The following is a 144,179-nucleotide window of genomic DNA, read 5'->3' on the forward strand; positions in this document are numbered from 1 at the left end:
TAAAACTAGAGTTTTGGGTTTTCCCGGTTTTTATCATTCCCGGGAAACGGGAATCAAGAAATCGCCATTCCCGGGAATCCGGGATTTCCCGGGAAATTTTAAAATACGAGAGTGTATCAATATTTCCGTGTTTTTATACCCTCCACCATAGGATGGGGGTATATTAAGTTTGTCACTACGTTTGTAACTACTCGAAATAATAATTGTAGACCCCACAAACTTTTCTTGATCAGCGTGCAATTCTATATCGATATAGCCATGTCCGTCCGTCTGTCTGTCTGTCCGTCTGTGAAAATCACTCTAGCGTCCGAACGGATTGACGTAGGTGGATGAAATTTTGGGAAAATCTATTATTTGTACGTAGGACTTTTGGTATTGAAAGCGTGGTATAGGTCCACGCTTTCGTATAGCCCCCATACAAAATGACGCGTGACGCGTCGTCGTTTTAAGGAATTTTTAAGATACACTTCCGCTCACTTGAATAGAACCCCCCTGCAAAATTTTATTCAACCTCCATTTTTTCCGAATTATACAAGATATGAAGTTTTTAACTTTTAGTATATTTTGCGTCATGTGTTTGAAGTAAACTTAGTCATTCATTTGCATTAAAATCCAATTTATATAAGAATTATACAAGAAATAGTAAATTAAGTCAAAAATTGGAGTAGAAAATTTGGCTCATTTGAATAGAACCCCCCTTTAAAACTTGGGAATGCAGAAAGATTGTGTTAGAATAGCGATGCATATTCACTCTATATTGAAAACGAAGTACTTTCAGTACTTTTCAGTAAAAGGATATCCATCCTGATTAAGGATACATCCGTATATCCTACTTTTGCAAGGATTCTTTAAATAATCAGGTTTAGTGCCTAACAAACCTTGCATATTTCTGTCAACAAGTTTATTTTTGGAAGCGTACTGTCTCCTAGAGTCGTATGTTTTACGCATAAGTCATTCCCATACAGTATAGAGATTATTTACCACTGTTGGAAATTGTGGCCCCTCCAGGATATCCGCATTTCTATTCAAGTCTTTAAGTTTTGATGACTCGATGTGTACAAAAGTTTATAAAATCGTAATGAAATTGCCTCGGGATATCCGAAAATGTTTCTCAATACTGTTCTGTCTGTTTTAGAACTCCTTTATAAGTTGTCGTGCGCATTTAGGGTGAACTAAATTGACGCCCAAGTCCTTGATAATTAGTAATGCGTTCCAGCACAATAAAAACTCATTCATCGCTACAGAAACAATTTAGAAGATGGTCTTCCATTCAGTAGACGCGAAAATAATAGTTATATTGTTATACAATTGTTTACTTAATGAGGAGAATCCTTAATAATTTTGAAGGACTTGGGCGTTAATTTATTTTACCCTAAATGCGCACGACAATTTACAAAGGACTTCTAAAACAGGCATTTTAAGTATTGAGAAACATTTTCAGATATCCAGAGTGGCAATTTCATTACGATTTTATAAACTTTTGTACACTTCGAGTCATCGAAACTTAAAGATTTGAATAGAAATGCGGATATTCTGGAGGGGCCACCATATTCTACAGTGGTAAATATTCTCTAAACTGTATGGGAATGACTTATGCGTAAAATATACAACTCTAGGAGACAGTACGCTTCCAAAAATAAACTTGTTGACAGAAATAAGCAAGGTTTGTTAGGCATTACACCTGATTATTTAAAGTATCCTTGCCAAAGCAGGATATACGGATGTATCCTTAATCAGGATGGATATCCTTTTACTGAATAGTACTGAAAGTACTTCGTTTACAATATAGGGTGAATATGCATCGCTATTCTAACACAATCTTTCTGTATTCCCTAGTTTTAAAGGGGGGTTCTATTCAAATGAGCCAAATTTTTTACTCCAATTTTTGACTTAATTTAGTATTTCTTGTATAATTCTTATATAAATTGGATTTCAATGCAAATGAATGACTAAGTTTACTCCAAACACATGACGCAAAATATAATAAAAGTTAAAAACTTCATATCTTGTATAGTTCGGAAAAAATGGAGGTTGAATAAAATTTTGCAGGGGGGTTCTATTCAAGTGAGCGGCAGTGTATTTGTCCCATTTTACCACCGAATTGGTTGTAATTTGGTATTTTGAGTCTCCAGAGGCCAAAAAACATTCCTACCAAAGTTCGTTTATATAGGTCCACGTTTTGGTATAGCCCCCATATAACGCCCCATATAAATACCACAATGTGGAAAAGGGTATTATAAGTTTGTTTTGGTAAAAATTCATGTAACACCGCGAAATATTCGTCGGAGACCCCCAATGTGGTACACCAATCTTCATATCTCGACGAGATAAAGCGATTTTGAGATGTGTGTCCGTCCGTCCGTCAGTCCGTCCGTCCGTCCGTCCGTCTGTCCATTATAAATTGTAAACACGCTCCAGGCCGCAATTGTGGACCGATCGTCACGAAATTTTGTATGGACGTCGGGTTCAGATCAGAATAGATCCCTATTCTTATTGGTGATGATCGTGAAATATTTAGCGGGTAAAATGGACCAAAAACATAATATTTATCCAATTTTCTAGCGGCTCTGTAGGTCTCAATAATAGTCCGATCAACGCGTAATTTTAAATAAGGTAAGAGTATATCACAAAGTAGAAGCTTGCAATTTGAGATGGCGATCGGATAATATTTAGAGGGTTAAATGGACCAAAACTTTTGTGTGAAAATTGTGAAAATTTTTAATATACAGCTTATATCTTAATGCCTGGAAGTGACATTCCGGACAAGTGAGATATACTTGAAAGTGGAACGCTTGACCTTTCAATTGATGCCAATTATGTTGGTGTGCATGATCAGATAACTGAGTTACAGCCTAATATATTCCGTTATTTGTTTGTAGTGCAATAACAAACTCGCTAGAAGTCGCAATTATACATCAATGGTCACGAAATTTTGCACCGGTTAAGAGTATAGGTCGAAAAAGATACCTACAATTTTGAATGATGATCTGATATACTTTAGCGGGTGAAATGGACAATTACTTTTGTATGAAAAATATAAAAATTTTATTTTGGTCGATATTTTAATTTCCTTGCGGACATATATATTTCGCAAAGTAGCCTACATATGGGAAAAACTACTGACCTTTCCTCTGATGTAAATTGCAATAAAGTGTTTGCTAGATAACGGCCTACTGCCTAATATATAATGGGTTCTGTGTAGAGAACCACATTTTATCCCATGCTACATATTGTCTCTCCAAAAGTTTATGTAACACCACCAAATATGCGCCCTAGACCCCTTATTTGGCATGCCAAAATTCATATCTCGACGAGATAAAGCGATTTAGCGTCCATTAATAATTGCAAACAGGCTAAGGCCGCAATTATGGACCGATTGTAACGAATTTTTTAAGGAGGTTGGGTTCGGGCCAGAATAGAAATGATTAGTTTTTGCTGATAATCGTGAAATGTTAAGGGAATGAAATGGACCAAAAACAAAGTTTTAACCAATTTTGTAGCGGCTCTGTAGGTCAAAATAATAACCCGCAAAATTTTAAACAAAGTTTGAGTTTATGATGAAGAAGAAGCGTACAAACCATCGTGAAGATCAGATAATACTTATCGGGTTAAATGGACTGAAACTTTTGTGTGAAATTGGTAAAAATTTCAATAACGTAGCGGTTAAACAACGAAAGTAGTAGTACTACATAAGTGGGTTTCATTACATTTTAGTTTGTGTGAACTAAATTTTCCTTTCCTGCTACAAAAATGTCTTTGTCATGCTAGATAACTTTTTGGTTTTGGTCATAAGTATTATACATTACATCTCTGATATTTGATAATTAAATGTTCACAATCATTGAAAATAAGTTCCGTGGAGAGCGATTGTCCAGGGATAGTGGTATAGGGTATCCCATGGTCGGCTCCGTCCGACTATGACTTTTCTTACTTGTTTTAATATATTTTGAATATATTAGTCCAATTTGGACAACAGAATCGGTTGCAACTTTGTATTTTGTATTTCCAGTGGTTAAGAAACATTTCTACCATAAAATGTTTATATAAGTCCACGTTTTGATATAGCCCCCATAGGACGATATCTCCCGATTTTCGGTATTTTGAAGGTTTTGGCCTCATTATCACACCGATATGGCTGAAATTTGGTATTTAGTCTTCGTTGGGGATATAAAACTGCCCCCCCCCCCCCCCCCCCCAGAAATTTGTAGGTATAGGTCCGCGCCATCATATAGCCCCCATAGAACGGTAACTTCCGATTTTCGGTATTTTGAAGGTTGTGGGCACATTAATCAACCGAAATGGCTGAAATTTGTGGTGGAGGGTATAAAAAGTTCGTCCCGACCGAACTTAACGCTTTTTCCACTTGTTTATCTTCTCATAGTAACTTTTATGAAATATAATATTCTCAAAGGGTTGCGGGCTCAAAAATGGATGACACGGTTTAGCTCTATCGATTAAAAATGAAAAAATATGGAAAAATGCACCATGTTGCCCGGATTTTGCCCACTCTGGTCATTTCCATTACTCAGGTTTTTTTGAGATTTTGTGCCTTTACCTTAGGAGCGCGGACATGCCCTCCCAACAAAAGTTGCGCCGTCGTAACAGTAGATCTTTTTGGAAATAATTCAAAACGATTGGTTTTTATTATTTCAAAAGAATTTTTAATAATGGTGCTACTATTTATACCCTACACCACTATGTGGAAATGGATTATAAGTTTGTTTTTGCTACAAATTCATGTAACACCGCGAAATATTCGTCGGAGACCCCTAAAGTGGTATACCAATCTTCATACCTCGACGAGATAAAGCGATTTTGAGATGTAGTTTTTGTGAAAGTTGGTTCATATTTTAAAAAAAGTTTCCTATATAATTATGATTTTTGTTATTTTTATATTCTTTAGAGTCGTTTAGTTTTGAATAAGCATGAAACGATCAGCATAATTTGCACATGTAAATAAGAATGCCTGCAAAACATGTTTGTGGGAGGTGGTACTATTAATTTTTTTCGCATCTGTACATAAGTACATTTCCAACAAACTTCTAACCACGGCCTACGCGGTCTGCTTCAAATATTCATCGAAATAAAATGGAAAATATAACATTTATACTTTGTATTTATGGCATACCGGCACGTACTTAAGCAATATTGGTATTTTCAAAATAAAAATGTAAATAAATAAAATAACAAAAACATACATAAATTGGGCACCAAGAGTGCTTGCCACTGGTAGTAAGGGTAGAGGCAATGACGAAGGCAATGTACGAGCGAAGAAGGATATCAGCAACGATGGATATCAGCAGCAACGGTGGGTGCTTAGCAAAAGAAAAACGGTCTGTATTTATTTATTTATTTTTCTTTCATTGCCATCTGGTTTGGGCGAAAAGCAATTTCGTTGAGGCAAGAAACTTTTCGGTTTTCTTTTTTTTTTGCATTTTTATGAATGTGGAAAAAATGAATATTCTTTTCATAGCTTGTCTCATTTCGACCCCCACGCCCTCAGAAATCTTAACACATTTAAGCGCCATATTTGTACGAATTCTGTCTATGTGTGTGAAAAAGGATCCAAATTTCTAAACAAACCAAAGTGAGCCAGACTAAAACACGAACTCTTAGAATGGTTTGAGGTTGAATTTGAGAGGTGAGAGTTAAGAATTTTGCTGGTGTTTGTTGTTGCTTGCTTTTTACAGAATATTGTTAATAAAGTGTTATATTTCTGGTTATTTTTTCGTACATAAATTTGAAATTTTTTTCCTTTGGTAGTCGTTTATTGGAGTCTAAGGGGGTGGTACTTCTGTGTAGATATTTCCATTTTTATATTTTTATGCTTGTCAAGCATTTTTTATCTAGGGTTGAACTTATATAAATGCCTCAGAATCGTTTATGTTTTCTGTTGTCCTCTCTGGCCTGCTGTTGCTTTTCTCATTTAATTTTTGCCTTGTCATTTTATTTGTTATCTTAGCCAGTTATCATTTAATATATTTTGATGACTTTGAAGAGAAGAGGTGGGTGGGTTGGGTCACTATTGCCTGAAATATGAAATTTTCTAAGTTCTATAACCAATCACATCTTTTTAGAAAGTGTCGTGGAATGGAAAAAAGCAATAAAGTTCCAATGGCTACCCGGAGACTGTAGAGATTTGAATTAGAAAAACTTGTTGAACTTTTTCCAGTTTGTTCTTTTATGGTTGCGAAAATATTTGATGGGTGTTGTTTTTACAGATATGTTCAGTAGTATCCAATTATGATGCTAAAATTTGGGAAATATGTGTCTTTTGTTTGGGCTATATCGGTCCACCTTTTTGGTATAGCCTACATACATATAACGTTACCGCCCGATTTTCAGTATTTTAAGAATTTTAGTTACAATATTTAGCCGATCTACTGTAATTTAATCAGTGACCACGAAACGTATTTACCAAAAACCGTCGACATAGGTCCATGTTTTGGCATAGCCCCCATATAACGGTACCTACCAATTTTCGGTATTTTGAGGATTTTAGCTAAATTTTTAACCGAACTAGTTGTAATTTGACATTTGACAATAAATGGTCAACATATATAGTTATATTATAGTTCCACAAACATCCCATACGGGACAAGGGAGACTTTTCAACATAGCTCAATGTTTTTATATAGCCTCCAAATAACGGTACTTCCCTATTTACGGTATTTTGTGGATTTTAGCTAAAATTTTTAACCGAACTAGCTGTAATCATATTATATATTATTATATATTCTTCTTTGGGGCCCTGTTACGACGGCATTTTTTTGCGGGGACAAGTCCATACTTCCTGAAATAATGACCCAAAATCTCCAAAAAAAAACCTGTCTGCGAACCACTGATCTAGCGGCGCGAAGTTAATAATTTGCAAACGAATAGAGATATGTTTCTGAAATTTTGCATAAACTCAGTATGTGTCCGTGGGTAATAATAGGATTTCTAGTGGTCACTAAACTTTTCTACCAAAAATTGTGGTCATAGGTCCACGTTTGGGTATAGGCCCCTTTTAGACACCTCCCGATTTTCAGAAATTTGGAGGATTTCATAACATGGACACAAACATTCTCCAGAAAAACTTGTTTATATAGGTCAACGCTTTGATATAGCCCCCATATAACTGTACTACTCGATTTTTGGTATTTTGAAGCTTTAATCTACATTTTACATGCATTTATCAGCGAGATTTGCGGCTAGTTGCAGCCAAAAAGTTGATTATTCGTAATCTAGGAAGACCAATTTAATTTGTCGAAAACGAATTGGACTGGACTTTAGAGAACATACTATTTAACAAAAGTAAATTATATATGTATTTTTTGAAAATGTATTGCTAAATAACCATGTACCTCCACACGCAGAGAAAAAAATATGATTGATCCAACAATATTCAAAGAGCAAAATATGTATTGTAAAGATATTGTTAAATTCCAAATGTTGTATTGTGATTCCAACAATTGGGTTTTGTTAAATCCGAAAATAGTTTTTGTCAACTGGACAGTAGTTCTCTCTTTTCTTCGAAAATTTTTTCTCTTCTCTCGCTATTCGATGCCGTGTTGAAAAAAACAATTATGGTGAGTTTTGTTTGTATAACATGATGCCTTTATCTTTGTTTTTGTGTGTATATATACCAACAATGAGACTTTTGTTTTTATTTGTTTCTGTTTTGTTTCATTCTTCTATCTTCATTGTGCTTTGAGGTTTGGTGTTATAGCGGAGTTTGTTATGGTGTTTAATTATTCCTTATGTTGTGGTGGGTGCTTGTGGCTTTTTGTTTGTCTTTGTTGTCAGCCAATGCAGCAAACCATGTATTGTGTTCATCAATGATTGCAATATTATACGCGACATTTATGTCCAAGTTATGTGAAAAGTGTATATGAGAAGTATATGCACTCAAATCAAAAATTTCTGGGCTCGTTTTCTGGGTTGACAATACTTTTTGTAAACAAAATTAGATTATGATAGTTCCTACAATCGGTATTGTTAACGATTTGTACAATATTGCGGAAATTCGAAAGTTGTTTTTCTTTTCTATGTTTGGAACAAAAGATGGTATTTTTGGATTTGGATTACAATGTTTGAACAAAACAAATACATTTTTGGAACCAAAACAGATATTTTTGTTCCAACAAAAGCGAAAAATATTTTTTCTCTGCGTGCAGGCTCCAAACATTTTTTTTTCATTTAATTTACACCCTTCCCTATTAATTAAAAACTAGCAAATGCCCGATACTTCTTATGCGGATGCCGAAAGGGAACAACATATATATAAACAATATTTAAGATGGTGAACACTGGAAATTCTGTTGTACTAAGACCTATTTTTATTACCAATATTTTTCCGATTTAATTCCTTTTAGTACTGTACACTGTAGTCAGAATTTTAAAAAAAAAAAAAAAAAAAATCTGCCGTATCGCATCCCTACACAGCTACCATATTTTTTATTTCGAATTTCCAAAACTACGACCTCATATCACAGACATAGACCAACAGCGAATCATATTGCAAATTTTAGACTTGACTCCTGGTTTTACCCCTTCACTAACACAGCAATCCCTTCCAGTACGAATTTCTAAACACTAAACTTTATCTCACTCCTTCACAACACAATAACGCACATTCACGATTCAAGGTTCTTTAGCGGTTTTTCGCCCAGAACCCAAATATGTCCGTAAAATTTTCGGCATTCAAAATGACCATAAAAATCCACGTTTTTTATATCCCCATATAACGGTAACTCTCGAACAAATCTATATTGTCCAATTTTCTTTAAATTTGGACCTTGAAGGATATAAAAGTTTAATTTAAAAATGTCCACTTGTCACATTTATTAGAAGAGAAGATTTAGAGTATCTTAAAGATCTTCTGCACATTTTCCAACCGAAATTAGGAATTTGTGGCATGAAAGGTTAGAAAAACTTTTTTAGAAAAAATTTTACTTAATGTGCACGGGTATGTCAACCGTATATAACGGCAAATTTTTTTGAGGCATTTCAATCTAGGCTTTTTTATTTATCAGGGGGTAAATACCTTCTAGTTAACAAAATTGTCGCATTGGACCACGTTTTCAAATTAACATACCAAAGCGGTCAGAACAAAACACATTTTTTGAAAAGATACTTCACGTTTGACTACTTAATTTCAGAACATTATTTAGAAACATAAAATCAATGGAACAATATTCAGTACAAGTTTTGAAACTCAGAACTTTATATCAAATTTTAGAGTGATATTTATAACAAATACTTTTCCATTTCGTATTTTTGTACAAATAGCGTATTTCCAAATTATATAATCCCAGCTTTGTTCCTACACCCAACACCAAATTTAGTACCTTAACTGTTTACACAATTCCACAATGGTTTTGTTACCAACATGTTACCCAACTTTTCTTACACATAGGTAAACGTTTCAAAAATTGCTCGCTTATATTCAACATATATCCTAACCCCAATTCACTTTTCCAGCTTTGTCTGTTCCCCTGAAACCAATTATAGTACTATTTAGTACTTTTTGTATAAATAAGAACGAATTTTCAAAACCGCCTCCCTACCTCCACTCTAAACACCAATTGCTAATCTAATACCGAATTTCAAAATTCCAGTTCTACCATATAGCAAATACCAAAAGGTGCAAAATTTTGTACCATTTAGCACTTTTCGTACACGATTTTCCAAAAACTACTTTCATATCTCAGCTCTATCCGTTCACCTAAATCCAAATTTTAGCCAATGTAGTTCCATTTAGCACTTTTCCATAAGTACGAATTTCCAAAATTACCTCAATCCTACACTCCAACAGTAAGTAATCTGTTTACGCAAATACAAATTGTAGCGAATTTCGTACCATTTAGTACTGCTTCGTGCACAATAGTACGATATTCCAAAGCTACCTCCTTATCTCAATTCTGTATTCCAACAGTAATCTTAATTCCAAATTTCAGGATTCCAGCTCTTCAAATCCAAATCTTACTAAACTCACTACCATTTAGGACTTTTCGACCTTTGGTACATCTGTCGTACTCTTCATCAGTGACCCCCATTCCAAATTTCAGGATTCCGGCCCTATTCGTTATCCCATATCCAAATTGTACTATAGTTAGTACCATTTAGTACTTTTCGTACACTTTTAATTAGAATTTCCAAAAAACTTTCTTTGTTACTCACCATCAGTGACCTTCATTCCAAATTTCAGGATTCCAACTCTATTCGTTTACCCAAACCCAAATTGTACTAAATTTAGTACCATTTATTACTTTTCGTACACTTATAGTTCGAATTCCAAAAACCTTTCATTTTTACTCTTCATAAGTGACCCTCATTCCAAATTTCAGGATTCCAGCTAAATCCGTTCACCCAAATCCAAATTGTTCTAAATTTAGTACCATTTAGTACTTTTCGTAGTATAGTTCGAATTTCCAAAAACCTTTCATTGTTACTCTTCATCAGTGACCCTCATTCCAAATGTCTGTATTCCAGCTCTATCAGGTCACCCAAATCAAAATTGTACTAAATTTAGTATCATTTAGTACTTTTCGTGCACTTATAGTTCGAACTTCCAAAAACCTTTCATTGTTACTCTTCATCAATGACCCTCATTCTAAATTTCCAAAAACCTTTCATTGTTACTCTTCATCAATGACCCTCATTCTAAATTTCTGGATTATAGGTCTCTCCGTACACTTATAGTTCGCAAATTGTACACTTATAGTTCGAATTTCCAAAAACCCTTTGGTACATCTTTATAGCTCTCCATCAGTTACCCTCATTCCAAATTTCACTTCTAGGTCGAATTTCCAAAAACCCAGCCTTATCTCACCCCTACACACCAACAGCAACCTACACCCAACATTTCAAGCCTCAGCGGTTTCGTCTGGGCGCTGATGAATCAATCAGTCAGTCAGTGAATACCTCACCTCACTGCTCTTTTATATACGAGGGCGGTTCGGAAACTTCTTAGCCTATTAATGAAAGAGAATAGTTAGTTTTTCAAAAATATTTTTATTTTTCAATATAATCTCCTGAAACTTCAATACACTTAGTCCAACGCTTTTCTAGCAAGTCTATCCCTTGATTAAAATAGTTTTCCTCAAGGTCTTCAAAAAAATGGTTTACAACTGTAATTGCATCTTCATTTGAGGTAAAACGCTTGCCAGCAAGGAATTTTTTTATACCCTACACCACATTGTGGTAAGGGGTATTATGTGTTTGTGCATTTGTATGTAACATACAAAAGGAAACGAAATAGACCCATAGTTCCTTTTGAGGATATACATATAGTCACTTTCTGAGTCGATTTATGCATGTCCGTCCGTCTGTCCATGTATTTTTGTTCGCAACGTACAGGTCGCATTGTTTGTCCGATTCAGCTGAAAATTGGGGACTACAGTGTTTTTAGCCATAGGAAGAACGCTATTGCTTTTGGTGAAAATCGGTTCAGATTTGGATATAGCTCCCATATATATTTTCGACCGATTTCACGTATTTGCTGCACCAAACACGCCATATACGTCAAATTTTGATGAAATTTTGAATGTGAAACTGAATTCGGTCTAGAAATAAATGTGCCAAATTATATCGAAATCTGTTCAGATTTGGATATAGCTCCCATATATATTTTCGGCCGATTTCACGTATTTTCTGTACCAAACACGCTATTTATTTCCGATTTCGATGAAATTTGGAATGTGTGACTGAATTCGGTCTAGAATTCACGTATTTGCCGATTTTACGTATTTTCTGTACCACACACGCTATATATGTCCGATTTCGATGAAATTTGGAATCTGTGACTGAATTCGGTCTAGAAATAAATGTGCCAAATTATATCGAAATCTGTTCAGATTTGGATATAGCTCCCATATATATTTTCGGCCGATTTCACGTATTTTCTGTACCAAACACGCTATTTATTTCCGATTTCGATGAAATTTGGAATGTGTGACTGAATTCGGTCTAGAAATAAATGTGCCAAATTATATCGAAATCGGTTCAGATTTGGATATAGCTCCCATATATATTTTCGCCCGAATTCACGTATTTGCCGATTTTACGTATTTTCTGTACCACACACGCTATATACGTCCGATTTTGATGAAATTTGGAATGTTTGACTGAATTCGGTCTAGAAAGAAGTATGTCAAATTATATCGAAATCGGTTCAGATTTGGAAATAGCTCTCATATATATTTTCGGCCGACTTCGTGTATTTGCTGCACCAAACACGCTATATAAGTCCGATTTCAATGTTATTTAGAATGTGTGATTGAATTCGGTCTGAAAATAAATGTGCCAAATTATATCGAAATCGGTTAAGATCTGGATATAGCTCCGATTTATATTTTACAAATTCACCGTGGTGTAGGGTATCATATAGTCGGCCCGCCCGACTTTGATCCTTTCCTTACTGGTTAGTTTTGGGAACAAGTAAAAGTCACTGGGAGCCAAATCAGGAGAATAAGGTGGGTGGTCAAGCAACTCGTACCTTAATTCGTTGATTTTAGCCATTGTTAAAACACTCTTGTGCGCTGGTGCGTTGTCTTGATGAAAAATTATTGTTTTGTGTTGTAAGCCAGGACGTTTTTCTCGAATTTGTACATTTAATTGATCCAAAAGGTTGCAATAGTACTCTGAATTTATTGTTTTACCCTTTTGCAGATAGTCAATCAATAAAATACCTTTGAAGTCCCAAAAAACCGTTGCCATAACCTTACCAGCCGATTGAATTGTTTTTGCCTTCTTTGGGGCACTTCCTCCAGCTTCAGTCCATTGGTTGGATTGTTCTTTTGTCTATGGAGTATAGTGGTGGATCTATGTCTCATCAACAGTTATGAAACGACGCTTAAAATCCATTTTATTTCGCTTAAAACGATCCAAACAAGCTTGAGAAATGTTCATTCTTATGCGTATTTGATCGACTGTTAACAAATGCGGCACACATCTTGCAGAAAGCTTTTTCATCTGTAGTTCTTCATGCAAAATTAAATGGACTCGATCATTTGAGATGCCCATGATATTAGCAATTTCACGCACTTTTATTTTTGGACGTCCACTACGTGGTTCATCTTCAATGCTTGTACGACCACGTTTAAATTCAGCAACCCAATTTTTTTACTGTTGCATATGAAGGAGCACTTTCACCTAACACATTCACCATATCATTATGAATTTCTTGTCCCGATAAACCTTTTTTTATGTAAATAATGACAGCACGCATTTCTAATTTTTCCATTGTAAAAAAATTGCAGATGCGTCTTTTTGAACACCTGTTTCTATATGAAGGAGTTGCCAGATCGAAACAAAATTTAACATGTGCTCATAACAGGGATGGAAGTTTCCAAAACACTTAACTTTTTTCTGTTTATACCACGCTTTTTGTGCTAGGCTAAGAAGTTTCCGAACTGCCCTCGTATAGATAAACTTTGTTTAGTTTTATAAGGAATTTGTTTAACAACTAAACAAATATGAAGTTAGATATTTGCAACAATTTTCTTAAAGTCTGATGCAGCAAAGGTTCTAGCATTGGATAGTGAATAGTTGAGAGAATATTTACAAGAACAACAAAGTGAAAACAAAATTTTAGTCAGCAGAGTGTCTGTAATCGATACAATGGAAAACATTTCGCAATTTTATAGTTTTATTTTTTTACTTTCGCGACGCTAGATAAATGATTTCGACCAGTGTGTGGCGCCAACTAAACATAGTAGTACGTAAAATAACGCTCGAAGAGAGAAACCGATTTGGTCCAAACGTTGTACAACGTTTTATTCCTTACAGACTCGAATTATGTCCGAATATCGACACATCGGACCACTTTTTCGGGTACTTCCCACACAAAGTTTAGAAAGAGTGCAGAACTCGTCTGGATTGTTAGGATTGAATCCATACTTCCTTAGAAATTGACCCAAAAACTCAAAAAACCCCTATAGACATCAGAAATATTGTGTTTGCTTCATTTCTTTACGTTCGATGCTGAGGGTATATCTCTGTCGGCACAGCTGACTGATACTTTCGTACTTGTTGACTTCAAACAAAACCTTTGGTTCATTTCACCAGCTAAATATTATCTGATCATCATAAGAACTTGTAGGCTTCCTTTACGTTGTAAGCCCTAAGGTTTTTGCAGCCGATCGGAGTATTATTGCTAACTGCAAAATCGGATAATAATTTCGTTTTCGATCCATTTCACCGGCTACAAATTTTAAAATCATCATCAAAAATGTAATTTTTAATGAACGGATGGACATATAACAAGCTACATCGTTTTATCTCATCGAGATATGAAAAATGGCATAGCACTAGGGGCTTTACGATGAATATTTTGCGGTTTTATACGAAACAAACTTATAATGTCTTTCAACATTGTAGGGTGTAGAACACCGGCTACACAACCGAAATCCTTTGCCCCAAAAATTATGTTTTCAGAATTTTGTGACCATTTTCGACGAATGAACTTGCAGATAAAAATATATAAACTATTGAGGTGTTTATTTTAACGATTGAGGACATTGCGAATCAATGAGGAAATGTTTACGAGTACAAATTATGATGAGTACAAAGGTTGGTTGGAATGTCGGTCACTCCTTATCGCACCCACAACTCATTTTTGTAGGTCATCGTAGGATTTTTTAAGGCTTTTGGATCATTATACGAGGAAACATGGACGTACCCACAAAAAACATTATATCGTTATAAACAGGGACACTAGAAGAGTGGCAACAAGGGGGAGTGTCTGAAAGATTTATCCGAACTTCTCGGAACTTGACTGGACTGATATAATCGAACCTAATCGAGTCCTGAAAGAAAAGTTACCGAGAAACGTTGATCTTATCGTGCCAGTTAGGAAAGAGGCAGAGGAACGGAAAGGGCTAAATTGACTTCAAACCTGAGATACAGTTTTGATCTATCAAAGTGTAAATGTACTCATTAGCCTGACGGTAGAAACAGTTACACACTATTACAAACTAAAGACATTATTCATTCATTTTGACATTAAAATCTGATTACTGAATACCACAACCCTGTAATTTCCAATTCCTTGATGAATATAATTTACTGGTCTATTTATTTTCGATTTGATCATGGGCGCAAATTAGACTGATGTAAAGAAAATTTGCTTTAACACAGTCTTATAACAACTTTGCGAATATTTGTAAAAATGATTCGTTTTTAGCATAAGCTTTCTGTATCGATGTATTCTACAAACATTGGCTTTCGTAATGGTTAACCAATAAACATTTCACTATAACTAAAGCCTAGAGATTATTCATTTCGATATGGAAATGATTACTTGTATAGCCAATGATTGCCAATTCCAACATACTGAAAATTATATTAAACATCCGAACACACAACCTCCCACACATATGAACGAATGTAATAAATAAGTATGCACATGCCAGGCTAAAACTTATGTTTTTTCTAACATAAGTTTCTATTTTATTATTATTTTTCGTTTTTGGTTTATACAAGAATGTATAAAATAACCATAAAAAGATCCTTTAATATTGTTAAGAATAAACTTGATTCCACCATTTTGTTTATTTGTTGCTGTTGTCGGATATTTAGTTGGTTGGTTATTTGGTTGGTTGGTGGTATAATCATATGAATGTTTATTTTTGTATATGTTCACGCTCGTAACTTGGTATCTTCTTGGTGTCTTTGGTCGTTGTTGTTGATGATGACTATGGTATCCTATTGTAGCCCATTTCCAGTTATATGATGGCATTTATAAAATGGTATTCATGTTTTCGAATTTTCTTCTTATTTTTTTTGTTTCAATGATTTCGATTATTTCGTGTTTATAACTGAAAAGATATAAATATACAGTTGTGGTTAGAAAAAGAGCAGAGATTTGGTGGCGATTTTTTTATGGGTTTTTATGTAAACTTATTATAGAAGCACCCTATTTATTATAGAAGTAGCATTTCATTCAGAAAGGGTCTATTGAAGCAACCTTTCCTTCAAAAATGGTTTATAGAGGCACCCTTTCGTTCAGAAAGGGTCTATAGAAGCAACCTTTCCTTCAAAAAAGGTTTATAGAGGCACCCTTTCGTACAGAAAGGGTCAATAGAAGCAACCTTTCGTTCAGAAAGGGTCTATAGAAGCACCCTTTCGTTCAAAAAGCATCCATAGGAGCAACCTTTCGCTCAGAAAGGGCCTATAGAAGCAACCTTTTCTTTCAAAATGTGTCTATAGAAGCAACCTTTCCTTCAGAAACGGTCTATAGAAGCAACCTTTCCTTCAGAAAAGGCCTATAGAAGCACCCTCTCTATCAGAAGCTGTCTATAGAAGCATCTTTTTTCAAAAGGGCCTATAGAAGCACCCTTTCTTTAGAAAGGGCCTACAGAAGCACCATTTCTTTCAGAAAGGGTCTATAGAAGCACCCTGTCTTTCAAAAAAGGGTCTATAAATGCACCCTTTTTTCAGAAAGGGTCTAAAGAAGCACTCTGTCTTTCAGAAAAAAGTCTATAAATGCACCCTTTTCTTCATAAAGGTTCTATAGAAGCAACCTTTCCTTCAGAAAGGGCCTACAGAAGCACCCTTTCATTTAGAAAGGGTCTATAGAAGCACCCTTTCATTTAGAAAGGGCCTATATAAGCACCCTTTCTTTTAGAAAGGGTCTATATAAGCACCCTTTCTTTTAGAAAGGGTCTATAGAAGCACCATTTCTTTTAGAAAGGGTCTATAGAAGCACCCTTTCTTTTAGAAAGGGTCTATAGAAGCACCCTTTCTTTTAGAAAGGGTCTATAGAAGCACCCTTTCTTTTAGAAGGGGTCTATAGAAGCACCCTTTCTTTTAGAAGGGGTCTATAGAAGCACCTTTTCTATCAGAAAGGGTCTATAGAAGCACTCTTTCGTTCAGAAAGGTTCTATAGAAGCATCCTTTCGTTCAGAAATGCTGTATAGAAGCACCCTTTTGTTCAAAAAGGCTCTCTAGAATCACCCTTTTGTTCAAAAAAAGTCTATAGAAGCTCCCTTTCGTCCAGAAAGGGTCTATATAAGCACCCTTTCATTCAAAAAGGTTTTGTAGAAGCACCCTTTCGTTCAGAAAGGGTTTTAAGTAGCATCGCTTCGTTCAGGAAGGGTCTATAGAAGCATCGTTTCGTTCAGAAAGGGTCTATAGAAGCACCCTTTCGTTCAGAAATTGTCTATAGAAGCACCCTTTCGTTCAGAAGGGGTCTATAGAAGTACCCTTTCGTTCAGAAAGGGTCTATGAAGCAGCCTTTCGTTCAGAAAGGGTCTATAGAAGTGCCCTTTCGTTCAGAAAGGGTCTATGAAGCACCCTTTCGTTCAGAAAGGGTCTATAGAAGCAACCTTTCGTTTAGAAAGGGTCTATAGAAACACCCTTTCGTTCAGAAAGGGTCTATGGAAGCACCTTTCATTCAGAAAGGGTCTATAGAAGCACCTTTTCGTTCAGAAAGGGTCTATAGAAGAACCCTTTCATTCAAAAAGGTTTTGTAGAAGCACCCTTTCGTTCAGAAAGGGTCTATAGAAGCATAGTTTCTATAGAAGCACCCTTTCGTTCAGAAGGGGTCTATAGAAGTACCCTTTCGTTCAGAAAGGGTCTATAGAAGCAACCTTTCGTTCAGAAATTGTCTATAGAAGCAACCTTTCGTTCAGAAGGGGTCTATAGAAGTACCCTTTCGTTCAGAAAGGGTCTATAGAAGTGCCCTTTCGTTCAGAAGGGGTCTACAGAAGTACCCTTTCGTTCAGAAAGGGTCTATAGAAGCAACCTTTCGTTTAGAAAGGGTCTATAGAAACACCCTTTCGTTCAGAAAGGGTCTATGGAAGCACCTTTCATTCAGAAAGGGTCTATAGAAGCACCTTTTCGTTCAGAAAGGTCTATAGAAGCACCCTTTCGTTCAGGAAGGGTCTATAGAAGCATCGTTTTCGTTCAGAAAGGGTCTATAGAAGCATCGGTTCGTTCAGAAAGGGTCTATAGAAGCACCGTTTCGTTCAGAAAGGGTCTATAGAAGCACCGTTTCGTTCAGAAAGGGTCTATAGAAGCACCGTTTCGTTCAGAAAGGGTCTATAGAAGCACCCTTTCGTTCAGAAAGGATCTATAGAAGCACCCTTTCGTTCGGAAAGGGTCTATAGAAGCACCCTTTCGTTCAGAAAGGGTCTATAGAATCACCCTTTCGTTCAGAAATGGTCTATAGAAGCGCCCTTTCGTTCAGAAAGGGTCTATAGATGCACCATTTCGTTCAGAAAGGGTCTATAGAAGCACCATTTCGTTCAGAAAGGGTCTATAGAAGCACCCTTTCGTTCAGAAAGGGTCTATAGAAGCACCGTTTAGTTCAGAAAGGGTCTATAGAAGCACCTTTCGTTCAGAAAGGGTCTATAGAAGCACCCTTTCTTTCAGAAAGGGTCTATAGAAGCACCCTTTCGTTCAGAAAGGGTCTATAGAAGCACCGTTTCGTTCAGAAAGGGTCTATAGAATCACCCTTTCGTTCAGAAAGGGTCTATAGAAGCACCCTTTCGTTCAGAAATGGTCTATATAAGCACCCTTTCGTTCAGAAAGGGTCTATAGAAGCATCCTTTCGTTCAGAAAGGGTCTATAGAAGCACCCTTTCGTTCAGAAATGGTCTATATAAGCACCCTTTCGTTCAGAGAGGGTCTATAGAAGCACCCTTTTGTTCAGAAAGGGTCTATAGAAGTACCCTTTTGTTCAGAAAGGGTCTATAGAAGCACCCTTTCGTTCAGAAAGGGTCTATAGAAGCACCCTTTCGTTCAGAAAGGGTCTATAGAAGCACCCTTTCGTTCGGAAAGGGTCTATAGAAGCACCCTTTCGTTCAGAAAGGGTCTATAGAATCACCCTTTCGTTCAGAAAGGGTCTATAGAAGCACCCTTTCGTTCAGAAATGGTCTATATAAGCACCCTTTCGTTCAGAAAGGGTCTATAGAAGCATCCTTTCGTTCAAAAAGGGTCTATAGAAGCACCCTTTCGTTCAGAAAGGGTCTATAGAATCACCCTTTCGTTCAGAAAGGGTCTATACGAGGGCAGTTCGGTAACTTCTTAGCACAAAAAGCGCGGTATAAACAGAAAAAGTTAAGTGTTTTGAAAACTTCCATCTCTGTTATGAACACATGTTAAATTTTGTTTCGATCTGGCAACTTCTTCATATAGAAACAGGTGTTCAAAAAAGACGCATCCGCAATTTTTTTACAATGGAAAAACGAATAGGCAAATAAAGAAGAAGAAGGTTATGGCAACGGTTTTTTGGGACTTCAAAGGTATTTTATTGATTGACTATCTGCAAAAGGGTAAAACAATAAATTCAGAGTACTATTGCAACCTTTTGGATCAATTAAATGTACAAATTCGAGAAAAACGTCCTGGCTTACATCACAAAAAAATAATTTTTCATCAAGACAACGCACCAGCGCACAAGAGTGTTTTAACAATGGCTAAACTCAACGAATTAAAGTACGAGTTCAGAAAGGGTCTATAGAAGCATCCTTTCGTTCAGAAAGTGTCTTTAGAAGCACCCTTTCGTTCAGAAAGGGTCTATAGAAGCACCCTTTCGTTCAGAAAGTGTCGATAGGAGCACCCCTTCTTTTAAAAGGGGTTTGTAGAAGTATTCTTTTCTTAGAAGGGTTTATAGAAGCATTCTATCATTCAGAAGGGGTCTATAGAAACATTCTTTCATTCAGAAGGTGTCTATAGAAGCACGCTTTCTTTCACAAAGGGTCTATAGAAGCAACTTTTTTTAAAAAGGCTTTATAGAAGCACTGTTTCTTTTAGAAGCACCCTTCTCTCAGTGGTCTATAGAAGCTCCTTTTCTTTCAGAAAAGGTCTATAGAAACATCCTTTCTTTCAGAAAGGATCTATAGAAGTACCCTACTAAACGACTTGTATACGATGATGCTTGCAATGTTGACTTGGTCCGAAATAGTTGTTTTCTTCTCAAGTATTAAAATCCCCTTTGCTTCTAATTTTAACAGTGCTGTTGCGATGGGATATGTTTGCCTTTTTGCATTTTTATATCTTTCAGATATGACTTGCCATAAACATTTATGTTCACTTATATTCGCATGCACACATCCATACATATGCAAACAAATACACAACTAAGCTCTAAGACAAGCTAGAACGGAACACATATTTCTCATACAAAAACGAAATCCAATTTTCCATTTCTGCATGATATTTTTCTTGGCACCAACCTCCCTCCTCTTTACCTACACGTACATATTGTGATTTTCATTTTCGTTTATAACCAACATAAGCAAATCTTATGGAAATAATTTTTTTTCTGTCTGTTTTCATTTATATCTGATGAAACAAAAAATCATCGTCAAGTATTAAACCTAAACACCATGAACCAACCAATAACATGGCAAAAAGGAGATGTTGGTGCTTGCTGCTAAAGAGGCCCATCAGTGCCAGAAAAAATGGGAACCATATTTAACAGATAAAAACAGTCCCCTGCTCATCGCAATACATAAAACCAAAGGAAATGCAATTTTATTCTTTTGTCAGCTATTTGGTGATTGGTGGAGGAAAGAGCACGAAGAAATAACTGGAATATACATAGCCGAAATGACAACGACACATTATTGCTTATGACGCGGCTTAAATAGGATTTCACATTTATATCGCAGAATGACGACTTTTTTTCTGTAAGATTACTAAGCCTATCTGAAGATATGTGTCGTCTATGTGTGGTTCTTATTTTTATGAATAAAATTTAAATAAATAAGGATAACCATATATTGTGTGTGTTCGTGTGCAAAGGATATGTGAGGGTTTATCGCACAGCTTTTTTGCTTTGTATGAATGTTGAAATAATAAAATTTGAAGATAGTAATTTGCTTTGAAATTGAATTGCGTTGACGGGGTAATTGGTTTTGAAATTTTGTAGCCTATCTTAAGGCGTAAAAAATTTACAAGAATGCAATAAATTGTTGGAAATGTCGTTCTTTCCACTATGTTTTCTTTAATTTAAATATTGGAGGTTAATTCCTCCACCATAATAAGATCGAGAGTATATTAAGTATATTTTCTGACCTGTAACTGATCGAACAAATCAAGACAGAAACCATGAAGTAAAAATATTCTTAATGAGGAATACAATTCTATACACCCATGTACGTTGTAACGACTCTGCGATTTGAGATGACATATTACCGATTGTACAATCGATTCTGTATTCATCAAATAGATCCACGTTTTAGTATAGCACCCATATAAAGCACAGAGTTAGCTATAATTTGGCCTTTAAGGTTTTTAGAAGCCACTGGCATTTCTGCACAAAAAAATTTACCATTTAGTTAAATTTTCTTAACGTGCCATTGAACCACGATTTATTGTGCTTGTTCATGGCGGTTCTTCTAATTTCGATATTGTGGTGTGTGGTCATAGTATCGAAGATTTCGGGTTTCGACAATTCTCTGTTTTATACCCCCAACGAAGACGTATGGTCTTAACCAAATTATGTCGATAGGATAATGCCGCTATACCCTTGAAAATACCTTTATATCGACTTACAGCCTGTTCATGTATGTCGACCGAAAGGTCTTTTGCGCTTCGGAAGTGGAAAAAAAATCATTTTCTGTTCATGTAAGCGCCTTCGAATCGACCGATAAGCCATACGAAAAAACACGTAAACGTACACTTTCCATTAAATTTGGGTTTATGTATTTCGAAAGGACTGTCTCTTATAGAAAGAAAATGTCAAAATCACTCACTTGCTTTGTAGCTGCCGAGTAGAACGTAAACTCGCGAATAACACCGAAAATCTTAAAACAAATTTATGCAACACAATCTTGAAACAAAATAAAAATTTTACCCCCAGTTTTTGTAAAAATTTGTATTCTTCTCACACGAATTGTCAAATTTTGTAGATCGATTTACTCGCTTTAGCGCAAATGTAGATCGCTGATTTTTAAATGAGGAATCCTTAACGATATATGGAACGGGTATACGAAAAATTGGATGTGTATGTCATCTGGGGTCTGAGCTATGAATGCCTAAATTATTACGAATATAGACGAACGAACAAAAATAAGTTACAAAAACAGGGGGTTATAGACACGTTTTAATGTCGGTTTCATTCAATATTTTGAAGAAATCAATAAAATAAAATAATTCAAAATACCGACACATTTTATTTTTCAAACAAAACAAATCACACATATTCCAATGTTTGTATGTATATGTGGATTTTGTTTTCAATTCTCATTTGGCTCTCATTTATGGAACATAGTTGTACAAATGTACTTTGAAATTAGTAGTATTTCGCATAGTATACGAAACGGCAGTCGCACGATAGTTTGCGAAATACATGAACGCATTTTTAGACGGAAGTGAGTGACTGCTTTCCTTTCGTACAGGTTTCCGTGCGACGTACATGAACAGGCGGTTAGACTTTCCGCTGTTTTGGTTTCATTTTTTTTACTCCCATTCGTATAGGATTGATAATATTTCGAATACTCGCCCTCATAAGAATTATGTTCCATAAAACAGTTTTTCATTTTATAACGTTTTTTGCTTCCCCTGTAAAGTTTTGATTTTGTGGGTTACGTCATCGGTCATTTATGGTGACGATATACATCGCGATGCGCCTTAACTTTAAATGAAAGGTGTTTACACCAGGGAAGTTTTTGCGGATTCTGAAACTACAATGTTCATAGATGAAAAAATAAAAAAAAAAAAAACAAAAAAGAATCGCAGGAGGGATTATCAAATAAATCGCGGTCAAAGTTCACATTTTAGGGATTTTTTTTGGGTTTTCGCTATTTAGCTGGAAACCGCAAGTCCTATTGAAATGGTATTAGAGAAAATGTTGAAGCTTGGAAAATTCTCTACATGATCTTTATGATTTTTTCCTAGGTTTTACCATTTTTGAGAAATAAAAGTTCGAATTGGGACAATGCACTGACTGTATCAACTCTTTAACATTGATTTATACTGTCATGCACGGTGCCGTTAACTAACTTTAAGTGAAAACCGCTTACACCTGGGAAGTTTTATGCGGATTCTGAAACAGCAATGTTGATAGATAAGAAAACTCCAAAAAACAAGCAAGAATCGCTGGAAGGATTTTTAAATAAATCTTGGAAAGTTAGTTACTTTAAAGTTGGTTCAGATGCACCGTGTCAGCCTTCCACAGACCTATTTGCTGCTACAATGTTTTCTTTAGTCCCATTTCGGTGGGTTTGCGATTTCCAAGCAAAATCGTGAAAACCTAAACAATCCTACAAACGTAAACTTTGACTGCGATTTATTAAAAAATCCTGCTGGCGATTTTTTTTTGTGTTAAGGTTTTTCTCATATATGAGAAACTGACATACATGTGTATCATGAATGATCATAGCAAATTTAGTTAGGATATGGCTAGTAATTCGATTTCAAGGTTTAATTCAGTCAATTTTATCAGAGCAGGAGTAGCTGTCATCATTATAGTATTTAGGACCATGCCAAAATCATGGATGTTACACTCGTATGTCAGATATATTCACTGGACAATAGCCGTAGACTATCCCCGCATTTTCACATACAATATCAGGAACCTATGACTTATCCTGATGACGTTATTTTAGTTTATAGTACAAAAATACGTAATTTTACAAAGTCCGATCTTGCTTATCAATTTTTTCCCTATATATATATATATATATATATATATATATATATATATATATATATATATATATATATATATTTACCATATATATTCCAAAAACAGTTTGGATCGAGCACATATAATCAACTGTAAGAATTTATTATGAAAAATATCAATAAAATATATTTTGTGACCGCAGATAACGAAAATGTGAATAAGAACGGTAGAATATGGTCCTAAATCATATATAAAAAGCGAAAGCTTCTGGAGATGTTAAATATTATACCTACAAATTTCGTTTATTCAGAGACTCAAAATGAAATTTGATTTGGAACATTTCTTCGTTTGACACAATCCCCAAAAAGTGAAGTCTTTTAACAAATAATTTCTACCTATAATATCTTATTTTGTAACGTCATTTTCTTAACAAAGTATTTTACTTAGAAACTACTGAACCTATTTTTACAAAATGGGTATCGTTGGAAAGCTTATGAAAATATCCAACAATACACATGACTGGGTTATTTTTATTGGTTCAGAAGTTATAGCAAAAATATCGATTTTTGGACCAGGGTTTTTCCATAAAACCCTCAACAAGTCAAAAAGGGGACCATTATGGGTGCTAAATTAAATTATGTCATATTATAGCTAATACTTTAACCTTTCCAAAATGGTGCTATATATTGTAATATCTTCTCTGGCTCCAGTGATATTGACCTTAGAACCATTGCATCCAGTGATAAAATTCTTCTGCCTTAATATGTTGTACAACAATCATTAACATGTTAGTTTATTTACATCGCTTAAACTTACATATAAATATGGCAACATATGTAAAAATATAAATATGGCAACATATGTAAAAATACCGTTATAAGAAAGGCGATGTAAACAAAAATAATAAAAATGAAAGTGGAAAGAGTTACTCAACTCTACGATTTATTCAATTGTGAAATTTGGGACAAAATACCCGACAATGCCTTTAAAGCATTAATTGGTTGGGGTATTATTCCCCCTGAGGGCAGGTTGAAATGTGAGAATGGACATTCGTTGCGACTTACAAAAAGTGCAACAACAGTGGATGGATGGGTTTGGCGGTAAATATATACATATGTATATTTGTTTTAAATTTAAAATTAATTTTGGTTTTCTATTGGTTGTACCGAGCGTTATTTAAAGGGCCATAAAAGTGCTGGAAGTTGCCGATATAGCCAATCAATACGGAAGGGCACCTTCTTAGAACACTCCCACGTTTCAGCATACCAAATATTGGTTTTTGCATATATGTGGTGCTAGAATACACTCTTATCTTTTATTATGCGGGAGGCAAATATAAGTGGCCTGCAGTCTGGAACGGAGAGGTCAATTACAGTTCATTCCAGGACATTGTTCGTCTTCAAGGGCCTGGAAAAATCGTCGAAATCGACGAATCAAAAATATGCAAGAGGAAATATAATAGAGGGCACTGGGTGGAGGGGCAATGGGCGTTTGGAGGAGTAGAAAGGGCATTCAACAAATGTTTTATTGTCCCGGTTGAGGAGAGATCGAGGGAAACCCTTTTTCCTATCATCCAAAAATATATCCATCCGGGGACTACCGTAATTTCGGATTGCTGGAAGGTATGTTTTTTGTGATATATTTCCCTATTTTTGCAATTTTATTAAATATTATGCATTTTTAGTCTTATAGAACCTTGTCGGAGATTGGTCACATTCACCACGCGGTCAACCACAAGGTCAATTTTGTGGATCCCGAAACGGGATACCACACTAACACCATTGTGGGACTGTGGCGCCATTTGAAGGCTTCATTGCCTGAGTATAGCAGAAGAAAGCTATTTTTCAACGGCTATATTCAAAATTTTATTTTTTCAAGGTGGTGCGGAATGAATGGATATTTTTCGACAATTTCTAAAATATGCCGAAATGCTCTATAATTTTGCAAATCCCAAGGCAGAGGATGAGCGAAAAACAATTCCGGCAAGAAACCAATGAAGAAGAAATTGAATTAGAAATTTTAATGGTTACAAATAAGTTGTTTTTATAAATAAACTAGCCGACCCGGTCCGCGTTGCTGGCCCTTGAAACAGTTTTATGTTACCATTTCCGAAGTCAATTATATTTTTCTTGCATCGCTAATTAATCGAGATCTGCAAGTGATTATAAATAAAAAAATCTTCAGAAATGTTGGTGTTTATATGAAATTTTAACATACCGTCAAAAACTGGTGACTTGAGGCATATATTTATTTCATCTGCTGCAAGTGTTTGTCTGAAATCTAAACGTGATTTGCTTCCTAAATCCTTCAAGAATCGATATAAAGCTTCTAGGGAATTTTTTGGGCCATCGTACATTCGTGTCAGTTGATAACTTCCATTTAGTATTGCATGTGTGCCCTTCATTAAATGAATGTCCAGTGATGAAGCTATATCTATCGATATGTTGCCTTCTAATTTAAACATTTGCTTTCCAAAAAGACCAAAGCCTCGTTATAAATAACATATGGTATTTCCAATGATTTGTAACATATTTAAGAAAGTGGGAGTGGTTGTATCTTATGGTTCGTAAGTTTTACATATACATATATCGAATTTTACAAAATAGGGCGCAGGGCATAACACGCACCTCCGAAATTTAACAAAATATATTGCCTTTTTCCACCAAGGGCCATCCCAGTGCATCATCTGAAAATTACATGGAAATCGGTTTAGTAGCTATGGAGATATAACATATATAAAAAAGTGGGAATGTTCGGGTCATAAGGCCATAAATAAATGCCTCGGGTCGGAGACACAATCACCATCTATCGAAGTAATTTTCAAACCCCGCTCTTCGAAATTCCACAAAATATATAGCTTATTTTAATCAGGGGATATATATGTAGCCTATTTTCACCAGGATTATCGCGGTACATTGTCTGAAATTTTTATGAAAATATTAAAAAAGTGGTCGTGGCATAGTCACTATTGCCTCGCAAAATAACTTTCCCACCGATACGTTCGACAGTTTTGCTGAAGTTCGGAGCTGGCTGGTGATAGTTTTGGATATATAACATATTTAAAACGTGGGCGTGCTAGAATAGTTTTTTAAAAAAGTATAATACCCTCCCCACACAGGGTGGTGATGGTTTGGAATAAATTCAATCTTTCGGTACAGCTTTGCTGAAATGCGTTTCTTAAAAATAGGGCATATGGGAGGTACCCCGCCCCACCGAAATTCAACAAAATATATAGCCAAGGGCCCTCCCAGTACATTCTCTGAAATTTTCAGGAAAATAGGTTCAGTAGTTTTGGATATATAACATATTTAAAAATTGTGCGTGCTAAAATAGGGTTTTTAAAAAAGTAGGGCATGAGGGAGATACCCCGCTCCTTCCGAAATTAAAAAAAAGCATATAGCCAATTTTCACCACGGGTGCTCCCTGTGCATTCCCTGAAATTTTCAAGAAAATAGGTTCAGCCGTTTTTGAGTCTATGCGGAACATACAAACATACTATAACTAACTTTTATATATAAGATGTAAATTTATTAAACTCTCAAATAGAGTATAGCCTAAGAGTGAAATCGAGTAACATCGATTTGTAGGGTGGCAGTTCGGAGGGGGAGGTTCGGAGAGTGGATGTTCGGAATGGGATAGTTCGGACTAGAATGGTTTGGATGATGGAAATTGGAAGTCGGGTGAATCGGAGGGTTCGGAGCAGAGTGGATCGGAGGGTGGAAGTTCGGAAGAATTAATTCAATCTTTCGTTTCAGTTTTACTAAAATAGGGTTTTTAGAAATTCCGGCATAGAGGAGGTACCCTGCCCCTTCGAAAACAACAAAATTTATAGCCTATTTTCACCACGGGTCCTACCTGTACATTCTCTGAAATTTTCAGGAAAATCGGTTCAGTAGTTTTTGATATATAACATATTTAAAAAGAGGGCGTGTTTAAAAAAAGAGGGCATGGGGGAGGTAACTCGCCCCTTCCGAAATAAAAAAAAAAACAAAACATATAGCCTATTTTCACCACCGGTGTTCCCTGTACATTCCCTGACATTTTCAAGGAAATCGGTTTGTTGGCAAATTTGATGTACATATATATTTACTTGATTATATTGTAAATACATATTTCATTTATTCTGCGACTTATTTTGAAATTTGATGGAGAATATTTTTCTCTTTGACGTCTTCTATCTAGAATGAAGTTTTGTGTAGAGTTGTATAGTTCATGAACGAACTAGTTCAATTGAACGATTCATTGAAAAGAGCGTATGAACTAGATCAGTCGATATAGTTCATTATAGTTCAATAGTTCACTGAACTATAATCAGTCGGTGACCGTACGATCAACGAACGATTCACAATCTAGTTCAACATGTCGTTCACAAATACATAAAGTGACGGCGTCGTCTATGTTAAGGGATGCCTTCGTAATGTGATCAGTTTGTTTATGTTTTGGATCAAGGTACATGGAATGGCTTTCCCGAAAATAAAGATTTCTACAAAAACATACGAGACATAACATATTACAATATGTCGAATCCATTACCTATTGAATCTTCCTTTTTGGATAGAAAAAAGGGGAAAAAAGAAACACACAATTTCTACACACACACACACACAACACACGATTTTTTGCCAGCCACCTAAATGAATGATGTTTTTCTAAAATTAATTAATCTTTCTTTAAGAATGCAATAAAACTATGCAAATGTAATATTTTTGTTATGGAGTAGTTAAATTATATTAGTCTTTTGTTTGTTTGTATTTGGTGTATGTATGCGTTTTCATCAAACGACGATTAAGAGCCGGTGAACGATTTTGATCCGAATGATTGAACTGGACAGTGAACTATGAACTAGATTACTGACCTAGTTCAGTTTAAAGAGCTGAGCTATTGAACTAGATCTTTAAAATGAACTAGATTGCACAACTCTAGTTTTGTGGGACAAAACTTAATAAACTCAGATACAACATTAACCCTAAAACGGATTTTACTTTTGGCAGATTCGTGGTGTATTCGGGGACCTATAGTAAAATTTTATCACAAATAATTTTGCAGAATATTTTGATCGGATACGATCACATTTTAAATGAGTTTTTAAACGTTTTAGATAAAAGGACCAAAAAGACACGTTTATTAACTCGCATGAGAGTTACTTTTTTCACAAAAAGATACCCCACATTATTGTCAGTCATATTGCCAAAGACACTTTCTACCTAAAATGCAAGGATTCCAAAGAATCTGCTGTCGAATATTTCAAAACCTGTAGAAATGGGCGGAACTTGCCACGCCTATTTAGGTTACTTCCCGACGTAAACTTTCAAAACGATGATACACGTGTATTCTTTTTTCGGTTCTCTTTCATATTCTGGCCGAATTATCGTGTAATTAGTAGCACAGTGTAAGTGGTGTGTTGCTTTACTTTTGAAAATGGTAAAACCGGCAAAAGTAGTAAAATTTTTATGAATTGTATGTTGTCTGAAGTAATGGAACGCTTTTCGAGTAAAAAGTGGTAAAACTTGAAGATTCTTGCACGTAAAGGAACATAGCTAACAATATCATATGTATACATAGCACTTCTATCAATGAATATTTAAAACCACATTCGATTTAATTTTTACTAACAAATTTGGAAAAAATCCCAAATACAATTTTTGGAACCAATTAAAAATTTCTTCACACAAACATGTGTTTCGAGTTGCGTTAAAGTTCGCCGGAACCATCCATTAACGCAAATCGAGGTATTAGTGTATGTCAAAGTTCGCACAACATGCTGTCAGGATTTTTTCACATGGTTCGTATTTTGTATCGGAAGAGTCTAAATCCGCTCGTTCTTCAAAATTTTCAGTAGCGTGTAAAATGTAATTTCGTTTATTCGTCATGTTTTGAAAAAATGATTTTAATGTTATTTCTCTAAAGTCATACTTGTTAATAAGTTCATTGATTACACTGCTCCTGTCCTTATAGCGCTTCCTCGGTATTTCAAAAACTCCATATACGCCATCAAGGTTTCAGAAAATTCAGTGAACTGTCAATATTTGTCTTGTTTAGTGTTAAAAAAAAAAATCCAAAAGTTCCCATGATTTGGTATAACGTTAGACAAATTACCAGCCAGTACAATGGTAATTATAATACATTCTTTGTGTAGCCATAACGATTTTCGGATTTCCTATTGAAATAAATTTTATTAAAACAAATTATATAAATTTTAAATCATTTTTATACCTTTTTAGTCCACTGATATTCGTAATAGGTGAATAATGAATCAAATAAGTTATCCACTTCTTTATTAAAAATAGGATGTGTGATATGTTTGCATATGCTGAAGCTTTCTACGACGACTTTTGGTCCACAGAGTGGTTATATCAGAAGTTTCGGTTTGGCATCAATACATTTTTTTTTAAATTGAAGCTACTTTTTATTTAAGAAGTCTTTTCACACAGCCTCACAAAATGAAACCAAAAATTCTTTAAGTTTAATATTGTCGAAAATATGCAATGATAATTTAAAAAAGAAAAGATCCAAAGTTAAAATTTATTTTAAAATAGATTTTTTACTTGCTGCACCAAATTAAAGGCAACGGTCTTGACCGGCTTTAACATGGCAAAGCCCAGGATTTATCTTGGTCCCTCTTTCATCTCAAGTGGACACTGACCTCCCCGTGGTGTCACCTGGGGAACTGCCTTTAACACCCGTTAAAGGTAGTGAGCTAACATGCTAACATGTGCCACGCGTTCACCCATAAGAACGTTAAAAACTTGGGTTTGGGCGTCGGGTTAGTAACCCTCCCGTAGAAAAAACATCCTACTATGAAAAAACGAAAGAAAAGAAAAACAAACGAACCCCCGCAAACGTTTTAAGGAATGTTCGCACTCTTTATAGAGAAGGTGCAGTCTTCGCATTGGCAGACGTACTTGAAAAGTACAAGGCCGATATTACTGCCCATACAGGAAATACGATGGATTGGGAAAGGCGTCACAACAACACCTAAAGGTGACAGTGCGCCATAACGTAAAGCATGCGTTTGGTTGCGGATTCGTAGTTAGTCGGAGACTAAAACATCTTGTATCCAGCTTCACCCCAGTGAATGAAAGACTTGCTGCAATTCGAATAAAAGCAAAATTCTTCAACATTAGCTTTATTTGCGCTCATGCTCCAACTGAAGAAAAGGACGAACAGACCAAAGATATATTTTACGAGCGCTTAGAAGAAACATATGACCGTTGCCCTGCCCATGACATTAAATCATTCTAGGCGATTTTAATGCCAAAATTGGAAAGGAGAATATTTTTGGCCCAACAGTCGGGAAATTCAGTCTCCACAGTGAAACATCTGACAATGGTATGAGGCTGATAGACTTTGCAGCTGCAAAAAACATGGTAGTTAGCAGTACCAGATTTAATCATCTCGATATTCATAAGGGCACCTGGCTGTCTCCAGATCAAAGAACAAATAATCAAATTGATCATGTTTTAATAGATGGAAGACATTCATCCAGCGTGTTGGATGAACGATCGTTCCGAGGCGCAAACATTGATTCGGACCACTACCTTGTTGCAGCAAAGGTACGTACCCGTCTAAACGTTGCAAATTAAGCACGAACAGACACAACGCGGAAGTTGGACATCGATAGGCTGCAAACACAACAGATAGCCACAGCATATTCCACTCAACTAGCCCAATTGCTTAACGCGAGCACTCCTTGTCCCGATAACATAACAACACAATGGCAATATATTGCCCACTCCATGCAAACAGCCGCAAAATCCATACTTGGATTCCAGAGACCTTCACAAAGGAATTCATGGTATGACCAGGAGTGTCGTGCTGCTACCGAAGAGAAAAATGCGGCATATAGAGCTACTTTACAATCAGTAGCAACGCGTAGCGCGCGAGAGAGATATCAAGAGAAAAGGAGAGAAGAGAAACGTCTTTTCCGCAAGAAAAAGAGAGAAATGGAAAAGCGGGAGTGTGAAAAAATCGAGATGTACAGGAGCCAGAATGAAGTCCGAAAATTCTACCAAAGAGTGAAACATCAAACAGATGGCTTTGGTACAGGCATATCCTCCTGTAGAGACCAGCAAGGTAATCTGGTAACAGATACAGATAGCGTGCTCAGGATATGGAAGGAACATTTCTCCAATCTCCAACCAATAAAGCAGCAGGAGCCGATGCTGTTTAAAACCGGAGGCGACGCGTTGATAAGGTGTATTCATCAGCTAGTTAGCACCATCTGGCAGGAAGAACGCGTACCCGACGATTGGAACCTGAGCATCCTATGTCCCGTCCACAAGAAAGGAGATAAGACAGTATGCTCAAACTATAGGGGCATAAGTCTATTGCCTATAAGATAGTGTCAGGATATTGTGCGAACGACTAAAGCCAATGGTGAACGAAATAATTGGACCATACCAATGTGGCTTTAGACCTGACAAGTCCACCATTGACCAGATATTTACCCTGCGGCAAATCCTGGAGAAGACCCAAGAGATGCAGATCGACACATTTCACCTTTTTGTCGACTATAAAGCAGCATTCGACAGTCCCCTCCGATCAATGGTATTCCACGCAATGTCTGAATTTGGTATCCCCGCAAAGCTCATCCGGCTTTGTGAGATGACTTTAACTGATACTAGGTCCTCAGTTAAAATTGGAAAGAACCTCTCCGAAGAATTTTGTACCAAAAGAGGTTTCAGAAAAGGAGACAGCCTTTCGTGTGATCTTTTCAACATTTTGCTGGAAAAGGTAATACGAGATGCAAATGTCAAAAGAAATGGCACAATTTACACCAATAGCCACATGTTACTTGCCTATGCTGATGACATAGACATCATGGGACGACCAGTAAAGGAAAGTAACCGATACCTTTAGGAAGGTCGAAGCAGAATCTGCGAAAGTGGGTCTGGCGGTAAACGGCGAAAAGACCAAATTGATGGTGTCGGACCCACAAAGCGTCCATAGAGCTCGGACCAACTGTGGAAGTTGGTACCTACAATTTTGAGGTAGTTAAAGACTTCGTCTACCTCGGCACTGCCATAAACACAACAAACAACATCAGTTGTGAAATAAGAAGAAGAATTGTATTGGCCAACAGATGCTACTATGGTCTAAGTAAGCAATTTTAAAACAAAGCCACATCTCGTCAAACAAAAATAACACTATACAAAACGCTGATACTATCCGTGCGCAAGCAGATAAGGCAGTGCTTGGTGTGTTTGAGAGGGAAATTTTTCGAAAGATCTACGGGCCGATTTGCGTTGACGGTGAATATCGACGTCGTATGAACCACGAGCTATATAAGCTATACAAAGACATGAATATAGTTAAACGTATCGAGATGCAACGATTGCGTTGGCTAGGCCATATCATGAGAATGAGCGATGATGAACCCGCTAAAAAGGCGTATGAATACATGCCACATGGCGGTGCACGCAGAATCGGCAGGCCTAAGCTTCGATGGAGCATACAAGTGGATGAAGAAATGAAAAGGCGCGGTATTCCAAAAAGTCAAGCGAAAAACAGAGAGGAATGGAGAACTTTTCTTAGTTCGATCTATGGAACAAATGTTCTGTAATGGGCCAACTAAGTAAGTAAGTAATAATTATATGAAATCTTGAGGATTTTGTGGGGACTTCGGCATTGTTTCGCACTTAAGCCAATTCTGCTGAATTTCAATTGCTTGGCACTTTGAATTTAATATTGATCGTACCCGGTTTGCTTGAAGAGTGAGCCTAGCAACTTCATTTCTAGTTTTTCTTTTTATATGCAACTCCCCCTTCACTTGCTTATGGGTTCTATGATTAATATGGTCATTATTTTTATTGCGCCGTATACAAATATCCAAAATCACTTGCACTGATTCCTTAGAATTATTCTGGTAGCAAACGTACCTTTTAATGTGTTTTTTGCGGTTTTGTTGAAGTATTGGCCTCTTCTAACAAAAGTTTACTTTCTTTAGTTGAATATGCTCGTAACAAAAAACATTTCTTTCTGGCACCTTCAAAATACTCAAATATATTTAATTAAAACAAATTATATTAATTTTAAAGCATTCGTATACCGTGATCTTTTAAAGTCTGGTAAACTTCTCCGTTTCTGCTTTCACACATTCCAAATTCTGACATACATTTTCGGCATTGCTTCGTACTTAAGCCTTGGCAAATGAGGTTGCATTTTGTTAAAACAATCATTCAGCTGAATTTGCTAGCTTTGGCTGGTATTTTGAATTAAATACTGATCGTAGCGTGGGTCTAGCTACTTCAATTCTATTTTTTGTTGTTCATATCCAACTCCTCCATCACCAGTTTCTGGGTTCCATGGATTAATATGACCATTATTTTCGTTACCCGTAAACAAATATCTACAATCACTTCCATTGATGCCTTACACTTATTCTGGTAAGAAACGTATCTTTAATATATTCTTTTGTGGTTTTGTTCATGTATTGGCTTTTTCTAATAAAAACTTGCTTTCCTTCAGTTAAATATATAATAACTTTGAGGCACCTTCAATATACTCAAAGTCTAATGTATTTGACAAGTTTTACACTTTAAGCACTTAATCACTAATGACAAATTTGTACCATAAAGCTTCAATTCGGCGTACAGAAATAAGGCCCCAGGAAATAACACCCCAAATTGAAAATGAAAATAGGCCCCAAACAGGTATATGAAAAACAACAACAAAACTTTTGGGGTCTAATTTCGTCTTTTTTGGGACCTTTTTTTCATTAACTGTTGGGGCCAAATTGTCTTCACAACAAGTAAATCGAAAATTTGAAAATCTAAATAATATTGGGGCCTAATTGAATTTTTCATTAGGGCCTTTTTGCACATGTTTGGGGCCTAAATATATTTTAGTGTTTAACAAAAACAAGAAATTGGGGTGCATTTTCTAAAGTTTTTTATAAAGATATGATCAAAAAATGGGGTGCAATTTCGAAACTTTATTAAGAAAAAAGCGAAAAAAATTAAAGAACTCAAAATAACAATAATTTTTAGTAATAATAAGCAAAAGTAAACACTTATTTCATAGAATTCAAAAAATGATTTGATAAGTAATAATAATTGGTAATAATTATTACTAATGTTGCAGATTTTGACAGTTGTGTAAAGGAAAAGCTGCTGAAAAAATGTTTCAGCAACATTAAGAAAGTAAAAAAGACACACCTATTAACAATGTTTAATTTATATACCTCATCTTCCATTGGGAGCATATTTGTGCATATAGCGTTTTCTTTAAACACCATCCTATTTAAAAATGCTAAAGCATTTATTTTTCCTTTTTTACAGAGGAAGGAAGGAAAATATATTTAAAAAAATCGCGCGATTTGTTAAATATATTTTTCTTCAGCTACTCTCCTAATTATGTTTGACTTGACTTGAAGAGAAAAAATATACTAAAAAAATCGCGCTATTTTTTTTAATATATTTTTTCTCTCCATTTCTTTCTAATTCTGTTTGACTTGATTTAGAGATTTGGAGAGAAAAAATATATTTAAAAAATCGCGCGATTTTTTAGATATATTTTTTCTCTCCAAATCAAGTCAAAAAGAATTAGAAAGAAATGGAGAGTAGCTGAAAGAAACATATATTTAAAAAATCAAACAGATTTAGAAAAAAAGGGAGAGTAGCTGAAGAAAAATATATTTGAAAAATCGCGCGATTTTTTTTAAATATATTTTTCTTCAGTTACTCTCCCTTTTTTCTAAATCTGTTTGAATGGATTTGGAATGAAAAAATATATTAAAAAATCGCGCGACTTTTTTTTTTGTATATTTTTTCTCTCCAAATCAAGTCAAACAGAATTAGGAGAGTAGCTGAAGAAAAATATATTTAAAAAATCGGGCGATTTTTTAAATATATTTTTCTTTCCAAATCAATTCAAACAGAATTAAAAAAAAAAATGGAGAGTAGCTGAAAAAAAATTATTTAAATAATCGCGCGATTTTTTTAAATATATTTAAATTTTTTAAATTATTTTTTTAAAATATTTTTCTTCAGCTACTTTCCATTTCTTTCTAATTCTGTTTGACTTGATTTGGAGATATGGAGTAGTTAAAGTCTGTCTCGGGTTTGTTTGGTTTTTGGTCAGACCGAAATTTGTCCACACCTTTTCGAGCATGAATGCTTCAACTATTTGATGGGGAGTTTTTGGAGCCGGCACAAATTTTTGCTAACGATGTGATGCAAACTTCTTTGTATTTTGTTAAAATATATACTTTGTGATTCTTGCTGAAACTATAAAAATATATACATACATATATGTATATAGAAATTGGTACAGAAATACTCACTTATCACAATGTTTCTGAAAAACATTACGAACGGTACTTGATACCGACGATCCACTTCCCAAAGATTTTGCGATTCCTACGCAATCGCAATATTTAAAATTTTGATTTTTATCACATTCATAGACGCCTGCTAGTGCACTTGAAAATAAGAGCTTGTTTCTAGGTTGCTTTAACATGTTACAATCATAAAAAGTACAGTCATAAATAGTTAAATATTACAAACTATTGAATAAATATCTTTAAAAATCTTTTTTGAAATTACACCCCAAATTTAGGGCTTCATTTACACCCCAAATTTAAGTGAATAAATAGTTTGGGGCCTAATTGCATTTTCGTTGTTTGGGGTGATAATGCATGTTGCAAATGCACCCCAATTCCAAAAATGCATTTGGCCCCAATGAAATTTTGGAGCATAATTGCAATATTTTTTTGGGGCCAAATTTCCTAGTTTTGGGGCCTTTTGTATTGGGGCAATTTTTCAAATTGTAAAAACCCCTCAAAAATTGGGGTCCATTTTCATTCCCGTTTGGGGCGTTATTTCTTGGGGCTTTATTTCTGTACGCCCAATTCGGCGTACAGAAATAAGGCCCCAGGAAATAACACCCCAAATTGAAAATGAAAATAGGCCCCAAACAGGTATATGAAAAACAACAACAAAACTTTTGGGGTCTAATTTCGTCTTTTTGGGACCTTTTTTTCATTTAACTGTTGGGGCCAAATTGTCTTCACAACAAGTAAATCGAAAATTTGAAAATCTAAATAATATTGGGGCCTAATTGAATTTTTCATTAGGGCCTTTTTGCACATGTTTGGGGCCTAAATATATTTTAGTGTTTAACAAAAACAAGAAATTGGGGTGCATTTTCTAAAGTTTTTTATAAAGATATGATCAAAAAATGGGGTGCAATTCGAAAACTTTATTAAGAAAAAAGCGAAAAAAATTAAAGAACTCAAAATAACAATAATTTTTAGTAATAATAAGCAAAAGTAAACACTTATTTCATAGAATTCAAAAAATGATTTGATAAGTAATAATAATTGGTAATAATTATTACTAATGTTGCAGATTTTGACAGTTGTGTAAAGGAAAAGCTGCTGAAAAAATGTTTCAGCAACATTAAGAAAGTAAAAAAGACACACCTATTAACAATGTTTAATTTATATACCTCATCTTCCATTGGGAGCATATTTGTGCATATAGCGTTTTCTTTAAACACCATCCTATTTAAAAATGCTAAAGCATTTATTTTTCTTTTTTACAGAGGAAGGAAGGAAAATATATTTAAAAAAATCGCGCGATTTGTTAAATATATTTTTCTTCAGCTACTCTCCTAATTATGTTGACTTGACTTGAAGAGAAAAAATATACTAAAAAATCGCGCTATTTTTTTTAATATATTTTTTCTCTCCATTTCTTTCTAATTCTGTTTGACTTGATTTAGAGATTTGGAGAGAAAAAATATATTTAAAAAATCGCGCGATTTTTTAGATATATTTTTTCTCTCCAAATCAAGTCAAAAAGAATTAGAAAGAAATGGAGAGTAGCTGAAGAAACATATATTTAAAAAATCAAACAGATTTAGAAAAAAAGGGAGAGTAGCTGAAGAAAAATATATTTGAAAAATCGCGCGATTTTTTAAATATATTTTTCTTCAGTTACTCTCCCTTTTTTCTAAATCTGTTTGAATGGATTTGGAATGAAAAATATATTAAAAAATCGCGCGACTTTTTTTTTTGTATATTTTTTCTCTCCAAATCAAGTCAAACAGAATTAGGAGAGTAGCTGAAGAAAAATATATTTAAAAAATCGGGGCGATTTTTTAAATATATTTTTCTTTCCAAATCAATTCAAACAGAATTAAAAAAAAAAATGGAGAGTAGCTGAAAAAAATTATTTAAATAATCGCGCGATTTTTTTAAATATATTTAAATTTTTTTTAAATTATTTTTTTAAAATATTTTTCTTCAGCTACTTTCCATTTCTTTCTAATTCTGTTTGACTTGATTTGGAGATATGGAGTAGTTAAAGTCTGTCTCGGGTTTGTTTGGTTTTTGGTCAGACCGAAATTTGTCCACACCTTTTCGAGCATGAATGCTTCAACTATTTGATGGGGAGTTTTTGGAGCCGGCACAAATTTTTTGCTAACGATGTGATGCAAACTTCTTTGTATTTTGTTAAAATATATACTTTGTGATTCTTGCTGAAAACTATAAAAATATATACATACATATATGTATATAGAAATTGGTACAGAAATACTCACTTATCACAATGTTTCTGAAAAACATTACGAACGGTACTTGATACCGACGATCCACTTCCCAAAGATTTTGCGATTCCTACGCAATCGCAATATTTAAAATTTTGATTTTTATTCACATTCATAGACGCCTGCTAGTGCACTTGAAAATAAGAGCTTGTTTCTAGGTTGCTTTAACATGTTACAATCATAAAAAGTACAGTCATCAAATAGTTAAATATTACAAACTATTGAATAAATATCTTTAAAAATCTTTTTTGAAATTACACCCCAAATTTAGGGCTTCATTTACACCCCAAATTTTAAGTGAATAAATAGTTTGGGGCCTAATTGCATTTTCGTTGTTTGGGGTGATAATGCATGTTGCAAATGCACCCCAATTCCAAAAATGCATTTGGCCCCAATGAAATTTGGAGCATAATTGCAATATTTTTTTGGGGCCAAATTTCCTAGTTTGGGGCCTTTTTGTATTGGGGCAATTTTTCAAATTGTAAAAACCCCTCAAAAATTGGGGTCCATTTTCATTCCCGTTTGGGGCGTTATTTCTTGGGGGCTTTATTTCTGTACGCCTTCAAGGCGTACAGAAATAAGGCCCCAGGAAATAACACCCCAAATTGAAAATGAAAATAGGCCCCAAACAGGTATATGAAAAACAACAACAAAACTTTTGGGGTCTAATTTCGTCTTTTTGGGACCTTTTTTTCATTTAACTGTTGGGGCCAAATTGTCTTCACAACAAGTAAATCGAAAATTTGAAAATCTAAATAATATTGGGGCCTAATTGAATTTTTCATTAGGGCCTTTTTGCACATGTTTGGGGCCTAAATATATTTTAGTGTTTAACAAAAACAAGAAATTGGGGTGCATTTTCTAAAGTTTTTTATAAAGGATATGATCAAAAAATGGGGTGCAATTTCGAAAACTTTATTAAGAAAAAAGCGAAAAAAATTAAAGAACTCAAAATAACAATAATTTTTAGTAATAATAAGCAAAAGTAAAACACTTATTTCATAGAATTCAAAAAATGATTTGATAAGTAATAATAATTGGTAATAATTATTACTAATGTTGCAGATTTTGACAGTTGTGTAAAGGAAAAGCTGCTGAAAAAATGTTTCAGCAACATTAAGAAAGTAAAAAAGACACACCTATTAACAATGTTTAATTATATACCTCATCTTCCATTGGAGCATATTTGTGCATATAGCGTTTTCTTTAAACACCATCCTAATTTAAAATGCTAAAGCATTTATTTTTCCTTTTTTACAGAGGAAGGAAGGAAAATATATTTAAAAAAATCGCGCGATTTGTTAAATATATTTTTCTTCAGCTACTCTCCTAATTATGTTTGACTTGACTTGAAGAGAAAAAATATACTAAAAAAATCGCGCTATTTTTTTTAATATATTTTTTCTCTCCATTTCTTTCTAATTCTGTTTGACTTGATTTAGAGATTTGGAGAGAAAAAATATATTTAAAAAATCGCGCGATTTTTTAGATATATTTTTTCTCTCCAAATCAAGTCAAAAAGAATTAGAAAGAAATGGAGAGTAGCTGAAGAAACATATATTTAAAAAATCAAACAGATTTAGAAAAAAAGGGAGAGTAGCTGAAGAAAAATATATTTGAAAAATCGCGCGATTTTTTTAAATATATTTTTCTTCAGTTACTCTCCCTTTTTTCTAAATCTGTTTGAATGGATTTGGAATGAAAAAATATATTAAAAAATCGCGCGACTTTTTTTTTTGTATATTTTTTCTCTCCAAATCAAGTCAAACAGAATTAGGAGAGTAGCTGAAGAAAAATATATTTAAAAAATCGGGCGATTTTTTAAATATATTTTTCTTTCCAAATCAATTCAAACAGAATTAAAAAAAAAAATGGAGAGTAGCTGAAAAAAAATTATTTAAATAATCGCGCGATTTTTTTAAATATATTTAAATTTTTTTTAAATTATTTTTTTAAAATATTTTTCTTCAGCTACTTTCCATTTCTTTCTAATTCTGTTTGACTTGATTTGGAGATATGGAGTAGTTAAAGTCTGTCTCGGGTTTGTTTGGTTTTTGGTCAGACCGAAATTTGTCCACACCTTTTCGAGCATGAATGCTTCAACTATTTGATGGGGAGTTTTTGGAGCCGGCACAAATTTTTTGCTAACGATGTGATGCAAACTTCTTTGTATTTTGTTAAAATATATACTTTGTGATTCTTGCTGAAAACTATAAAAATATATACATACATATATGTATATAGAAATTGGTACAGAAATACTCACTTATCACAATGTTTCTGAAAAACATTACGAACGGTACTTGATACCGACGATCCACTTCCCAAAGATTTTGCGATTCCTACGCAATCGCAATATTTAAAATTTTGATTTTTATCACATTCATAGACGCCTGCTAGTGCACTTGAAAATAAGAGCTTGTTTCTAGGTTGCTTTAACATGTTACAATCATAAAAAGTACAGTCATCAAATAGTTAAATATTACAAACTATTGAATAAATATCTTTAAAAATCTTTTTGAAATTACACCCCAAATTTAGGGCTTCATTTACACCCCAAATTTAAGTGAATAAATAGTTTGGGGCCTAATTGCATTTTCGTTGTTTGGGGTGATAATGCATGTTGCAAATGCACCCCAATTCCAAAAATGCATTTGGCCCCAATGAAATTTTGGAGCATAATTGCAATATTTTTTTGGGGCCAAATTTCCTAGTTTGGGGCCTTTTGTATTGGGGCAATTTTTCAAATTGTAAAAACCCCTCAAAAATTGGGGTCCATTTTCATTCCCGTTTGGGCGTTATTTCTTGGGGCTTTATTTCTGTACGCCTTCAAGGCGTACAGAAATAAGGCCCCAGGAAATAACACCCCAAATTGAAAATGAAAATAGGCCCCAAACAGGTATATGAAAAACAACAACAAAACTTTTGGGGTCTAATTTCGTCTTTTTGGGACCTTTTTTTCATTTAACTGTTGGGGCCAAATTGTCTTCACAACAAGTAAATCGAAAATTTGAAAATCTAAATAATATTGGGGCCTAATTGAATTTTTCATTAGGGCCTTTTTGCACATGTTTGGGGCCTAAATATATTTTAGTGTTTAACAAAAACAAGAAATTGGGGTGCATTTTCTAAGTTTTTTATAAAGATATGATCAAAAAATGGGGTGCAATTTCGAAAACTTTATTAAGAAAAAAGCGAAAAAAATTAAAGAACTCAAAATAACAATAATTTTTAGTAATAATAAGCAAAAGTAAACACTTATTTCATAGAATTCAAAAAATGATTTGATAAGTAATAATAATTGGTAATAATTATTACTAATGTTGCAGATTTTGACAGTTGTGTAAAGGAAAAGCTGCTGAAAAAATGTTTCAGCAACATTAAGAAAGTAAAAAAGACACACCTATTAACAATGTTTAATTATATACCTCATCTTCCATTGGAGCATATTTGTGCATATAGCGTTTTCTTTTAACACCATCCTATTTAAAAATGCTAAAGCATTTATTTTTCCTTTTTTACAGAGGAAGGAAGGAAAATATATTTAAAAAAATCGCGCGATTTGTTAAATATATTTTTCTTCAGCTACTCTCCTAATTATGTTTGACTTGACTTGAAGAGAAAAAATATACTAAAAAAATCGCGCTATTTTTTTTAATATATTTTTTCTCTCCATTTCTTTCTAATTCTGTTTGACTTGATTTAGAGATTTGGAGAGAAAAAATATATTTAAAAATCGCGCGATTTTTTAGATATATTTTTTCTCTCCAAATCAAGTCAAAAAGAATTAGAAAGAAATGGAGAGTAGCTGAAGAAACATATATTTAAAAAATCAAACAGATTTAGAAAAAAAGGGAGAGTAGCTGAAGAAAAATATATTTGAAAAATCGCGCGATTTTTTAAATATATTTTTCTTCAGTTACTCTCCCTTTTTTCTAAATCTGTTTGAATGGATTTGGAATGAAAAAATATATTAAAAAATCGCGCGACTTTTTTTTTTGTATATTTTTTCTCTCCAAATCAAGTCAAACAGAATTAGGAGAGTAGCTGAAGAAAATATATTTAAAAAATCGGGCGATTTTTTAAATATATTTTTCTTTCCAAATCAATTCAAACAGAATTAAAAAAAAAAATGGAGAGTAGCTGAAAAAAAATTATTTAAATAATCGCGCGATTTTTTTTAAATATATTTAAATTTTTTTTAAATTATTTTTTTAAAATATTTTCTTCAGCTACTTTCCATTTCTTTCTAATTCTGTTTGACTTGATTTGGAGATATGGAGTAGTTAAAGTCTGTCTCGGGTTGTTTGGTTTTTGGTCAGACCGAAATTTGTCCACACCTTTTCGAGCATGAATGCTTCAACTATTTGATGGGGAGTTTTTGGAGCCGGCACAAATTTTTTGCTAACGATGTGATGCAAACTTCTTTGTATTTTGTTAAAATATATACTTTGTGATTCTTGCTGAAAACTATAAAAATATATACATACATATATGTATATAGAAATTGGTACAGAAATACTCACTTATCACAATGTTTCTGAAAAACATTACGAACGGTACTTGATACCGACGATCCACTTCCCAAAGATTTTGCGATTCCTACGCAATCGCAATATTTAAAATTTTGATTTTTATCACATTCATAGACGCCTGCTAGTGCACTTGAAAATAAGAGCTTGTTTCTAGGTTGCTTTAACATGTTACAATCATAAAAAGTACAGTCATCAAATAGTTAAATATTACAAACTATTGAATAAATATCTTTAAAAATCTTTTTTGAAATTACACCCCAAATTTAGGGCTTCATTTACACCCCAAATTTAAGTGAATAAATAGTTTGGGGCCTAATTGCATTTTCGTTGTTTGGGGTGATAATGCATGTTGCAAATGCACCCCAATTCCAAAAATGCATTTGGCCCCAATGAAATTTTGGAGCATAATTGCAATATTTTTTTGGGGCCAAATTTCCTAGTTTGGGGCCTTTTTGTATTGGGGCAATTTTTCAAATTGTAAAAACCCCTCAAAAATTGGGGTCCATTTTCATTCCCGTTTGGGGCGTTATTTCTTGGGGCTTTATTTCTGTACGCCTTCAATTCTAATTTCTTCTCCAAAATCTATAACGGTTCTTTGTCAGAACAAGAAGAAGTAGGCATTACGAAATAAGTCCACAAACTAAAAATGAAATAAGTCCCCAAAATTTCATAAACAAAACAACAACAACTAAAATTCCAGTTTTTGGGGATTTAATTTTTTCGTGATTTATCTATATATAAAATAGAAAAATGTTTGTATGTTTGTTTGTTTGAAATTTATAGACTCAAAAACCGCTGAACCGATCTTGCTGAAATTTTCAGGGTATATTACTACATCGCCTGAAAGTAACATAGGCTATAAAAAGTTTCGGAATTCCGCTCTGATCCGGAGATATAGCATCAGAATCGGAGGTACCTCCAAAAAAATTAAACTTTGTATGCAAATATCTATAGAACGGTTACAGATACAGACTCCAAATTTGAAATGTGTGATGGATTTTAGCCTAAAAATAAATGTGCCAAAATATATCGAAATCGGTCCAGATTTGGATATAGCTCCCATATATATTTTCGTCCGATTTCAAGTATTTGATGTACCAAACACGCTATATATGTCCGATTTCCATGAAATTTGGAATGCGTAACGGAACGTGGCTTATAACAAAATGTACCAAACTATATCGAAATCGATTCAGAATTAAATATAGATCCCATATATATTTTCGTCCGATTTCAAGTATTTGGTGTACCAAACACGCTATATACATACACTCCACGTCAGTAGAATAGAACACCTACATTTTTGTTAATATTAGCTTATTTATCCCAAAATGAATGAATCTGCGTTTTCAATCTTGTGGGGATGTAAAGTCGATAGTGTTCCATATCAAACACAGAAAAAATTATGTTTCTAGTTCTTCGCGAAATGATTTTCTGATCATTTTTCCGATAGTACTATGAAAAATAGGCATTTATTTTTGGTCATCAGGATAGAACAGTCACTTTATTTTCGCGAATTTTTGAGATATTAAAGCCGAATTTTCTTTCAGTCGATAAAGCAAGGCTTTCTAATCATTTTTCACCAAAGAAAACCTATAAATTATTCCGCGGACACCAAAATAACAGCGTTAAAGGGTTTAAATTGACAGATATTGGAAACATCTCGGAATATCAATAGGAGTCGCGCAATTATGTCATATTTCTTCACAATAAGATAGAATATGACACAGACAACCTCGACGGATACAATCGAGTGCTTTGGATGCTGATAACATGGAATATTTTCAAAATATTTATGAAAAAGGTCAAAATTTCTTAAAAACCCATGATGATTTGTTCAATAAAATGGATTTTCCGCGAACAAGTCTGCCGTTCAAAGGTTTGGAAATATGCTCCAGATTTGAAGGAATATAATCTGATACGAAAACAACCGTTATTTTAATACACTGAGCGAAATTTTAGCACCTTATAAAACAACATACGAAACCTAAAATCTCAATTTCCATGACTGTGCTTTCCCGCGAAAACGGGGCTTTTACATTTGCGATTTCAGTTAAAAAAACTACTAATTCGTAAAATGCGGTATGGAGAGCATAAACTGGTCCATTTATATTGGAGCATAACACTGTTAAGAACAGTCGCGGACACCGAAATAAGAACACATATAAAATTCAAAATCCAAAGGGTGTGTTCAATTTGAAAAATGTGCTAAAATTTCCCTCAGTGTATTAAATAGCGGTTATGTTCATATCAGATTATTTTCCTCTAAATCTGGGGCATATTTCCAAACCATTAAATGGCAGACTTGTTCGCGGAAAATCCATTTTATTGAACAAATCATCATGGTTTTTTAAGAAATGTTGACCTTTTTCATAAATATTTTGAAAATATTCCATCTTATCAGCATCCGATGCACTCGATTGTATCCGTCGAGGTTGTCTGTGTCATATTCTATCTTATTGTGAAGAAATATGACATAATTGCGCGACTCCTATTGATATTCCGAGATGTTTCCAATATCTGTCAATTTAAACCCTTTAACGCTGTTATTTTGGTGTCCGCGGAATAATTTATAGGTTTTCTTTGGTGAAAAATGATTAGAAAGCCTTGCTTTATCGACTGAAAGAAAATTCGGCTTTAATATCTCAAAAATTCGCGAAAATAAAGTGACTGTTCTATCCTGATGACCAAAAATAAATGCCTATTTTTCATAGTACTATCGGAAAAATGATCAGAAAATCATTTCGCGAAGAACTAGAAACATAATTTTTTCTGTGTTTGATATGGAACACTATCGACTTTACATCCCCACAAGATTGAAAACGCAGATTCATTCGTTTTGGGATAAATAAGCTAATATTAACAAAAATGTAGGTGTTCTATTCTACTGACGTGGAGTGTATGTCCGATTCTAATGAAATTTGGAATGTGTGACGGAATTTGGCCTATAAGTAAATGTACCAAACTATATCGAAATCGGTTCAGATTTGAATATAGCTCCCATATATATTTTCGTCCGATTTCAAGTATTTGGTGTACCAAACACGCTATACATACATGTCCGATTTCAATGAAATTTGGAATGTGTGACGGAATTTGGTCTATAACTATATGTTCCATTATACATCGAAATCGGTTCAGATTTGGATATAGCTCCCACATATATTTTCGTCTGATTTCAAGTATTTGATGTACCAAACACGCTATATATGTCCGATTTCAATGACATTTGGAAAGTGTGATAGAATTGGCCTATCTATATAAATAAAATTGAAATTTGTTTGTACGTTTGTTTGTTTGTGCCTTATAGACTCGAAAACCGCTGAACAGATCTTACTGAAATTTTTAGGGTACATTGCTACATGGCCTGGAATGAAAATAGGCTATATAATTTTTTGAAATTTCGCGTTGATCTGGAGATATAGCATCAAAACCGGAGGTACCTCCAGAAAATGTAGAATTTGTATGCAAATATCTTACAGATACAATCTCCAAATTTTGTATGTGTGACAGAATTTGATGTAGTAATAAATTTACCAAATTATATCAAAATCGGTTCATATTTGGATATAGCTCCCATACACATATATTTTCGGCCGACTTCCTTATTTTATGTACCAAACACGCTATATATGTCCAATTTCGCTGAAATTTTGAATGTCTGACGCAATTTGTTCTAGAAATAAATATGCCAAATTACATGGAGATTGGTTCAGATTTGGATATAGCTCCCATATACATATATTTTCGGCCGATTTCCTTATTTTATGCACCAAACACGCTATATATGTCCAATTTCGCTGAAATATAAAATATGTGATGGATATTGGCCTAGAAATATATGTGCCAATTTATATCGAAATCGGTTCAGATTTGGATATAGCTCCTACGTATATTTTCTGCCGATTTCATGTATTTGAGGCACCAAACACGCTATTGATATCCAATTTCAATAAAATTTGGAAAGTGTGACTGAATTTGGTCTAGAAATACATGTGCCAAATTATATCGAAATCGGTTCAGATTTGGATATAGCTCCCATATATATTTTCGGTCGATTTTCTGCATTGGATGGACCAAACACGCTGTATATGTCCAATTTCGCTGAAATTTGGAATGTGTAACGGAATTTGGTCTAGAAACAAATGTGCCAATTATATCGAAATAGGTTCATATTTGGATATTGCCCCTATATATATTTTCGGCCGATATCCTGTAATTTATGCACCAAACACTGTATGTATGTCCAATTTCGCTGAAATTTGGAATGTCTGACGGAATTTGGTCTAGAAACAAATGTTCGGCCGATTTCTTGCATTTTGTGCACCAAACACGTTATGTATGTTCAATTTCATTGCAATTTGGGATGCGAGACTGGATTTGGTGTAAAAATAAATGTGCAAAATGATATCGAGATCTGTTCAGATCGGATATAGCTCCCATATATATTTTCATGGTTTTGTTACATATGTCTAATTTGAATGAAATTTTGAAGATACTTAGAAGTCATCATTATATACACAAGTACGAGTACTTATAGTTGAGAAGGAATTGACCAAGGCTACAGCATTAAATATTATATCTTTTAGAGACTTCTTAAGAATAATGTTTTAATATGATATAACTAAATCATTATTTGAGTAAAAATTTTGAATACGAGTGGGAGTTATCCTAAGAGTAATTTCAGATATCACAATATGTTAATATGTATATGACCTAGAAATAATAAGTCCCATTTATAAAATAAATTACAACTATCTATAAACCTAAGGTTCTCAAACCTGGTTCTATTCTTAATTTTATTCACTCCAAATCCAATCTGTACAAATAAAGAGAAATTAATATTGTAAGAGTATATAACTACCGTAGGAATACTTATAGTCGAAAAGGCTTTAGGAGGAGTGTTACCTCCTGAAATGTACAAAAATACCATAGTAGCTTCAAAACAGCCCTGAATGGGTAGAGAACGCCTTCATATCTCCTATATTTATACGTTAAAATATTAAAAAAGCATTGCATTATATTTTATCTAAGTCGGGGTAGCAAAGCGCACCGGGTTCAGCTAGTTTCATATAAAAATCAAAATGAAAAAACTCTCCAAAAATAAATTTGGGAACTTATTCCATTTTTCTAAAATTGCAAATTATTCAGAATCTAGTAAATATATCCCGTTACACTTACTGGGTAGTCGTTGTGGTATTTCATGTAGTGATTGATCATCAGTCAGTTTGTTGAAGAACGCGTAGTGATTACAATGGAATTCGAAACTATTTCTGGTTAAAGAAAATCTTCAGAGTATGTTCCGGAACAAAAAATGATTTATGTGAACAAATCTTCATATAAAGGTGTGCTTAAATATGTATGCAGAATAAAAAGTTGTAAATCAAGAGTGAATGTGGAAAATGAAAGCTTTTATTTGGCAAAAAAGTACATCGAACATAATCGTGATAATGAAGAAAAATACTACAAAGAACCAAAAGCGTTAAAACAAATTAAGACGGATTGTGAGGAAAGTGGGAGTGTCTTGGGAGGAAATCGAACTGTTATTAGCACTATACGGTCATCTTTCCGCAATGCATGCGAAAAGTAAGTAAACATTTAAAACTTAAATACATATACATTAGGGTGGTTTTAAAAAATCGGTGTCGTATTTTTTACACCACCCTAAAGAGTTTAGTTTTGTTAGATTTTAAGATTGCCGAAGTTTGAACGAAATGCCGCATAAAAAATTCGATATCGTTTTTTCCCTTTAAATTAAAACCAGTCTAATATACATGTATCAATTTGATTTAATATTCAGCAACCAAAACGATTCGAAAAACATTTCGTTTCGAAAGATGCAGAGAGGACTACAATATATTGTCAGCAAAAGTACGGTAATTTCCCCGAAAAACGAAGTTCAAGTCGCGCTAATTTTTTAATTCAAAAATATCAACATATTTTTACTAAAAACTACTTTCAACTGTACTTAATACCTCAATACACAAGATATCGTTACTTGAAATGCCCAAAGACGTAACCCTTAACGTAACTCTTTTTCTTCTATTTGTTTGGCTTGAGGTCATAAATAAAAAACAGATAAATTTTTGTTTTTTATTGTTTGTTTATTTTTCCAATATTTCGACTATCTTCGATAGTCATCATCAGGGAAATATCTTTAAAAACACATAATTATTTTTATAAAAATATAAAACAATTGTTAGAATTAATATTTACATTGTTGTTTCTTATTTTATGATTCTAACACCTTCTTCCATCCTCTTCTGTTGACAAGAATTTTCCAACTAACTTTTCTTGTACTTTTCAATGACGTTTCTGTATATTTGAGCACAGTGCTCGGTGTCTGTCTTATAATTCATTCGATGGCTGGTTGGGACATTTACAATATGTAGCATTTCTAGCATGTATCTACGTCTGTAATTATTTTCTTGTGCTAGAATGTCTACATCGTCAAAATTGGGTGTGTGTCCTTCTTGTATGCAGTGAGCAGCAATGGCTGTCTTTTGCTCTAAGGACTTGTTTCTAGCTTTTTGGTCGGACTTATGAGCGCTAAGTCTTGTTTTTAGTTTTGATTTTGTTGTTGCAACGTATGTCTTTTGACAAGCATCCACGTAGAATTAAAATTAACACAGCTACAAATTTTATACAAAGAGTATTGAAAATCAGCGATGATACATTCCACTCAAAAAACAAAATCAAAATAAGATCTATTCTAAAAATGAACGATTTCCCAAACCACACGATCAACGAATTGTTTAAACACACAGAACTAAATAAACCATCTCAAGTTGCACAAAACACTGAAAAGATTTACAAGAGAGCAACTTACATACCTGGGTTTTCAGAGAGATTTTCTTCCTCCAATCTGTACAACAGGGAAAAATACCAACTAGCATTTAAGAGCAGCAATACTAACAACAATTTTTTCAGCCGAACAAAATCTAAAATACCTCATGAGGATAAATCAAACCTCGTATATAAGATTAAATGCAATGGTGACGGGTCCAACGGATGTCAAAAGACATACGTTGGAACAACAAAATCGAAACTAAAAACAAGACTTAGCGCTCATAAGTCCGACCAAAAAGCTAGAAACAAGTCCTTAGAGCAAAAGACAGCCCTTGCTGCTCACTGCATACAAGAAGGACACACACCCAATTTTGACGATGTAGACATTCTAGCACAAGAAAATAATTACAGACGTAGATACATGCTAGAAATGCTACATATTGTAAATGTCCCAACCAGCCATCGAATGAATTATAAGACAGACACCGAGCACTGTGCTCAAATATACAGAAACGTCATTGAAAAGCACAAGAAAAGTTAGTTGGAAAATTCTTGTCAACAGAATCATAAAATAAGAAACAACAATGTAAATATTAATTCTAACAATTGTTTTATATTTTTATAAAAATAATTATGTGTTTTTAAAGATATTTCCCTGATGATGACTATCGAAGATAGTCGAAATATTGGAAAAATAAACAAACAATAAAAAACAAAAATTTATCTGTTTTTTATTTATGACCTCAAGCCAAACAAATAGAAGAAGAAGATACTGATCAAAGGTCAACAATATTATATGAAAAGTAACTCTTTTTAGTGTTACGTCTTTCGTCATTTCAGGTGACGATATATAACAATAATGTATAAATGTGTATATGTATGTACATATCTATTTATTTTAAGGTTCCACTTCTGTCAGGCCGTCCGGAAAAATTTGATGAGAAATATACCTTTACTGGACTATATAAGATCAAGGAAGTGTGCTTGGAGTCTTTACCAAAAATTGTTAGCCCATTTATTGCCGCCGGATTTAATAAATGGGGCAAGCAACATGATGAAATCAAAAATTCTGTTAATGGATGGAGAAGGGTTTTTATGTAATTTCTAAGATATTTCGATAACTATTGGATACAGAAGGTACGTACATATATATGTTGAAAAATTTTACAGTTTACTTACCTTAATTATCATGAACAGATTGGGGGCAAGAACATTAGTGCCTGCAATAACAGAATTAGAACAACTGCAGTTGAGGTCTACAACGGTGTGCTTGGTAAACATTTTGAAAAAATTGCCACTTTTTCAAATTTGTTGGAACCATCCGCGATAAAGAATTTTTTAAGAGGCGTCATTTCAACATGCTATGGAGAGTGGTGGATCCCTATTCAAGAAAAAAAGCGAAAGAGTAGTGCCATTAAAGACAACGAAGTAGAAAATTCTACAAAGCTATTAGAAAAAGGAATGATAACAGTGGAAACATTTTTATCTCGTATGAAACGGTATATACTGAAATATGGTCCCGAAAATAGACATTTTCCAAAAGGAAGTTCGAGAAGAAATTGTCGAAGAAATACAAAGGGAGGGAAATTTGTGGGTTGTCTGAATAACAAAAGCCCCATAATACCAAGTTTTCACTTGCGCTCTAAAATCCACTGGATTTCACGAAATCCTGAAATACACCCCGGTGTTTTTACTATTTTTTGTTGTTGCAACTTTTGGTACTTTTTTAGGCAAAAACAGGGTTGTATATCATGTGTACTGTGATTTCCATCTTGATTTCGCTGAAATCACGAAATGAGATGATTTCATTTTTGTATGCGAAATCATGATAAATTTTGCATGATTCCGACCGAAATCACGAAACGCATTCGAAATCACGAAAAGACGCCGAATGTAAACCAAACATTAGTGTTGGTTGATTAAAATCAACTTTGTATATCAAAGAAAATTTAATTTTTTCGCCTTGTTTGATGGCACAATTACCAAGGTAGTGGTATCGTAAAATTTTAAACATGTTATGTTAAAATTTTCTTTATGTTGTTGGGGAGATTACAACAAAACTATTTTTTTTATAAGGGGATTTGACTTTTCATATTCGAACAGCTGGTGTGATACCACTAACTTGGTAATTGTGCCATGCCTTGTTAAAAAATGTTGACATTTTAAATTATTTTTGTTTTAGCAATTTACCAATGCATCTACCTTATTTCTTCTGCCAGCTTGCAACTTTTTGTATTTTCTTGCAACATGTTGCAAAAAAACAGAGTTGTATACGAGGATTTATGACGGATTTAACACAAATCCACTCAATATGAGGATTTATTTTTGTATGGAAAATCTGGTATATTTTGGCCGGATTTAGCAAATAAAACCTGAAAATGCGCTAAATCCGGCTAATGATGTCATATCTAAATGGACTATAAAATTGGACTATGTGCGTATGTGCCAACTGTTTGATGCTTCACTCTTCTTTCAGATTTTATTCTGGCTCCTGTAGATTTCGATTTTTTCACATGCCTTTAAATTTCTCAATTTTCCTGCGAAAAATACGTTTCTCTTGAGAAATTGAAAAGCTTATGAAAAAATCGAAATATACAGGAGCCAGAATAAAGTTTGAACAATAAGTGAAGCATAAACTGTTGGCACATCCTCCCTCTTTTTTCTTTCCATACCTTTATCGTGCACTACTCGTTGTTACTGATTGTGAAGTAGCCCTATATGACGCATATTTCTATTCTATAGCAGCACGACACTCCTGGTCCTATCATGGCCTTGGAGGCCTCTGGTATGAATTATCGATGTTGCGCCTGTTTGCATGGAGTGGGAAGCACTTTTCCGCTCCGCTTATATTTTATCGGAACGAGGATTACTTTCTGTCATGATTGCAGTTAACTGATGTGAAACTTGGATGTTGTGTCTGTTCGTACTTTATTTGCAACGTTTAATTGGGTACGTACCTTTGGTTTCCTTTCTTCTGATCTGGTGAAAGTCAGTTGCGATGATGAATGTTAGATGCCAATGTCTGGTGCTACTAATGTCGCTATTACACCACATATGTATATTTACTTTTTGAACTCCATTCCTTTTGTTGATCGCCATTTTTATTTTTCATTGCTTTTTTTCTTGTTTTCTTTTTTTGACAAACAAACAAACTAATAAACAAAACAAACATGTAGTATAATGGTTTGTGATGACAATTTCTCTGACACTATTTTTCATTTACAAAAATCTTCTGATGATTTAGCTAGTCCCGAAAGAGAACAACAACAAAATTGAATCATGTGATAATCATGACCTTAACAGGTGAACATAAAACAAATGTTTTGTTTATGTTGTACAGATGGAAACAGAGCGCAGTCTAATCGAAAAAAATACATGTACAGTATTGCCATATCCGTTTGTTACAGTAAAATGTTCGTACTTATCACACGAAGTGTACAACTTTCAGACGTGATGAATCCGCTAGCGATACATCTACCATGTTTTTATGTGCACCTGTTAAGGACATGATGATGTTTTTGTCACGGAAAAGTTTATCAGCTTCATACTTTTGTCATATGTTATATAGACTGAATTTCCCTACTGTTGGACCAAGGATATTTTCCTTACCAATTTTAGCATTATACATCAAATTTTTTCTATGGCGAGCATTTGATTCTTATTTATTTCAACGAAAAAAAAAAATAAGTTTTCGGTCGAAATTTCGATTCAGTTTACAGTTAATATGGAATAATATATCTAAATCAGTCGAATGATTTTTCTGCCAATGAAAGCAATGAAGACAACTTTAAACTGTTTTTGTCATATGGACCAATTAAGGTATGTATGTCATAGGGCAAATACCGCCTGGACCCCAAACACACAATTTCAAGAGTAAAGCACAGTAGAGTTGTATAGTTCAGGAACGAACTAGTTCAATTGAACGATTCATTGAAAAGAGCGTATGAACTAGATCAGTCGGTATAGTTCATTATAGTTCACTGAACTATAATCAGTCGGTGACCGTACGATCAACGAACGATTCACAATCTAGTTCAACATGTCGTTCACAAATACATAAAGTGACGGCGTCGTCTACGTTAAGGGATTCCTTCGTAATGTGATCAGTTTGTTTATGTTTTGGATCTAGGTACATGGAATAGCTGTCCGAAAATGAAGATTTCTACAAAAACATAGATACATAGCATATTACAATATGTCGAATCGAATCTGCCTTTTCGGATAGAAAAAAAAGGGAAAACATAAAAAGAAACACACACGCACAAAGCTTTTTCACAATGACAATTTCTACACACAACATACGATTTTTTGCCAGCCACCTAAATGAAGGATGCTTTTTCTAAAATTGATTAATCTTTCTTTAAGAATGCAATAAAACTATGTAAATGTAATATTTTTGTTATGGACTAGTTAAATTATATTAGTCTTTTGTTTGTTTGTATTTGGCGTATGTATGCGTTTTCATCAAACGACCGATTAGGAGCCGGTGAACGATTTTTATCCGAATGATTGAACTGGACAGTGAACTATGAACTAGATTACTGACCTAGTTCAGTTTAAAGAGCTGAGCTATTGAACTAGATCGTTCAAATGAACTAGATTGTACAACTCTAAAGCACAGAGGAGACTCTGTTGTGGTATGGCGTTGTATGAGTGCTTCCGGTGTAGGAAATCGTGTCTTTATCGAAGGAGTTAAGGATAAGATTTATTATTTAAACATTCTGAAAGGATAATTTGAAATTTAGGCGCTGAAAAAATGGGATTTGGTACAACATTCCAATTTTATCAATATATGAGCCCGTGCACAAATCACATATTTTTCCAAAATGGATGCTATGTAACTGTCCAAAAGTGATTCAAACACCTCCCCGATCCCCGGATTTGAATCCTATAGATAATTTATGGAGTATTTTGGAGACAAATATAAAAAATCGTAACATCTAAAGTATAGGAGCCCTGAAATATGCATTGCAAGAAGAATGGGGAAAAATTTCGATATCTTGCCCCGAAAACTTAGTTAAATCTTTGCCAAAAAGGCTAAAAGCTGTAAAGGATAACAAAGGATGTCATACCAAGTGCTAAACTCCTAAGAAATCCTTTTTGGTTCATGAAACTTTTAGAGTGCATACTTTTCACTGTGAGGTAGAAATCGATGTTTTTTAACCATTTTTATTTTTTATCTGAATTTACCTGAATTTCGTCAATTTTATTTTATTATATTTAAGTTAAGACACCAATGTAAAAATATAAAAAGGAATGAAATCGCTATCATTAACCAATTCTTAGCAATCGCAGTTTTAATGAAAAAAACTGAAGTGGATACTTTTGACTGTGATTCACTGTATCTGAATCTGTCGAATGATTTTCTACCGTTCAAACAACAGTATTTAAAACATAGTGTTGCGTAGCCTAGTTCCAGTTCCTAGTTCCCTTTCCTCTAAGGGGATTAATTCATTAGCACTCCGTTTTGTGAGAATGCCCCGTGGGAGCATGTAATGTATTCCAAGGATATTTAACATAGAAAAATCTAAAACATTTAAAGCGTTGGAATTAATTGCATTGTTTTTATTGGGATTTATAGCTTAACGAGGAAACCAGTAGAGACCTTCTATAGGATTTCCGTAATTTAAAAAAAAAACTCGTATGGCTCCTCTTTTTTTCTTTCTCTGACATTCAAAATTACAGATAGGGCTAGGGATTGCTGTGTTGTACTCGCGCAATTTTTAAATTCTGAAGTTCTATCGCCAGTCACAAGAGGTTCATATCCCACGGACACGTGAAATCATTGGGTATCGACGTTTATATCTTCGAAGAAACACTTTGAATAAATATACATCAATTGGGAGGATTGGCGTTTTTCATTTGGGATGACGACTTCTATTTTGTTTTTCAAAATAGTCAGGCTTAATCCCATAGTCGTTGTTTTAATATTGAGAATCGACGAACGCATAGCAGTGGGGAAGTATTGGTTTTGTGCCAAAGAAATTCGCGATCAGAGTGTTTCTTTGCGCACGTATATATCTATTTGAGCGAGCAATTGACACTTGGGTATAAAAAGTTTATTGTTGAAAAACAAGAAACAAGGGAACTGATGAAGATCTGTGGCGAGATCTGAAACTATAGTCTTCCCTGCCTTACCCCTTGATAAACATCGCCAATTTTTTCCCACTAATAAATTAAAGTTGTTTTAATAAAATATTAAAACAACGACTATGGGATTAATCCTGACTATTTTGAAAAACAAAATAGAAGTCGTCATCCCAAATAAAAAACGCCAACCCTCCCAATTGTGAGACCGGGCACCGTCGAAATGTTGTTTATTGCTGTAGTATGCAATACCAACAAATTAGTTATGTGTTTTTTCGTTGAGAATCGACGAACGCATAGCAGTGGGAAAGATTTGGTTTTGTTAGCAAGTGAAGTTGCTCGATTTTAGGTAGTGCCAATGAAATTCGCGATCAGAGTGTTTCTTTGCGCACATATCTATTTGAGCGAGCAATTGACACTTGGGTATAAAAAGTTTCTTGTTGAAAAACAAGAAACAAGGGAACTGATGAAGATCTGTGTCGAGATCTGAAACTATAGTCTTCCCTGCCTTACCCCTTGATAAACATCGCCAATTTTTTCCCACTAATAAATTGAAGTTGTTTTAATAAAATATTAAAATAAGACTATGGGATTAAGCCTGACTATTTTGAAAACCAAAATATACATCAATTGTATAGAGGTTTTAGACGACAAAAATACATAGGAAATGACTCCTAAATTACACTGACTTCAAATTGTCGCAGCCCGTGATATTTGCTTAGAATGAATTCGTTTATCTTAGATTTCATTTTATTATTTACCAAACATCCGTTATTAATGATTTAAACTTACAAAATTATACGTTTTGTTACTACTCGGTAATTCGGAGAATTAGCTTTAATCTTTCATCCATCCTCCTACTAACTACAAGTGCATAACCAAACTCCACAACGCCCATGGACAATGATTTGAACTAAAAAAGGAAAGAAGGACTAGGGAAAACCCAGCCTATTGTTGACGGGAGGGTAATTTTGGGTGAGGACCCATAAAACGGCCCATTTTTTGTTAAAATCAAAATTAAGAATTTTTTTAGTGAAAAGTGAAAAGTTTTAACTTTTTTTAATTGATATTTTTTAACATACTCTCGTTTAAAAAAAAGATTATTAGGTGCTTGATAAGTCGACACAAACATTTGATGATCGAACCATTCGTTTTCATGCTTTAGTCGACACCGCAAAACGCTTTCTTAACAAGCAAGAAAATATTAGTCAGCTGTGGTGACGGAGATATACCCTCAGGCACTGACCAAAAAAATATATATTGATTGTGTATCACGAGTTTACTTTAAAATCTGTAGGTGCCGTAATGTGGAGCTATACCAAATCATTGACCTATACCTAACATTTTGAGTAATCAATCTTCTTCATAAAGGATTCGAAATATTAAATAACGTTAAACTAAATTTGGAAAAAAAAAATTGTAAAAAAAAGTTTTAGCCATTTAGTATGTATCGGCAGGGTTTTGGCGCTTTTTGGCCATTATCTCAGGAAGTATTGACTTACTCAGGAAGAAATTTACCGTTGTAAATGAGGTCCCTAGAACAACATACTGAAAAAAGAATTAAAACGATGCGGGAGGAGCTCTTAAACATTACCTTTTCCGAATTTTGGGTGGGAGGTACCCAAAGGAGAGGACCGATATAGTCCATATTCTAGCCGGATGCATGACTCGGCGATATAATAAGATGTGCAAAGTTTGTACTAATCAGAAACTCCCTGCAAGAACTATCTTGCGGATTTGCCATTTTGGTTTGTGCCGTCAGGGTTGTTTGGAGCTTTTTGGCCAATATCTCAGGATGTATGGACTTACGCAAGAAAAAACGTATACCGTCGTAAAGAGAACCGCAGAGACAACCTAAAAGTTTCAAAATGATCCGAGAGGAGCTCTTAAACTTCACTTTATCCGAATTTTGTGAGGGAGGTACCCAAAGGAGTGAACCAATATAGGCCATATTCGAACTTGATCTATATCTGGAAGGAATAATACGATGTGACCATGTCAGACAGACATGGCTAAATCGATTCCAAATTGTCTGAAACGAATTTCCAAACATAATTGAGTGCCACCGTGGCGCAATGGTATGCACACCCACCTTGCACGCAGAAGGTCGTGGGATCGATTCTCCGGCCAGGCCACATCAAAATTTTCAACGGTGGCAAAATACCCCTCAGTAATGTTGGCGACATTTCCTGAGTATTTCAGCCATGTAAAACTTCTCTATAAAGTTGTGTCGTAAGACACGAGGTGCACTCATTGATATGAGAGAAGTCTCCCTTGTCTCGTCTGGGAAGTTTGTGGAACAGTTATATTACTCGAGGTTTAAAACCGTCATTTCGATGAGGATGCTGATATTTTGGATTTTAGGTGTTTTTTTTTTTTGTATTTTTGATCTGGCTGCGACGCGCATTTTTCTATTTCTAAATTCAAATCATAGGATGAAAATACATCGCGATTTCGCATAATTTGATATGTATATTGAATATGGGGTCCACACAGCATCACAGTAATCTACTACCAAAGGCCAAATTTTGGTGCGACATTTTTTCGAAAAACCCTATTTTTTGGTACTGTATCTACAATATCCTTTTTATGGTGCTAGAACCCGAAGATATTTTAGCTTTTTGACGGTCCGGATCATATAATTCATACGTCGTGAAAATCCCTCCACTAGAACGGCGGAAACGGCTGCTGCAAAAATAGAAAATATGGGCTAAAATGGTTTTGAAAATACCGCGGACTTAATAGCATTTTCTGTGGATAATTTCCTTTTCAATAAAAAAAACTGACACATCACTCGTGTTTTTCCGCAAGCGGAGGTTTAACAAGTTTATCGGTATCCGAGCTGTATCCGATTTATTCCAAAAAGAGATTTTGAATGTACATCAACGGTTATTGATGGATTTTAATGAAATAGGTTTAGATCGATATATTTTTTCGTGGTTCATAGTGAAATTCGATGCGCATAAAAAGTGTACGCTCTTTCTGGAAATTATAATCGTTATACAGTTTTTTTTTCACACTAAACAGCAAACGATGCCACCTCGGCCAAAGTAAATTCTGGCCAATGTGTACAAATTAAAAGAGGAGAATTCGCTGTATTAGTAAACCACATACGCATCAGGTGCTTTTGATGATTTCATTTCAAAATGGATATTACCTGTAAATTTTATTTCAAGATTATACCCTATTTAAAGGAACTCAAAATTGTTTTTAAAATTTAAAATGGAGGTTTCCGATCCGATTTCCATATATCATCTATTAGAATAAATTTTCCTTTTAGATCATGTAGATTTTATATATTTGTGTATAGTAAAATTTGTGCAGGCTTTAACTCACTTTACTCTAAGATAGATTTTGGCATGAGCATAGATCTAAACAAGTCTAATATAATTTCTTATTTAAATGATTAGTCAAAAATTGTCTGGTGTTCTCCCTACATACATATATACATATATTTCACCATAATACGGTCGGCAGGGGTGGGAATGTGTGGCGTGGGAACGATCGATAAAAAATACCGGACATAGTACTTCATTTTTCAGAAAGAATTACCTATAATTGTGCATTTAGGGTTCCGAGTGGTCAGTAAATTTATCTACCAAAAATGTTTGACAAATGTCAATGTTTTGGTAAAGTACCCATATAAGGGTAGGACCCGATTTCAGTTATTTTGAAGATTGTATCTGCATTATCTGTCTGTCAAAAAAAAAAACTACTTCATCAAAAATTTTAGACACATGTTGTTTATGTTTTGTTATATCCTCCATATAACGGTACCACCCGGGTTCAAATATTTGTAAGTTTTTAGCTGATCGAATTGACTACAGCTAGGTATTTTTGTTTCCCAGAGGTCAAAAACCTAATTTGTTGATATTGGTACTTTCGTAACAGAAAGAGGACAAACTATTTTATACTAGCAAAATGCCCGCTACTTCCTATGCAGAAAGGGAATAATATACACATAAACCGTATTTAATATGAAAATTGTGATACTGAAAATGTTGATGTACTTATTGAATTCTGTGGATCTCTAGATAGCATAAAAGGTACAGCCAGACTAAGTTATGGCAAAGGGTCACGCAACTCCCACCTACATAAAGAGAAATAACGGTACCTGGTCAGAAAACTCGGCCGAATCTCGTGAAATCCTTCTTACGATGGATAGAACCATTGAAGAGCAAACCAATACAGCTATATAAATAAAGACAACATTGAAGCCGAGTAAAGTCGCATGGCCTATTAACGGCTTCTCTCCCTACAAACCTCTGGGGCCAGATGGTATTATACCAAAAATGCTTCAAAGCGCGGAGACCATAATTAACCCTTCGTTGGTACACATCTACAGTAGATGTCTATCCCTAAACTACGTCGGTACGAGTTGGAGACAGGTAAAGGTTGTTTTCATACCGAAAGCTGGGAAACGTAGTCACGAAAATGCTAAAGACTTTAGACCCATAAGGTTCTCATCATTTCTGCTTAAAACACTCGAAAGGTTCATCGTCATATCGACGCCTCCAAACAATAGTATGCTAAGTCGACTTAGCATGTTTTCAAGTTCTTTACATTTTTATATTTAACCCATTTCGTACTTGATGTTCGATTTTGCGAACAGTAAAATCACTTTTTTTCAAAAAAAAAAAAAAAATATTTATGGATGAAAAAGGTTACATTTTTAATAAGTTTTGGTATATATATTAAGTATCATCTGTCAGCAAATAAAAAAAAATCTTACCTTGAAACCCCCCCTCCCCCTCGATGTTAGGGGTACATTTTTGAAACCTATATTTTTGGATACTTTTTAAATTAATTTTAAAAAATTATAAACAAAATGAAATTAAAAAAGTATTCATGGGGAATTATTGTCAATACATGTAGCCGTTTCACAAAATATAGAGAACATGACTTACATGCGCAATCGCGACTTTATATATGTGCAAAATTGACTGTCCGAAATTTCGAACGCTGGTACTTAACCTACATGTCGGTGGGTATATCAAAACTTGGAAATTTACTGAAAAATTGCGGAAAAAAATTATTATAGCCCCATAGAAGACTAAATACTAAATTTCAGCCATTTCTAAAGGATAGTGCGGCTGAAACCCTGAAGTACCCTAAAATCGGAAGGTACCGTTCTACGGAGGCTATATAAAACGTGGACCTGTGCTGACAAATTTCTGGAGGAAAGTTTCGTAGCCTCAAAGAAGACTAAATATGTATTAGTTTACAGCCATTTCTGTAGAATAATGCAGCTGATTCCTTGAAAACTCCCGAAAATCGGGCGATACCGTTCTATGGGGGGCAATCCAAAATGTGGACCAGTGCTGACACATTTCGGGGAAAAGTTTTGTAGGGCCAAAGAAGTCTCAATACCAATCTTCAACCATTTTTTCATACAAAAATGGTGAAATAAATCAATAAAACGGCAAATAAATCAATTTTAATTTACTTATATTTATGTAGCTTAAGCGCCAGTGTTCGAAATTTCGAACACCACTTTCCGGGAAAACGAAAAATCGGAAAATTTTTTTGAGTTGATTTTTGACATCAGTGGCTCCTAATTACCCTAAAAAACTAGCACAGTACTGAAGGTCAAAGAAATTTCCAAACTTTTAGAGCTTGTCCTGCAAAACTCGCTTTTCAGAATTAGCAAACTATTTTTTGGAGGTGCCGAACGCCCTTTAACTTAAATTCTGTCTAATTTTGGTAACGATCGGTCAATCCGAACAGAAGTTATAAAGAAATATTGACTTAGCATAGTACTGAAGTTCAAAAAAATTTCCAAACTTTGAGAGCTTCTCCTGCAAAACTCACTTTTTAGACTTAGCATACTATTATTTGGAGGTGTCGATATATATTCGAGAAAAAATGGAGAACTCAAATAACATATCTTCAAGTCAACACGCTTATCTTAAAGGACGCTCGACAGACACAGCCCTACATGAAGTCGTTAGGACTATTGATATGTCCTTGGAGCACAAACAATACACCTTAGCCGCTTTTTTGGATATAGAAGGCGCTTTCAACAACGTTAGCACCTCAGAAATAGAACAAGCTCTATATAACCTCGGCCTGGAACCATTCATCAGTGGTTGGATAACCAGCAGTCATTAATGCCACACTGGGAGATGGAGCTATTTACTACAAAAACCAAATATGCAATCACCAATCTTCCACGACTACGAGGTCAAGAAATACCTCTATCAGGTCACGCCAAATACCTAGGCGTTATCCTAGATTCAAAACTGTCATGGAAACGTAACATGGAACATCGTGCTCATAAAGCAACAGTTGCATACTACACATGTCGCAAAATGTTTGGGAGCCGCAGGGGCCTCAAACCCAAAATGGTGTTATGGATGTACACCAGCATAATAAGATCAATACTCACATATGGAGCACCCGACTACGAGGTCAAGAAATACCTCTATCAGATCACGCCAAATACCTAGGCGTTATCCTAGATTCAAAACTGTCATGGAAACGTAACATGGAACATCGTGCTCATAAAGCAACCGTTGCATACTACACATGTCGCAAAATGTTTGGGAGCCGCTGGGACCTCAAACCCAAAATGGTGTTATGGATGTATACCAGCATAATAATATCAATACTCACATATGGAGCACTAGTTTGGTGGCCAACAGTGGGAAAGAAAACAATTCAGAGAAAACTATACAGCATACAAAGATCGGCATGCATCGGGATTAAAGAGGCAATGAGAACTTGTCCGGCTGAAGCCCTCAACACAATGATGCATATACTGCCAATAGATCTACACATCAAAGCAATTGCGGTCTGCAATGCTGCAAGGCTACGTGCTCCAGGAACGTGGAGAGACAGGAAAAATAGCAACTAATGCTGATTACTGCACACCTGCAATAACTTTTGATCAGCATTTTAAAGTAAAATTTCCATGCAGGAAAGAATGGAAGAATATAACTCCACTTATGGGGTACGACATAATTGTATACACGGACGGACTCGGAAGAAGCAAACATATCTACATCCAAAAAGCTACCTGAAGATTGCAGTGTTTTTCAGGCGGAGATACTGGCTATAAAGGAAGCTTGTAATATACTTCTACAGCACCACTCACCAAACTCAATAGGAATTTTTGTCGACAGTCAAGCGGCGCTCCTAGCATTTAATTCAAACATTGTCACATCAAAACTGGTTAAGGAATGTTAAGAAGAACTTGCTGAGCTAGGCCGTCTGACCAGAGTAGTTCGTACTTGGATCCCAGGTCATAAGGGTCTTGTTGGTAACGAAAAAGCAGACGAACTAGGTCTGAGAGACCTTCTGAGGTTTCTCAATTCATCAGGCTGGATATAATTTACCAACATACTATAAAGGAATAACAATCTCTACCCGGGAGGTGTGGTTTTCAAAACGGTATATTTTAACATACTAATTGAGGCTATGAAGGTTATAGCCACCACGTAAACCAACCAACCATACATATTTAAATTGACATTTCATTTCATTTAAATATATTTCGAATATCTTTAGTTCGAAATTCCTAAAAATATTTTATCGTAAACCCACACATCAACAACAAATCACATTTTAAATTTCATTCCACGTTTTATTAGAAAGGTACGGAAACCTTTATTCAAAAAATGTTACTTATTGCGCACGCTTCGACCTGACCCCTATATAACAGTTAATTTTTTTTGACACGTTTTAATTTAGGCCTTTTTATTCTCAGGGGATAAAAACCTTATTGTAAAACAATAGTTGTATAGACCTACGTTTTCAAATGTACTCCCTAAAATTTCAAGAATAAAAAAACAATTTTGTTCCAAACTATATCCTAATCTCGATACTCATTTACATCTCTATCTGTTCTCCCAAAACCAATTATACCAGTATTTAGTACTCCCCCTCCTTATCTGCACTAATAACGAATTTCACCATTTCAGCTCTACGCCTTTATACAATAACAACTTGAACCAAATTCTGTGACTTTTAGTAATTTTCTTTCACTTATGGTACGTATATCCACAACCACATCCATATGTAAACCTACATACCAACAGCGACTATAACACTTTTCGTACGAAACTACGAATTTCAATAACTATCTCAATCCTCCACTCCAACAGTAATAATTGTTCCACAAACATCCCATAAGGGACAAGGGAGACTTCTCTCATATCAATGAGTGCACCCCGATTCATATTAGCTCAATGATATGGGACCTACAGTTTATCGCCGAGTCCGAACGGCGTGTCCTTAGACACCACTTTTGTAGAGAAGTTTTACATGGCTTAAATACTCAGGAAATGTCGCCAACATTACTGAGGGGTATTTTGCCACCGTTGAAAAGTGTTTGATGTAGCCTGGCCGGGGAATCGAACCCACGACCTTCTATGTGCAAGGCGGGTGTGCATACCATTGCACCACGGTGGCACCCCCACTCCAACAGTAATCTTAATTCTATATTTGGTTCGATGCGTTCACAAAAGTAGTACTTTTCGTACATATAAAGCTATCTCAATTTTACTCTTCAACAGTAATCTTAATTCCAAATTTCCGTTCACCCAAATCCAAATTGTACCATTTAGTACTTTTCGTACACATATGTAAGAATTTCCCAATCTACTTCCATATCTAAATCCTATACTCAAACAATAATCTTATTTCCAAATTGCAGAATATCACTTCTATCCATTCACCCAAAACCAAATTAATACCATTTCGTACTTTTCGTACACATAAGTATGAAATTCTAAAAACTATCTCATTCCTACACTCCAACAATAATCTTAATTCCAAATTTAAGGTTGTCAGCTCTATCCGTTCATACAAATACAAATTGTACCAAATTTAGTACCATTTTGTAATTTTCGTATACATAAGTACGAATTTCGAAAACCACCCTCATATCTCAATCCTAAACTTCAACTGTAATTTTAATTCCAAATGTCAGGTTTCCACCTCTAATCATTCACCCAAATCCATTGTACTAAATTTAGTAACATTTAGTACTTTTCGTGGACATAAGTACGAACTTCCAAAGCAGCCTCCATATCTCAAGCCTACACTACAACAGTAATCTTAATTCCTAATTTCAGGTTTCCAGCTCTATCCGTTCCCCCAAATGCAAATTGTACTAAACTTAGTACCATTTAGTATTTTTCCCACGCAATAAGTACGAATTTCCAAAACAACAGAAATCTATTGCCAAATTTCAGAAATCCATCTCTATTCGTACAATCAAATCCAAATAGTACCAATTTTAGTACCTTTAAGTACGAATTTCCACAAATATCTCTATATCTCAATCCTACACTTCAACAGTCATCTAAATTCCAAATGTGAGGATTCCAACTCCATCCGTTCTCTAAACTCAAAATTGTACCAAATTTAGTACCATTTAGTAGTTTTCGTACACATAAGTACGAATTATCATAGCCACCTCTCAATCCTAAACTTCAACAGTAACCATTATTCCAAATTTCAGGTTCCGGCTCTATCCGTTCACTTATGTCCAAATTGTACCAAATTTAGTACCATTTAGTAATTTTCGTACACATAAGTACGAATTTACACTTCAACAGTAATCTTAAATCCAAATTGTACTAAATTTAGTACCATTAGTACTTTTCGTACACATGAGTACGCATATCCTAAACCATTTCCTTTTATAAACACCACTTCCCAACTCTGATTTCCATACCAAATTCCAAGATTCTAGCTATATCCTGTCAAAATATACAATTGATACTAAATTTGGTTATTTTAGTACTTTTCGTACACTTAGAGGTCGAATTACCAAAAACCCTTTGATACATCATTTTAACTCTCCATCTGTGACCCTCATTCCAACTTTCAGAATTCTAAAGACCTGGGTACATAAGGGCAACCTAGTTCGAAATTTGCTTGGCCTTCTATATTCTTTTATTTTTATTATGTCAGAAATGAAGCAGGCAAGCAAGGTAATCAGGCGAGGTAGCTTATGAACCCAGACCTTAATTCCTTCCGTCTGCCTAATACAAAGGCTACCATATTTAATACCTTTTACTACTTTTTGTACCCTTCTAGTTCGAATTTCCGAAAACCCAGCATTATCTCACCTTTACACACAAGCTACAACCCACACTCAAAATTTCAAGCTTTTAGCTTCAGCTGTATCGTCTGGGCGATGATCTGTCAGTCACTCACTCACTCAGTAACTCACTCATCACTAAGCTCTTTTATATAGATTAAGTTCAGAATATTTCATGGTGGAGGATGTAAAAAGTTCGGCCCGGCCAAACTTAAGGCTTTTTTACTTATATCAGTATTCTACTTATATCAGTATTCTATTCGCAACCTTAAGTTTCGGCCAAAAATTGTCCAATATGTATTTTAATTTGGTAATTTATTCCAAAGAAGATATACAACAAATTATTTAACATAATCGCATGTACGTTGCAAATTTCAGGCTTAAGGAAGCCTCCCCTGGTTCATGTAATTGAAAATATAAATCAATTAATAATACTCTAATCCAATTTTCCATAAAAGTTAATTAAAATTGACATTTTTTTACGCACAGGAAGAAAATGTAACGTTAAATGTAAAAAATCAAAATAAATGAATTTCATCACAGCAGGCAGTTCCACAAAGATTTTCGAAGGAATCATTATTTCAAAAAATTACGACGATTCAACCGTTTTGGTTGTGTGTTTGCAGAAAATATTAACCCGACATTTATGTGAACTTTTATAGTTTGTCATTTTGAGCCGTTAACCCCTTTTCCTGTTTCCTTCGTCGCGGTTGTTGTCGTCATTAGCACCCCCTGAGGTGTAAGCACCCTGCCTCTTGGCATGATAAAAATATCAACAGCATATTTGTTTCCCTTCGTTCGTTATATTCAATTTGTTGTAGATTGTGTTGTTATTTTAAAGTTAGAAAAAATTAAAAACCATAATTTGTCATTTATTATGTCTCAGAGGGTTTTCTTTGCGATGCCAAAGGGGAAAGCGTGTGGATGTGGTGTTTGCCATAATTACTTTGTGGCACATCATATTTCCGTAAGCTACGAATTCCAGTGGGTTTCTATAATTTGTGTGCATGTTTTTATGACTTTATTTTAGAATGGTAAAACACGGGGGGTGTTTTAAAAATTTGCCATAATTGTAACCCTTAGACATTAGTATTGATAACATTATTTGCTATAAGTACATATGTTTATGGTTGGATCCCAAGGGATATGATAGTGTTTCTTAGGTATGTTTTGCAAAAGTTATTTCGGGTATTTTCGAGATTGGAGAAAATGTGGTAGCTGTGAAAATTCTCTACAAGATTGTCCTTGATTACCTTTTCCTAGGTTTTACCATTTTTGGGACAATGCACTGACTGTATCGCCTTCTTATAAAACAATGTCATCTTTGAATGAAAAGTGCTTTCACATGAAACGATTTTTGGGATTTTGAAACTACAATGTTTATTTATGAGAAAAAATAAAAAAATCGTCGGAGCATTTTTGAATAAATCGCGGTCAAAGGTCACATTTCTAGGTTTTTTAAGTTCTTTAAAACTGTAGTCATTGTAATATTTCTTCCAGACATACATAGATCAGATGTCGAACATATGCTATAGTTTATTTTTTTTCTTCAACTAAATGATGATACGTGAAAACCTCATAAACAAGGGTAGTGATGTATGGTACTCATGGTCCCGCTTATAGCCTTGCTTTACTTGTTTTATTATACAAAATTTTATTGTTAAACATTCCCAACTATCTTTGTTTTAATCGCAAAGAAAGTCTCTTGTACTAATGTCAAATATTTTCTTCTCCCCCAATTTTTAGCTTCATCCATTTTATTACATTGTCAATATGATTGTCACATAAAAACAAGTTTTCTCAATTCCCAATAGAATTGATATGAAGATTTCAACATATGACTGAATATAGCGGCTCTCTATCTATAACCGATTATTGCATAGATGTCAATAACAATTTTCAACGCATATTATCAGCAGCAACAGCAGGGTCACAGATGTTTTTATTTTCCACTTATTTTCAATGGCTAGAGGGCAGTTTACGACCTGTGGACAAGTCCATAAATTGCAATTTGACAAACTGCCGACCAATCAAACAACCAACCCCCCATCAATTGGCAAAAATGCAGTGAACCTTGACACTCTCAACAGTTGCATTTAGACATACATGCACAAATAATTGCTAATATCCACTTAAGTAGGAATGGTAACCCTTAGTCTGTGTTGCTAAACATTTAAATAGACACCCTTAACCGTGACTTCACCCAAATGGTAAAAAAACAATAGAAATTTTAGGTGTTTTTTACCAAAAATAAAATGTGGAAAAACATAAAAGGTTGATTGAGAAAAGCTAAAATTTCTTTTTTTTTGCACCAAAGGTGTTAAAGCTGAATATTCCCCCATTATCGTAAGTGGATTTTTTGAACATATGTATTTATATATTTCAGGTTATCTTGGAGTTGGGAATTATCCTTAAATTTAAAGAAGAACCTTCAAAGAATTTATATTTTAAAGACTTTAAATTGGTTGTTGTCATTTTTTGAAATCCAACAATAGTTAAAGGAAACAGATAATAATGAACTTATATCTTTTGAAACAAGTAAAAAGGTATCAGTCGGCTGTGCCGTCAGAGATATACCCTCAGCCTGTGTATATTGAAACAATTTTTCCCAAAATACGTAAGTATTTAGGGGGTTTTACTAAAAGGAATGGATCGACATTGACCGTTATGGGAGTGGATCTCCAGACACAACATATGGTGCCATAGGGGGTTTTTACACTATACGGGCTGTTTGCTCAAGAAGTATGGGCTTGCCCCTAAAAAACTTTTACCATCGTAATAGAAGCAGCGAATGCAAGTTGCTTCAACAAAAAGTGATTCGATATTAGGTCATAAAGTGAACTTATCCGAAATTTTGTGTGGGAGGTACTGGATGGAGTGGACAAATATAGTCCATATTTGAACCTGATCTATATCTGGTAGATATATTAGGATGTGTAAAGTATAGACCAATTCGGCCACTCCCTTCAAGAGTTACCGTAAGAACCATTTTTCCGAACATTTTTGAACTTTTGTGGGGGAGGTACCTGAAGGAGTGGACCAATATGGCTTATCTTCAAACTTAAACTATGTTTGGACAAAATATTACTAAGGCCATATTTTGGACCGAATCGGCAGATCCGTTCGAGAGTTATCTTGGGCTCCAACCACCTCACACGGTGTCATAGGGGTTTTTTGCAACTTTCAGGCTATTTTCTCAGGAAGTGTGGACTTGCCCCTGATGGAGCTTGTACCGTCGTATGGAGGGCAGTGAATACAAGCTGCTAAAACAAAAATCAAATCGATTCGAGAGATGGCCCTAAACTGAACTTTTCCGAAATTTTGTGTGGGAGGTACCCGAAGGAGTGGACCTATTGAAACCATATTGGAACCTCATTATACTCTGGTAGAAAGTTTAAGCTATGCAAAGTATGGACCAAATCGGTCACTCCCTTCTAGAGTTATCGTGCGCACAAACTTTCCGAACATTTTCGAACTTTTGTGAGGGAGGTACCGGAAGGAGTGGACCGATGTAGGTCACCTTCGAACTTAAACTAAGTTTGGGCAAAATATTACGAAAGCCAAAATTTGAACCGAATCGGTTCATCCGTTCGAGAGTTATCGTGCGCTCCAGCCAGCAGGACGGACAGACAGACGGACGGACATGGCTAGATCGACTCAAAATTGTCTGAAACACATTTCGTCCAAACATACTTGGGGTCTAAAACCATTATTTCGATGAGGCACATTTTCATCGTATCAAAGTGTATATACCCTCCTTAGCCTAAAGGCTGAGGGTATAAAAATATTAAGCATATAATATTTTTGTTAAGAAAGAAAATAAATACTCAAGATTGACATAATACGATGTATGCTGTCACACAGAATTCTCGATCTGGATTCTGGTATTATGAATAGGTGAAATATTTTTTCTTATAACATTTTGTTTTTGCTTTATAAACATTTTTCATTGCACATTTTCCCTTTAACAAAATTAAGGTGTTTACCTCATACCTAAGTTTTACTGAAAAAATAAATAATTTCACACTTGATAAATGACCTTATACAAAATATATATTTAACTTTCTCATGTGTGTGCGTTTTCTCTTCTTTTTAGCCAAATATCATGAAATTTCGCTTGAAAAGCAGACAAAGCAAGGTAGTGCAAATGGGGCGTTGCTCGTGTCCTGCTCCATAAAACCTAGTTATTTTAGTAGGATTATAAATGTTCATATGTTAATGTTAAATATTGTAATTGTAAATTTATTAGTCACCAGGGACCTATTTACAATGTTGGGGTATGTACTATACGACTGTTTGTAATTTGGTTCTGTGTATGTTTTCGGTTTCCACCTCTAAATATATTACAATAAAGTGCTTAATGCTATAACAGTGGAGTGATAGAAATTAAGCATCATTCTTGAAGTCAATAAAGAGTAGACTTTGCCGACGGAGATGTACCCCAGCTTATGTGAATTTAAACATTCATCTACGGACAGATCGAATGTATTTAAGGTCCTTCGGAATTTTGTGGCCCTTTTTGGACATTTGAGTTTGCCTACAAAAATGTGGATTAGGATTAAAGTGTTGCGGGGGAGGTACTTAAATGAACGACTTGGTCTATTATGGAATCCATTATTTCAGTGGGTCCATTATGGGTTCCATATACCCTAAACTGCACTTAGACACAAATGTTGAACTCTTGTGGGCAGGTACCGTAGGAAGAGGACCGATATAGGCAATTTTAGAAGTTAAACTAAATTTGGACAAAATATTAGGAGATCGAAAGTTTGGACCAAATTGGTTGTCCCGTTCAAGAGATATCGTGCATATCATTTAAGTAAATTTTTTAAATATTGGAAGTACCGGAAGTTGTGGGTCGGTATTGTATTGAACGGTGCATGTAAGAAGTATGGACCTGCCCCTGAAAAAACTTTTACCGTCGAGGCTGCGAATGCAAGTTGCTTTAAAAAATCAAAGCTTAAAATGAACTTATCCGAAATTTTGCGTGGGATGTACTCCAAGGAGTGGACAAATATAATCTATATTTGAACCTGATCTATATGTGGTAGATATATTAGGATGTGTAACGTATGAATCAAATCGATAACTCCCTTCAAGAGTTATCGTGCGCACCATTTTTCCGAACATTTTTGAACTTTTTGGGGAGGTACCTGAAGGAGTTGCTTATCTTCGAACTTAAACTAAATTTAGACAAACTATTAAGAAGGCCATATTTTGGACCGACTCCGCAGATTCATTCGTCAGTTATCTTAAGCTCGAACCACGCACACTATTATAGGCTATTTTCTTACGAAGTATGGACTTGGACTAGTTGAGGCTTGTACCCTTGTATAGGGACAGTGAATACAAGTTGTAACAACAAAAATCAAAGCGATTGGAGAGCGGATTTTAAAGTGAACTTTTCCGAAATTTTGTGGGGGAGTTACCCGAAGGTGTGGACCGATTGAGTCCATACTGAAACCTCATCTAAGTCTGTTAAAAATTTCACAATGTTCAAAGTATGGACCAAATCGGTTACTACCTTCAAGAGTTATTGTGCGCAAAAGTTTTTCGAACATTTTCAAACTTTTGTGGGGGAGGTACCGGAAGGAGTGGACCGATATATCCCATCTTCGAACCTAAACTAAGTTTGGACAAAATATTACGAAAGCCAAATTTTGAACCGATTTTGTTGTACCGTTCGAGAGTTATCGTGCACCCCAGCCAGACAGACAGACGGACGGACGGACATGGCAAATGGCTATGTTATAGTGCTTTAAGTATGACCAAAACGCATTAAAAACAGGAACATACTTTTCCTGGTGCTCTAGATGTTGCTTTAGTTACCTTTCCAAAATGCGAAAAATCAATGAAATCGGTTGAATAATAGATGAGTTATAGCATTTTTTGTGTATTAACTCTTTGGGTTTTTGTATACTTTCCCTCATAAAATATTGGTACCGTAGTGCGTATGATTGTACTTGAATTTTACTACTCAGTAATTACGTACAAGGTACCAATCTTTTATAAGGGAAAATATACAGAAAAACCAAAAAGTTAAAACACAAAAAATGCTATAACTCATTTATTTTTCAACCGTTTTTCGCATTTTGGAAAGCTAACTAAATTTCCTTCTTGATAAAATCAAGTAATTGAACTGTTTGATATCTTCTTTGTTTAATATTTTCATCTTTCAAGGAAAAGACAGGTTGTAAAAATCCGTTGTGGGAACAACCCACTTAACAATTGTTGCCGAGTGCTCTGATGTTAGATTTTTTAAGAGTTTTTCCAATGTATGATCAGAAAATACTCCGATTTCTCAAAATTTCCTTCAGAAGTTTAACCTATTATTAGCCATTTTTTTAAGGAATCTCTGCACATTTTCTTGTGCTTGTTTTCGAAAATCTGCCAATATTCTGCACATTCTCTGATGGGAAATTTTGATTCGTTTTTCTTTCTCGCTAGTAAATTTCCAGAGAGATTATTTTAAGAACTACAAAGACAAGGTAGAGTTTTTGTTATGTTTGCATGCTATGGTTTGTTTTTTTTTTAGTTATTTAGCAACTGTTAATTGACAAAGACGTAGCTGAACAAGTTATTTTGTGATTTAAATCGCAAATTAAAATTGTAAGTTTGCAAACACATAATGGAATAATCAATATTTTTAATTATATTTTAGAAAAATCAAATGAAAGCATTCGAAAACTTTATCAGGAAGGACTGCGACTATAATTTTGCAATTTTTGCGGGCAGCAGCGGTGAATAATATAATAAATCCACATTGTAATTATGAACATAGGTATATAGCTTAAATAAAGAAGTTCTTATTTAAATTGCAAGAAATTTGAATCAAATCCGAATAAAGATTAAGAATTTTGGGCGAATATATTTGGAACATCTAATGAAACATCTGAATAGTTTCCGACTTTCGGATAGAACATAGCAAATTTTTTAGAATAAGTTCCGAAACTTTCCAGAATCTCAAAACACATCTCCGAAATGTATTCCATTTTCTGCACATTTTCGAATACTTCTTCAGAGTTTTGTCCGAGATTGTTACGAAAATCACAATTTACTTCAGATTTTTTATGAAATTTCTTCAGAATTCGAAACTAATTTTTGTGGAAACTCGAATGCTCTTTTCGAATTTCCCTCGACAAATTGTGCCGAATTCTGCGAACCGCTTCACACAAAAACGGACATGTTTTGCATGCGAAGACGTCATCAGAAATGGAAACTTGTGCAGAGATTTCGTTCGAATTCGGTACGATTTCGGCAAAAATTGTTTAGTGGGAATAAGAAATGCCAGTTTAAAGTTAAAAATCCAAGAAACCCCGTTTTACACTACATTTTCAGTTATAAAATCAAAAAACGAAGTGACCCAAAGAAACCAAAGGTATTTTCGTCTTCCATGGACTCCCACAAAACCGAATTTATGCATCGGAACCCCTGCAAACAATTTTCGTCAACTTTTGTACCACAGTGTAACTAAGGATTAGTCTACTTACTGTAGACTGTAATTTGGAATTTTGAATTCTCAATGGGGTGAAAAGCTCCACGAAGGAAATGTTCGATAAAAGTTAATATTTCTGCATATTCCCAATATGAAGCTACCTCCGGATTTTACGTATTTTATACTTCGAATTCTGAGTGGGTAGAAAATATCGATATTTCCTTAGTATTACACCTTCCCAGCAAAAATCCTCATTACAAACCTCCTTTCCCACCCATTATTTTAAAAAGGGCATGTCGCGCGAAATGTCAGTTTATTTTGTAACCACTGAAATAAGTAGTCAGAATATACTCAGTATCTACTTATTTCAGTGGTTACAAAATAACCAGATATTTCGCGCGACATGCCCTTGTTAAAATAATGGGTGGGAAAGGAGGTTTGTAATGAGGATTTTTGCTGGGTTGTTTACAAAAATGTGTTATTCTTCAGTTAGCATATTTCTCTTCTTCTAGAAATAAACCTTGCCGTGACGGAAGAGCTTAGTATTTTCATAAACGAAAGGGATCTATTTGTTTCATTTTATTCCAATACAACTCGTGGTGGAGGGTAACAATTTTCAATTTGACGACATCCACGTGACATTGTGTATGTCGAGGTGTTTCTTTTTTACCGCTGCAAAATCTGTCATCCTCAGCCCGTTGTCGGATGTTACCTCATGAAGGCTGCACTTGCCGACCATAGGACCATAGATATTTTCCTTTTAAAATATCCTGCAACAGTCGAGCCATTTTGGTCAGACTCCTATTATGACTCCAGCCCATTTTTTTCACGACTCCAACTACAGAGTCGACTCAGAAAATAAATTCAACCACACAAAATTAATAAATAGATAAATAATTTACTAATCAGATGGGTTATTGTATACAATACATACATGTAATGTGTTCCTTAGAAGTAAAATCATATAATGTGAAGTTCACATTCCACATTGATTCTGCAATATATTGCGCCGAAAAGTAACAAAGTACATGCCACAAAGCTAAATATATCTTGATTTCAACAGATTTCAACGGAAATAGCTAATTCGGCATATACATTACGAGTAATATATCCTCCATCTTATGGAGGAAGAGAAAAACGACAAAGCCCATAACTTAATGACGATTTGTTAAAGACTCCTACAGCTCAGGACCCATCTCTATTTTACTATTTTTGCCAAGATTTTTGTTATCCTTGGGCACCAGAAATATTTTGTCGGTGTTTTTTAAACATGAGTAAAATCACTTCTTTTCAAAAAATAGTAATAGATGAAAAAGGTAACATTGTAAGTCTCATCTGTCAGCAAATAAAAAATCCTCCCTTCCATCAGACATTTAAAATTTCATCAAAATTGGATAGCGTGATTGGTGCACCAAATACTGAAAATCGGGCATAAATATATATGGATGCTATATCGAAATCTCGACCGATTTCGATACAATTTGCGACACTTATTTCTAGACCAAATTTCGTCACACATTTTAAATTTCATAAAAAATTGTCATATATGTATAGCGTGATTGGTATACTAAATACTTAAAATCGGGCGGAAATATATATGGGAGCTATATCCAAATCTGAACCGATTTTTACCAAAATAAATAACGTTCGGACAAAAAATGATATTCCCCAAGTAGTACTTGAATCGGACAAAAGATGCGACCTGTACTTTGATTACAGAAATACATGGACAGACGAAACGACATGCATAAATCGACTCAGAAAGTGATTCTTTGTATATCCCTAAATTGAACTATGGGTCTATCTCGTTTCCTTTTGTATGTTACATACAAATGGACAAAAAACATAATATCCCTTACCACAGTGTGGTGAAGGGTATAAAAAACGTGGAAATTTGCTGACAAATTGGCTGACTATAGCCATTTCTGTAGGATAGTGCGGCTAAAACCCTGAAACCGTTCTACGAGGGGCTATAAAAACGTGAACCTGTACTGACAAATTTCTGGGGAACAGTTTAGTAGCCCCAAAGAAGACTAAATATGTATTAAATTACAGCCATTTTTGTAGGAAAATGCGGCTAATCCAAAACGTGGACCAGTACTGATAAATTTCTGGTGTCAAAGGTGTGAGGAAGTACATCGTTATCGCCAGCTCCTTTGTATAATTAGAATTAGAATGTATTAAAAACCATCACAGCCATAAAGGACATGCCATAGTTGAGGGGCTTTGCGGGCATATTTCGTCGAAATTTTGTCAACATTTTTGTAGAACACATTTGTTCGTCGATTGGATTGGCTAATGAAATTGGCTAATGAAAATATAAGTAAATTTATGGTCTGTTCCCGTATTTTATAAAGTGGTAAAAGTCGTAAAAGTTGTAAAACTCGTAAACGATTTTAATATAAATTTTGTGTACGGGAGCGCAAAATTTATAAAAGTGGTAAAAATTGTAAAAACTTTTTAGTTCTGGAACAGAGCTTTAGTGTATTTACAAACTTTTATTTCATGTCACCCAAAATGTACGCTCTTATAGTCACATACATCAAATATATTTTTATATGTATGTGTGTGATTTGTGTATGTTTTCGCATAAGTATTTATTCGTCTTTTATAAAAGTTTTGAATTAATGTTTTATTGGCAACTTGTTTTTGTACATACAAAAGAAGAAAATTATTTATGTATATACCACCAATGTGACCTAGCAAATCAAAGTGTAGAGGTTAACAAAATGTACAAAACAAAGACATATGAATTTACGAATTACACTCGTGCACATTTTAATGTCTATTAAATAAATGCTGATGTCCGAATAAATTCTAATTACACCATGAATTTGGTAATTTATTGTGGACAAAAAATAATTAACGACTTTATGGGAAGACGCAACAAACTTTGATAAACGACTTCGTGGAAATATTTCAAAAACCATGTGCAATGGTAGGTGGTAAAGCGATTAATAGTAATTAAGGGGAGCTTGATACCAGGGTAGATATTCAAAGGTAATAGGGAATGCACGTTGCTCTTGAACCAACTTTAAATGAAAGGAGCTTACCCCTGGAAAGTTTTTGCGGATTCTGAAAATACAAGGTTCATAGATAAGAAAGAACTAAGAAAATCGCCGGAGCGCTTTTTAACTAAATCGCGGTTAAGGTTCACACGTTCACACAATGTTGTAGCAGTGAAATTTCTCTACAAGGTTGCCCTTTATGATATTTTCGTAGGATTTACCATTTTTATAACGAGGCGATACAGTCAGTGCATTGTCCCAATTTGAACTTCTCAAACATCTCAAAAATTGCAAGTGAAAAGGGAAAGCCGAAGATTCGAACCCACACAACCACCAATATGTGACATGTTTCGTAGAGATGTTTGATAGAGGCTCATCAGACATGTCGGCTGCGTAGCGGCTTTGCTATCATCTTTCTTTTCCTCTTTCAAATGCAATTTGGTTGATCTTTTTTTGTTTGTTTTTATACCCTCCACCATAGTATGGAGGGTATACTAAGTTTGTTTTTCTGTTTGTAACACATCGAACTAATCATTTGCTACCATATAAACTGACTGTAAATATTTTACTAAAACCTTTTGAAATAAATTCTAACAAATTACATATTGCATTATTTTAGAAGGTAGTATTACCCAGTGTTATTCAATGCAATATGGAATTTTTTTAGTAGTTATTTCAAAAGCTTCTGGTTAGATCTTTATAGTCTGTTTGATTTTTTTGGGCATGTGGGTTAGGCCGTTTTGGCGCTGAGCGCCTCATATATTCTTGATCAGGATAAAATTCTAAGACGATCTAGCCATGTCCGTCTGTTGTAATATTACTAGCGTCCGCAATAATTGAGATAAAATAGAGATATATTTTGCACCGAGTGTCCTTTTTCCATAGGCATGTCAATTTCGAAGATGGGCTATATCTGGCCGCGTTTTGGTATAGCCCCCATATAACGGTACCTCCCGATTTTCGGTATTTTGGGGATTGTAGCTAAATGTTTTCACCGAAATACCTGCAATTTCATCTCCACTAAAAACCGTCAACACAAGTCCATGTTTTGGTATAGCCCCCATAAAGCGGTTCCTCCCGATTTTCGGTATTTTGAGGATTTTAGCTAAAATTTTTGTCCAAACTACCTGTAATTTGATAGTTGAGGTTCCTAGTAATCATGAAACATTTCCACCAAAAACTGTCAACATAGGATTTGGTATAGCCCCCATATAACGGTGTCTCCCGATTTTCGGTATTTTGAGGATTTTGGCTACAATTTTTGACCGAACTACCTGTAATTTGACTGTTAAGGTTTCCATTGATCACAAAACATCTCCACCAAAAACTGTCAACATTGGCCCATGTTTTAGTATAGCCCGCATATAGCGGTACCTCCCGATTTTCGGTAGTTTGAAGATTTTAGCTAAAATTTTTAACCGAACTACCTGTTATTTAGTATTTGAGGTTCCCAGTAGTCACAAAATATATCCTCAAAAAACTTTAAACATAGGTCCACGTATTGAAACAGCCCCCATATAACGGTACCTCCCGATTTTCGGTATTTTGAAGATTTTAGCTAAAATTTTCGACCGAACTATTTGTAAGTCGACATTGGAGGTTCCCAGTGGTCACACAACATCTCCACCAAAAACTGTCAACATAGGTCCATGTTTTTGTATAGCCCCCCTATATAAATTGCCAACATAGGTCCATGTTGTGATATAGCCCCCATACAACGGTGCCTCCCCATTTTTGGTATTTTTGACCGAACTATGTGCAATTCGAAAAACTGTCAACATAGGTCCATGTTTTGGTAGAGTCCCATACAACGGTACCTCCAGATTTTCGGTTTTTTTGGATTTTAGGTACAATTTTTGACCCAAGTATCTGCAATTCGACAATTAAGGTTACCAGTGGTCACAAAATTTCTCCACCAAAAATATAGATCCACACTTTGGCATAGCCCCATATAAGGTTCCCGACCGATTAAATATATTTTTATTGTTTTTTTACCTTATTTAGATATCAGTGGTCACAAAATATCTCCGCCTAAAATTGTGGACAGGAAAGAAAATAATTATTCCGTTTTAGTTCTGAATATTTTAGGGTGGAGGGTATAAAAAGTTCGCCCCGGCCGAACTTACCGCATTTTACTTGTTTTTTTCCATATTTCTCGTCTATGAACATTGTAGTTTCACAAAAACTGCCCAGGTGTAAGCTCCTTTCATTTAAAGTTGGTTCAAGAGCACCGCGAATATTCTTTCCTTTCGCAGTGCCATGTCGGGTAGATCTTCAAAAATTTGACTTAGTCTAACTTCTGCGCACTATTGGCTATTAATTAAACCTTAATGTTCATAAATAAAAGAAAGGTTTAAGCAAATGGCTGCCACTTTTATGATTTGGTTTTTCGTATCATTAGCACGACAACAAATGCTTCCTTTTAAGCCTACGATTAACTTATATCTATGACAGAATGCTATCTGAAACTCATTGCGTGTGGGTGAAATTGAATAAATCACAACATGTCATCCATTTTATAGATCGGGAAAAATGATGCCAAACAAACCGTAAAAGACCATAAATAAGAATCAATTGATAATAATCTTGAGATGTACAGAGAAAAAAAAAAACAACAAAACAACTTGGACACGTGACTAAAGTGTTAAAACACGGTGACAACAAGAAATATGAAAATAAAACACGAGATTATTGTAAAACACAAAATGGAAATGACAAATGTTCGGAGGAGTAAATACTAAACATAATCCCAAAAACTTGTCGTTGCTACAAGACTGCACAAGCTAAACGCAGAAAAAGGGGTGGTTAGGTTATTCCAATATTTTATGTGTGTATGGGTTTTTTGAAAAATTACAATTTTCACCGTTTTCGTTGTGTTGTGGTGTTAATGTAGAGCAAAAACAAATCGCCCAGTTTAACCTCTAGCCATCCCGCCTTATTTTTTCCCGCCACTGGATCATTCGTCTAGAACGTCTCTCTTGGTTTCTTGTTTCCTCCTGCATGTGTTTGAGATCATCATAAAAAAGGATTAAACACAGATTTCTACTACTGATTGTCAGCTACCCAATGACACTAGCCAAAGTTTTGTTTCCTTGCCCTCCACTCCACTACCACCCATGTGTCATGGTATTAGTAGTGCACAGGAAAGGCAAAACTCCATATTAATGAGTAATTTGATGTTAAACATGAAAATTTGAGCTGTAACGTGTGCCATCATCTAAAGTCAATACGGAAACAGATTAACATTCTGACAAAACAAGCTGGGAAAAAATATTAAATAGAGATGCCATGCAGCCACCAACAAGACAAAATGTGAGAAAAATGTTTGTCATGCTGACAAACAAATAAAATCGTTGTTAGAATTGTAACAATTTCGCTGTTCATTCAATCGAAGGGATGACAGTTTCTTTTTGCTGTGAACAAAGCGTTCTCAGGGGATTTAAATTCTTTCGGATTGTTTACTTTTTTCGCAAAAAATATACACTTCACTTTTTCATTCCGAAGTGAGGAGAAACAAACTTAATTTATTTAACATTAAAATTCTAGGAAAAATCTCTTTTGATAGTTGTCCCCAGAGTCTTTAGAGAGAATAAATTAAACGCTTCACATCACATTGGAATTATGCAATTGTTTCCAGCCTTTTGACATAGAAGTATGACAAGTAACAAGTACAAAAGTATCAGTCGGCATTGCCGACAGAAGTTTTTTCCCAAAAAAGTATGTATTTAGGGGGCCTTCAGAATTTTGGGAGTATGAACTTGCCGACAAAGATATGGATTAGGATAAAATTTCAAAAGTTTTGAGGGGAGGTACTTAAAGGAATGGACCGACGCACAGTGCGAAATTTGGGAAGTTTAGTGGAACTTTAAGGGATTTTCAAAGTACATAAAATTAATTAAACTTTTATTGAATTCGTTAGCTAAGTACTCCACTGCAAATGGTCCATACTCAATTTGCCGATATACTGCACGAAACGACTTAAAAATGCACTTAAAGTTGCACTTTTGTTTAATAATTTTTTTTTGTAAGAAATGTATTTTTGATTCATTAAAAACATGGAGTGGCGCGGACAAATGGTAAGTCAGTGTGCCATGATTTATTTTTCTTAATATTTTACAAAACAATTATGATATTTTACACTTTAAAAAATGCAGATAACCCTTATTGTTTTCGTGCAATTTTAGTCGGAAAGAAGTGATTTTTTGAAGTTTTCAAAATTATAATTTTTTATTTTCCGTGGACATTTTAAAAGTGAGTTACGTACATTCACGTGTTAAGATATATATAATCTGAAAGATTGGATTCTCCTCTGTTCTCGAAGCTATAAAACTGCTGCGGTATCGCGCGGTCTTTGGAGATATTCAAGATTTTCTAAAAAGACTTTGGGAATTTAATTCAGTTGCATTTTCCAAAAGTGGAAGGTAAACGCGACAATGAACACCATTTTTGACTGTTGACATTTTTGAAATGGACTCACTAATTCTAACAATGATAATTTCGGTAATATTAAGAAACCTCTAGCAATTTTTCATAGTTTTGACCTCTAAATGTTGGTGATTTACATATAGTTCAACATTTTTAGATGCTGCGGTGCAAATACCAAAATACGTTAAAAATTACAGACCTGAACTTGATCTGAAAGACATTATTAACAAAATTAATGGTACAGACGTGCTGAATGGACCAATAAACATTATTGATACAAATGCAAATAAAAAATATTGACATTCTACTCCTTAATAGATGTGTAGGGTTGTGGGGCTTCACCCAGAAGTGGACCTATGTTGACAGCTTTTGTGAGAGGAGGTTTTTTATTCGCTAATATCTTAAAATTTACATTTGCATCAACATCGGCTGCAGTTTTTGTCTTTAACCTTTAAAATACCCAATATAATGGAACCCGGCATGTGGGGGCTATTCCAAAACGCGAACCTATATTGAAAATATTTTGTACATAAGTTTTCTATCCGCTGAAAACTCAATATACCAATGTGCATCAAAATCTATTGAAAAATGAATGTAAAACGTAAAAACGGCAGCCACCGTTATATGAGCGCTACAGGAAACCGCGGGTCTATGTGGCCCAATTTGAGCCCCACACTGTCCACTAATATAATAAACATTTGTGCAAAATTTTAGGAATCTACACCTTTTCCTTTAAAAGTTATTAGTGAAGTTCCGCTAAAGTGCTCATATTTTGCACTGTGCGACGTAGTACATTTTGGAATTGTGTCTTATTTTGGGAGTCACTCTCGATAGGACCATTATATCAGGAAACGTGGACTTGTCAACGAAAAACATCATATCGCTGTAAATAGGGCTACTAGGAGTAGCTTCGAAAAAAAATTCGAAAGTATTCTCGCACAGACCCTTAACAGCACTTAAACAAAAATGTTAATCATTTGTGGGTTGGTACTCTAAGGAATGGATAGGACCCACTTTTGAACAAAATATTACGAAGGCCAAATTTTGGACCTAATCGGTTCATTCGCTCGAGAGTTATCGTGCGCTCCAGCCAGCCAGACAGACAGACGGACATTGCTAAATCGACTCCTAATTGTCTGAAACGGATTTCGTCCAAACATACTTGGGGTATAAAACAATTATTTCGATGAGGCCCTCGCTAGCACAAATGCTAAGGGTATAAAAATGCAACGCACAAACCACTTCGATTTCTTATACCCTCCACCATAATTAAGATTTGAATTAAATTTTACTCTGGCAGACGACAATTTTTGCATTTATTAACAAGTGAGAAAAGGCTATAGTCGGTACGGGGCCGACTATGTGATACACTACACCACTACCTCTGTGAATAATCTTTTCACTCCAAAACATTTCTTTTATGGAGATACGAAAGTTTTCACCTATCTGGCTTTTATACCAAAATTTGACTACTGTCGACATCACCAACATCAATAGGCTTCTATCTCTGTGAGAAAATTTCGTGATGATCCGATCAAAATTCCGACCTGTAGTGTGATTGCAGAAAAAGTGGAAAAAAGGGATGCATTAACGACTATTGCGATATCTCTATTATTTGACTACCTACGCCAACCTACTTTGCATAATTTCAAAGATGGGATTTTCTACTTTCTTAGTCAGGCTTTGCTTTTAGAAGGTCCCCAACCAAAGGTGTGATATCCGTCATTATACCCTCAGCCTTTAGGCTAAGGAGGGTATATACACTTTGATACGATGAAAATGTGCCTCATCGATATAATGGTTTTAGACCCCAAGTATGTTTGGACGAAATGTGTTTCAGACAATTTTGAGTCGATCTAGCCATGTCCGTCCGTCTGTCTGTCTGTCCTGCTGGCTGGAGCGCACGATAACTCTCGAACGGATGAATCGATTCGGTTCAAATTTTGGCTTTCGTAATATTTTGCCCAAAATTAGTTTAAGTTCGAAGATGACCTACATCGGTCCACTCCTTCCGGTACCTCCCCCACAAAAGTTCGAAAATGTTCGGAAAGTTTGTGCGCACGATAACTCTTGAAAAGAGTGACCGATATGGTCCTTACTTTGTATAGCGTAAACTCTCTACCAGAGTAATATGAGGTTCCAATATGGTCTCAATAGGTCCACTCCTTCGGGTATCTCCCACACAAAATTTCGGAAAAGTTCAGTTTAGGGCCATCTCTCGAATCGCTTTGATTTTTGTTTTAGCAACTTATATTTACTGCCCGCCATACGACGGTACAAATTTCATCAGGGGCAAGTCCACACTTCCTGAGAAAATAGCCTGAACGTTGCAAAAAACCCCTATGACACCGTGTGGGGTGGTTGGAGCCCAAGATAACTCTCGAACGGATCTGCCGATTCGGTCCAAAATATGGCCTTAGTAATATTTTGTCCCAACATAGTTTAAGTTTGAAGATAAGCCATATTGGTCCACTCCCTCAGGTACCTCCCCTACAAATGTTCGGAACAATTGTTCGTACGGTGACTCTTGAATGGAGTGGCCGAATTGGTATATACTTTACACATCCTAATATATCTACCAGATATAGATCAGGTTCAAATATGGATTATATTTGTCCACTCCATCCGGTACCTCCCACACAAAATTTCGGATAAGTTCACTTTATGACCTGCTATAGAATCACTTTTTTGTTGAAGCAACTTGCATTCGCTGCCTCTATTACGATGGTAAACGTTTTTTAGGGGCAAGTCCATACTTCTTGAGCAAACAGCCCGTATAGTGTAAAAACCCCCTATGGCACTATATGTTGTGGCTGGAGATCCACTTCCATAACGGTCAATGTCGATCCATTCCTTTTAGTATCTCCTCCGCAAAACTTTTGATCTTTAATCCTAATCAACATTTTGGTCGGTTCAAATGCCCAAAATGTTTAAAACCCCCTAAATACATACGTATTTTGGGAAAAAATTGTTTCAATATACACAGGCTGAGGGTATATCTCTGTCGGCAAAGCCGACTGATACTTTCTTACTTGTTATTATTAAAATCGCAAAAATGAGAAGTTGGGTTTTATTAGCGACTATTGCGATATCTTCGTTGTTAGACCACCTACGACAACCTACGTTACATTGTTGTAAAGGTGATATTTTATACTTTTATTGCCGGGTTTTGCTTTTGGTATACCCCATATAGAAGCTGAGATATTCGCTTTGGAAAAAAACGTTGTCTTTTTATCCACATATGTTTTTTGCCCATTCCGACCCCTAAATATTATCCGACCATCACCAAAATCAATAGGCTTCTTCCCCTCCGGGACCCCCACCAACACCCAAAATTTGGTGACGATCCGATGAAAATTTCGACCTGTAGCGTGATTACAAGGTTTAGATGGACAGACGGACAGACGGACGGACGGACGGACACACATAGCCAGATCGACTCAGCTCGTCGAGACATTCATTTTGGTATATATAAGTATGGGTCTACGACCATTATTTCGATGCGTTACAAACTTTTTGGCCAAAACCAACTTATAATACCCTCCCCACATAGTGGTGTAGGGTATAATAAGCTGAGAAACTACTGTTTTGTTGTTTGCACTACAAATTGTTGGTTTCACTGCATTATATTTTTGCACTGCACTATCCACTCATTGTTACTCAGCATAATTCAATAGCACGTTCCTATTGTTAGTCCAAGTTTCGGTGTTACCCACCATCAGTTGTATTGTAAAAATGTAAAAAATACTTTACGTGCCTGATCCGAAGTATTTCCGGATTTTCGTTCCCAATTCCTAGGAACTGTTTTGTATTTTGATATTTTGCATTCTAAAGAGACCAGCAATCATCGTATAAAAATTGCCAACAATTATATGGTAAAAACCATATATATTTTACAGTCGATGAATCCGAGTTTCACCCTTTCAGAATTCGGGAACTGTTAACATATTCGATACAGTATGACTGAAGTTCTTTAAAATGAAGTGTTTTGGGAGGGATCCCATAATGTCGACCATTAAAATTAATTTACGTGGAAGCTGTCTTGGCATCAATGTAGAAAAATGGGTAAAAATGGGTTAAAGCCAACCTGTTTTTTATGTTCCTTTCCGATGTCTGGCTTAACCTTACATTTCATAGACCTATGCCCAAAGAAGGACACAGAATATTCAATTGGCAACATAATACTGGTGTATGATTTTTCGATATATCCACTGAATCCACCTAAAATTGATGCTGACATTTTGAAGTCGGAATTTTGGTGTTTTTTGAATTTATTTAATAATCCGGACGCGCAACAAGATAATATTCAAAATTCATAATAGGATTATAGAAGTCATGATTATACAACTTTCTACGACCTGAGATTGACAGTTTGATTTCGATACCTTACATGCAGGTCCGTTCTGCCAGTAGGTAACTTGAACAGGTTCGAGGTCGAGACAACCATAGGTCAAGATAGGATAGGCCACTGTTCTATACAGCCAATGTATTACATGTGGTTTTACACCCCAACTTTTACCCATAGAGATCTTACGGGAATAACGTCAATTAAGCCCGTCTTGGTGAGCTCCTCAGTGTTCCTCTTGAACCTTTACTGCAAAGGATATAAGACACCTTCCTGTAAGGTGCCTCTAGTGACTAAGTTCCTTACAGAACTCCCTCCAATGTTTGAATTGATGGGTTGCGTTCCATATCAATCTATGTATCAGTCATTCTATCAATATTAAATAGATGGGGACCCTCAGTAGCTCTAGAGCAGGGATGCCCATCATCCTTTTCTATTGCATACTTTAGAGTGTGTCCTCGTGTAACGAACGCTGTCAATTTATATTATGAAGTTGTTTTTCAAAAGTTTTAAGCGTTTTATCGATAGCTTGATTTAAACAGGTCTTCTAACTACGTTTGTTCTTCAAATAGGCGCTGTCAATTGTGGTCCTACACAGGAACTATCGTGAGACTGCTCTCGCATTACTTCATTAACTGATATTTTCAGTTCTCATTTATTTTACTACTCCCCAGTCCATTATTAATTAGCATTGTTTTTTTTTTCGATTGTTCGATGTTGTTGTTGATAGCCTGTTTTTCCTGTCACTACTTCTTGTATGAATACAGAATATTTTCTCCATTTTTCATTCGATTTCATCATTTGATTTATCAATTCTTTAATACTATAAACTTTACTGTTCCAAATCCTAGATGAGAAACTAACAAGTAAGCAAAGGCTATAGTCGGACAGGGCCGACCATACGATACCCTACACCACTACCCTGCGAGTTAGCTTTCAGCAAATCAAAGTTTCTTTGGACAAATAAGCTCATTGTAAGAAATAAATTTTTGGAGTCTGCAACCTTATCACATTAAGTTTAAATAACAATATAATAATTTTTCCACAAACATCACAGAAGGGCAGGGCGTGCACCACGATTCATATTACAGCAATAGTATGGGGCCTACTGTTTATCGCCGAGTCCGAAAGGCATGTCTTAAAACACCACCTGTAGAGAAGTTGTACATGGTTGAAATACTCAGAAAATGTCGCCAACTTTACTGAGGGGTATTTTGCCATCGTTGGAAATTTGATGTTTGCTGGCCGGGAATCGAACGCCCGACCTTCAGCGTGCAAGGCGTGTGTGCAAACAATAGTACCATGGTGGCACCAATAAGTAATTTTAGAACGGACATTTAGTCTGGACCTAATTTTTTGCATATTTTGACATATTTGCTAAACCATCCCATATCCCATGGTTTGGCTGAAAGTTTGTATTAAGTATTCGTTCATCACAATTTTCGACCTGAAATTTATCGGTATAGGTCCAGGTCTTCATATAGCTCCCATAGAACCGTACCTCCCGATACCCGCTATTTTGAAGGTTGTGGCCTCAATATCAAATTGAAATGGCTGACATTTTGTATTCAGTCTTCGTTGGAGGTAAAAAAACTTTCCACCTGAAATTTGTCGTTATATGTCCACGTCTTCATATACATAGCTCCCATAACCAGAACCTACCGATTTTCTGTACTTTGAAGGTTATGGTCTCAATATCCCTCCGAATTGGCTAAAATTTGGTATTAAGTCTTCATTGGGGGTATTAAACTTTCCATCTGAAATTTGTCGGTATAGGTCTAGGCGTTCATATAGCTCCCATACAACGAAAGCTCCCCATTTTCGACATTTTGAAGATTGTGGCTCTGGTTACAGATTTCTCTATTTTATTGACTTGTCTGAAGTGAATTTCAAACAGAAAAATGTACATATAAACATTTTAGAAGATATTATTGAAATATATGTAACATACGAAAATATGTGAAATACAGAAATTTTCCATATGCAAAAATAATATTTGCATATGCATAATTTATAAATTTCGCATATTTTTGCATATGTGATATATTTCGATTGGAATTTAATTAGAAGCCAAAAATATGCAAATTTTACAAAAATAGGTGTTGCATAAAATTCCGCTGTCTACATATCATTGAGCTGATATTAATCGGGGTCCTCCCATTGATATGAGAGAAGGCTCCATTGTCCCTACTGGGATGTTTGTGGAACAATTATATACAGTACATTTTAAGAAATATTCTTAAATTTGAAAACTGGGATTTTTTAGCAATTTCTGCTACATCTTTAAATTTTGGACAATTGGACAGGTAATATGATAGGGTTCCACGCAATTTGTAAGAACTGGGAATTTGTCAGTCATGATAGAGACAATTTGTAGCATGGGAGGAAGATGTGGTTCTCTTCACAAAACTCATTATATCTTAGATAGTAGGTCCGTTACCAAGCACACATATTATTGCAATTTTCATTAGCGGAAAGATCGGTAGTTAATTTTTCATATATAGGCGACTTTGCCGGTATATGGCCTCCAGGGATTCAAATATGGACCAAAAATAAAATGTTTTTATTTAGCATACAAAAGTAATGGTCCATTGCACCCGCTAATTAATATCAGATCATCATCAAAAATTGTAGGCATCTTCTTCGACCTAAACCCCTACCTCGTGCAAAATTTCGTGACTATTGATCTGTAATTGCGACCTCTAGTATGCTTTTGATTACATTACAAGCAAAACACTCGATATATTAGGCTGTAACTCTGTTATCTGACCACATAAATCAACATATTTGGCATTAATTGAAAGGGCAAGAGTTGTCCTTCCAAAAATTATTTATGTGGGCGGAATGTGAGGTCCACGAATAAAGATATTACCGGTATATTACAAATTTTCACAATTTTCACACAAAAGTTGTGGTCCATTTAACCCTCTAAACATCATCCGATCATCATCTCAAACTGCAAGCTTCTTCTTTGTCATATAATCTTACGTTATTTAAAATTTCGAGGCGATCGGACTATAATTGCGTCATACAGAGCCTCTACAAAATCGGATAAAAATTTTGTTTTTGGTCCATTTCACCCGCTTAATATTTCTCGATCATCACCAATAAGAATAGGGATCTATTCTGATCTGAACCCGACCTCCATACAAAATTTCGTGACGATCGGTCCATAATTGCGGCCTGGAGCGTGTTTACAATTTATAATGGACAGACGGACGGACGGACGGACGGACGGACAGACACACATCTCAAAATCGCTTTATCTCGTCGAGATATGAAGATTGGTATACCACATTGGGGGTCTCCGACGAATATTTCGCGGTGTTACATGAATTTTTACCAAAACAAACTTATAATACCCTTTTCCACTTTGTGGTATAGGGTATAAACATGAATTTTTACCAAAACAAACTTATAATACACTTTTCCACTTTGTGGTACAGGGTATAATAAGGTCAAATTTGTTGAGCTGAGTTTGGCATTCCTGCAAAATGAATGCGATAATGCAGGATAACAATAACTGTTGATCATATCATATTACAATAGGAAATGACCTCTTCGAGCATGTTTGCACTTTAGAATATAAAGTCACCCAAGTAAGTATGTATTAACACGACTTCCAAGTAAACTTTTTATATATGGAATATGTTAACATTTCGAATGGTGACCCTTGATTTAAAGAATTGCAAAACATTGTTAAAATATTCCTTCTATGTAAGACAACAATTTTATTTTATACCAATGATCAGTGTGACCAGATCTAAAACAGTGTTGCAGCTAAATCTGCTTTGAAATTATGCTAAAAAATCTAAAATAAATATTAAAATGCCAAAAAATAATGCTAAATTTAAAAACTTCGTTTTTAACACAACACTGTGCAACACGAAAATTATTAACCATATTCTGACACCGCAGTGTGATAGAAGAGCAAAAAAGAGAAGACACGTGTCTCGTCGTTTTTTTGTATCTCATAAACTTTCGCGGTTATAGGCCTCCAAAAGTTTGAGGCTTTGATGTAAAAAGGGTAATTTAGTCAGGACTATATCCAAACCGTTAGGAAGTTTGAATGATTTGACATTTAAGATTACCAAAAAACTGATCCAAAAATTGTGAAGATAGTGTCCCCCTTTTGAAATGGCCCCCATATAACGCTACCACCCGATTTCTAGTACTTTGACTATTTTAGCTACATTTTCAGACCGAATTACCTATAATTTAGCATTTAGCGTTCCTAGGGGTCAAAAAACTTAACAAAAAAAAAAAAAAAAAAAAAAAACAAAACAAAACAAGTAAAAAAGCGTTAAGTTCGGCCGGGCCGAACTTTTCATACCCTCCACCATAAAATATTTTGAACTAAAATGGAATAATTAGTTTTCATTCCTGTCCCCAACTTTTAGTGGGCACGTTAAAATGTCAGATAATGTACATAAAATGTTTCCTTCTACTTCTACTATGTATGTTGACAATTTTTGGTGGGATAGAAATCGGGAGGGGTTATAATAAAACATCGACCTATGTTGGCAGTTGTTGATGGGTGCCTTTAATGTCAAATAACTCCTAATTCGGTTAAACATTTTAAGTAAAATCCTCAAATTACCGAAACTCGGGAAGTATCGTTATATCGGTTAAAAATTGTAGCTAAAAATGGCAAATTACTAAAAATTGGGAGGTACCGTTATATGGGAGCTATATCCGAACATGGACCTATGTTGACAATTTTTGATGGAGAGGTGTTGTGACCACTAAGAACTTCAAATGTCAAATTACTGCTAGTTCGGTTTAATATTGTAGCTAAAATCATCAAATTACTGAAATTCGGGAGGTACCGTTATATAGGGGCTTTATCAATACATCGACCTTTCTTGTCAATTTTTGGTTGAGAGGTGTGGTGACCACTAAGAATTTCAAATGTCAAATGTTCAAATTGCATATAATTCGGTTAAAACTTGTAGGTAAAATTCTCAAAATACCGAAAATCGGGAGTTACCGTTATATGGGGCTATACCAAAACATGAACCTATGTTCATAATTTTTTCGAATATAAGTTTTTTGGTCACTAAGAACCCTAAATATCAAATTATAGCTAAATCGGTCTGAAAATGTAGCTAAAACGTCAAAATGCCGTAAAACGGAGTTACCGTTATATGGGGGCTATACCAAAACAGGGACCTATGTCCACAACTTTTGTTATATAAGTTTATTGAAACTTAAGAACCCTAAATGTCAAATTATAGCTAAATCGGTCTGAAAATGTAGCTAAAAACGTCAAAATACCGTAAATCGGGGGTACCGTTATATGGGGGCCATACCAAAACGTGGACCTATGTCCACAACTTTTGTTATATAAGTTTATTGACACTTAAGAACTCTAAGTGTCAAATTATAGCTAAATCGGTCTGAAAATGTAGCTAAAAACACAACTTTTGTTATATAAATTTATTGACACTCAAGAACCCTAAATGTCAAATTATAGCTTAATCGGTCTGAAAATGTAGCTAAAAACGGCAAAATACCGTAAATCGGGGTGTACCGTTATATGGGGGCTATACCAAAACGTGGACCGATATAGCCCATCAACGAACTTGACCTGCCTGCAAACAAAAGACGCATTTTCCCAAAATTTCAGCGTTCTATCTCCATTTTTGTGGATGCTAGAGTGATTACCACAGACGGACGGACGGACGTACGTGAACAAATCGACTCAGAATTTTACCCTGATCAAGAATATATATACTTTATAGGGTCGCAAATGAGTATTTCAATGCGTTACAAACGGAAAAACAAACTTAAAATACCCTCCATACTATGGTGGAGGGTATAAAAAACTGTAATTTCGTATTTAGGGTTTTCAACAAACTTCTCCATTAAAATTTGTGGACATAGGTCCATATACCCGTACTGTCAGGTTTCAGGTATTTTAAGCTTTTATATAAATGTTCGGTTTAAATTGGCTGTAATTAGCATTTAAGCTTCGTAGTGAACATCACCGCCAAAGTTGTGGGCATAGGTCAAGGTTTTGGAATAGGTCTAATAAACCGGTACCGGTTGATTTAAGGTACTTAGGTGTCATTTGGATTCAAAGTGGTTATAAAACTTCTTCAGCATAAATCGCGGACACATGCCCACGATTCGGTGGCCCCCTCAAAACGACGCCGCTGATTTTAACTTTTTATGTTTAAATCTAAATTTTCGGGAAAAATTGGATGTCATTTGATATTTATAGGTCCCAGTGGTCAAAAAAGTACTCCTTCTAAAATAATGGCATTGGTACTTTAGTAACAAAAAGAATAACTAATTATTCCATATCAGTTCAGAATATTTCATGGTGGAGGGTACAAAAATTTCGGCCCGGCCAAACATAACTTTTTTGATTGTTTTATTTTATTTTCTTATTCACATTTTCATTTCCTGCCATATTTTATATTATGCATATATTACTAAAATAAATGTATACAAATTAACTTAAGACAAAGTAAGAGAGGGCTATAGTCGGACGGGAGCGACCATGTGATACCCTACACCACTATCCCTGGGCACTAGGTTTCCAAAAAAATTCTTTTATATAAATATAACACATTTTAGACGTCCTTTCATACATATATAAGTTTATATACATTATAATAATACCAGAGATAGAGCACATACATACATCGATCGTCATTACGGGAAGTTTAAGTGTTAGTTTCTTTATTTTATAATGGACAGACGGACAGTTTTGGCTACTGTAACATGCATCTTCAAAAAATTTAAATTTGCAATTAGAAAAAAATATCAAAATACCCTTAGAAATAGACCAAATGGACCAATGAAAACCCGACCATTATTTTCAGATATTACATTGCTGTTGACCAAAGGTAGCACAAAGTCTTCAAGACCCTGTATACTTTGTAATTTGCGTTAATTAAAAAACTGGGAATTTCTCTATCATTATTCTTTACAAACAAACAAGAAACTAGAAGAACCCACTTATACGAGTATGTTAGACAATAGTTCTGTTATCTTACCTCTACATTATTGTAATTTGCATCAAAGGAGAGGTCAAGAGTTGGTTTTCATGTTTGGTTCGTAATATGGCAGAACATATCTCTCAAAAATTATAATACGGACCAAAAATGTAATTTGGAAAATTTTTCCATAAAAGTTATGGCCAATTTCCCCCGCTTAACACTATCCGTTAATTTTCCAACATTATTGGCATCTATAATAATTGTTCCACAAACATCCCAGGCGGGACACTGGTCGAAACCACTGATCTAGCGGCGCGAAAATCAAAAAATCGAACTATAAAATTACAAAATATTTTCCATTGTATCGATTAGAGACACTTTGCAGACAAAGATTTTGTTTTTTCATTTTTGTTGTTGTAAATATTCACTCAGTTATTCACTATCAAATACAAAAGTTTTTGTTGCATCAGATTTTAAAAAATTGTTGCCAAAAAATTAACTTCATATTTGTTTAAATGTTAAATAAATTCGTAATGAAACTGGACAAAATTTATTTTTAATTAATAGAAGAGGGTATGAATTAAATTATAAAAATTAGTTTGGGGTCTGGAGGTACTTAGTTATATAGCAATACATTTTCAAAAAATTCAATTTTTTAGTGCTTTTATGGGTTGTACGCGCTTGTTCTATAGAGTGCATCTTGTAAACTTGGCCGAACTTGGGTTCGATTATTTTTTGGGGAATGAAATTGGACTCTCTGGATGCGGAATAATTACATTAGGGCTGCAAATATCTGCCAATCTTTTGATGACAGCACTTTTAAAATAAGGGATTTTGCATGAAATTCATACAAATTAAGCTGTGCATTTGTATGGGAGCTAAATCAAAATATGGGCCTATCTTGAGAAAAGTTTGCAAGGAGAAGTTCTACTCCCGGAGACACTATAATACCATATTATAGCTAAATATGTTATTAAATATGGGATAACAAGTAAAAATTCAACGAATCGGGGGTACCATAAAAGGGGCTACATCGAAACATAAATCAGTATTGAAAATATTTTGTAAGAAGATTTTATACGCAGTGAGAAAACGGAATGCAAAATTACAGCCAAGTTGGTTTAAAAATGTGGTCATGATATTCAAAATATGTACCTTAAATTGGGAGGTACGGTTACATGGGGGCTGTATCAAAACGTGCACCTATGTCCATAATTTTTGGTGGAAATATTTTGTGACCACTAGGAACCCTAGGTACCAAATTACAGCTAATTTGCTACGAAATTGTGGCTTAAATCCTCAAAATACCGAAAATCTTAAGGTACCGTTATATGGGGGCTATACCAAAACATCAGTCGATATTGTTCATATTTGGCCTATTATTACCCACAGGTACAAACTGAGTTTGTGCCAAATTTCAATGACGTATCTCAATACGTTTGCAAGTTATTAATTTCGCGCCGCTAGACAGTGCTTTCGACCACCGTGCAGGGGAGACATTGCCACTGTGGTGCAATGGTATGCACACCCGCCTTGCACGCTAAAGGTCGTGGGTTCGATTCCCCGGCCAGTGAACATCAAACACTTTTCAACGGTGGCAAAATACCCCTCAGTAATGTTGGCGACATTTTCTGAGTATTTCAGACTTGTACAACTTCTCTACAAGTGGTGTCTTAGACACGCCGTTCGGACTCGGCGATAAACAGTAGGTCCTATATCATTGACCTAATATGAATCGGGGTGCACTCATTGATATGAGAGAAGTCTCCCCTGTCTCTATTGGCATCTCCCTCGACCATAATTTGTAAGTATTGAACTATAACTGCGAACTCTAGCGTGGTTACGGTTACACTAAACGCAATTAAAACCGTGGGATCCCTGTATACACTAGGCTGTAACGCTGTTATCTGACCACGTACATGAACATATTTGGCATCTATAGAAAGTAGCTCACGCGGGCGAAATATGTTTCGGGAATAAAGATACAGTCATTATACTAAAATTTTTACCAATTTTCACACAAAAGTTTTGATCCATTTAACCCGCTAAATACTATCTGATTATCATGTTGAATTGCAAGCTTCGTCTCTGTCATAAACTCAAACTTCACTTAAAATTTCGCGTCGATCATACTACCATTGCGACCTACAGAGCCGCTACAAAATTGGACAAACATTTTGTTTTTGGCCCATTTCACTTCCTAAATTTGGTATACCACATGGGGGGCCTACGACGATTATTTCGCGGTGTTACATGAATTTTCGGAAAAACAAACTTATAATACCCTTTCCACATTGTGGTGTGGGGTATAATTATCAGGTATTTTTTTGAAATAGTACTAATATATTAGGGATTTTAAGGATAGCATAATGCTAAATTAATAATTGAAATATGGTAAAGAAAATGCAAAGTGGAAAATTTGCGGCTAAATAAAAAAATAATGCTAAATTTAGCTGCAAAAATGCTAAAATGGTCACACTGCTAATGATGATGGTGTTCTACTTTCTTGTTTTTGTTGTATTTGTTGGATTTTGTTGACATTGTTAAAGGTAATAAAAATCTATGTATGTATGTATATGACGAAGAAAAGATGTCAGATCCATATGTCTGCTTGTTGATATGTATAAAATAAAACACCCTGTCCATGTTTCTACAAGCCAATATTTTCATTATTATGACAGGCGAACAAACAAATTTCACGCACTTTATTATCCTGCCAACAGGACATATGAGAAATTGCTACTCAACGCTACAAGTAAAAGCTACTTTGTTTGTTTTTATTTTTCTGTAGTTCTCTGACAAAAGATGAGACAACTGGCTGCAGACATTCAGTGTCCTGTTGACATTTTTATAAGGACAACAATACGACAATGAATGAATTGTTTGAATGAGACGTCCTTCCATGCGTTTGTTTGTTTAACAGCCCTTATCATGTTGAGATTTTTGTCTGTATGTATGCATTTTCAGTAAACGTCAGCGGTAGTGGGATCAAAATTGGTTGAGGGATGGATGAATGGTGTTGTTGGTGTTGGTATTTTTTACGCGCTTTTATGTTTTTCAATTATTTTACGCACTTTATTTTAAATTAAGTGCTTGTCATTTTTCCTGTCCACAATCAATGTTTGTGTGTGCGAGACAGTACATCCCCCAGATTTGTTGTTATGAAGTTGGTTTTTCCGTTTGTTGGTGGTGCTTGTTTTTTGTGTGTATCTTTACATCCCTATTGTTGGGTGTTTGACATAATCGGTCAGGTACAAGTGTTATGTATCCTGCTGACATAATTTGTTTTTTTTTGTAGACTTGGAATTCAATATTCATTGGTCTGGTTACCACATCTTAACTAGGGATCGGGATTTGTTGAGGAAATTTTCTTTCCAAAGGTCTTACGTATAGCAGGTTTAGCCGAATATTAAGGAATTCCGATTGCGAAGCCTTGCTTAGGCTCCTGTTTAATGGGTGGGGATGTGATCCATCCACTATCCTGAAGCTTCCAGACTGGAAATGATGGGTCAACCGGCTACGACAGATGTGTCATGCACTAATTGAATTGCACTCTGGCAGCCTATGTTGGCGCTTTTTAGAGATATTGAGGAAGTTATCTGTTCGATTGAATTGGGATATCCGTGGTATCCGTCTCATTGTTTGACAGGCGATTTCTTTCTTCCCGTTTGCCTCGGGTGAACTTTCTCTTCTCCGACTGAGAGTTGCGTTCTCCTTTAAGAGATCGAACAATTCCCTGAGTGTTTTTATTTAATTTGGTATCATTCTTGGGAGAACTGAGGATAGTCATGGCATAGCCCAGGCAAACCTAAAAACATATGTTTTTCCAGGTGTATATTGGCGGATCATGGTCCTTAAAACGTTTGCGGAGGTCGTCAACAGTGTTGTGGGGTTCATTTCTCCTTTCTTTCATTATACCCCCGGCCACTGGGCTAAAGAGGGCTTTGATAGACCAAAAATTTGCTTCATTAAATTAATGGTTTTAGATCCCAAGTATGATTGGACGAAACTAGTTTCAGACAATTTGGAGTCGATTTAGCCATGTCCGTGCGTCTAACTGTCTGTCCATCTGTCTGGCTGGCTGGTGCGCACGATAACTCTCGAAAGGGTCAACCGATTCTAACCAAATTTTGAACTTCGTAATATTTTGCCCAAACTTAGTTTAAGTTTGAAGATGGGCCATATCGGTCCACTCCATAGGGTACCTCCCACACAAAAGATCAAAATTTTTCTGTAAAATGGTGTGGACGATAACTTTCAAAGGGAGCAATAGATTTGGTCTAAACTTTGCACACATTTCTTCCAGACTTAGTTTTACATTATTTAATATTTTGAGTTTTCTATGAATTAGAAGTTTGCTTCCTAACAATTTTTGGTATATGTCAATGAGTTGGTATATTCAGAGGTTGAGGGTATATCTTTATAGATGAACGTGGGTGGTATTGAACAGCAAAGGAGATTTAATGACCCACACTGTCAATTCAGGGATCGTAGACCTTCGGACATTTACTCCGAAACTGTCCTTCCAGATCCGATGAATTGTCAGAGACTGTTTGTTTATTTCGCAATTTCGCAACTACCCAGTAATAAGCTGATATGAGGCGCTCAGCTCCCAAAAGTGCCTAACCCACATGCATGAAAAAATCTAAGTGACTATAAAGATCTAACCGGAACCTTTTGAAATAAATAATAAAAAAACTCCCTATTGCATTGTATAACACCAGGTTATACTAGTTTCTAAAAAATACAATGTGGAGTTTTTAAGTATTTATTTCAAAAGGTTTCAGCTAGATCTTTATATTCACTTTGAGTACCCTTTTGGCACTGAGCGCCTCATATGTGCTCGTACCAATTCGAGAAACAAATATCATTATGGAACACTTTTTTGTAGCGACTAAGGTTCGTAGAAGTCTTAGCTGCGCGGTCTGCAACGTCACCTCAATAATAATATTCCCGCTTTTGATGTATGGGAGCGTCCATGCCAGGATAGACAAAAACTCCATGCAACGGATGTTTTCCGTTTGTAAAACCCGATAGACCATCGGTGAAATGTAATGTATGTTAATTGCTGTATTTCCTAGGTCGTTGCGGTCTTCACTTTCTCAAGAATTACTAGAATAGGACTAATGTTGGTGGCTGATGCACCTGACATGCATCTTCCATCGTGTCTATAACATTGTCGTCATACGATTTATTGTCGTCGGAATACGTGCAACAATTCCCCAGTTTCCTCAATAAGAACAAACGCATTTGTAATTCGAATAATTTTATTTGCAATTCGAATTGTTTTATTTGTAATTCGAATTATTCCATTTGTAATTCGAAACATTTCATTTGTAATTCGATTTTTTTTTGTTTGAGATTTCAAATGGAATAATTCGAATTACAAATAGAATAATACGAATTGCAAATGGAATAATTCGAATTACAAATGGAATAATTCGAATTTCAAATAAAATAATTCGAATTACAAATGGAATAATTCAATGTAATACTCGAATTACAAGTGGAATAATTCGAATTACAAATGGAATTGCCGAATTACAAATGAAATGTTACGAATTACAACTAAAATGTTTCGAATTACATCTGAAAAAGATGTAATAATGTTCAAAGCTGTCCGCCACGCGCATCACTGCCACAATCTTGTGGATAGACATCTCCACGGCCCACACTGGTCGAACCCACTGATCTAGCGGCGCGAAAGTCAAAAAATCGAACTATAAAATTGCGAAATATTTTCCATTGTATCGATTACAGACACTTTGCAGAAAAAGATTTTGTTTTTTCATTTTTGTTGTTGTAAATATTTACTCAGTTATTCACTATCAAATACAAGAGTTTTTGTTGCATCAGATTTGTTGCAATTATAAAATGTATTGGACATTTAATTTACTAAAAAGCACAATTTCTTTAAGAAAAGACAAAACACTGATTTATTCACTCACTTTACCGTCTTTACTCAACGATGTCTCTAGAACACTGATGAAAAAATACCAACATAATTAATACCATTTTTTTCTTTTCCTCTTCGCTTGCTACGTTGGTTAACAACAACAAAGCACGAAACACACGTGTTTTACGCATTACACCAGCATTCCGCAGCTGCGAGAGCCCTGTTGTTACTCTCGTTGACAGAAATTCTCTCCACCCATAAAAAAATATGTTCTAACATAAAAAATATGTTGGTACCCAAACATATTAAATTGAGATATGTTACAAAATGTTGCAAACATATATTTGTTAGGACACAAACAAATTATGTTTGGATCAAAACATATATATGTTTGCAATCAGTCTCAAACAAAAATTTGTATGGATCCAAACATATTTCTAACACATATTTTTCTGCGTGCGGGAACGCGGGGAAACAGAAGAACCCCTCAAACCAATGGCTCTTATCACTTCGGGAAAACATAAGGAAACTATTGTCACAGCGTACAAAGCCATTGCAAGTCCCCTAATGGACTATGCGACACCAATACCGACTCTTACAGATTAAGGAACAGCCACTGAATGCAGCTCTAAAGCACCCCAGAAGCATTTACACCATGATGCAAACTAGTCACCCGAACCATATACATAAACTACGTCAAAGCTCTAGTGAAAGGACTTCACCCATAAGGCTAGATTTTCGTAAAGAATTGAACAATATCCCGACAATGCCACAAGACCCCTCACCTGATGACATAGAGCAGGCAATGAAACAGTTCCACACAGGTGTGGTACACAAATACACCTCATTATCGGTGGTAGGCCCCCACCCATTACCGAAGATATAAAAGATTACCTAGAGATACCAGATCGGTATTATCACAATTTATATCTAAAGGCATTTAAATATTTTCCTCTCTATTCTAAGTCCTGATGAAATATTCCCGTATAAGAAAACATTACATGGGATGCCATGTAATCATTATTAATTATTGAATGGATGAGACATTATCATGTTTATACAGCATGGAAAAGTTTGTGTTTCAAAAGATGTCAGTCATCTCTTCAAAGTTAAAGAATATGATTATGATGATGACGATAATCGTTTAATACCCTGAAAATTTGAATAACATTGAAAAAGTCATCGTAAAACAACAGAATTTATTAGTATTCTTTAATTTTATTCTATAACTTTTTTAACTCCTACCTCCTACATTTAATGTGCAAAGTTTAATATTCATGATTTTCATTTTGCCTTAAAAGTCAGTTTGAGTGGAATAAAAATGAAATTGAAAATGAAGAAAGTTGTTACATAAAGTTACAACAGCAGTCTTCTGCTGAAAGGGAGGAGGCGTCATTATTTTCATACTCGCTCCACCCTTAAATGAGATGCCAGGTTGTGCAAGTTCATATTAATGTCCCTGGGCCATGCTATTGACGTTGATATCAATGATGCTTTTACATTGCCTCTCTGTTTGCCTCCTTTGCTGTACGTCAGTCATATAATAATGGAGCATCATTATTTCTCTGAAACATGCAATCTTTTGGTGATCGATTAAATAATGATGTATCATTAAAATGGGTTTACGGATAAGGAAAAGGGTGTTTGCTTTGGAACATGTTTAAAGTTAATTATGATCTTCTAGCTGCAGGAGAGTTGAATGCTTTTCAAATTACAGAAGAGATTTGACAGATGAAAGTATTCTAAATATGGTAGATATTTGAAAGGTCATCAGTCTATAAACGACTTGTGGAAGTTCTTCTGTCCCTATAAGACCTTTTACAATGCAACAAGGCCTTCTGTCCATAGCAGACCTTTGAAAGATCCATAGATTTACAGAAAAAAGCTGTGTATCGAAGGCCTTTGAAAGGAATTCTGTCTAGAAGACCTTTCAGAGGTCCTCTGTCTAAAGAAGACATTTGTCTATCTATAATAGACCTTTGGAAGGCCTTCTATCTTTAAAAGACATTTGAAAGTTCTTCTCTCTACGGAAAACAATTGATAGGTTTTCTGTCCATAGAACTCTTTTTAAAGGTCTACTTTAAAAGGTCGTCTATTTATAGAAGATCTCTCAAAGGTCTTCTGTCTTTAGATGAGCTGTCTTCTGTCTTTAGAACATTTTCTATTTTTAGAAGACTTTTGAAAGGTCAATAAAGACCCCTGAAAGGTCTTCTTTATTAAGAAGACCTATGAACGAGCTTCTGTCTATAAAAGACATTTGTAAGGTCTCCTGAATGCAGAAGGTCTTCTGTCAACAGAAGGTGGTCTACTTTAGAAGACTTTGAAAGGTCTTCTGTTCGTAGAAATCTTTTGAAAAATCTTCTGTCCATAAAAAAACTTTTGAAAGATTTTCAGTCTATAGAAGACCTTTGAAAGATGTTCAGTCCAGTTGAAAGGTCTTCAGTCCATAAATGGCGTGTGAAGGGTCTTCTGTCCATAGACTTCTGTCCATAGAACGCCTTTGAAAGGTCTTCAGTCCATAGAATACCATTGAAGGGTCTTTGAAATATGTTCAGTCTATAAAAGACCTTTAAAAAGTATTCTGCCAATAGAAGATTTTTGGAAAGTCTTCTATCCATAGAAGAGCTTTGAAAGGTTGAAAGGTTCGTTTTTGGAGGCCTTGATGGGTCTTGGTCAATATAGGACCTTTGAAAATCTCCTGTCTATAGAACATCTTTAAGAGGTCGTCTGTAGATTAAATACCTCTGTCTATCTATCAAAGACCTTGGAAAGGTCGCCTATCTATAGAAAACCTCTGAAAGGTCTTCTGTCTTAAGAAAGTGTATGAAAGGTCTTCTTTCTATACCTCTGAATAGTCTTCTGCTTTTTAAAGACCTTTAAAAGGTCCGCTCTCTATACAATGCCTTTGATAGGTTTTTTGTACATAGAAGACATTTGAAGGGTCATCTGACCTTGATAGACCTTAGAACGGTCTTCTGGCCATAGACAAATCTTTTAAAGGTTTTCTGTGTATATAATGCCTTTAAAAGGTATATAGCCCACAGAAGACCCTTGAAAGGTCTTCTGTCTATAGAAGACCTTTGATAGGTCTTCTGTCTATAGAAGACCTTGGGTAGGTCTTCTGTATATAGAAGACCTTTGAAATGTCTTCTGTCTATGGATGATATTTGAAAGGACTTTTGTCTTTAGAAGACTTGTTGCTATAGAAGACCTTTGAAACGTCTACTGTGTCTATAGAAGACCTTTGAAAGGAAAATAGGAGACCCTTAAAAACACTTCTTGCTATATAAAACCTTTGAAAAGTCTTCTTTGCATAAGTAACCTTTGAAAGGTATTCTGTCTTCAGAAGGGTCTTCTGTCTATAGAAGACCTTTTATAAGTCATCTGTCTATGGTAGTCCTTTAAAAGGTGTTCTTTCTATGGAAAACCTTTGAAAAGACTTCTGTCTACGGAAGACCTATAATAGGCCTTTTGTCTATAGAAGACCGTTGAAATATGATCTGTATAAAGGTGACATTTGGAAGGTTTTCTGTATATAAAAAAACCTTTGAAAGGTCCTCAGTTCATAGAAGACCCTTGATAGGTCTTCAGTTCATAGAAGACCTTTGAATGGTCTTCTGTCTATAGAAGACCTCTGAAAGATTTTCTGTCTATAGAAGACCCTTGATAGATCTTCTGACCTTCTTCGGAAGACCTTTGATAGATCTTCTGTGTATAGAACGTATTTGCAAGGTCTTTTGTCCATAGAAGACCTTTGAGTGATCTTCTGTCTATAGAATTTGTTTGGGGCCTTCTGTCTACAGAAGACCTTTGAAAGGTCCTGTGTTCATAGAAACCCTTAGAAAGGTCTTCTGTCTATAGAAGATCTTAGAATTGTCTTCTGTCTATAGAAGACCTTAGAGAGGTCTTCGGTCTATAGAACACCTTTCAAAGGTATTCTGTCTATATAAGTCCATTAAGGTCTTCTGTCTATAGACGGTCTTAGAAAGGTCTTCTGTCTTCAGAAGACTTGTAAATGCTGTCTATAGAAGACCTGTGAAATGTAGTCTGCCTATAAAAAACTTTTGAATAGCTTTCAAAGAAAACCTTCTATAGCAAACGTTCAAAAGATTTTCTATCTTTAAGCTTTTTTATTTCTGTTTTACTATTATTTTCTATCACTCTTCTCGCAAGCACCATGTATTTCATAATTTATTCACACCATCAAAATCATCATCATCATGACGCTCTTAACGGGAAAACATTTTCTTACAAACATTTAATACATACAAAAGTATATTTTTCAAACTTCCCTGGGTAAGTAGATAAATATTTTAAAATTCAAAAGTAAAACTCCCTTTCTCCAAGCGTTCGTGTATCCTTTGCGTCGCTGGGTAAATTTGCTTCATTCAACATGCAACATCAAATGAAGCATGGAAAAACATTAAAACCCCAAAAATATGTATTATTCAATAAAGGAAGAAGGAAATACGCGAAACTTCGCTCTTCGATTTGGCAGGTAGGGTGAAGTTGGGTGGGATATTAACATCATTTTTTATTGGCATGTTTTTGGTGTTGTTGAAACTTTTCCCGGCTCAAAAGTTAGTTGATCGATGATATGACATTTTTCCAATGGTAGGAAATGGGCGTTGCTATTTATCATTGGAGTGGAGTTGGCTCGATGTTCATTATTATCATCATCATCGTCGTCAGCGTTATGATGCCACAAGTCTATCTGTCGGAAAAGCTGTGAGCGATGGCTTCTTGAATCATGAAATTGAAACTATAATACGCCATATAATTCTTCAATAATATCATGTCAAAAACTTCAGATGGATGGATGTGTGCGTGAATAAATTGCAGCGATTTGTTTGTTTAAAGTTAAAGATGTCGGTGGATTGGTTGGTTGGTGCTTTCGAAAGGAGTTTTATCCTTTTCAAGGGGGTGGCTGACTACTGCTTAGGATTCCGTGTCTGTTGCCTCATAAATCAAACGAGTTTGAAGATGATTAACGAATATTTTAGCGAATTTATGTTGTAGTGCATTGAAGCTAATTTTATGGATAATTTTTTAAAGCGGTTTCGTTACTTTTATTTAAGCGATGCCATGTTGACTTGATGGAAAGTAGATGTTTGCTTTTGTGAAACTCATTTAAATATTTTACTTAATCTACTAAAATTCTTTTCCTTTCAAAGGAAAATATATCAGGGCAATCCACCTTGCAAAAATTTTAATTTCGCTTCATTTTTTAATTCGATACGGTACCCCCTATTTTAAGTATTTAGACGTTGGGTGTGATTTAAATCTACCTTCGCACACTGGTCGAAACCACTGATCTAGCGGCGCGAAAGTCAAAAAATCGAACTATAAAATTGCGAAAAATTTTCCATTGTATCGATTACAGACACTTTGCAGACAAAGATTTTGTTTTTTCATTTTTGTTGTTGTAAATATTCACTCAGTTATTCACTATCAAATACAAGAGTTTTTGTTGCATCAGATTTTAAAAATTAACTTCATATTTGTTTAAATGCTAAATAAATTCGTAATGAAAATGGACAAGATATATTTTTAATTAATAGCAGAGGGTGTGATTTAAATTATAAAAATTAGTTTGGGGTCTGGAGGGACTTAGTTATATAGCAATACATTTTTAAAAAATTATATTTTTTAGTGTTTCTATGGGTTGAACGCGCTTATTCCATAGAGTGCATCTTGTAAACTTGGCCAAACTTAGGTCCGATTATTTTTTGGGGAATGAAATTAGACTCTCTGGATACTGAGTAACCACATTCGGGCTGCAAATATTTGCAAATCTTTTAATGACTGCACTTTTAAAATAAGGGATTTTGCATGAAATTCATACAAATTTAGCTGTGCATATGTGGGAGCTAAATCAAAATATGGACCTATCTTGAGAAATGTTTGCAAGGAGGATTTCTACCCCCGGAGACACTATAATATTATATTATAGCTAAATATGTTAATAAATATGGGATAACAAGTAAAAATTCAATGAATCGGGGGAACCATAAAAGGGGCTACATCGAAACATAAATCCGTATTGAAAATGTTTTGCAAGAAGATTTTATACGCAGTGAGAACACGGAATGCAAAATTACAGCCAAGTTGAATTAAAAATGTGGTCATGATATTCAAAATACCATGGTGTAAGAAAGAAGGTGATACAATAATACCATCTGATGTCTTCATTTTCTGTCAAAACATATTTTTAATCAAAAATAAATAACAAATATTTCTCTTCTATAAAGAATATCTGTGTACAACATCTTTATTTAAGCTTCGCGAAGAATATTTCACCGTTTTCTTTTAACTTTTGTGAATATTTCGCGCAAAAATTTTTGACAGCAAATGAAGACTTCGGCCTGAATTCGACTATTGGATCACCTTGTTAAATTCGCCTTGCAAAATACCTTAAATTGGGAGGTACGGTTACATGGGGGCTATATCAAAACGTGGACCTATGTTCATAATTTTTGGTGGAAATATTTTGTGACCACTAGAAACCCTAAGTACCAAATTACAGCTAATTTGCTACGAAATTGTGGCTTAAATCCTCAAAATACCGAAAATTGGAAGGTACCGTTATATGGAAGCTATACCAAAACATTAGCCGATATTGTTCATATTTGACCCATTATTACCCACAGGTACAAGCTGAGTTTGTGCAAAATCTCAGTGACGTATCTCAATTCGTTTGCAAGTTATGAATTTCGCGCCGCTAGATCAGTGCTTTCGACCACCGTGCGTCGTTTTAAATTAAGGGTGAATAGAAAACCCACCATCGACGACATAGGACCATGTTGACGTAGTGTCTTTAATGAAACATGCCACTTAATTGAAAATATATATTAATATAAATTTTAAATATCAAATAACAGAAAAACCTGAAATCTGTAAGTACTGTTATATGAAGGCTATACGGACATGTATGAAAATGTTGATTAGAGAGTTCTATTCTAAAAAAATTCAGTTATTTGAAAAACAATTAAAAGCGGCGCACAGTGGTTTAGTATCGTTTTTTTATTGTAAAAATTCTGTAATTTTTTTTTTCGACAGATAACACTTTCAGCTTGTCAAGACACTAAAAGCGACCAACTTAGGTCTTGTAGTTGCAGAGAAATTCAAGGCCATTGTTAAAATTTTGAGTTTTTCATATTTTGCATCAAAATATGAGTGTAAATGAGTTTTTCATATGTTCCAATCTATTAAGAAGGTCAAACACCAATAAACAAACCAACAAATACCAAAAAGGCAACCATTTTTTTAATTTTTTTTTCAAGAAAATTAAATTGTGTCCAGAAATTAAAAATATACTCCTTGGGTTTTTATAAACCCGAGTTATTTAGTTATTTATATAAAAACTAATATATTTAAAAAATGAAAATTTGAGTAAAAAACGATAATAAATATGGGAAACGGCATGGAAAAACACACAAATGTTTACCCATAAATAAATTTAAAAAAATTGTTAAACGGACGGGTACTAAATTGTGGGCTGAAAGAGGACACACTGAGGCATCATTCTACGAAAACGAAACTTTGTTCCTTCCTGTTCCCTAAAAGTTCTAGTCCACTAAAATTTGAATTTAACAAAAATTTAGTACTGAGAAAAAATAGCTCACTTCTTGTAAACGCTGCGATAATTTATAAAAATGGTTCTTAAAGGCAACAATTCTACTTTCTTTACAAAAACAATGAACACAATATCTGCTATTGTTCCCAAGAAATAGCTATTTCTTTCTCCAGAAATTTGTAAAAATGAAGTATTTTCCAAAATTAGGAAAACATTTTCATCTTTAGGAACACACCACGCATACACATTCCGATATTTTGACCTAATTATACCCTCAGCATTTTTGCTAACGATGGTATATACACAATCATACGAGCAAAATGTACCTCATCGAAATAATGGTCTTAGACCCCAAGTATGTTTAGACGAAATCTGTTTCAGACAATTTGGAGTTGATTTAGCCATGTCCGTCCGTCTGTCTGGCGGGAGCGCACGATAAGTCAATATTTACATTAAAATTTTCCTTGCGGCAATTGTCAGTTTGTCGGTGAGAGAGTGTGTTGAGAGGCAAAGGGTTACCATATGCCCCATCTCTCTCTCCATCAAACTGGCAATTGCCGCAAGGAAAATTGCCTAATATAAATATGGACTAACTGTCGAACAGATGAACCAATTTGGCTCAAAATTTGGCCTTCGTAATATTTTCTCCAAACTTAGTTTAAGTTCGAAGATGGGTTATATCATTTCACTCCTTCCTGTACCTTCCCAACAAAAGTTCCAAATTCTTCGGAAAATTTGTGCGTACGGTAACTCTTGAAGGGAGTAACCGAATTGGCCCATACTTTTCACATCGAGAAAATTTCTACCATACTTAGATGAGGTTTCAATATGGACTTAATCGATGCACTCCTTCGGATACCTTCCACACACAATTTCGGAAAAGTTCAGTTTAGGACCTGATCTCGAATCGCTTTGATTTTTGTAGCAACGCCTTTGTGTTCACTGTCCCATATACGACGGTGCAAGTTTCATCAGGGGAAAGTCCATACTTCCTGAGAAAATAGCCTGAAAGTTACAAAAAACCCGTATGACACGGTGTCGTAGGTGTAGAGGTTGGAGGTCAAGATAACTCTCGAACGTTTCGGTCCAAAATTTGGTCTTTGTATTATTTTTCCAAACTTAGTTTAAGTTCGAAGATAAGAAATATCGTCCACTCCTTCAGGTACCACCCCCACAAAAGTTCAAACATGTTCGGAAAATTGTGCGCACAATAACTCTTGATGGGAGTGACCGATTTGGTCCATACTTTACACATCCTCATATATCTACCAGATATGGATCAGGTTCGAATATGGACTATATTTATCCACTCTTTTGGGTACCTCGCACTCAAAATTTCGGATAAATTCACTTGAAGACCTGCCCTCGAATCACTTTTATTTTTGTTGAAGCAACTTGCATTCGCTGCCTCAATTACGACAGTAAAAGTTTTTTTTAGGGGCAAGTTCATACTTCTTGAGAAAACAGCCCGAAAGTTGTAAAATGTCCTACGGCACCATATGTAGTGGCTCTCGAACTGATGAACCGAATTGGTTCAAAATTTGGCCTTCGTCATATTCTGTCCAAACTTAGTTTCAGTTCGAAGATGGGTAATACTGGTCCACAACCAAATTGTACCAAATTTAGTACTGTTCGTACCCACAAGTTCAAATTTTCAAAACAAATTTCAGGAGTCCAGCTCTCTACATTCGCTCAAATCTAAATTGTACCAAATTTAGTACCATTTAGTTCTGTTCGTACACATAAGTACGAATTTCCAAAACTACCTCAAGCCGACACTTCAACAGGCTCTATCAGTTCACCCAAATCCCCATCGTACCAAATTTTATACCATTTAGTAATTTCAGTGATCCTAATTCCAAATTTCAAGATTCTAGCTCTATCCGTTCAGATAATAACAAATGATACTAAATTTAGTACCATTTAGTACTTTTCGTACACTCATAGTTTCCAAAAACCCTTTAGTACATCTTTTTTACTCTTCATCAGTGACCCTGAGTCCAAATTTGAGGAATCAAGCTCTATCCGTTCACCCAAAATCCAAATTGTACTAAATTTAGTACCATTTAGTACTGTTCGTTCACATAAGTACCAATTGCCAAAAATACCTGAATCCTACACTTAACCAGTAATCTCAATTCCAAATTTCGAGATTCCAGCTTACTTAGTTGGCCCATTACAGAACATTTTCCTCTCAAACACACCAAGCACTGCCTTATCTGCTTGCGCAAGTACCCATGCTTCGGAGCCATACATTAGCACGGGTAGTATCAGCGTTTTGTATAGTGTTATTTTTGTTTGACGAGATGTGGCTTTGTTTTGAAATTGCTTACTTAAACCATAGTAGCATCTGTTGGCCAATACAATTCTTCTTCTTATTTCACAACTGATGTTGTTTGTTGTGTTTATGGCAGTGCCGAGGTAGACGAAGTCTTTAACTACCTCAAAATTGTAGGTACCAACATCCACAGTTGGTCCGAGCTCTATGGACGCTTTGCGCATCGACACCATCAATTTGGTCTTTTCGCCTTTTACAGCCAGACCCACTTTCGTAGATTCTGCTTCGACCTTCCTAAAGGTATCAGTTACTTCCTTTACTGATCGTCCCATGATGTCTATGTCATCAGCATAGGCAAGTAACATGTGGCTATTGGTGTAAATTGTGCCATTTCTTTTGACATTTGCATCTCGTATTACCTTTTCCAGCAAAATGTTGAATAGGTCACACGAAAGGCTGTCTCCTTGTCTGAAACCTCTTTTGGTACAAAATTCTTCGGAGAGGTTCTTTCCAATTTTAACTGAGGACCTAGTATCAGTTAAAGTCATCTTACAAAGCCGGATGAGCTTTGCGGGGATACCAAATTCAGACATTGCGTGGAATACCTTTGATCGGAGGGGACTGTCGAATGCTGCTTTATAATCGACAAAAAGGTGAAATGTGTCGATCTGCATCTCTTGGGTCTTCTCTAGGATTTGCCGCAGCGTAAATATCTGGTCAATGGTGGACTTGCCAGGTCTAAAGCCACATTGGAATGGTCCAATTATTTCGTTGACCATTGGCTTTAGTCGTTCGCACAATATCCCTGACACTATCTTGTAGGCAATAGGGAGAAGACTTATGCCCCTATAGTTGGAGCATACAGTCTTATCTCCTTTCTTGTTCCAATCGTCGGGTACGCGTTCTTCCTGCTAGATGGTGCTAACTAGCTGATGCATACACCTTATCAGCTCGTCGCCTCCGGTTTTAAACAGCTCGGCTGGTAAGCCATCGGCTCCTGCTTCTTTATTATTCTTCAGCCGGTTGATTGCTGTTTTTACCTCATCGTGGCCGGGCGGTATACATTCTATACCATCTTCTGGGATTGGATCTGTGGTATCATCGTCTTCGCTACTATTGGATACCAGCAGATTGGAGAAATGTTCCTTCCATATCCTGAGCACGCTATCTGTATCTGTTACCAGATTACCTTGCAGGTCTCTACAGGAGGATGTGCCTGTACCAAAGCCATCTGTTTGATGTTTCACTCTTTGGTAGAATTTCCGGACTTCATTCTGGCTCCTGTACATCTCGATTTTTTCACACTCCCGTTTTTCCATTTCTCTCTTTTCTTGCGCCTCGGAACGATCGTACATCCAACACGCTGGATGAATGGCTTCCATCTATTACAACATGATCAATTTGATTACTTGTTCTTTGATCTGGAGACAGCCAGGTGCCCTTATGAATATCGAGATGATTAAATCTGGTACTGCTAACTACCATGTTTTTTGCAGCTGCAAAGTCTATCAGCCTCATACCATTGTCAGATGTTTCACTGTGGAGACTGAATTTCCCGACTGTTGGGCCAAAGATATTCTCCTTTCCAATTTTGGCATTAAAATCGCCTAGAATGATTTTAATGTCATGGGCAGGGCAACGGTCATATGTTTCTTCTAAGCGCTCGTAAAATATATCTTTGGTCTGTTCATCCTTTTCTTCAGTGGGAGCATGAGCGCAAATAAAGCTAATGTTGAAGAATTTAGCTTTTATTCGAATTGCAGCAAGTCTTTCATTCACTGGAGTGAAGCTGGATACAAGATGTTTTAGTCTCCGACTAACTACGAATCCGCAACCAAACTCATGCTTTACGTCATGGCAGCTATAATACAGTGCGTCACCTTTAGGTGTTGTTGTGACGCCTTTCCCAATCCATCGTATTTCCTGTATGGCAGTAATATCGGCCTTGTACTTTTCAAGTACGTCTGCCAATGCGAAGACTGCACCTTCTCTATAAAGAGTGCGAACATTCCAGGTGCAGATTCTCAGATCGTGGTCCTTAAAACGTTTGCAGGGTTCGTCAACTTTAGAGGGGTTTGTTTTTCTTTTCTTTCGTAACCCGACGCCCAAACCAAAGTTTTTAACGTTCTTATGGGTAAACGCGCGGCACATGTTAGCTCACTACCTTTAACGGGTGTTAAAGGCAGTTCCCCAGGTGACACCACGGGGAGGTCAGTGTCCACTTGAGATGAAAGAGGGACCAAGATAAATGCCATGTTAAAGCCGTTCAAGACCGTTGCTTGGTATCATTCATCCCCTACGTCACCCTTTTAACTCTACCGGTTCGCCAAATACAAGTGGTACCATATTTAGTACCTTTTAGGACATTTCGTACCCTTCTAGTTCGAATTTCCAAAAACCAAGCCGTATCTGAAACCTTTGGACCAGGAGTGACGCTCACCCAAAATTTGAAGATTCTAGATTTTGCCGTTTATCCTGGGCGTTGATTATCAGTCAGAGAGTGAATCAGGAGTCAGTCACTCTTTTATAATATTAGATAAAGAATCCGACGAATATTTCGATATGTTACAAACGGAATGACAAATATAATTATACCGTCCATATTATGGTGGAGGGTACAAAAATAAAATAATAACTATAAGCAGGAATACCAATTTTAGTTTGTATATAATTTGAATCTAGCCGAACTCACTTCAAGTGTTATCGTGAATACCAACCGATAGACGGACGAACATGGCAAATTCTACTCCGGTGAAAGAAAAATTAGCAATAATTCTATGCTCCGATCGCTGCCAAGGACGGAAAATTGTTCTATACAATTTTAAAGCCGAATTTGAGAACAAGAAAATCACTTATTCCGACTCAGTGACTTCCGTAGAACGAATTAAGATTAAAAATAATGTTTACCATTGATGTACTTTTCTTCGATCGAAAGTGTTTCACGCTGCTTCTTAAGAAAACGTCTACATTGGTCTATGAGAGGGTTCGACTTCACGCAGCTGAATGTTTTTTTTTAAGTTTTGCCATGTTTTTGTCTTCTAAAAAAGATTGTAAAATAAATCTCCCTTTTTCCTCGGCAATAAATTTCAATTTTTTTTTTTTGCAAGAAATTGCCATAATTGGCCATAACGTTTTAAAATTAAATTTTGCATAAGGCATGACAATTCTTTTCAGTTATGGCAAATAAGCTAAATGACCGATTCATGTCATGATAAGCTTCCTTTGAACATTGATTTTGATAAATGCCCTGCCGAGAATGATTCGGCTGTTTGTCCCATGTTCTATGTATGCAGGAAACGACATTGTTGGTGTAATAATATTCAAATCAAATTAGGGATTAGTGATATGACACTTTTCCTGCTTATGTGCTGCTTATGGGTTGACAATAAACCCCTCTGCTGGAGTACAATTTTCATCCCTCTTTCCATTACCCATCAGATTTTTGTTGTTGTGAATATTCATTTTGTTGTCGTTTTAGCCATGACTCGTTAGCATTGTCATGCATTAAAGATTTTAGTTAAATTTCACGATTTTACATTGTCATGATACACGCAGGCAGTTTCCCCATAAAATGGGAGAGAATGCTGCCAGCCATTCAGCGTAAGTCGCAAGTGTAAATGAGAAAATTATGCGTATGATTAGCATCAGTGTCATAATCCATAAATTGGGGGGAGGTTTACACATACAACGCATGTCAAGGAAGAGTGGCAACATTATGGCTGTCGTGGCAACCCAAAGTCGTCAAATTAAATACAACAGCCCGAACAGCAAGCAGCTCCCAAAGAGTTATGTTATAAAGGGATTAAATATTTTTTTTTTCATATTTCATTTAATCTGATTAGAAACCGATCGGTAGCATACTTACATATTCTCTCGCCTGTTTATACTTCCTAGTAACCCTTGCTTACCATTTCCTTACTTCCGTTCATTTGGGTGTCAAATTATGAAAAAACTTGAAATATTCATTTAATGAGACTGAAACCATATGCCCGTAAAATTTCAGATTTTTGTAATGTGACACGTTTTGGGATCTGGACACGGACACGTGTTGCCATTTAGTGAATGTATTTACTAATTATTCAATTATAAATCTATTATTAAATTAATTTTTGAAATACAATGAGGATAAAAACTGTATCGAATGCCAACACGTGCATAAGGAAGGAGTTGGGTCTGTCCTAAAACGAAGAACGTAACATATATAAAAACAAGTAAAAAAGCGTTAAGTTCGGCTTTTCATACCCTCCACCATAAAATATTCTGAACTAAAATGGAATAATTAGTTTTCATTCCTGTCCCCAACTTTAAGTGGGTACGTTAAAATGTCAGATAATGTACATAAAATGTTTCATTCGGGATGCCCTTTTTTATGGTGCCTATATCTATGTATGTTGACAAATTTTGGTGGGCGAGAAATGGTAAGGTGCCGTTATATGGGGGTTATAATAAAACATGGACCTATGTTGACAGTTTTTGATGGGAGCCTTTAATGTCAAATAACTCCTAATTCGGTTAAAAATTGTAGCTAGAATTCTCAAAATACCGAAAATCGGTACATAACGTGGGAACTTTAAATGTCATTAACAGCTAGTTCGGAGGTATGTGGGCTATACGAAAATATGAACTTAAATGAACAATTTTTGTTGGCTTTTAAATTTCAAATTACAGAAAGTTCGTCCAAAAAATAAAGCTAAGGTACGGAAAATCGGGAGGTTTGTTTGGGGCTATACCAAAACATGGACCTACGTGGTTAAACATTTTAAGTAAAATCCTCAAAGTACCGAAAATCGGGAAGTATCGTTATATTGGGGCTATGTTGAAAATTGTTGATGCAGATGTGTGGTGACCACTACAACCTACAAATGTGAAATTACAGTTAGTTCGGTTAAAAATTGTAGCTTAAATTGCCAATTACTGAAAATTGGGAGGTACCGTTATATGGGAGCTATATCCGAACATGGACCTATGTTGACAATTTTTTATGGAGAGATGTTGTGACCACTAAGAACTTTAAATGTCAAATTACTGCTAGTTAGGTTTAATATTGTAGCTAAAATCATATTACAGAAAATCGGGAGGTAGTTTTATATGGGAGCTTTATCAATACATCGACCTTTCTTGACAATTTTTGGTGGAGAGGTCTGGTGACCACTAAGAATTTCAAATGTCAAATGTTCAAATTACAGATAATTCGGTTAAAACTTGTAGGTAAAATTCTCAAAATACCGAAAATCCGTGATATGGGGATTCAGAAACCCGTTATACCGAGGTACCGTTATATGGGGCTATACCAAAACATGGACCTACGTTCATAATTATTTCGAATATAAGTTTTTTGGTCACTAAGAACCCTAAATATCAAATTATAGCTAATTCGGTCTAGAAATGTGAATTTAAACGTCAAAATACCTGTCAACGGGCGGTAATGTTATATGGGGGCTATTCCAAAACATTGATCTACGTCCACTAGTTTTGTTATATAAGTTTATTGACACTTAAGAACCTTAAATGTTAATTTATAGCTAAATCGGTGTGAAAATGTATGTAGCTAGAAACGTCAAAATACCGTAAATCGGGGGTACCGTTATATAGGGGCTATACCAAAACGTGGAACTATGTCCACAACTTTTGTTATATAAGTTTATTGATACTTAAGAACCCTAAATGTCACATTATAGATAAATCGGTCTAAAAATTTAACCAAAAAAGTCATAATACCGTAAATCGGGGGTACCGTTATATGGGGGCTATACCAAAACGGGGACCTATTCCACAAGTTTTGTTATATAAGTTAAGTGACGCTTAAGAGCCCTAAATGTCAAATTATAGCTAAATCGGTCTGAAAATGTAGCTAAAAACGGCAAAATACCGTAAATCGGGGGGTACCGTTATATGGGGGCTATACCAAAACGTGGACCTATGTCCACAACTTTTGTTATATAAGTTTATTGACACTTAAGAACCCTAAATGTCAAATTATAGCTAAATCGGTCTGAAAATGTAGCTAAAAATGGTAAAATACCGTAAATCGGGGGGTACCGTTATATGAGGGCTATACCAAAACTTGGACCTATATCCACAACTTTTGTTATATAAGTTTATTGACACTTAAGAACCCTAAATGTCAAATTATAGCTACATCGGTCTGAAAATGTAGCTAAAAACTTCAAAATACCTTAAATCGGGGGGTACCGTTATATGAGGGCTGTACCACAACGTGGACCTATGTCCACAACTTTTGTTATATAATTTTATTGACACTTAGAACCCTAAATGTCAAATTATAGCTAAATCGGTCTGAAAATGTAGCTAAAAACGGCAAAATACCGTAAATCGGGGGGTACCGTTATATGAGGGCTATACCAAAACGTGGACCTATATCCACAACTTTTGTTACATAAGTTTATTGACACTTAAGAACCCTAAATGTCAATTTATAGCAACATCGGTCTGAAAATGTAGCTAAAAACGTCAAAATACCGTAAATCGGGGGGTACCGTTATATGGGGGCTATACCAAAACGTGGATCTATGTCCACAACTTTTGTTATATAAGTTTATTGACACCTAGGAACCCTATATGTCAAATTATAGCTAAATCGGTCTGAAAATGTAGCTAAAAACGGCAAAATACCGTAAATCGGGGGGTACCGTTATATGGGGGCTATACCAAAACGTGGACCTATATCCACAACTTTTGTTACATAAGTTTATTGACACTTAAGAACCCTAAGTGTCAAATTATAGCAACATCGGTCTGAAAATTTAGCTAAAAACGTCAAAATACCGTAAATCGGGGGGTACCGTTATATGGGGGCTATACCAAAACGTGGACCTATGTCCACAACTTTTGTTATATAAGTTTATTGACACCTAGGAACCCTATATGTCAAATTATAGCTAAATCGGTCTGAAAATGTAGCTAAAAACGGCAAAATACCGTAAATCGGGGGTACCGTTATATGGGGGCTATACCAAAACGTGGACCGATATAGCCCATCATCGAACTTGACCTGCCTGCAAACAAAAGATGCATTTTCCCAAAATTTCAGCGTTCTATCTCCATTTTTGTGGATGCTAGAGTGATTACCACAGACGGACGGACGGACGTGCACAGATCGACTCAGAATTTTACCCTGATCAAGAATATATATACTTTATAGGGTCGCAAATGAGTATTTCAATGCGTTACAAACGGAAAAACAAACTTAATATACCCTCCATACTATGGTGGAGGGTATAAAAACTGGTATGTTCTATTGAAACATGTGTGCGTATGTTGCGTTTCTTTTCCCACAAACATTCCAAGAAGGATAAAGGAAACGAAGTGCCATGCTTTTGAGCATATCTCACTTTGACGCTTAGACGCTTTAAAGAATTTTAAAAGAATGAGTCTCATTTGACCACCGAATTGGTTTGTAAAAGAACATTTTCATTGTTATCTGAATTTTCGGTCTCAATAAGTTTCAAGTTCAAGTTTATATTTTCATCAAAATCCTAGACAAAGTTGTTTAATAACTTATTTTCTAACAATAATTCTTAAGTCTATAACTTAAATATCTACTTAGCATAAGTTCTTATTTTTCTAAGTTTATCTATATAATACTCTATAGGAGTGTGTGCTGCAGTGTGGCTGCAGCCTATCATTAATACTAAATTATAATTACATTAATACATATAATGTAAACTAATGGTACATTATTTGTCCTCCTAAAAAAAGATGAATAAAAAAGGAGACCCTAACGAATTTTATATTTATAATCTTACATACTAAATTTATATCTAATTAATATAATTCTACAAACTACTATTTACAAAACTTAAACTAATTTAATAAACTAATATTTACAGTATTTACATGAAAGGGCGTTACACCGGCTATTGCGCTACCTGATAGACTGTATCGTCAATGTCTAACGTGCCAAACCTACGATGATAGAAGAGGAGTTTATCCTCTCTGTAGAGAAGACCTTCTACATCAAGTGTAACTAAACTACTCGGTGGCCTATAATTGGCCCGAATCAGCCCTTGTACGTCCCTTTCGTGCAATAGGCTATCTCTAACTAAGCTATTATCTAAAGTAGCAGCTCTGTCTAGGAACTTTAGAGCGCTTGCCATTAGAAAATTGTCTATGCGGCTGAAGTCAATGGAATCATATACCACCCTGTTGGGTGGTAGGCGCCAGATCCCATCCTCCCCTTGTGTTGGCCTTAAGCCCAAGCAGGACCTAAGAATCCGCCTTTCCCAAATACGGAGCCTTTCCATTTGGTGGGAAGAAATCCCGAACCAAATGGGGAAGGCGTACGCAATTAGTGGCCTGATAATCTGTTTGTAGATTAGTAACCTAACCTCAACAGTTAGCCCCCCAGTGGCACTAATAGTACGCTGGTAAGCCCAATATATTCCCTTGACCTTTCTTAAAAGATAGTCAATATGTCGAACGAATTCAAATTTGCTATGCAAAATAACGCCCAGATATTTAACCTGGTCTGAATTTCGGATAGCTTGGCCTCCAATTTCAAGAGTAGGCTCATACTGCCTGGCGCTGCGGTATAAGTATTTCTTCTTGCCTTTAAAGGTTATCGCTTCACACTTATCGACATTTAAATGCATTTTCCATGTTTGGAAGTATTCAGAGAGTTGCTCCAAATATGCATTTAATCTGTTATTAGTATTCCCTGCGTGAGCTCCTGCTGCAGCGACAAAGATGTCATCTGCATAAATCAGGAGTAGGTGCCCTTCGGGCGCACGAGGTATATCACTAATAAATATGTTGAAGAGGACAGGTCCAGGAGTGATCCTTGTGGAACCCCAGCATTGACAGCCCTTTCTGAAGAAAGGTCCTCTTCAACTTTTACCACAAAACTTCTTTCCGCAAGGAAACTAGTCACTAGCCTGCATATATTAAATTCGAAGCCTAGCCTTCTCATTTTATATATGATTGCGTTTTGCCAGACGTTGTCGAATGCTCTGGCAAAGTCCAAACTAACAGCGATAGTTATGCGCTTGTTATTTAGAGCTCTAGTCACATATTCCCCTAAGACCATCAGGGCATGTGACGTTGAATGATTCGGTCTCAATAGGCTGTTATTTGGCATTTATTGTTCCTAGTATTCAACAAATTTCACCACTAAAAACGGTTCGGTATTACCCCCATACCACCCAATTTCAGGTACTTTCACGTTTTTATATGTAGACATTTTCTATGAAATTGGCTTTAATGTGGCATCTATGGTTCTCAGTTGTTCAAAACCCATTCTAGAAATAATAGTAGGCATAGTTACACGTTTTTATATAGCCTCCATAGAACGGTACCTCCCGATTTTTGTTATTTTTAAGGTTTTGGGTTTTTGAAGGGTTTTGGCCACATTATTCGCACACACATTATTCAGCCTTCGTTGCAACAATAACATATTTCTACACATAATCTTTCGTATAATTCCACCTTTTAGTATATTTATTTTAGAACGGTACCCCCCGATTTTATATAATTTATGGCAGAGGGTATACAAAGTTCGGCTCGACAAGATAATACGATTAAGCAAAGTTTGTCCGTCTATTAAAAATTGTAATCAAACTCCAGGTGGCGAGAGGTGAAAATAATATTTTCTATCCAATTTCTTAGCTGCTCTGTCTTTTCTTTTCTCTTCTCTGTAAGTGGGATTTGAGGGACCTTTTGCCATTACTTTACTCAGTCTGGCGGTACCTCTGGTTCTATCTAGCGATCCACAGAATTCAATTTTGCTTTTTGCTCTGACGATAGCTTTCTTATACATGTTAAGCTCATCCTTATAGCTTAACGGGCCTCCCCCTGGCGACGTCGGTGTTGGGGGGTAACAATCTCGCCCCGGCCGTAAATAAAGCCATTCATACTTGTTTCTTGTTACGAATTTTGCCTGTCATCAAACGTTTTATTATACCCTACACCATAATATGGAGGGCATAATTAAATTTGTCCTTCCGTTTGTAACACATCGAAATATTTGTAAAGTAAAGTATACGAGTATGTATATATTTTTGATCAGCATAAAATTCTAAGTCGAGATAACCTGTCCGTCTGCATTAAAAAGTTTGTGGTTTTGTTTTGAGATTCGTGGGGAAGATCAATTCAATCGCAGAAGAGCGCACCTAAGGATCTTCTGCGAATCCTCAACATAAATTAACTGTGTCTAAGAAGCGAATCCCGAGGAAGTATCGCAGATTAATCATCTGGAAGATCTTTAGAAGATTAAAATATAGAGTAAAAAGTAAAAAAGAATATAATTATTCTTTGGGGTTTGTTTTTTTTTTTTTCATTTAATTATTCCTTTTGTTGTTGGTGGTTAGTTATACTGCTTTCTCATTCACTTTGTTGTCTTTCTATTTAAACTCGGCAAAACCTGGGCATGCGTTGTGTTTGCCAATTCTCATAATATTATGCGTGACATTTATATCAAAGTTCTGTCGAAAGTGTATATGAGAATTATATACAACCAAATCAAAAATGTCAGTAACAATTATCTATTGCTCTTCCAGAAGAGTATTCTGTTATTCTCCAGGTCGATAATTTGAAAACTCTAAGAAAAAATTTAAACAATCGCCTAATGATCGCCGTTGGGAATCACAGAAGATTAATCATGTGCAGAAGTCACAAAAATATAGTTGAAAACAAGTGCAAAATTCACAAAAATATAGGAATAATAGATAAATATAAATATAAATAGATAAAACATGTGTTTCACGAAATCTATTATTCCTATATTTTTGTGACTTGTGGATTTGGTTTCAACTACATATATTCGACTAAATATTTAAAAATTAGCAAAATGTCCTCTTATTTCTACCGCTTTTATAATGAAATATAACCACTTTTCTCTGTTCTAGGTTAGCGTTTTTCCTTAGCGCTAAATTTTAATAATTTGCTAAGAAATATAATAGTTGTACACACAGAGACTAAGATTCTGTTCACGATTATTAAAATATATACTCATATTGCAGAAAAAGTTCGATAATGACATGATTTTTGGCAAAATATTTAACAAAAGTTACAAAAACCGAATATTTTTGACGCATCGAAAACAGGTTCAACAAACTTTTCTTTGTTATTCTTGCTTATAGCGTTGCCTTGGATCCAAGTTGTATACATTTTTTAATTGTCACAGACCCAACATTTTTTGTTTTGATTTTATTTTCTCTTTATTTATTCATCCGATATTTCGATTGTCATCGACAATCATCTTCAGGGATCTGTTACAAAAAACAATTTATTACAAAATTATAAACAAACAAATATAACACAAATATTACATTTATTTATGGAGAACAGCGTCTACACGAATTTAACGTCAAAGCTAAACTAAGTTTTCTTTCGTCTGTGCTTACCCAGCAAAAAAGTCCTCCCAAAACCATGGGTTTTGTAAGGGATTTTTGGCAACCGTAACTACTTACAAACCCCCTTTCTTTCCCATTATTTTTACAAGGTCATGTCGCACTCAGTTTCTAGTTATTTTTTGACCACTAGAATAACTAGTTATTCTGTGGCCACTAGAAATTGAAAAGTAAAGTGAAAAAAATTCTATTTTTGGAACAGTTTATGTAGGGAATTTGTTTTTAATTTCATCGCACTTCTTACTTTTATTTTACTTTATTTTATTACGCTGTCTGTCCGAATTGAACCCACGAACCCTCTGATTTCTGGCCGAAGACACTACACACTGTGCCACGCACACGAATATTAAGGGTTGCTTAAGAACTTAAATGTGCAGTGAACATGTGCACCACGAACTGTTATTTTTTAATTAAAAAACACTCGCGTGCCGACTGTGAGCGTTGAACACACAACCCTAGGATTTATAGTCGGACACACACACACACTGTGCCACCGTCCTCATTACTTAGTGAGTAGTAAAGTAAGTAGGTTTGCTTTGTAAATTTTTTAAGAACTAATCCATTACTTTTCCGATTACTTGTAATGCGAAAAGAAGCTTGTTTACATTACTTTGTAATGGGTTACGTAATGACTAACGGATCCGAATTTTTGCTGGGTATGAATTAGTTTCCTGTAAATGTGTGCACAGTGGTCCGTATCAGTTTTGTAATTCATTCTTTTGTCGTTAGGTATTGTTTTTTGATACAGATCCCTGATGATGGTTGTCTATGCCAATCGAAATATCGGATGAATAAATAAAGAGAAAATAAAATCAAAACTAAAACACTGATTTTTTAATGACCTTCAGCCGAAACAACAATATCACAATTACAAATTTACCAGGTCAACGATAAACAACAACAACATTATTTTTTTATTTTTAACTTTTTAGTAAATACATTTTTTTGACCACTGAGAACAAAATTATAGTCAATTTAGGCCGAAAATTTAGATAAAAACTTTAAAATGCCTAAAATCGTGTAGTACCCTTATATAAAGGCTACACCAAAACCTGGACTTATGTCCATAATTTTTGGTGGGTAAGTTTCTGTACCATTGGGAATTCCAAATGCCAAGTTACAGCCAATTCTGACTAAAAATGAAGATAAAATCCCTAAAACATCTGAAATCAGGTGGTACCGCTATACCAAAACCTTTACCTATACCCATCATTTTTAGTGAGGAAGTTTCTGTACCAATGGGGGGTTCCATAGCCAAGTTACAGCCAATTCGGCCTAAAAATTAAGATAAAGGAAAATTATGATAAGGTGGCTGGATCTATGTTCACAATTTTTGGTGGGGAAATGTCTGTATCATTGGAAATCCCAAATGCCAAATGACAGCTAATTCTTGCAAAAATGAAGATAAAATCCTCAAAATACCTGAAATCGGGTGGTACTGCTATATGGGGGCTGTAGAAAAAAATGAGCCCATATTCATGTATTGTCATCCAAATCTGAAACGTGTGTAAAGTTTCTGTTCGATTGGTCAACTGCAACTGCAACTGCGTTAAAAATGAGTTACTAGATTTGAACTAAATCGGGTTGTATAGGAAAAAATGGAGCCATATTGGATTTGGTGTCATATTCATGTATTGTCATCCAAATCTGAAAAGTATGCAAAGTTTCAGTTCGATTGGTCAACTGCAATTGTGTGGAAAATGAGTTACCAGATTTGAAATGCAAGTTAAACAAAACACCGTTAAAACACTGTAATTTGGACTAATCTTTCTTTTAATTTCATATTCATGTATTGTCATCCAAATCTGAAAAGTGTGCAAAGTTTTAGTCCGATTGGTCAACTGCAACTGTGTCAAAATTGAGTTGCCAGATTTGAAATGCAATTTAAATAAAAAATCCTTAAAACACTATAAAAATGGACCAATTTTGGTTTTGATTTCATATTCATGTATTGTCGTCCAAATCTGAAAAGTGTCCAAAGTTTCAGCTCGATTGGTCAAATGCAACTGTGTTAAAAATTAGTTACCAGATTTGAACTAAACGGACAAAGCAAGTTAATTAAAACACTGTAAAAATCAAATCAAAATTAAATAACTGACATTTGGACATACATACATACATGTAAACACATACATATACATGTAAGCATTCTGTGTCAAATTCAGAGTGACAATGAATGTACATCAAATTCAAAAATTGAAAAAAATTAAATCAGATGTTAGCTTTAGCTTTAGTTAAAACTACCTTTATTTTTATACCATGTGGTAAAACTGAAAACTGAATATTTTTAACACTCACTGTATGTTTGCTGCGAAATATGTTTGGAACAACAAGAGAGGCCTTTTTTCCTCAGTTTATGAGCTCTTTTAAAATTAATAATATCAGTTAGATATTCTGCTCTTGCAAGGAATAAGAGGAAGAGCTTAGTACTTTCATAAACGAAAGGAACCTAATTGTTCCATTTCACTTCAATACAGTTAGTGGTGGAGGGTATAAAAGTTCGGACTGGACGAACGCCTTTCTTACTTGTTTTTATATATAAGTTGGAATATTAGTGTTCTATTGGTGTTTTCCAACGTTTGACAGAATTCAATCCGGTGTTAGTTTTTCACTCTGACTATGACATCCTTCGATATAGTACCGAGATTTACCACTATGACATGACTATGAGAGCTCGACTGAGAAGTTCCAGTATCCATGAAGCTGCGTTCGAATACTGCCGATAACCTGACTGCAAATCTTATACACCACATCTCACAAGTGGTTTCTTCTAAGATAGGAAACAATTTCTCAGTTACTTTTAGTAAGAAGACTCAAGATGCAAGGTGAGATTGTTACACATTGCTAGGGCACTGTAGTTTGCCTCTGGGACTGCTCACTCAAATTATTCCGTTTTTAAGGTTTATGGTCTACAATAGAATATAAAAAATAGAATAAACAAGTAAAAAAGCGTTAAGTTCGGCCGGGCCAAACTTTTCATACCCTCCACCATAAAATATTCTTAACTAAAATGGAATAATTAGCTTTCATCCCTGTCCCCAACTTTAAATGGGTACGTTAAAATGTCATATAATGTACATATGTATATGGTTTCTATATCTAACTATGTATGTTGACAATTTTTGGTGGGCTAGAAAGTGGGAGGTACCGGTATATAGGGGTTATAATAAAACATGGAAGTATGTTGATGGAGCCTCTAATGTCAAATAACTCCTGATTCGGTTAAAAATTATAGCTAAAATCCTCAAAATACCGAAAATCGGTACATAACGTTATATGGAGGCTATATCAAAACATAGACCTATGTTGAATATTTCTAGTGGATTGTGATCAGTGGGGACTTCAAATGTCATTAACAGCTAGTTCGGAGGTACCGTTATATGTGGGCTATACGAAAATATGAACTTAAATTAACAATTTTTGTTAAATTACAGAAAGTTCGGCCAACAAATAAAGCTAAGGTACGGAAAATCGGGAGGTTTGTTTTGGGGCTATACCAAAACATGGACCTACGCTCGGTTAAGCATTTTAAGTAAGATAGGTGACCACTACAACCTTCAAATGTCAAATTCAGCTAGTTCGGTTAAAAATTGAAACTAAAATTGCCAAATTACTGAAAATCGGGAGGTACCGTTATATGAAGGCTATAGCCAAACATGGACCTATTTTGACAATTTTTGATGGAGAGGTTTTATGAACACTAAGAACTACAAATGTCAAATTACTGCTAGTTCGGTTTAAAATTGTAGATAAATAAAATCATCAAATTACTGAAAATCGGGTACCGTTATATGGGGGCTTTATCCATACATGGAGCTTTCTTGACAATTTTTGGTGGAGAGGTGTGGTGACCACTAAGAACTTCTAATGTCAAATGTTCAAATTACAGCTAATTCGGTTAAAAATTGTAGGTAAAATTCTCAAAATACCGAAAATCGTGAGATACCGTTATATGGGAGCTATACCAAAACATGGACCTAAGTTTAGAATTGTTCGAATATAATCTTTTTGGACACTAAGAACCCTAAATGTCAAATTATAGCTAATTCGGTCTAGAAATGTGGCTTAAAACGTCAGAATACCTGAAATCGGGCGGTACCGTTATATGGGGGCTATCCCAAAACATGGACCTATAGTTTTGTTATATAAGTTTATTGACATTAGGAACCCTAAATGTCAAATTATAGCTAAATCGGTCTGAAAATGTAGATACCGTTATATGGGGCTATACCAAAACGTGGACCTATGTCCACAAGTTTTGTTATATAAGTTTATTGACATTTAAGAAGCCTAAATGTCAAATTATAGCTAAATCGGTCTGAAAATGTAGCTGAAAACGTCAAAATACGGTAAATCGGGCGGTACCGTTATATGGGGCCTATACCTAAACGTGGACCGATATAGCCCATCATCGAACTTCACCTGCCTGCAAACAAATGACACATTTCAGCGTCCTGTCTCCATTTTTGTGGGTGCTAGAGTGATTACCACAGACGGACGGACATGCAAAGATCGACTCAGAATTTTACTCTGATCAAGAATATATATATATATATATACTTTTTAGGGTCGCAAATGAGTATTTCAATGCGTTACAAACGGAAAAACAAACTTAATATACCCTCCATACTATGGTGGAGGGTATAAAAGGGATGTTGACTATCAAATAATGTTAACATTAACGGAAAATATTTTTACTTTTGTTTTACAAAACAAAATAGTTTTTACCGATTCAGTATTTCGAATTAGCATAATAACAATGCTAATTTTAAAATGTATTGCAAGAACGATTTAAAAAGAGGTACCTTTGTTAAATTTCATAAATTTTTGATTCAGATTAAGCAAATATTTCAATTTCGTGTGAATACTAATACACTAATAGAAATGCCATGCATTTTACTTATATGTGTATGTGTGTACACATTCACATTGCACGTACATGAATAAATAACTAAATTGATGAAAATCCTCTCACAATATAAAATACCTGCAGATATCACTGAATCCGAGACCATGACTGCAACAATAGAATTGATATGACAGCATAAAGTACACACAACATTGAATGGATTTTGTATGAGTGTTTCTGGAGGTTTTTTTGACGATATATTTGTTCTCTCTCTATAGCCATCCATACATACAATATAAATGATACAAAAATATAAAAAGGAAAAACTAAAAAAATAAATGTGAAACAAGCAAACACTAGAAGAATGTCACATGGCCAGGACGAATCTTGAAGTCACTTCACAATGGAGGCATGACACAATTATGATTTTGGAAGTATACACATACACAGCCTCAAAAAAATGCATCTAAATAAACAATTTGATAATTGATTTTATGAAAATTTGATTTTTTTTCAAAGTTGGATCGCACTAAATATTTTGTAGTTGGTTACAGAACACAGATTGTTAGCTTCTTTGCGGAAGCTTAAGTATTGGTTTGAGTATGTATTAAATCTTCAATGGAGACCTAGATAAGAAAATGCGATTTGGAATGCATTCTTTCCTTTCAGTCATTTCCAACGCTATGACAAACATAACATACCCACCATTACCTTAATTCAAAATATCAACAAATTGGTATTGTCACAATCAAGTCAAATTGAATATCACATCGTAACCGTGTCTAGTATACTTAGAATACGTTTTTACCAGCGCTATTGTAGTTGTTGTTGTTGTTGTGTTTTGTAGCCATTTACTAAAATAAATATAGACAATATTCATACATACGTTATTAAGTTACACAAGGATATAGAACGGCTCGTTGTTCACACAAACACACGTAGGGACAAATGTGATTGCATATCGAAAGGATGTTGAACAAAAAACGAAAAACTCCAATCCTGAATCGACAAATATTGAAACATGCTGTTATATTAAAATGTTACAAAATGCTATATCTGCAGATATGAGACACAAATTGTTCAAAATAAACAACCGAAAAATGCTGCTTTTTCCTGCAATTGTGTGCCATGAAAAAATGAAGAACAAAAAAAAAATGTCGATGAGGAAAAATGCATAAAATATGCAATGATTGAAAAGGGTGTTGTAAGTGGCTGGGAATTCAATCAATTCATCTTTTGTTTTTATCCCATTTAGGCTAACGAGGTAATATTCCCTTAGATACGATATAACAGTAGGGAAATGATTAATGTCCTGGGGCTATATCCAAATCTCGACCGATTTCAATATAATTTTGTACACTTATTTTAGACCAAATTCTGTCACACATTCCAAAATTCATCAAAATGTGCATGAAATGCCCCAAGACGGCCGAAAATATATATTGGAGCTATATCCAAATCTTAACTGATTTGAATATAATTTGACACATTTATTTCTAGACCAAATTCTGATACAAGTTCCAAATTTCATCAAAATTGTGGCGTCTAATACACAAAACACGCCACAAATCGTCCGAAAATATTTATAGGAGCCATATTCAAATCTGAACCGATTTCGATTTTGTACAATTGTTTCTAGACCAAATTCCGTCACACATTCACAATTTCATTGAAATCGGACATATATAGCGTGTCTGGTGCATCAAATACATGAAATCGGCGGAAAATATATGTATATGGGAGCTAATCTACATCTGAACTGATTTCGATATAGAATGACACATTTATTTCTGGACCAAATTCCGTCACACATTTCAAATTTAATCAAAATTGGCCATATGTATGTATGTACATACACTGCACCCCGGTTAACTGCCTTTCATAAAATTCCAAAAAATTGATGCAGTTATGCAGGAAAGGCAGTTACGAAAATCCCGCCTTACAAAAAACAAGTAAGCCAAGGCTATAGTCGGACGTAGAGTTGTGCAAATTGAACTATATTGAACTACCTAGTTCTCAATCTAGTTCAATGGACACCGGTCGTTTCTTTGAACAAAATGCGTATACTTATTATTTCACGTTAGTTTGTATGATGTTACTCATACGTTTTTGAACTAGGACAGTGAACTAGGTCGTTCAATTGCCCAACTCTAGTCGGACGGGGCCGACCTTGTAATACCCTACACCTCTACCCCTGGGAATTAGCTTTCCACTTATCAAAATTTCTTTATGGAACAAATAAACTTATTGCAAGAAGTAAATTTGTGGATTCTGGTACCGTATCACACAAAGCTTAAATAATAACATAATAAATGTTTCACAAACATCCGCTTCACGTGTTCCCATTCCTTCTTTAAAGCCGAATTGAGAGAATCCCAAAACATTTTCACATCTTTTATATATCCTGCCATGAATTATCTTGAGAAAAATTTTAAGGGCATGGCTCATAAGACTAATTAGTCTATAATCGTTGCATGCTTTTGGATGTCCTTTTTATACCCTACACCACTATGTGGAAAGGGTATTATAAGTTTGTTTTGGAAAAAATTCATGTAACACCGCGAAATATTCGTCGGAGACCCCCAATGTGGTATACCAATCTTCATATCTCGGCGAGATAAAGCGATTTTGAGATGTGTGTCCGTCCGTCCGTCCGTCCGTGTGTCCGTCTGTCCATTATAAATTGTAATCAAACTCCAGGCCGCAATTATGGACCGATCGTCACGAAATTTGGTATGGAGGTCGGTTTCACATCAGAATAGATCGCTATTTTAATTGGTGATGATCGTAAAATATTTAGCGGGTGAAATGGGCCAAAAACATAATTTTTATCCGATTTTGTAGCTGCTCTGTAGGTCGCAATAATAGTCCGATCGCCTCGAAATTTTAAATGAGGTAAGAGTATATGACAAAGAAGATGCTTGCAATTTGAGATGGCGATCAGATAATATTTAGAGGGTTAAATGGACCACAACTTTTGTGTGAAAATTGTGAAAATTTTTAATATACAGCTTATATCTTTGTTCCTGAAGGACACATTCCTCCCTCGTGAGTTATATTTGGAAACGATCTCTTGACCTTTCAATTGATGTCAATTATGTTGATGTACGTGATCAGATAACAGAGTTACAGCCTAATATATCCAGTTTTTTGTTTGTAGTGTAATCATAAACACGCTAGAGGTCGCAAATATAGCTCAATAGTCACGAAATTTTGCACGAGGTAAGAGTTTAGGTTGAAGAAAATGCCTATAATTCTGCATGATGATCTGATATTATTTAGCGGGCGACATACACCATTACTTTCGTATGAAAAATATACAAATTTTATTTTTGGTCCATATTTTAATTCCTGGAGGGCATATAACGACAAAGTAGCCTACATATGGGAAAATAACTGCTGACCTTTCCCCTGATGGAAATTGCAATAATGTGTCTGCTAGATAACAGGCCTACTGCCTAATATATAATGGGTTTTGTGTAGACAACCACAATTTCCTCCCATGCTACAAATTGTCTCTATCATGACAGAGAAATTTTCAGTTCAGTTGTCCAATTGGATGTTTTATACAATTATTACAGTATGGGGTCCCTTCGCCACCTATTTTATACCTCAGGATTTACAGTAAAGGGGATACATACAAAATAGACCAAAGATGTGTCTCATCGAAGTAATGGTTTTAGGCCCCAAGTATGTTTGGACGAAATTCGTTTCAGACAATTTGGAGTCGATTTAGCCCAGGCCGTTCATCTGTCTCTCTTACTGTCTAGCTGGCTGGTGCGCACGATAACGCTTGAACTGATCTACCGATTCGAACCAAATTTGATACTTCGTAATATTTTGCCCAAACTTAGTTTTAGTTCGAATATAGGCTATATATGTAGGCGCACAACTCCCCCACAATAGTTCAAATTTTTTTTCCGAAATATTGAATGAACGATAAATGGCGATTTGGTCCACACTTTCCATATATTATTATTATTCCTTCCAGATATAGATCGGATAAGACTATATCTGTCCACAAATTCGTGTACCTCCCACACAGAATTCGGAAAAGTGAAATTTAAGAGTCCTCTCGAACAGTGTTCAATTTCTTTTCAGCAGATTGTCCTTGCGGCCACCTCTTAGATGGTACAATTGCAATGGAAGGTCCATACTTCCTGAGATTATGGCCGAAAATGGTAAATCCGCAAGATAGCTCTCGAGGGAATATTCTGATTGGTCCAAACTTTGCACATCGTATTATTTCATCCAGTCATGTATCAGGTTGGAATATGGACTATATTAGTCCCCTACTTTGAGTATTCCCACACAAAATTTGGGAAAAGTGCAGTTTGAGGACTCATATCGGATCTATTTCAATTCTTTGGAGAAGGTTCTTTTCATGATCCCTATTGCAACGGTACAATTTTTGCGGGGTAAGTCCATACTTCCTGAGATAATGGTCCAAAAGTTCCAAAAACCCCTGCCGGCGCCAACTAAAATTACAAATCCGAAAAATAATTCACATTTAAAAAAAACAAGTAAAAAAGCATTAAGTTCGGCCGGGCCGAACTTTTCATACCCTACACCATAAAATATTCTGAACTAAAATGGAATAATTACTTTTCATTCCTGTCCCCAACTTTAAGTGGGTACGTTAAAATGTCAGATAATGTTTATGTACATTTATGCTTCATTCGGGAGGCCCTTTTTTATGGTGCCTATATCTAACTATGTATGTTGACAATTTTTGGTGGGCTAGAAATTGGGAGGTACTGTTATATAGGGGTTATAATAAAACATGGGAATATGTTGACAGTTTTTGATGGGAGCCTTTAATGTCAAATAACTCCTAATTCGGTTAAAAATTTAGATAGAATCTTCAAAATATCGAAAATCGGTGCATAACGTGGGAACTTCAAATGTCATTAACAGCTAGTTCGGAGGTATCTGGGCTATACGAAAAAATGAACTTAAATGAACCGTTATATGGGGGCTATACCAAAACGTGGACCTGTGTCCACAAGTTTTGTCATATAAGTTTATTGACATTTAAGAACTTTAAATGTCAAGTTATAGCTACATCGCACAGTGGTCGAAACCACTGATCTAGCAGCGCGAAATTAATAACTTGGAAACGAATGAAGATATCTTTCTGAAATTTTGCACCAATTCAATCTGTGCCTGTGGATAATTATGGACTAAATATGAACAACATATGCAAATATTTTGGTATAGCCCCCATATAACGGTACCTCCTGATATTCGATGTGTTGAGGATTTAAGCCACCTTTTCCTTCCAAATTAGTTGTAATTTGGTACTTAGGGTTCCTAGTGATCACTAAACCTTTCCACCAAAAATTGTGGACATCGGTCCACGTTTGGGTATAGGCCCCTTTTAAGGTACCTCACGACTTTCAGTAGTTTGGGGATTTAAAGCTACATTTTCCGACCAAATTAGGTGTAATTTGGTTTTTGGGGTTCCCAGTGGACACAAAAATTCTCCACCAAATATTGCGAACATAGGTCTACATTTTGATATAGCCCCCATATAACCGTACCGACAGATTTTGGGTATTTTGAGGATTTAAGCTATTTTTCAAGACCATTTATCAGCAAGATTTGCAGCTATTTGCAGCTAAATTTTGGTTATTCGGAATCTAGGGAGTCCAATTTAATTATTAAAACAATAACTGGACCGAACCTCGGTGGACCTTTGTAGTTACGCTCCATCCAACAAAAGTATATTGCACTAAAAACATACAAAAAATAATAATTTTTGAAAATTTATTGCTTTATAACTATGTAACTTCAGGCCCAAACATTTTATTTTAATTTAACTTAAACCCTCCCCTATCAATAAAAAATAAACTTTTTTTAGTTTTATTACGAATTTATTTAAAAATTAAACAAATATGAGATCAGGTTTTTAGCAACAATTTTATTAAAATCTGATGCATCAAAATTTCTTGCACTTGACACTGAATAACTGAGTGAATAATTACAACAACAAACAAGTAAAAACAAAATCTTAGTCAGCAGAGTGTCTGTAATCGATATAATGGAAAACATTTCGCAATTTTATACTTTGATTTTTTGACTTTCGCGCCGCTAGATCGATGATTTCGTCCTCTGTGCATCGGTCTGAAAATGTAGCTAAAAACGTCAAAACACCGCAAATCGGAGGTACCGTTATATGGGGGCTGTACCAAAACGTGGACCTCTGTCCACAAATTTTGTTATATAAGTTTATTGACACTTAAGAACCCTAAGTGTCAAAATATAGCTAAATCGGTCTGAAAATGTAGCTAAAACTGTCAAAATACCGTAAATCGGGGGGTACCGTTATATGGGGGCTATACCGAAACGTGGACCTATGTCCGCAACTTTTGTTATATACGTTTATTGACATTTAAGAACCCAAAATGTCAAATTATAGCTACATCGGTCTGAAAATGTAGCTAAAAACGTCAAAATACCGCAAATCGGAGGGTACCGTTATATGGGGGCTATACCAAAACGTGGACCTATGTCCACAACTTTTGCTATATAAGTTTATTGACACTTAAGAACCCTAAATGTTAAATTATAGCTACATCGGTCTGAAAATGTAGCTAAAAACGTCAAAATACCGTAAATTGGGGGGTACCGTTATATGGGGGATATACCAAAACGTGGACCTATGTTCACAACTTTTGTTATATAAGTTTATTGATACTTAAGAACCCTAAATGTCAAGTTATAGCTAAATCGGTCTTAAAATGTAGCTAAAAACGTCAAAATACCGCAAATCGGCGGGTACCGTTATATGGGAGCTATACCAAAACGTGGACCTATGTCCACAAGTTTTGTTATATATGTTTATTTACACTTAAGAACCCTAAATGTCAAATTATAGCCAAATCGGTCAGAAAATGTAGCTAAAAACGTCAAAAAACCGTAAATCGGGGGTTACCGTTATATGGGGGCTATACCAAAACGTGGACCGATATATCCCATCTTCGAACTTGATCTTCCGACGGCTAAAAAAATGGTATTCCCCAATTTTCAGCGAAATCGGTCAACAAATGCGACCTGTACGTTGCGAACGGACGGACGGACGGACGGACATGCATAAATCGACTCAGAAAGTGATTCTATGTATATCCCTAGAAGGAACTATGGGTCTATCTCGCTTCCTTTTGTATGTTACATACAAATGCACTAACACATAATACCCCTTACCACATAGTGGTGTAGGGTATAAAAACAGAAGATAGTTCACTAAAATTGATTTGGTATAGCTCCACATTAGATCCCGCGTATTTTGAAGAAAACTCGTTATAGAAAATCTATATATTTTTAAACGGCATAATTGTTGTGTTGTGTTGTGTTGTGTTTTTTTTTTTTTTTTTTTTTTTTTGGTCAGAGGCTGAGAGTATATCACCGGTAGCGCAGATGATTTATACTATCTTCTTTAGTGTGTAATTGAGTATGAATAATTGTGTTTGAATTATTTGAATTTCTATTTATTATTAGTTATTTCTACCTGTATAAAATATATATTTGATATCACACAATGAACTATTTACGAAATACCCTGAAAAGCACAAGACTGCATTATCAAGCCTATTTGAGGTATAAGTGCACAATTTTAGGCCGATAGATCTTCAATAAACTCACAATTTTCCCAAATATCAAATATCAGAGATATAGCGAATTGCATTGTATGTATTTATTTTAGGTGTATAAATGAACCTGATATTCAAAGAAAAATTGAAGATGTAGCAGGAGGGGCTAATCAATGTGAATTTTCCAATTTTCGAATATTTTGTAGAAATGTATCATCTCAAACAAAAAACGCCAACCCTCCTAGAAATGTATAATTTATATAATTGTTCCACAAACATCCAAATAGGGACAAGGGAGGCTTCTCTTATATATATGGATTCATATTAAGTTATTGATATGTGACCTAGTATTTATCGCCGAGTCCGAAAGGCGTGTCCTAAGTTGCTACTTGCATAGACGTTTTTCATGGCTGAAATACTCAGGAAATATCGCTAACATTACTAAGGGGAATTTTGCAACCGTTGAAAATTTGATGTGGCCAGGCCTGGGAATCAAATCCGGACATTCAGCGTGCAAGGCGGTTGCACATAACAAATTCCTAGAGCTTGTGGTGTAGGGTATTACATGGTCGGCCCCGTCCGACTATAGCCTTTTCTTACTTGTTTAGGAATAGCTATGAACGTAGATTTTAGCCAGTCCTGTGGATATTTACCGGTTTCATATATGCAATTAAAAAGCCTTACAAGTATGTTGATATTATCGCCTTCAATCAGTTTAAGAATTTCGGATGGGATTTCATCTGGACCACATGCTTTCTTCATTTTTAAAGATTTAATAGCGTGATTATAGAGCTATAATTGCGAACTCTAGCGTGTTTATGATAACTATACAAACAAATAACTGGGTGTATTAGGTTGTAACTCTGTTATCTCATCATGTACACCAACACAATTGACATCAATATCCTCTTCCAAGTATAGCTCACTTGCCCAGAATGTCTCTTCTAGGAAAAAAGATATAAGCTGAATATTAAACATTTTCACAATTTTCACACAAAAGTTGTGGTCCATTTAACCCTCTAAATATTATCTGATCGCCATCTCAAATTGCAAGCTTCTTCTTTGCCATATACTCTTACTTTATTTAAAATTTCGAGGCGATCTGACTATCACTGCGACCTACAGAGCATCTACAAAATCGGATAAAAATTATGTTTTTGGTCCATTTTACCCGCTAAATATTTCAGTATCATTACCAATTAAAATAGCGATCTATTCTGATGTAAAACCGACATCCATACCAAATTTCGTGACGATCGGTCGATAATTGCGGTCTGGAGTTTGATTACAATTTATAATGGACAGACGGACACACGGACGGACACACGTCTCAAATTTTTCGTGAAAATGATCCTTTGATCACATACAAATTACTATGGAAACAAAGATCTCCCGGGTGGCACGGGTTAACCTTAACCGATCGTCATAAAATTTCACAAAGAATTAATACCCCGTACCTCAGTGTGGTTTCCGTTTCAGCCAATTTTGAGTCGATTTATCCTGTCCGTTTGGATCTTCAACGCATCAACTGATTTGGTCCAAATTTTGAATATCCTAATATTTTGCCTAAATATAGATCAAGTTTGAAGATGGGCCATATCGATCTACCCCTTTGGGTACACCCACAAAATTTCGAATTACAAACTGTGTACATCGAAATTTGTTTTTACATACTTTACTTGTTTACCTACAAAAAAACCAACTGGTAAAATGTTCATTTCGATTGGACAATTAAAAACACAATATCAAAATGTATAGTAATCGCAAATAAATCACTGAGGCGTTTAAAATGTGACTATTATTTCTGTTATTCATTGTCATATTTTGATCATCTGAAGATTGAAAAATGCTTAATCAGAAACAGATCATACAAGTGTTTGAAAAGTGATCTTGCCAAGTGAAGTGAAGAAGCAGCATAAGGGATAGTTAAATTTATAACAAAACAGAAAAAAACAAAACAAAGAAAGAAACAAAAACAATGAAGAATAAAAAAATCATTTAATTTTGTTGTCTCATAAATGTATCACTAAAGACTCATAACGATTATAAACATGACTAAAAAAAGACTCGAAAAATAGTCCCAAATTAATCAACAAATCATTAATAAATGATTAAAATACGACTCAAAAAAGACTTTATATACCATCAGAAAATAGTCGAAAATGCCTCTAATTTAATGCAGAGAAAGACTCATATGTGATTTGTTTAGAAGAGTCGCCCAAAGTTACGTTTTTCTCCCGACAAAAGAGTCTTTTATGATCAGAAATGCGCCAGCTATTTAATTGCGCAGTCGGATCAAAAAAGACTTGAATTTGATTAAAAATTTCAAAAAATGCTTGGTGGAAATTCATAAAGTAGATCCTTCCCCATAAAATGGATGGTCTATGGTAAAAACAAAATTTCTTTTGCAATTCCATTTGAAAAAAAAATTGCGAGCACATCTACTATCTTTGGTATAGAGATTAAGGAAAAAATTGGTTTCAAATTCGTTCGCGTTCACAAAATTGGCCGATGCGCGCAAAAGTTATTGCGGTTTTTTTCTTATATAAATAAAAATATTTAAAAATAGGTTAATGTGTCAAACAGTATGAGAATTAAAAAACCTGTTGTTCGCGAATTAGTTAAAAACAGTTGATGGGCATCAGAATTTGCCTACAGGGAATCTCTTTCAATATATATGCATATTACCAAGTTCAACTCAGCGGCCAAAGTGTGCCGTCAGTTGCATCATACAATGCAAAAAATCTTAAAGTGAGTAAGAATGTAACTGCCACTTCTTAATGTAACAGTCTGATTGCGTGACAGCGAAAGAGATGTAAGCGACACTAATTACCGTTATATTGAAGATATTCCACAAATTATTTATTTTTTTAGTAAATAGCATTTAGTAACGGGACTATACCAAAAGTTAATTACAAATTTTGCTTTGATCAAAAGTTATTCAATAAAAACCGTATCCTGTAAAATTTGTTTTTTGTCGCTTACACCTTTTTCGCGGGAAGGGCTCGATTGTTAGAGAGCTCTTTTTCCTCCGTGTATATCCACCGTTTTTGTGGATGGATTCGATCGCGGAAGGACTCGTTGGATCCGTCGCGGAAAACAATTTTAAATTCTACACACAAAAAATATGTTTTTTTTAAAGAAAATTTACGCATCAAATTTTGGCCTTTCGACTCTAATTACTAAAATACTGTACGGAGCACACTCATAAGCTATACAGTATCATACATACATACCACGTAAAATGACGAGTTCTGTAATCCTGTCATCAGTTTTGAATAATATGTTGTTGTGCGTCCGGATTATTAAAAAAATTCAAAAAACCCTGAAATTCAGGCCTGAAATTGTCTGCATAAATTTTATCTAGATGCATTGGATATATCGAAAAATCATACACTTTCTTTCTTTTGGCATAGGTCCATGAAATGTAAGGTTAAGCCAGAAATCGGAAAGGAACATAAAACTTGTTGTCTTCAACCCATTTTTCTACATTGATGCCAACACAGCACAGTGGTCGCTGCCATTGGCCAAAATTAAAAAATGAAAGTCTAATTTTTGGTACCAAATGTGTTCATATCTACTCCTAACATATTAAATTTCTCTAAAATACATTTGTTATGGATTACTTCTCACTGTACTCTTTGAGAATGGCACCAAAAAAGAGAAAATTTAACAGGTTGGATTTCTAGGTAAATTCAGTGCAAAAGTTAGGTGAAAGGAAAATATCAATATCAAACTAAATGAACTCTATATTGACCAAACATAATTCGAATATTGAAAAACAATGTATTAACTTTATTTTTATTCAGTTTTGTGTTTGTTTATTTTAGGGATTCATTATTGAATACGTGTGTTGACTAAAGGGCTTTTGTAATGTCATTTCCTTAATATAATTCAATTTCATGTAAAGTTTTAATTATGTTCCCCTTCTTTCCCCCTTACGAATTTTTTTTTAAAAGATCAGTAGTAGTCTAAGTATTATATTTTTCAAACTTTCAGCTGCATCTTTCCGCATCTTTGGAACTGGTTCCCAAAATACTAGGGGTACATTTCAGGGTGTTTTTGTCATTTTTTCAAATGTGCAGGTGATACATTTCAGCTTTTTAAATATATAGAAGAGGCATTGTGAGGTTCAGTTATATGAAGGAAATGTTAAAATGTGGTCCTCAATGTAAAATTGGAAAAATTCAGCCATTTTGATTGATTATAACGGCTAGAACCCTAAAAATACCGAATATTGGGCGGTACCTCTTTATGGGGACAAAATAAGAGGGTGGACCTACATTAATCGACAATTTTCTGGGGGTAGCCTACATCCACGAAAGATTAAGTGGCATTTCGGCCATTCCGATTAAATAACTTATATGAAACCCTCAAAATTCCGAAAATCGGGCGGTACAATTACATTGGGAGGATATCAAAACGTGGACCCAGTTCAAAAAATTTTTTCTAGAAGATTTTCTAACACTAGGGAATACTGATAGCCAAATTTTAGCCAATTTCACTGAAAGATGTGGTCAAGACCCCCAAAATACCTGAAATCAGGGGGTACCGTTCTGTGGGGGCTATACCTAACCTTGGACCCACACTGAATTTTTTTTTTTGCTTCTTTTTATTTGTTTTGCTAAACTAGCTTTTACTGAAATTTTCGTATTGTTATCTGATCAGGAAGTATTTTTGGCCGCGCTTCCCATACAAGTTCGACCACAGTGCACAGCTTCCACGTCAATTATTTTTAATGGTCCATATTATGAAACTCCTCCTAAAACGCTTCATTTTAAAGAAATTCAGTCATATTATGTATAATATGTCAACAGTTCGCGAATTCTGAAAGGGTGAAACTCGGATTCATCGATAGTAAATCTTTTTTTTGGTTTTTACCATATTAACTTTGTCATCCAATTTGTAACACAACGAAATATTCGTCGCAGACCCTATAAAATATTGTTAGGGAATTAGGTTGTACTTAATCCCGTGTATACGTTGTTTTATTTTCCGATACGATTTTTGTCAAATAAAATGTGGGTTCGTTTAGATACACAAATTTATTCGGAAACGTCTTTACTTTCTAAGCACACAGTTTTTCTTTCTTCTTCTCTAACTGACGGTTTCAGTTCGTTTTAGTTCAGTTTCCACTAACAGACTGTCTCACAATTCTCCTGTATTTTTACAAAATTTTCTCTCGTCGTCGATGTCTCTAGAAGGAAGATCTGGTAACATCTAAAATACTAACAACACGTAACACAAAATGGAACTCAAAGTCTGGGGGTGGAAAATTCCTTTTGAAGATGAAAGCCCTTGGTGAGTGCATTTCTCTGTTTGACGTTATTGTTGTTTTGAGATTACATGTCTGCAGTCAAATCGAATGGTGAATCTTTTCGTAGACTATTTCATCCTTGTATCTCAATTTTTTTAATGTCCTTTTGTTCCTTTATTTCTTAAAACTTAGTAAAAGTACTACAAGATGAGATTTTTCAGCATCCAAGTTGCACTTCTAGAACAAACAAGTAAGAACGGCTTTAAGTTCGGCCAGGCCGAACTTGTTATACCCTCCACCAGGAGTCGTATTAAAGTAAAATGGAACAATTAGTTTCCTTTCCTTTATGAAAAAGACTTAATACCAAATTTCTGCAATTTCGGTAAAACAATATCGCTAGCCTTCAAAATTCGGAAATTCGGGAGGTACTGTTCTATGGGGGCTATATCAAAACGTCGATCTATACCGACAAATTTTTAGCGTAAAGTTTTTAGACTCAAAGAAGACTAAATACCAAATTTACGATATTTCAGTAGGATAATGTGGTCAAAACCTAAAAAATACCGTAAATCACGAGGTACGCTTCTATGGGGGATATAGGAAGACGTGGACCTATACTGATAATTCTTTTCTGGAACATTTTATAACCCCATGAAAGACTAAATAACAAATTTCAGTCATTTCGGTGGGATATTAACGTCACATCCTTCACAATTATGAAAATCGGGAGGTACCATTCTATGGGGGCTATATCGAAACGTGGACCTATACCGACGAAATTCAGTCGGAATGGGTTTTACTTCCAACGTAGAGTAAATACCAAATCTCAGCCATTTGGTATCAGTTGTTGTGGCCACAACCCTCAAAAAAAGGAAAATTCTGGGGGAAAATGTTATATTCCCAACGAAGGCTACGTACCAAATTTCAGCCATTTCGGTGTGATAACGAAGCTAAAACCTTCAAAATACCGAAAATCGGGTGGTACCGTTCTATGGGGACTGTATTAAGGCGTGGACCTGTACCAACAAATTTCTGTGGGAAAGTTTTATTACCCGAACGAAGACTAAATACCAAATATCAGCCACATTGGATGAGTGTTGAGGTCACAACCTTCAAAATACCGAAAATCGGGAGGTACCGTTCTAGGGGGGTTATATGGTGGACCTGTACCGACAAATGTAGAGTGAAAAGTTGAATACACCTAACGAAAACTAAATACCAAATTTCAGCCATTTCAATTGATTATTGTGGCCATAACCTTCAAAATACCGAAAATCGGGAGGTACCGTTCTATGGGTGCTATATGAAGGCGTAGACCTGTACCGACAAATTTCTGGGGGAACATTTCGTACACTCAACGAAGAATAATTACCAATTTTCAGTCATTTCGGAGTAATATTGAGATTACAACCTTCAAAATACCGAAAATCTGGAGGTACCGTTCTATGGGGGCTATATGAAGGCGTGGACCCATACCAACAAAATTCTGGGGGGAAGTTTTATACCACCAACGAACACTTAATACCAAATTTCAGTCATTTCGGTGTGATAATGAAGGTAAAACCTTCAAAATACCGAAAATCGGGTGGTACCGTTCTATGGGGGCTATATCAAAACGTAGACCGGTCCTAAGAGTAATAGAAACTTCTATACCAACTTTCAAAGCTCTCTCTTAAAAATAACGAGCTGTATCTTGATTTCAACAGACGGACGGACGGACGGACAGACAGACAGACATGGTTATATCAACATAGAATTTTACCCTCATCAAGAATGTATACACTTTATAGGGTCTCCGATGAATATTTCGATGTGTTACAAACGGATTGACAAATTTAATTATACCCTCCATTATATGGTGGAGGGTATAAAAACCGTTTTGTTAAACCGTTTTTAAAGAAAAATATCAGTACGCGCAAATATGGAGTTCAAAGCCTGGGGGCGAAAATTCCTTTTGGCGATGAAAGTCGATGAAGTTAATATTACGAACCCGGATGGACAGTTATGCCATAGGTCAAACTTCTGATTTAAAAAATCAAAAAGTTCATATCTCAGAACTTGACATATGGCGAAAATTTCCTTTTGGGTTTTTAATATTCTCAACAAGGTCTTTCATCTCCAAAAGGAATTTTCCAGCCCCCAAAAATGCTGCTACACAGTGCAATTCATCAATGCAATAAATATACAACTCACATTGAGCGAACAGTAACACATATAAGGGCGAAAAGGTGGCAAATACAAGGGAATTGAATAAACAGCAATGACGTCACTGAACCATGGGTAAGTGTACAACAAAAACAATAGCAAAATAAACATGGGAAATGTAGACGAAGCGATAAATTCATGACTGTGGACAATTTAATAAGTAGTTTTTATTTTAAAACTAAATCAGATAAAGTAGATGCTTAATAAACATTTACGTTATAGTTGAAATTCTTAAACTAACACAAAAAATGATGCCCGTCCCTCCGTCAGTCTGTTCAAATGAAGATACAGCTCTCAATATTTAAGATAGAGCTTTATAATTTCTTACAGAAATTTCTATTACTCTTAGGATGTTTGGTATTGAAAATGGAATATATTAGTCGACATTTTGATATAGCCTCCATAGAACGGTTACAAAACTCTCCTCCAGAAATTTATCTGAACAAGTCTACGTTTTGAATGGGACCGCTCGATTTTCGGTAATATCAGGGTCTTTGGTGCATTTTCCTTTAGAAATGGCTCGAATTTGGTATATAGTCTTCGTGGGGGGCATACAACATTTCTGCAGAGCATTGTCAGTGTAGGAACTCGTTTTGATATTGCCACCAGAGAGTTTTTAATGTTTTAGCCATATTATCCCACCGAAATGGCTGTTTATTATCCGTCACACTAAACTCACATGACCCCTTCGTCACAAAAAACGTGCACAGTTGGCAGATGAGTATTAACAAAACAAAGGTACTTTGTTATGGAAAATAGACTCCATTCATATCACTAAAATTTGTTACGTGTCAATACCTATTGACTATTGGATGATTGGGGGCTAACAAAAAACTAGAAGCCAATACACGAACAAAAAATAAATAAATAAATGCATAACGAAACGAAATATATATCGGATTGCCCGGATAGAGCTGCACTTCAATAAAATTGAGCCAAGAGCTGAATATAAAAAATAATATGTGAAATTCATGAAGAATAACAAAAACTACAAAATTAAAATTGCTCTTAGCAATCACGGATGGCTATGAATGTATGGATGGATGTACATATGCTCATATTGTTCAATCAAATAAAATCGAGTGATACACTCGTCCGCCATTTGGACTGAGGACAAATATCCTGATTTAAAAGAATGGTCAATACTTGTATTGGATATATGAAAATTCATGGATGTGAGTGTCAATGTTGTTCAATATTTTTGTTTTTTATTGTAAATGAACTAAAAATTAATTTAAATTATTGGCACCATTGTTAATAGACTGTTAGATTTGTATGGGGATGACATTTAATGGTGTGATCATTCAATAAAATTCAATTAGTTCGGTATAGAACATTCAAAACCACTATTATTTTTATGTGGAGAAAAAGAAGAAAATTTGCAAAAAAAAAATTGTTGGCAGATTAGAGATTAATAGAAAAGATTACAATGGAAATAATCTTTGATTTAAAGCTGCACTCTTTCACTCCTCTGGAAAGTTCGTGCGACTTGTTTAAAAGGAATTTAGTATAATAAAATATTCTCTTTTACAATCTGAAAAGTGTTTTTATATCTCTCATATACATACATACATAGCCATTAATTATTACATCATTTATAGCTAACACGCATATCTACATACATACATATTTCAATGGCGTTATAATTTTGCCATGCTATAAACAATTTTGTTTTAGCTTTCATTGTTAGTGTGCCTGTAGCTGTTTAACTATGTCACAATATGCCATTTTGTAATGTCGATGTTATATATTTTATTAGTCGAAAATGTAAACAAAGTAAAATGAAAATTGTGTCATAAACACTTATTTATAATGATGATGAAGGGAGGGGCCGCAGTTTGTTGCCTTATATTACGTGTCACCAATGTCACATTAATGTGGAACGGCAAATGCTACTCGGATAAATCAAAATGAGCTATAAGATGATATTTTTCAAGAAATCCCAATTCTATAGAAATATTTCTTGAGCCACAATCCGAGCTGTTATTTCGTATTTTTAAAAATATTTCATCATTCGGTCAAAAATATTTTGATGCAGATTTCTAGGACTAAATGAAGTAGGCTTTAAATTTGCCAATTCGAGAAGCTAAAGTCGTTGCTTTTAGTCACAAGTGGATAATGACCTCTCTGCGGTACCACAACGGAAGCCATCTCTAACACCAGTTAGAAGTAGTGAGCTAACATATGCTGCTTTCCTTGCTTAATCGGTCCTCTTAACGATACAATAAAAAATGTGCCTCATCGAAAGAATGAATTTAGACCCAAAATAAGTTTAGACGGAACTATCGGAGAAAAAATCTAACTAATTGAGGTGATCGGGTATAATTTGACACAAAAGGTACATATTAGCATATCATCCTCATAACGACACCTCCCCATATAAGATATTTTGTTATTTAGACCATATTTGGCTGTCAATTTGGTAGTTACGGTCTTAAACGTCCACACTAGAGTTAGGCAAATCTAGTTCCAAATAGTTCCAATACCGATGCAATGTTCGTTTTTTTAATACTTCCCAGACCGATATAATTAATTTAATTTTTCAATTCACCGTACTTTTGTGTATTTTTCATAGTTCTGATTTTCGGTGTTGAAACATAAAAAATCTCGTTTTTTTGGTGGAGGAACTAGGTAGCTCTGGTACTACCCAACTCTGCTCCACACCGAAAATTATTCACATAGATCAGCGCACAGTGGTTCCAGCCATTGGCTAAAAATAAAAACCTGAATGTCAAATTTTTGGTACAACATCTGACAGCTATGTCATGCAACTTTTTAAAAAAATATTAGTTTTTTTTTTATTCGAACGCGTTCTTCTCAAGGATAGCTCCAAAAGTCGGAACATTTGACTATTATTTTTTGTAGTGAATACAACTTACAATTAAGGCGAAAGTAAATAAATCGGGGGTGATCAAAGGGTTTGTGTTTGTCAATTTGCTTACTAGGCGGCTACACCAGACTATTAGTCCCCAAATACATCTATGATTTATTAACACAAACAGACATTTGTCGTTTGTCTCCCAGCTGTCCACCATTTTTTCACAGACAGTCGGGTTAACAATTTTTTGACATTTTTTGTAAAAATGTGTGAGATAATATTTGAAATGTATTGAAAACAACGGAACATGAACTAAAACAATATACGTAAACGGAAAACAAAAAGAAATCGACGATTTTCATTCATAATTTTACAACTGTTTTTGCAATTGTCGGAACGCCTACGTCACAAAGGCAAGTTTTGGGTTTTTGAAAATCAATACATGAACTCAACTACCCTGTCATGTATAAACGCAGGGTTACGCACACAATTTAAAAAGAGAACATGTCTTGCAGGCTTATTTGTGTAGAAAAAAAGTAAAAAGTATCAGTCGGTTTGGACTACAAAAAAATTCCCTCAGCTTCAGACCTAAAGAAAAGAAGTAACACACAATACTTTTGACTTCTATATAATACTATGGTAGAACAATAAAAGGCAACAGCAATAACCAGCTGACTGAACTGAGCTGTAATGTTAGTGTCAAATTCCATACGAAATTTTATATATTTATTTCTATGTTCGATGTATATTGGGGATATATATTTTTGAAGAACAAATTTATTCATCAGAAAAAAAAATATTTTTCATAGAGACTTCTTCATATCATTGACATGTAACCTCCTCCAGGTCCGCACGACGTGCCGCACACTAAAACATAGCTTATGGAGGCGGTAAAATATTTGTTAATATGTGTGGTATTTTGTTAAACTTGAAAAGAATAAAGACCTAATAAACGTGTACTATTTTGATTTCAAAAACAAAAGATTGTAGCAGCTTCTCTTTTTTCGATGAATTACCAGCGACCCCAAACATTTTTGCCACAATTCTACTCTCTGCGAGAAATTGTGCATTTAGTGGAATGATATGGAAACATTCATATTGAAAATCTAACGAGTTTTCATTCATGTTTTCCAAAATATTCAATCAAATGTAAAAAAAATATTAGTTGTTTAAATTCCAATAATTTATAGATATTTCCTTATTTTGTTAACATTTACCGTTGACACTAACATTACAAACAGAAACAAATTTCTATGTGCTTGTTGTTGAGTTGTATTTGTTGTAGTATTTACTTTACCTGGTCTGTCCTACCATGATATAATACCATGTACACTGTTTGGACCAAATCGGACCAAACAATAGACCCTCGAAATTTGTCTACAAATATATAGCATTTTGGACCACGGGACATTCCTGAACATTTTCTGAAAAATGCATGAAATTAATTTCAATAATGTATTGAAAACAGTGGGCGAAAAGTGGGAGCCAAAATAACGGACCACTATTTTGGCTCCAAAAATGTACCTAGGGTACACACAACCCTATTGCTCCCAAAATTTATACTAAAACCGATATAATCATAAGTTTGGCTTGTACATATAGCGTTTTTAAGAAAGGCGTGGGGAAGGTATCCCATCTCTTCCGAAATTCAGAAAATATACATAACAACGGCAAACATTGAGCTTTTGCTGCAAATTTGTTAGAAATAGGTTCAGTAGTATTGGACATTAAACATATTAAAAAAAACGGGTGTTTTCGGGTCTTTAGGCCCCAAAGAAGTACTACTTTTTAGATTAATCAGTCAATTTTTGAACCAAACAGATATGTACATTCGTAATTATTTTTAATATAGCATTTTAAAAATAGGTTGTAGGAGAAGTTCCCGGTCCCATCCGAAACTAAATTTGTAGCCATTTCCATGACAATTTCAGGAAAATCAGACCAGTAGTTTTTGTAGAAAAGGTTAAAATTTAAAAAAGTAGGCGTAAAAGCGGATTGTCAAAAAAGTGGGCGTGGCCAAATTTTCTTTTCTTTGGCTATGAAGAACATTTCAAAAAAAAAAAAAAAAGAATTATACAAATCGGCGTTTTTTATAGCGTTTTTAAGAAAGGCGTGGGGAAGGTACCCCATCTCTTCCGAGGTACTCCACCTCTTCTGCATCTTAATAAAATATGTAGCCTTTTTCGGGGACATACCTGTACATTCCCTGGTACTTTTAGGAAAATCGGTTCAGTAGGTTTTGCAGAAAAACTTTAAATTGAAAATTTTAAATTTAAATTGAAATAAAAATTGAAAAAATGGGAGCGGTAAAATTTTCTTTCCATAAGACCTATATTGAGTTATGACGGCACTTGATATTTATTCATAAAGATATGGCGTTTTTTAAATATGGCAAAGGGAAGTACCCCATCCCTTTCGAAATTCAAGAAAATATGCACCCTCTTTACACCGTAGGCAATCCCTGTACATTCCCTGAAAATTTCAGGAAAATCGGTTCAGTAGTTTTGTAGATGTGACATATTTTAAAAAGTGGGCGTGGTCAAGTCTTTGGGTCCTAAAAAATAGGTTAGGTCGGAGACACAACCACAATTGTCTCGCAAAT

Source organism: Musca autumnalis, unplaced genomic scaffold, assembly GCF_047663935.1.
Source record: "Musca autumnalis isolate F117 unplaced genomic scaffold, ASM4766393v1 scaffold_2, whole genome shotgun sequence".
In the NCBI taxonomy this organism is placed as follows: Eukaryota; Metazoa; Arthropoda; class Insecta; order Diptera; family Muscidae; genus Musca; species Musca autumnalis.